The sequence below is a fragment of the Rhinoraja longicauda genome, chromosome 9, assembly GCF_053455715.1.
Source record: "Rhinoraja longicauda isolate Sanriku21f chromosome 9, sRhiLon1.1, whole genome shotgun sequence".
NCBI classification, from domain to species: domain Eukaryota; kingdom Metazoa; phylum Chordata; class Chondrichthyes; order Rajiformes; family Arhynchobatidae; genus Rhinoraja; species Rhinoraja longicauda.
The window spans coordinates 65,510,747-65,654,925 of NC_135961.1; the positions used below are offsets into that span (position 1 = coordinate 65,510,747).

Here is a 144,179-nt window from a genome sequence, read left to right on the forward strand (position 1 = left end):
CATTTGGGCCGTTCCATTGCTAATAGACACTAACTACATGGATACGTTGCTGTTGTTTATAATGTTTTGGTGGAATGCTTTCCAAAAAAGACAGCCAGCCGTAAAGATCATGCAGGAGATACAAGTGGTCAGAAACGTACGTTTGGATTGCCACAAACGTAGAACTTGAGGTCAAATCCACAATCGTTTACAAGTTCATAAGATAAGACGTGGGAGCAGAATTAGGCCATTCTGCCCATCGAGACTGCTTTGCCATTCAATCAAGGCTGATCTATCTTTCCCTCACAACCCTATTTTCCTGTCTTTTCCCTATAACTTTGACGCTGTTACTAATCAAGAATCCGTTAATCCCCTGCTTAAAAATACCCAACGACTTGGCCTCCACAGCCATCTGCGGCAATAGACAATAGACAATAGACAATAGGTGCAGGAGTAGGCCATTCGGCCCTTCGAGCCATCACCACCATTCAATGTGATCATGGCTGATCATTCTCAATCAGTACCCCGTTCCTGCCTTCTCCCCATACCCCCTGACTCCGCTATCCTTAAGAGCCCTATCTAGCTCTCTCTTGAATGCATTCAGAGAATTGGCCTCCACTGCCTTCTGAGGCAAAGAATTCCACAGATTCATCATCCTTAGACTAAAGAAATTCCTCCTCATCTTCCGAAAGGATTATCCTTTAATTCTGAGGCTGTAGCCTCTCATCCTAGACTCTCCCACCAGTGGAAACATCCTCTCCACATCCACTCTATGCAAGCCTTTCACTGTTCTGTACGTTTCAATGGGGTCCCAATAAACGCTCATCATATGTCAACCCACTCATTCCTGGGATCATTCTTGTAAACCTCCTCTGGTCCCTCTCCAGGGCCAGCACATCCTTCCTCAGATATGGGGCCCAAATTTGCTCACAGTACTCCAAATGCGGCCTGACCAGCTCCTTATAGAGCCTCAGCATCACATCCCTGTTTTTGTATTCTAGCCCTCTCGAAACAAATGCTAGTTGACACCCTTCTTCAGGCTGAGAGTCAGGGGAAGGAGAAACAAGATATTTAGACAGTGATGTAGAGCAAAGAGCCATATCAAACAAATAAATGAAAGATAACGATGATAAAGGAAACAGGCCATTGTTGGCTGTGTGTAGCAAGGAACAGCAGATGCTGGTTTAAACCGAAGATAGACACAAAAAGCTGGAGTAACTCAGCGGGACAGGCAGCATCTAATCCTCCGAAATTTCCGACACCTCCAACGGGATCCCACCACTGGCCACATTTTCCCATCTCCACCCCTTTCCGCCTTCCGCAGAGACCGTTCCCTCCGCAACTGCCTGGTTAACTCATCCCTTCCCACCCAAACCACCCCCTCCCCTGGTACCTTCCCCTGCAACCGCAGAAGATGCAACACCTGTCCCTGTAACCTCCTCCCTAGACTGTCCAGGGACCCAGACAGTCCTTTCAGATTAGGCAGAGGTTCACTTGCACCTCCTCCAACCTCATCTACTGTATCCGTTGTTCAAGATGTGGACTCTTGTACATCGGCGAGACCAAACGCAGACTGGGCGATCATTTCGCGGAACACCTTCGCTCAGCCCGCCTGAACCAACCTGATCTCCCGGTTGCTGGGCACTTTAATTCTCGTTCCCATTCCCACACTGACCTTTCGGTCCCAGGTCTCCTCCATTGTACCTGCACTCCAAAGACATACAGGTATGTAGGTTAATTAACTGGGTAAATGTAAAAATTGTCCCTAGTGTGTGTAGGATAGTGTTAGTGTGCGGGGATCGCTGGGCGGCGCGGACACGGTGGGCCGAAGGGCCTGTTTCCGCACTGTATCTCTAAATCCAAATCTAAATTGTCAGTGTGAGGCTAAACGCAAATTGGAGGAACAGCATCTCATATTTCGCTTGGGCAGCTTACAGCCCAGTGGTATGAATATTGATTTCTCTCACTTCAGGTAGCCCCGGCATTCCCTCTCTCTCTATCCCACCCCCACCCAAGTCGCACCAGCTTCTCGTTTACACCCAGCAAACAGCCTGTTCCTTTATCATCGTCACTTTTTTGCATACCTTTCGTTCATTGTTCTTTATCTCTCCACATCACCGTCTATAATCTCTCGTTTCCCTGATCCCTAACCAGTCTGAAGAAGGGTCTCGACCCGAAACGTCACCCATTCCTTCTCTCCAGAGACGCTGCCTGACCCGTTGAGTTACTCCAGCATTTTGTGCCTGCCTTCGATTTAAACCAGCATCTGCAGTTCTTTCCGTCTCACTGAAGTATTAGATGCTATTTCTCTTCGCGGCTTGCTTGGCGAGACTGTAAAGTGATTTTGCCAAAAGGGGAAACAGCTGGTTGAAGATGACTGGGTCTTCACGCCACAGGAGGCATTTTAAGAAGAAGGTTCAGTGGGCTCAAGATAGATTCGTTCACACAATGGAAAGGGATCAGACGGCCAACTCTGGAGCTGTGGAATGACAAGATGCACAAAGACAAAAATAGAAAACCTATGTTGGGAAACCAAGCGCTGAATACAGCCAAAAATATCGAAGCAAAAAAGCGGCATGATGATACAGCGGTAGAGTTGCTGCCTTACATCGGCAGAGACCCAGGTACGATCCTGACTACGGCCGCTGTCTGTATGGAGTTTGTACCTTCTCCCTGTGCTCTGGTTTCCTCCTACACTCCAAAAACGTACAAGTTTATAGGTTAATTGGCTTTAGATAATAGACAATAGGTGCAGGAGTAGGCCATTCGGCCCTTCGAGCCAGCACCACCATTCAATGTGATCATGGCTGATCATTCTCAATCAGTACCCCGTTCCTGCCTTCTCCCCATACCCCCTGACTCCGCTATCCTTAAGAGCTCTATCCAGCTCTCTCTTGAATGCATTCAGAGAATTGGCCTCCACTGCCTTCTGAGGCAGAGAATTCCACAGATTCACAACTCTCTGACTGAAAAAGTTTTTCCTCATCTCAGTTCTAAATGGCCTACCCCTTATTCTTAAACTGTGGCCCCTGGTTCTGGACTCCCCCAACATTGGGAACATGTTTCCTGCCTCTAACGTGTCCAACCCCTTAATAATCTTACATGTTTCGATAAGATCCCCTCTGTGTAGGATACTGCTGGTGATCGCTGGTCGGCGTGGACTTGATGGGCCGTGAGGCCTGTTTCCACGCTGTATCTCTAAAGTAAAAGAGATATTTTTTTATGTTTGAGAAAAAAATCAGGTGAATAAATTCAAAGAAAATTTAAGGATATTTCATAACTATATAAAGAATATAAGAAGATAACTGAGATCATAACCTATTAGGGACTAACAAGGTGTCAGTCTATATCCGGAGGGAGACAATGTAGTGTAAGAAAATAACTGCAGATGCTGGTACAAATCGAAGGTATTTATTTCACGAAATGCTGGAGTAACTCAGCAGGTCAGGCACCATCCCAGGAGAGAAGGAATGGGTGACGTTTCGGGTCGAGACCCTTCTTCAGACTGAAGAAGGGTCTCGACCCGAAACGTCACCCATTCCTTCTCTCCTGAGATGCTGCCTGACCTGCTGAGTTACTCCAGTATTTTGTGAAGTATATACTCTGGATGGAGACAATGTGATTCAAGGTCTTAGAATTTGTTTTAATCAGATGTCTTCACAAATGAAAGGGAAGGATACTGATGTTGTATTTAAAGAGAAAGTCAGAACTTTTTTCCCCCCAAGGTTGAAATGTCAATGGGAGACACAAAATGCTGGAGTAACTCAGCGGGTCAGGCAGCATCTCGGGAGAGAAGGAATGCGTGACGTTTTGGGTCCGAAGAAGGGTTTGGACCCAAAACGTCACTCATTCATTCCTTCTCTCCCGAGATGCTGCCTGACCCGCTGAGTTACTCCAGCATTTTGTGTCTACCTTCGATTTAAACCGGCATCTGCAGTTTTTCTCCAACGTAAATATTGAAATTTCGATGACTAGAAGGTGCAGCTTTAAGACGAAAAGTAGAAAAGAGAGTGCAGGGCAACTTTTTTTACACAGTGAGGGATCATTCCCAGGTGATGCAGGAATATCAAGACGAATTTCTGCACTCGGCTATCTTGTGCAGGAAGGAACCGCAGATGCTGGTTTAAACCCAAGTTAGACACAAAATGCTGGAGGAACTCAGCGGGACAGGCAGCATCTATGGAGAAAAGGGTCGGGTGAAGTTTTGTGTCGAAACGAAGGGTCTCGATCCGAAACGTCACCCATTCCTTCTCTCTAGAGATGCTGCCTGTCCCGCTGAATTTCTCCAGCATTATGTGTCTGTCAAATCTTAACAACTTAATACTTTCTCTAAATTTATAGATCATGATCACGGAACATAACTGCTCTTTCCCACCTGATATAGCACCGTTCGTGCTACGGCCTAACACCGTGGAGTCGGCGGCCTCCAGCTGGGATCGACCTTGAAGACTCCGGTCGCAGGGCCTGGACTTACCATCTCGGAGGCTTCGGCCGTGGGCCCTGCAGACCGCAACATCGGGAGCTCGCAGGTCCCTGGCTGGCGACCGGCTTTCGGGAGCTCCAGCCGTAGCAGCTTCGACCGCCCCGGAGCGCGAGGTTTGATCGACCCGCTCGCAGGCCCTTCATCGCCCTGGCCGCGACACTTTCCATCGCCCGGTGGGGGCTCAGGACCTTCATCGGCCTGCTCGGCTCGGCCCTGGGACTTTCCATCGCCCGGTGGGGGCTTCAAAAGTCGGGAGCCTCGATCGCCTCGTGGCACCACGGGAGAAGAATGAGGAGGAGATAAGACTTTTCTTTGCCTTCCATCACAGTGAGGGTGTGCCTGGAGCAATCACTGTGATGGCTGTTTGTGTTAAATTGTAATTGTGTGTCTTGTGTTCTTTATTGTCTACTGCCGGACCCTGACGTGAGAGGACGCTGGCGCTATTTGTTCGCCGCTTCTCCGTCAGGATAGTTTGTCTGTTTGTTTTTATGCCTTGACTGTTTTTGTAAAGCGTCTTTGAGCATTTGGAAAAGCGCTATAAAAAATAAATGTTTATTATTATTATTATTATTATATCTGGCTTCTAAATGGTCCTGTTTCCGCGCTGTATCTCCAAAACTAAAAATCCTATCATAATCTAGGGTACTGTCCGATTCACTTCCACCCCATTGCGGACATTGGACTTTGTGTCTGGAACTGATGTGCGACAATGCTGAGAACTATATTCTGAACTATCTTCCCCTTTGCTTTACCTATTGTACTCGAGTTTGACTTGAATGTATTTACATATAGCATTATCTGTATAGGATAAGTCTGAAGAAGGGTCTCGACCCGAAACGTCACCCATTCCCTCTCTCCCGAGATGCTGCCTGACCTGCTGAGTTACTCCAGCATTTTGTGTCTACCTTCGATTTAAACCAGCATCTGCAGTTTTTTTCCCCCTAAAGTAATATCTGACTTGATTGGACAGCCAATTAACCTAGAAACCTGTACGTCTTTGGAGTCTGGGAGGAAACTGAAGATCTCGAAGAAAACCCATGCAGGTCACGGGGAGAATGTACAAACTCCGTACAGACAGCACCTGATGTCAGGATCGAGGGTCCAGGCAGCGGGCAGTCGACGGCCTCACAGAAGTCGGCTGCCTACCCCTGTTCCGGGCTTACGTCCGTGCCCGCGTGTCCCTGGAGAGGGAACACGCACACGCGGTGTCCACGGGGACTCTGGTGGCCTTCCGGGAACGCTGGTCACCGCGGGGGGTTGAATGTATTGTTGACAGAGATGGCGGGATTTTAATGTGATAATTGTTTAATTTGTAAACTGCCGATACAGGCGGCTTTTGTTTGATCACATTTTGCTTAGTATGTTTGTATGTTTTTCTTTGGAATAAAACTTTTATATATATTTTTAAAAAATTTAAAAAAGATGTCAGGATCAAACCCGGGTCTCTGGTGCTGTAAGGCAGCAACTCTACCGCTGTGCCACCGTGCTGCCCATTTATAGACATAGACATAGAAAATAGGTGAAGGAGGAGGCCATTTAGCCCTTTGAGCCAGCACCGCCATTCGTTGTGATCATGGCTGATCATCCACAATCAGTAACTTGTGCCCAACTTCTCCCTTATCCACTTATCATCAAGAAGTGTAGCAATCTAAGATCTCACATTTCACAAACTCAGTAGCACAACATTAATGCAGAATGTCGTACCTAAGAGGAGGCAACTGAATCATCCATCCCACCACAACCAGAGAGCAGTGCTGAACTACTATCTACCTCATTGGTGACCCTCGGACTATCCTTGATCGGACTTTGCTGGCTTTACCTTGCACTAAACATTATTCCCTTATCATGTATCTATCTGTACAGTGTAAATGGATCGATTTTAATCGTGTATTGTCTTTCTGCTGGCTGGTTAACACGCAACAAAAGCTTTTCACTGTACCTCGGTACACGTGACAATAAACCAAACTGAGCTAGACTATTTTGCGAGAGTTAGAGTCATAGAGTGATAAGGTGAGGCAACAGGCCCTTCAGCCCAACTTGCCCACACTGGCCAACATGTCCCAGCTACACTAGTCCCACTTAGACAATAGACAACAGACAATGGTTGCAGGAGTAGGCCATTCGGCCCTTCGAGCCAGCACCACCATTCAATGTGATCATGGCTGACCATTCTCAATCAGTACCCCATTCCTGCCTTCTCCCCATACCCCCTGACTCCGCTATCCTTAAGAGCTCTATCTAGCTCTCTCTTGAATGCATTCAGAGAATTGGCCTCCACTGCCTTCTGAGGCAGAATTCCACTTGCCTATGTTTGGTCCAAATCCCTCCAAACCTGTCCCATCCATGTACCTGTCTAACCATTTCTTAAACGATGGGATAGTCCCAGCCTCAACTACCTCCTCTGGCAGCTTGTTCCATACACCCACCACCCTCTGTGTGAAAAATTTACCCCTCGGATTCCTATTAAATCTTTCCCCCTTCACCTTGAACCTATGTCCTCTGGCCCTCAATTCGCCTACTCTGGGCAAGAGACTCTGTGCGTCTACCCGATCTATTCCTCTCATGATTTTGTACCCTGTAGAATTTTACGATGAGATTCTTCCATTATTTCAGCAAGTTTTATTTCATGGATCAGAGGCTGCTGGAGGGGTCAAGAGGGCATCACACTGAAGCTCTGGAGGTTTTGATGTGTTCCGATATCCTGCTGATGTTTGAGTTGACATGAAAGCTGCCCTCTGTGATTTATAGAAGAGCCACAACAGAGTCTGGGCTTCAACCATTCATCAGCTCCGCCAACTACCTTTGATCTTTACTTGATCTTTGAAAAGTTTGATGGTAGCTTGGTGCCAAACAGGAAGCTTTCATGTCCGTTTTATATGACAAATGTTAATCCGGGAAGAATCCACTGCAGATTAGAGGAAAAAAATAGTCTTTGTACACAATCAACAGTGGTGTATATCAGGCTATTAGATTAGCATCTCCCACCATAACTAATCTGTTCACGAGATACAGGAGTTGAGGCTATGTTTTAACGGTACTCTGGCAGTTGCCAATTGATTTTTTTCTATCAATAATAATTACAGAATTAGAGAAAATTATAATATCCTTTCCATTAGATGCAGGAAAAATGTTCCCAATGTTGGGCGAGTCCAGAACCGGGGGCCACACAGTCTTAGAATAAAGGGGAGGCCATTTAAAACTGAGGTGAGAAAAAACGTTTTCACCCAGAGAGTTGTGAATTTGTGGAATTCTCTGCCACAGAGGGCAGTGGAAGCCAAATCACTGGATGGATTTAAGAGAGAACTAGATAGAGCTCTAGGGGCTAGTGGAATCAAGGGATATGGGGAGAAGGCAAGCACGGGTTACTGATTGGGGATGATTAGTCATGATCTCAATGAATGGCGGTGCTGGCTCGAAGGGCCGAATGGCCTCGTCCTGCACCTATTTTCTATGTCTATGTCACTTCTGTTATGAACATGTAACAGTTCCAAAAAAAAGTTTTAAAAAATGATTAAATCGATCTGGCAGCTAGATTAGTCTGGTGTGCAGGCAAGGGTAATTCAGAAGAGGGCAGCGGTAGAGTTTCTGCCTCACAGCGCCAGAGACCCGTGTTCGATCCTGACTACGGGTGCTGCCTACATGGAGTTTGTACGTTCTCCCCGTAACCTGCGTGGGTTTTCTCTGAGATCTTCAGTTTCCTCCCACACTCCAAAGACGTGCAGGTTTGTAGGTTAACTTAAGTTGTGAATTGTCCCTAGTGTGCGGGATAGTGCTAGTGTACGGGGTGATTGCTGTTTGGCGCGGACTCGGTGGGCCAAAGGGCCTGTTACCGTGCTGTATCTCTATAGTATAGAGTTTGTACGTTCTCCCCGTAACCTGCGTGGGTTTTCTCTGAGATCTTCGGTTTCCTCCCACACTCCAAAGACGTACAGGTATGTAGGTTAATTGGCTGGGTAAATGTTTAAAAAAAATTGTCCCTAGTGGGTGTAGGATAGTGTTAATGTATGGGGATCGCTGGGCGGCACGGACTTGGAGGGCCGAAAAGGCCTGTTTCCGGCTGTATATATATGATATGATATGATATGATATAAAGTCTAATTGAATTTTTTCTATGACTAAAGGCTAATCCAATACCTTGTTCGAATTCAATGACAATCATAGTAATGAAAAATTCAGTTTTTAGATGTTTTTGCAATCTGCATTGATGTCTTCATGAACTAAGACATATAGTAGTGGTTTCATTTTCAAGAAATTTACCACCATCTCTATTCTGTTGCTTTGTTACCCCAAATTATATCACTGCAGTTTCAGTTCAGTTTATTGTCACGTGTACCGAGCGAGGTACAGTGAAAAGCTTTTGTGGCGTGCTAACCAGTCAGCGGAAAGACAAAACATGATTACAATCGAGCCATTTACAGTGTATAGATACATGACAAGAGAATGTTTAGTGCAAGGTGCCAGTAAAGACAAGAATAGTCGAGTGAATAAGGATACTCGGCGATCGTATCACTCAACACCTTCGCTCAGTCCGTCTTAACCAATCTGATCTCCCGGTGGCTGAGCACTTCAACTCCCCCTCCCACTCCCAGTCTGTCCTTTCTGTCATGGGCCTCCTCCAGTGAGGCCCACCATAAATTGGAGGAACAGCACCTCATATTTCGCTTGGGCAGCTTGCAGCCCAGCGGTATGAACATTGACTTCTCTAACTTTAGATAGTTCCTCTGTCCCTCTCCCTTCCCAGTTCTCCCTCTATCTTCCTGTCTCCACCTATATCCTTTCTTTGTCCCGCCCCCCTGACATCAGTCTGAAGAAGGGTCTCGACCCGAAACGTCACCCATTCCTTCTCTCCTAGATGCTGCCTGGCCTGCTGAGTTACTCCAGCATTTTGTGATACCTTCGATTTGTACCAGCATCCGCAGTTATTTTCCTATACAAGGATAGTCCGAGGGTCACCAATGAGGTAGATAGTAGTTCAGGACTGCTTTCTAATTGTGGTGGGATGGTTCAGTTGCCTGATAACAGCAGGGAAGTAACTGTCCCTGAATCTGGAGGTGTGCGATTTCATGCTACTATACCTTTTGGCTGATGGGAGAAGAGGGAGTGGCCAGGGTGCGACTCGTCTTTGATTATGCTGCTGTCCTTGCTGAGGCAGCGTGAGGTGTAAATGGAAGTGTGGTTGGTTAGTGTGAAGGTCTGGGCTACGTCCACAATCCGCTGCAATTTCTTGTGGTCTTGGATGTAGCTTCCTTGTTGCTGCTCTTTACACTAATCCCATGCACTTCCTCCTTCACTGGCTGGGTCTGTTCTTAAATTGTTGTTGAGGAAGCTTTATCGTTTCTGCACATTTTCTTTTGTCTGTGTCCAAATTAGTCCCAGCACTTACCCCCGGAGAACACAACTTGCCAATTCCCCCCCCCCAAATATTTTCACCTGCCTGTCGTATTTAATCCAAGGTCACCTGCAGGCTGAAATTAAATATTATTCTCTAAGCTTCAGAATAATCAATTTGGTGATGTAAAGTTTGTCTGAAGTTCCTCAGAGTCTTGAACTTTTTCAGTGGTTTAAAACAATATCCAAATAAATTGTTGGACAAAACCGTCAGAGTTTAGATTGTCCTGATCTCACACTCCACACTTGTGGGTGTTCTTAGTTTAGCTTTTTAGTTATAGAATAGGAAGGCAGACTATTATCTGAATGGTGTCAAGTTAGGGAAAGGGGACGTACAACGAGATCTGGGTGTCCTAGTGCATCAGTCACTGAAAGGAAGCAACAAGAGGAGCTGAGTATAGGAGCAAAGAGGTCCTTCTGCAGTTGTACAGGGCCCTAGTGAGACCGCACCCAGAGTACATGTGTGCAGTTTTGGTCTCCAAATTGGAGGAAGGATATTCTTGCTATTGAGGGCGTGCAGCGTAGGTTTACTAGGTTAATTCACGGAATGGCAGGACTGTTATATGTTGAAAGACTGGAGCGACTAGGCTTGTATACACTGGAATTTAGAAGGATGAGAGGGGATCTTATCGAAACATATACGATTATTAAGGGGTTGGACACGTTAGAGGCAGGAAACATGTTCCCAATGTTGGGGGAGTCCAGAACCAGGGACCACAGTTTAAGAATAACGGGTAGGCCTTTTAGAACGGAGATGAGGAAAAACTTTTTCAGTCAGAGTTGTAAATCTGTGGAATTCTCTGCCTCAGAAGGCAGTGGAGGCCAATTCTCTGAATGCATTCAAGAGAGAGCTAGATAGAGCTCTTAAGGATAGCGGAGTCAGGGGGTATGGGGAGAAGGCAGGAACGGGGTACTGATTGAGAATGATCAGCCATGATCACATTGAATGGAGGTGTTGGCTCGCAGGGCCGAATGGCCTACTCCTGCACCTATTGTCTATTGTTTAGAGATACAAGGCGGAAACAGGCCCTTCGGCCCAACGGGTCTGCGCCGACCAGAGATCCCCGCACATTCTCCCTGGCAAGGTCAGGACTACCGTGTTATAGGTTTCAGATGAAAGGGAGGAAATGTGCATAATTTAGTTTATAGTTATACAGGGTGCAAACAGGCCCTTCGGCCCACCGAGTCCACACCGACCATCGATTCCCACACATTAACACTATCCTACACACATTGGGGACAATTTAATCTTACCAAGCCAATTAACCTGCAAACCTAAACGTCATTGGAGTGTGGGAGGAAACCAAAGTTCTTGGAGAAAATCCACTCGGTCACAGTGAGTCCGTACAGACAGCATCCTTAGCCAGGATTGAATCTGGGTCTCTGGCACTGCAAGTGCTATAATAAGGCAGCAACTCTACCGCTGCGCCACCGTGCCGCACCAATTTCGGGGAAGAACATGCCAGATAGTTTTGCCTTGTTCTCAACTTCATACCCGTTAGTAGTTATACGTGAAAACCTGATTTTTTGGTACCTGATTAAATATGCATCATATAAAATGAATGTTATTATAGAGTTTAGAAGGATGAGGGGAGGATCTCATTTTTGAGCCTCAGAATGAATGGGCGAACCTTTAGGAAGGAGATGAGGAATTTCTTTAGTCAGAGGGTGATGGATCTGTGGAATTCATTGCCACAGAAGGCTGTGGAGGCAAAGTCGTTGGGTATTTTTCAAGCAGAGATCGACAGATTCTTGATTATTAAGGGTGTCAAAGGTTATGTGAAACAGGCAGGATAATGGGGTTGAGGGGGAAAGATAGATCAGCCATGATTGAATGGCAGAGCAGACTCGATGGACCGAATGGCCTAATTCTGCTCCAATGTCTTATGAATGTAATAATGTTATTTGTTTCTTTTAGCATGTATATTTACCAGATAACTAATCTTTAAGCCAGTGCAATTATTAAATACATAGTACAGATACCGCTCAAAGAAGCAGGCATTTAAACAAGATTTTTATTGTAATTTCTTATATCGATATACAATTTCCTAGTAGTTTAAGTGTTTGAGCACTGTATGTCCTAGTATTGCTAACATTTCAAATATTCACACACACATCTTTTGCAAGTGAGAGAAATCTGCAAAATTTTATTAAAGCATATAAAACATTAACAATATTTTGTCTTTGTCAATTTAAAAGCACCAAAGCAAGCTCTTCATATAGCCCTGACAATCTACATATAATATAGTGGAATTAGTACAGTGCAACACCAATTTTGATAAGATCAAGCTTTATTCGAGATAGTTACATTTAAGACCTATTTACCTTTGCCGTAAACTCGATTTAAAGTAGCACATTTAAAATCAACGATAAAATATCAAGTTACAATATATAACGTCTGTCAATGAACTCCAAATTGCATATCTTCCTTTTCGTAATTTGAGTTTAGGTTCAACATTTTCATTAACTAGTCACAAATTCCCACTAGCTTGTTTTTCAGTTGTCAAGGGAGTCCTTTGTAGTTTTCTATCACACGTTTAAGATGAAATAGTAGACAGGCACTCCAAAGCAGAGAGAAAACTACATCAACCTATTTTAATAAACATTTGATGTCAGTTCGAATACAGCTTTGAGGCACGTGTGTAATTCAGACTACTTAAATAGAATGGATCAATGGTCACCAAATGTTTTGACAAGCTGGTGACAATATTCTTTTAACTGTATATGGAAGAGAGTGACAAATTATCATAGCAATTTGAGGGTCTTTTCATGCTATAAAAACAAAGTGCAATCTTCTTTTGTAAAAGCTTACAATCTGTCTTGAACATTGTATCACTAAACTTGCTCACTATGATTGTCCTGGATCCACACACAATAAAAGTAAAATCTAGCTCTGGCGCAATACCTCCGATACAATCAACTCCCAGCATTTCAAACTCACGGGGAAATTAGACGGGCTTCGTTCCCAAACCAGGAATTCACTGGCATTCTGAGTTCTCCCCCCATCAATTTACCAAGAACCGTTGAGAAAATCTGGTTATACACGAGAGATTCATTATTACTATTTGTTGCAGAAGCTTCACCAGAGAATGCAGCAGCATCTCTTGAAGCAAACACTGGACGCCAAAGGAGAAATGGACATTGAATGCAATACCATTTTAATTGCTTCACCCATTGGCAGTGATATCAACTCCAAGGCCCTAAAGCCGCGTAAATTTCTTCTGGTTTCCTCCCTCTCTTAGTCTCAAAACCGACCCATCTGTTCAGCCTTTGGTCATCCACCTTAGTATCAGCGTATGTGGTTCGGGTAAAATCTGAAGTGCCTCTGGATATTTGAACCACGTGCAAAATCGCACACAGATAAGTTGTTGCCATAAACTTGACCCCCATGTTCACTCGAAGTTGTATAAATGGGTTAAATCAGCAGGATCAAGTACTTGCACACAATTGAAGAAAACCGGAGCGTAAATTATTAAAAAAAATATGAAAGAAATACTTTTTTACAATGTATAGTTGAGTGTGAGGAAGGATCTCTACCCAAACCGTCTCTCCAGAGATGCTGCCTGTCCCGCTGAGTTACTCCAGCATCTTGTGCCTATCTATCCATAGTGGAGTCGATCTGACCTCAGTGTATATTGAATGTCTGCTAATTGTATGCAATTTAAAGTAAAAACAAAACCATTTAAGATCCACAGGCATTGCACCAAGTTTTGTTAAATGTACATTTTTACCGTTTTTTAATCTTAGGCATGTAATTTTCACTCGTACTTGCGTCACCAAATTTTTGCCAAATTCTTGGTGAATTCACGATCATGCCCTGCATGACAGCACGAACAGCGTGGTTAATAGTTTCACGTTTAAATAATTCAATGCAAGGTTTCATACCATACCAGCACACCGATGCACACATACACACAATCACATCTTTTATCGGTATCTCTGAAAGTGTAAAACTTATCTACTGTATATCTGATCAAACCTCACATTAACTAACAGCCAAACATTGATTGGTACATGTGTTATTACTAATTAGCCTTGTGCTGTAATCAGCCATGTTGAAATTCACGGACACCCACGAGTTACTAATTCTAGTGGCAAAAAAGCAAACTATGCTGATCTTTTAGACAGAAAATATGGAATGCGATGCATTGACTGAAACTCAAGTCAGCTGGAAGGAAGGGTGTTTTTTTTAAAACATTTATTTTTTGGGACAATATATATATATATATATATATATTGATCAGGAAAACTCGCAACAATCTTGTGAATACTCCAGTTTTAAACTGAGACGATACAGGTCCAAGTAAAGCAGCACTTACTTTGCATAATCAGGATATATATATATATATATATATATATATATATATATATATAAAGTACAAAGTGCAATTTTTATTGTGGTACCAAAAAAGATAAAGCTCTCAATATGCTTTCTTTCATTAATCACATTTATATAATTAAAATATAAATAGACTATAGTTAGGTAGTCCATCTGAGGCTGTGTATTGTAGCACTATTGGGAGTGAAAGGTCTCATTCAGAGGTTCGTAGCCTGCAAACACCACCTTCGATTGCTAACGACTGCCCCGCCACAGCTCCTGGCGGAAGCCTTGAAATATGAGTCTGTGGAACAAAAGATATTCACCGTTAAGATTTCACACACAACAACAATATTCAGACGAAAGGCCAAATACACGAAATGTTAACTGTTTCCTTCTCCACCGATGCTGCCTGACCTGCTGAGTATTTCCAGCATTTTCTGTTTTTATTTAGACTTTAGAGATACAGCGCGGAAACAGGCCCTTCGGCCCACCGATTCCGCACAGATTAGCCAGTTATCGTGATCACCCCGTATGCTAGCACTATCCTTCACACACTAGGGACAATTTACTAATTACAGAAGCCAATTAACCTACAAACCTGTACTTCTTTGGAGTGTGGGAGGAAAACGGAGCATCTGGAGAAAACCCATGCAGGTCACAAGGAGAATGTACAAACTCCGTACAGATAGTTGGGATCGAACCTGGGTCTCAAACATGAATACTCAAGATGAAAAGTCAAAGATGTGAAATATTAACTGTTTCCCCCTTCACCGATGCTGCCTGACCTGCTGATTATTTCTAGCATTTTCTGCTTTTATTCAGGGTACATGACATTGACAATTTGCTGAAAGTGCCCACGTCAGTCAAACAATGACTGTTCTAGGTTCCAGCCACAAAGATCATCGAGTGACATGAAATGATTCTTCATTGAATGCTGTGTGAAAGTAGATCAAGTTTTTTTGCCAGTGTCTCTTTAAATGCTCTTTTGAAATCCTAGAATGAAGAAACAAGGAACTGCAGAAGCTGGTTTATTCCAAAGATAGACAAAAAGTGCTGGAGCAACTCAGTGTTGGCAGCATCTCTGGAGAAAAAAGATGAGTGATTTTTCATGTCAGGACCCTTCTTCAGATATCTTTTGAAATCCTCATGATTTTTAACATTTAAATCCTAACTTTTTCCAGGGAGAATTTCAGATTCTCCGATCTACCATTTACTTAAAACCACCATCCCTGGAACTGCATTAGATCTTTAGTCAGAGGGTGGTGAATCTGCAGAATTCTATGCCACAGAAGGCTGTGGAGGCAAAGTCAGTGGATATATATAAGGCAGAGATAGATCGATTCTTGATTAGTACAGGTTATGGGGAGAAGGCAGGAGAATGGGGTTAGGAGGGAGAGATAGATCAGCCATGACTGAATGGCGGAGTAGCCTAATTCTACTCCTATCACTTATGATCTTATGATACTAGTAATTTTCTACTTTACTCTTAAATTCCCAGATGTGAGCACAACGACCCAAACACAAAGCGTTGGAGTAACTCAGCAGGTCAGGCAGCATATGTGAAGGGAATAAATAGACGTTGTTTCGGCTTATGAGTCTGAAGAAGGATCCTGACCCAAAACGTCACCTGTTCATACCCTCCACAGATGCTGCCTAACCTGCTGAGCTCTACCCGCTGCGCCACCCCTATTTGCCAAATAATTACAGATGGACATCACATGCCTGAAATGATATTTGATGCACATAGTATGTGCAAAGATCTTCACGTCAAAACCAAATAAAGATTTTTCATGAATTTCAACAGACAAAATGGGGTTTGAAATGAACAAACAGTTGCACATGGATAGGACAGGTTTGGAGGGATATGGACCAAGTGCAGACAAGTGGGACTAGTGTAGCTGGGACATAGTTGGCCGGTGTGGGCGAGTTGGGCCGAAGGACCTGTTTTCAAACTGTATCACTCTATGACTCCGCAGGAACACTACAACATATCAATATATACAAAACATCGCTCAAACACTATTGATGATAAGTGAACCATAATGTTCAGATCAAGATAATAATAGAAAGTTACATCACCAGTGCAGGGTTCTCAACCTTGGGTCACACCAAAGAATCTCACATCCAATTAAGTTCAGACACTCACTTTTATAATAGAGGGAAACATGGCAGACAATACGCACACAGCATAGCCTCATATCGTTGTTTCCCTGCAATGAACTTCTCCTATGTGAAGGAAAGAACTGCAGATGCTGTTTTAAATCGAAGGTAGACACAAAATGCTGGAGTAACTCAGCGGGACAGACAGCATCTCTGGAGAGAAGGAATGGGTGACGTTTCGGGTCGAGATGCTTCTTCAGACTGAGTGGCTTCTTCAGTCTGAAGAAGGGTCTCAACCTGAAACATCGCCCATTCCTTCTCTCCAGAGATGTTGCCTGTCCTGATAGTTAGATAGAGCTCTGGGGACTAGTGGAGAGTTAGATAGAGCTCTGGGGACTAGTGGAATCAAGAGATATGGGGAGAGGTTGGGCACAGGTTACTGATTGAGGATGATCAGTCCTGCAACTATTTTCTATGTTTCTATGCCCCTAAGTGAATTTGAGTCCAGTAAACCTTTGTTATGACGGACCTCTTTATAACGGATTTCAGTTATAGTGGACACTCTCTTTAAGAACACAAGATACAGGGCATTGAAATTGACAGGGCATTGAAATTGACAAGGGATTGAAATTGACAGGGCATTGAAATTGACAGGGCATTGAAATTGACAGGGCATTGAAATTGACAGGGCATTGAAATTGACAAGGCATTGAAATTGACAAGGCGTAGATATTGACAAGGCGTATATTGACAAGGCGTAGATATTGACAAGGCGTAGATATTGACAAGGCGTAGATATTGACAAGGCATAGATATTGACAAGGCGTTGATACTGACAAGGCGTTGAAAGTGATCAGGTGTAGAATTTGACCAGCAATTGCTTTGATCGGCACTTAACTCTATTAAACAATGTAACATACAGCCTTTCGTATCTTTGGCTTGCAGTAACAAAAGTAAATGTGTATCCGTAAAGAACTCTGTGCATACAGCAGGTAAAGCAGGTTAGAGTTTTTGGAAGGAGAAACGGAGTTAATATTTGAGGTCGATGTCCTACCACTGATTCAATATCAAGAGCTGTTATAGTATCTGCTACAGTATTCATCATAGTACCTGTTATAGTCTGCATCTACAGATGAAAAATCTATTAGAAACCTATATAAATCAGCGAGTGACCACAAAGGCAAAGGAAAATAAATAATATTTCAGACTGTATTGTTAAAAGAATACAATAATAAAGACATACTAAAATTCTTTGGTGGTACAAAGTGTCGACGCTGATAATGCATTGGGAGTACTGTGGTCAATCGTCTCTCCCTTCCTCTTGGTATCTTACAAGGTATAGAGTTCTAGGAGTAGAATTAAGCCATTCAGTCCATCGAGTCCTCTCCACCATTCAATCATGGCTGATCTCTGCCTACAGAGGTATCCTACATGGTATGTTAAATCAGGGCAGGACTTGCACTGTAAATGGTAGTGCCCTGGAGACAAAGTCCACTGTCCACGATGACATATATCTGTGTGATGGACTGGGCTACATCCACAACTCTCTGCAGTCTTTAGCGGTTATATGGCAATGCAAGACCAGTCAGACCGCATCTCAGGTTCGGGAATAGCTCTGCCCAAGACCGCAAGAGATTGCAGAGAGGTGGAGATGGAGTCCAGTCTATCGCACAGACTAGACTTCCCAACATTGACTCCACGTTTAAGAACAGCTTCTTCCCCTTTGTTATCAGGCTTCTGAACGGTCCTTCCATAAGTTGGGGTACTGCCCGATTCACCTCTACCCCATTGATTGGGCTTTTTCTATGGAATTGGTGAACTACAATGCTGCGAACTATATTCTGCACGCTCTGTCTTCCCCTTTGCTCTATCTATTGTACTTGAGTTTGACTTGATCTTTTTATGTATGGTATTTCTGATCTGTTATTAGCATACAAAACAAAGCTTTTTGCTGTACCTCGATACACTTCACAATAATAAACTTGAACCATTTGACCAAAATGCCGTTGCCAGTCAAAAAAGGCTAAACCCATCTCATAAGCGATTGGAGCAGAATTAGGCCATTCGGTCTATCAAGTCTACTCCGCCATTCAACCATGTCAGACCTATCTCTCCCTCCTAACTCCATTCTCCTGCCTTCTCCCCAGAACCCCTGACACCCGTACTAATCAAGAATCTATCGATCTCTGCCATAAAAATATCCATTGACTTGCCTCCACAGCCTTCTGTGGCAATCTACCATCACTTGGTCCATAGCTTTGCTGATTATATAACATATCAAGTGCTCATCCACGTACTTTTATGAGGTGATGAGGACATTGGCAGGTCTGAGAATTGCCCTTCCGTGCAAGAAACATAAGACTAGGTTCTTTGGAAAGAACCACATTACAAAAGGTCAAAGTAGGCACATAAAATATGCCATGTTTCCAAAGAATTTACACCATCAAACATCGCATATTGCTGAAAGGCACAAGACTCTGCTCAAGTATTTACGAATTGACAGATACATTTAGTGCGTAAATCAGGTTATTGTACAATGCAATAACCCTTCAAAGAGTTCTTTGACAGTAATTCCAATAGTTCAGCTAGTAAAGGAACAAAGGGTGCAAAAATTGGAAGAACATATCAAGAGCACAATCTTCACCTGTGGAGAAGAGGTCACCAGTTTTTGCTTTGTTCCCGAAGCAGCGTGTTGTTGTCTGACAATAACAATAATATCTCTAGCCATTTCCCTGCACCACAAAAAAAATGTTCTTTTCATCACGACTGATCAAGACAACAGGTGTTAGCCAACAAATCCTTCAATAAACCAACATAAAGCAACACCAGAGTAATCAGATGAAAGTACATTAAACATCATTTGTTTGATCATAACTTATTGAGCCCTTGAGTGGCTGACTGGAAAATAATATACCATTTACGGAAAATAATTTAAAATGGCATGGGGATGGGGGGGGGGGGGGGGGGGAGAAACTAATTCTGCTTTGAGCAGTCACATTCTGATAGCAAATATTTTGATTATGAGGCAGAAAGATAATAGATCGGCTTCAAACATTTTTAATGCTGCCGCCTTTACCGTAAAACTATAGAAAGACACAAAAAGCTGGAGTAACTCAGTGGGTCAGACAGCATCTTTGGAGAAAAGGAATAGGTCACGTGTGGCTGCGCCTAAAGGCTGCGGCTCGCTGGCAGTCAGTTTGTCTTTTTTTCTTTTTTTGTTTGTTTGTGTGTCGGTGTTGGGATGTTTTCAGTTCTGTTTTTGGCTGTGTATGTGTGGGGGGGGGGGGGGTGGTGGTGGAAACCTTTCTTTTATTAGGTCTCTTCCCCGGGGCGCAGCTCGGCCGCGGGGCCTTCCATCGCCCGGCGCGGCCGCTGAACTTAACACAGCCGCGGGACCTAACAGTGCCCGGCACGGCTCGGCCGTGGGGCCTTCCATCGCCCGGTACGGCCGCGGGACGTTTCAGCGCTCGGTGCGGCTCGGCCGCGGGGCCTTCCATCGCCCGGCGCCGCTGCGGAACGGTTCAGCGCACGGCGCGGGGCCTTCCATCGCCCGGCGCGGCTCGGCCGCGGGACGGTTCAACGCACGGTGCGGCTCAGCCGCGGGGCGTTCCATCGCCCGCGGGGCCTTCCATCGCCCGGCGCGGCCGCTGGACTTAACATCGCCGGCGCGGCTCGACCGCGGGACTTGGCAGCGCTCGGTGTGGCTCGGCCACGGGGCCTTCCATCGCCCGGCGCGGCTCAGCCGCTGGACTTAACATCGCCGGCGCGGCTCGGCCGCGGGACATTTCAGTGCCCAGTGCGGCTCGGCCGCGGGGCCTTCCATCCCCTTGCGGGGGCTGTGCGTGTCGGTCGCCTCGGTAGGGGTCGAGCTGCCTGTCCGTGGGTGCGGGGGGAAGAGAGTGGAAGTTTTGTTGCCTACCATCACCGTGAGGGGGTGTTTGGAGTCACTGTGATGGATGTTTGTGTTGGGGTCGTGTGTCCTGTGTTCTTTTCTTTTTTGTTGTGTTCTGTGACTGCTGTAATTTTGTTCGGTATCTGTACCGAATGACAATAAAGTTCTGTGATGTTTCAGGTCGAGACCCTTCTTGACCCAAAATGTCACCTATTCCGTTACTCCAGAGATGCTGTCTGACCCGCTGAGTTACTCCAGCATTTTGTGTCTATCTTCGGTTTAAACCAGCATCTGCAGTTCCTTCCTACACATCTTAAAACTTTACGACAGACACAAAATGCTGGAGTAACTCAGTGGGTCAGGCAGCATCTCTGGAGAAAAGGAATGGGTGACGTTTTGGGTCGAGACCCTTCTTCAGACTGATGTCAGGGGAGTGGGCGGGACAGAGTAACAATGTAGTCGGAGACAGGAAGACAGGTGGGAGAACTGGGAAGGGGGAGTGGATGGAGAGAGCGGGAAAGCAAGGGCTATTTGAAGTTAGAGAAGTCAATGTTCATATCGCTGGGCTGTAAACTGCCCAAGCGTTGGGCCTCACTCTGACAATGGAGGGGGCCCAGGACAGGAAGGTCAGATTGGGAATGGGATGGGGGAGTTAAAGTGCTGAGCAACCGGGAGATCAGGTAGGTTTAGGCGGACTGAGCGGAGGTGTTCAGCGAAACGATCGCCGAGCCTGCGCTTGGTCTCGCCGATGTACAGAAGTTGACACCTAGAACAGTGAATACAGTAGATGAGATTCACCTTGAAACGATACTTTAGTTTTGGGGTGGTGAATCTGTAGAATTCATTACCGGGGATGGCTGCAGAGGCCAAGTCTTTGGGCACTTTTATAACGGAAATTTTAACAGGTACTTGATTAGTAAGTGTGTCAAGGGTTAAGAGATGAAGACAAGAGAATGGGGTTGAGAGGGATAGATCGGCCATGACTGAATGGCGGAATAGATTTGATGGGCTGAATGGCCTACTTCTGCTCCTATGACTTATGAACTTTATTTAGAAACAAACACCATCAGCATCTCTCACATTCCTCCTACAAACAAAAACTTACTCAGGTCATCCCCAAGGCTTTGAAAGTTCTGATTTGCTGCACTTTATTAGAATTAAAAATGGAACATAGAAACATAGAAAATAGGTGCAGGAGGCGGCCATTTGGCCCTTCGAGCCAGCACTGCCATTCATTGTGATCATGGCTGATCATCCACAATCAGTAACCCGTGCCTGCCTTCTCCCCATATCGCTTTGATTCCGCTAGCCCCTAGAGCTCTATCTAACTCTCTTTTAAATTCATCCAGTGAATTGGCCTCCACTGCTTTCTGTGGCAGAATTCCACACATTCATAATTCCCTGACCTCAGTTTTAAATGGCCTCCTCTTTATTCTTAGACTGTGACCCCTTGTTCTGGACCCCCCAACATTGGGAGCATTTTTCCTGCAACGAGCTTGTCCAGTCCTTTCATAATTTTATACGTCTCTATAAGATCCCCTTTCATCCTTCTAAACTCCAGTGAATACAAACCCAGTCTTTCCTCATATGACAGTCCCGCCATCCCGGGGATTAACCTCGTGAACCTACGCTGCACTGCCTCAATAGCAAGGATGTCCTTCCTCAAATTAGGAGACCAGAACTGCACATAATACTCCAGATGTGGTCTCACAGAGCCCTGTACAACTGTAGAAGGACCTCTTTACTCCTATACTCAAATCCTCTCGTTATGAAGGCCAACATGCCATTGAACTAGTCAATACTAATACTTACCAAGATTACCATGGAACAAAAAAAAAGGATACACACAAAGTGGTGGAGTAACTCAGCGGGACAGGCAACATCTCTGGAGAGAAGGAATGGGTGACGTTTCGGGTCGAGACCCTTCTTCACCGAAACGTCACCCGTTCCTTCTCTCCAGAGACGCTGCCTGTCCCGCTGAGTTACTCCAGCACCTTGTGTCTATCTTCGATTTAAACCAGCGTCTGCAGTTCTTTCGTACAAATAGAATGGATAGTTTCATAAACTCTCAGAATTGCAGGATAGTATGAAGAAACAATGGTTCTATTTAGTGAACCTTATTAGTGCGGCACGGTGGCGCAGCGGTAGAGTTGCTGCCTTACAGCGCCAGAGATCCGGGTTCGATCCTGACTACGGTTGCCACCTGTTCCGGAGTTTGTACGTTCTCCCCGTGACCTGCGTGAGTTTTCTCCAAGATCTTTGGTTTCCACCCACACACCAAAGACATACAGGTTTATTGGCTAGGTATAAATGTTAAAAAATTGTCCCTAGTGTGTATAGGATAATGTTAGTGTGCGTGGATCGCTGGTCAGTTGGGCCGAAGATCCTGTTTCTGCGCTGTATCACTAAACTAAAAATATAGAATCTGACTTTTAACGGTTTCTGAGATTCTGATATTCACAGGCGCTTCTAAATAGGGTAAAATCGATGCCTTCTGTTATCTGAGTGGTAATGTTCACCACTGCCCCTCTACTCCCCGCTACAGTTAGTCCAATAACTTGCATTGTGGATGTCCCCAAAATGCAGAATACGTCAAATCTGCACAGGTCAAGATCGATCAACCTTAAACATAGCAAGACCTTAAATGCCAATCAATACATGAACTGACAGGACATAACTGAGAAAAGCATCAATACAGTTTATAGGCTTTAAAAATTATCTATCTTGTTACATGATGTGCCTTTCACCATAAACATCTTGATTCTATTTACAGACTTGTTTATTTACAAGCTCATCTGCTCAACCAAAGCAAAGGAATTGAGAGATTTTAATAACCAGACCCACAAATGTAAGCTCAGTATTGGAGCAAACGCACGCAGTTATATTGGTTGTTTCTGTTTCTACAAATGTTACAACATCCTCTCTTGAACAACATAATTTCAGGAAATAGACACAAAATGCTGGAGTAACTCAGCAGGACAGGCAGCATCTCTGGAGAGAAGGAATGTGGGATGTTTCGGGTCGAGACCAGTCTTCAGACTAAAGGTCTGAAATCGATATCATTTCAGTAAAGCTTAAAAAAGCAGGATTCAAATTAATATTCATTGTCGAGACCCACAGATGAAAACTAACCTTTTGGGCTCTGTGTTGAAGGACCCCAAGGTATATCTGAAACTGCATGATATCAAGGATTTACCTTGAAATGATCAAGTCTGAAGAATTCTGAGTCTGAAGAAGGGTCCAGATGCGAAAGATAGCAGAGTCAGGGGGTTTGGGGAGAAGGCAGGAACGGGGTACTGATCGTGAATAAGTGGACTATTTCTGACACTAAAATGTTCTGTTAATTGAAGCCAAGTACTCCAGATTTATTAAATAGAAGTTCAATGTTGTTCAACCTTTTGGAGAATACTAGGGGCTAGTGGAATCAAGAGGTATGGGGAGAAGGCAGGCACGGGTTACTGATTGTAGATGATCAGCCATGATCACAATGAATGACGGTGTTGGCTCAAAGGGCCGAATGGCCTCCTCCTGAACCTATTGTCTATGTTTCTAATCTGCGGAGTAATTGCAGAAATCACTTTATTAGGCTTGGGTTTTGTCGCGGTGGTGCAGCGGTAGTGTTGCTGCCTTACAGCGCCAGAGACCCGGGTCCGATCCTGACTACGGGTGCTGTCTGTATGGAGTTTGTACGTTCTCCCCGTGACCTGTGTGGGCTTTTTCCAGAAGCTCCAGTCTCCTCCCACACTCCAAAGGCGTACAGGGTTTGTAAGCTAATTGGCTTGGTGCAATTGTAAAACATGTCCCTAGTGTGTGTAGGATAGCTTTAGTGTGCGGAGATCGCTGGTCAGCGTGAACATGGTGGGCCTGTTTCCGCGCTGTATCTCTAAACTGAACAATAGAAGCCAATCATGTGGATGAAAAATACAACACTTTTCTTAAAACACAATATCATATCTTAACTGAAGAAGTCTGAAGAAGGGTCTCGACCTGAAACGTCACCCATTCCTTCTCTCCCGAGATGCTGCCTGTCCCGCTGAGTTACTCCAGAATTTTGTGTCTACCTTCGATTTAAACCAGCATCTGCAGGTTTTTTTCCTATCATATCTTAACTTATCTCATTTGCTTCAATAAGGTAGAGTTGTAACATCTAATTTGAAGTGGCAAAGAGTAACATGTCAGATTCGCAGCAGAATGATCTTTTCCATCAAATTATCTTATCCCTACCTACCCACCCCCATCCCCGGGTGTTTTGTGGTTACTCAGGGTGAAAAAAACACTTGAGGCCTCAGACTCGAAGTGGGGGCTGGTGAAGAAGGATTAGTCTCGGAAAGTTAGGTCAAAAGCGTAATTTAAAATTGAAGTGGGAAGAGCAGCTGCATCTGTCAGGACTTCAACAATACCAGCTGCACAATTCGTGGCCAGTATGGAAACAATGTACACCAGATGTCAGAGAAAGGGAAGGGAAGCCACACAGCGGATGGCCAAATTATCGTGCCTTTAATGTCCCAGCGTCACCTTTGTAAACGGGCCACATTTCACACACAGGGTAAGGACTGTTACGTTCTAATATAAATCAAGCTTCCGACTTTTTGAACGTCGCTCCGCATATTTAAAAGCTCGGCACAAAAACGTCTCCAATCCTTTTGCTTTGAAGTGAGTGGCAGAATGAAATGTGAAAAAGGTTACAACTTTAAAAAAAAACCCAACTCAAAGCACCATCATCACAGATTTGGACTGCTGAACAATTTATGATTTGGTAATAGAAAACAATCTTCAAGGGATGTTCTACACTTCAAAGCTACTGAAAAATATAGATTTCTGAAAAATCCCACATGAATTTTAAGTCTGCCAACACATGATCTACATTAATTGGAAAAGATATTCTCCTCACAGCTGTGTGTGATCTCTGCAAATAATATTTTGGATAGGCATCTGTAAAATGTATTAATAAGAAAACAATTTGAAACTGCTTCTATAAGATTCTTAAAAAGGTATAAGAGCGAAAACATATATACAAGAAAGGACCAAGTTGTTGGTAGTTTTAGATTTACCTTAGCTTTTCCATCTTGAGTCGACATGTAGCCAACACACATGCTTTCAGTGGTGTGACTCCATAAAAACTCAACTGCATGGGAGAAAGTTTAAAATATGATGAAAGTAAAATCAAGTGGCATTATAGAAGCAGTTACATAGACATGCAGTGCATTCAGAAAGTATTCAGACCCCTTCACTTTTTCCACATTTTGTTACGTTACAGCCTTATTTAAAAATGGATTAAATTCATTTTTCTTATCATCAATCTACACACAATACCCCAGAATGAAGGAGCAAAAACAGGTGTTTAGAAATTTCTGCAAAGTAATGAAAAAGAAATAACTGAAATATCATATTTACATAAATATTCAGACCCTTTGATTTGACACTCAAAATTGAGCTTAGGTTCATCCTGTTTCCATTGATTATCCTTGAGATGTTTCTACAACATGATTGGAGCCCACCAGTGGTAAATTAAATTGATTGGACATGATTTGGAAAGGCACACACCTGTCTATATAAGGTCCCACAGTTGACAGTGCATGTCAGTGCAAAATCCAAGCAATGAAGTTGAAGTAATTGTCCGTAGACCTCCGAGACAGGATTGTGTTGAGACACAGATCTGGGGAAGGGTAGAAAACAATTTCTGCAGCATTGCAAATCCAAAGAGCACAGTGGCCTCCGTCATTCTTAAATGGAAGAACTTTGGAACCACCAGGATTCTTCATAGAACTGGCTGCCCGGCCAAACTGAGCAATCGGGAGAGAAGGGCCTTGGTTAGGGAGGTGACCAAGAACCCGATGGTCACTCTGACAGAGCTCCAGAGTTCCTCTGTGAAGATGGGAGATCCTTCCAGAAGGACAACTATATCTGCAGCACTCCACCAATCAGGCCTTTATGGTAGAGTGGCCAGACGGAAGCCACTCCTCAGTAAAAGGCACATTACAGCCCGCCTGGAGTTTGCCAAAAGGCACCTAAAGGACTCTCAGAGCATGAGAAACAAGATTCTCTGGTCTGATGAAACCAAGATTGAATTTGACCTGAATGCCAAGCGTCACGTCTGCAGGAAACCAGGCACCGCTCATCACCTGGCCAATACCATACCTACGGTGAAGCATGGTGGTGGCAGCATCATGCTGTGGGGATGTTTTTCAGCAGCAGGAACTGGGAGACTAGTCAGGATCGAGGGAAAGATGAACGGAGCAAAATACAGAGGGATCCTTGATGAAAACCTGCTCCAGAGCGTTCAGAACCTCAGACTGGGGCGAAGGTTCACCTTCCAACAGGAGAATGACCCTAAGCACACAGTCAAGACAACGCAGGAGTGACTTTGTGACAAATCTGTGAATGTCTTTGAGTGGCCCAGCCAGAGCCCGGACTTGAACTCGATTGAACATCTCTGGAGGGACCTGAAAATAGCTGTGTATCGACGCTCCCCATCCAACCTGACAGAGTTTGGGAGGATCTGCAGAGAAGAATGGGAGAAATTACCCTAATACAGGTGTGCCAAGCTTGTAGCGTCATACCCAAGAAGACTTGAAGCTGTAATCACTGCCAAAGGTGCCTCAACAAAGTACTGAGTAAAAGGTCTGAATATTTATGTAAATGTTGTGGCGGCTCCCAAGGGTCGGGCCATACTTCTACCGACCCCTCGGCACGGGAATGGACCAGTCCAGGGAGGCGGTCAATTGACACGGCCTCCGGGACTGCGCCTTTGTGTTCCTGCGCCGTGACGCCCACCGGGGGCCGCTCCAGAGGCCGTATGAGGGCCCGTACCGGGTGCTGGAGCACGGACAGACAACCTTTGTCTTGGACATGGGGGGCCGGCCGGAGGCCGTGTCAATTGACCGCCTGAAGCCGGCCCACTTAGACATCGACCAACCGGTGCGGGTTGCCCAGCCTCGGCCACGAGGTCGCCCCCCTTTGCGGGTCCCACCACCTGTCCCTCCAACTGTGCCTCCGCCGGCACCTCTGTCGATCGATTACCGTACGCAGTCCGGTCGGGTTGTGCGACCACCAGTGCGTTTCGTGCCTCCGGTTCTGGGGGGGGTACTGTGGCGGCTCCCAAGGGTCGGGCCATACTTCTACCGACCCCTTGGCACGGGAATGGACCAGTCCAGGGAGGCGGTCCGGGACCAGGTATATAAGGACAAGGTTTGGGCGCCAAGCCATTCCGGCAGACTAGACCCGTCTGATAACCGAGGTACAATAAAATATAACGTTCCCGAAATACCTGGCTCCTTGCCTTTATTTCGGGCCTTTATCGACGCGCTACAATGTGATATTTGTGAAAATTAAGGTTGTAACGTAACAAAATGTGGAAAAAGTGAAGGGGTCTGAATACTTTCTGAATGCACTGTAGAAACATAGAAAATAGGTGCAGGAGGAGGCCATTTAGCCCTTCGAGCCAGCACCGCCATTCATTGTGATCATGGCTGATCACCCACAATCAGTAACCCGTGCCTGCCTTCTCCCCATATCCCTTGATTCCGCTAGCCCCTAGAGCTCTATCTAACTCTCTTTTAAATTCATCCAGTGAATTGGCCTCCACTGCCTTCCATGGCAGAGAATTCCAAAAATTCACAACTCTCTGGGTGAAAAGGTTTCTTCTCACCTCAGTTTTAAATGGCCTCCCCTTAGACTGTGGCCCCTGGTTCTGGACTCCCCCAACATTGGGAACTTTTTCCTGCATCCAGCTTGTCCAGTCCTTTTATAATTTTATCCGTCTCTGTAAGATCCCCTCTCATCCTTCTAAACTCTAGTGAATACAGAACATTATTCAGTTATTCAGGTCAAATACAACGCCAAACAAGGCAGTCGGAACAGTATTCCCAGAATGGAAATATCAAAGACTTCAAGGTGAGAGGGGCTACGTTTGAAAGGAGATTTAATGTAGGGAGGAACTGCAGCTGCTGGTTTACTCAGCGGGACAGGCAGGATCTCTGGAGAGAAGGAATGGGTGACGTTTCGGGTCGAGACAACTTCTTCATACTCAAATCTGAGGAAGCGTCTTGACCCGAGACGTCACCCATTCCTCCTCTCCAGAGATGCTGCCTGTCCCGTTGAAAGGAGATGTGCGAGGCAAGTTGTTTTGTTTTATACACAAAGAGCGGTGGGTGCCTGGAACAGCTCCCAGGAGTGGTGGTGGTGGTGGAGGCAGATACTATAGTGGTGTTTAGGAGGCTTTCAGATCGGCACGTGCATATGCAGGGAATGGAGAGATATGAGAGAGGCAGATAGGGTTTGTCTTGGCATCGTTTTCAGCACGGATGTCGTGGGCCGAAGGGCCTGCTCTTGTGCTGTACCTTCCAATGTTCAGGTCAAACAAAAAGCTGTAAATTTTCAAAGAGCAGTAATTTCAAGTTTAGTTGGCATGCTATGACAAAGCTAGTCCATTTCATTCTCTAATACAAATCTAAATTTCACTATGTTTAATGAAGGAGGATTTGCTTAAAATAAAAATAATTTAGTGCTCAAACTGCAAGTGAATAATATTTAAGGTCAATTGTTCGGTATTTTCCTAATTTCTCCTCTGTTTTAATGATCAGCGGGAATCTCTCTTATCCATGACGATAGGATTGTTTAGTTGGTTTAGAAAAAGAGGTTTACCTTCATATATACAATACAATACAATACAATATATCTTTATTGTCATTGTACCCAGGGGTACAACGAGATTGGGAGGTACAACGAGATTGGGATATTAACTTTGTATCATAAGAAGTGTTGTTCTAGTGTTAATCATAAGGTCATAAGTGATAGGAGCATAATTAGGCCTTTCGGCCCATCAAATCGACTCCGCCATTCAATCATGGCTGATCTATCTCCCCCTCCTCACCCCATTCTCCTGTCTTCTCCCCATAACCCCTGACACCTATACTAATCAAGAATTTATCTATCTCTGCCTTAAAAATATCCATTGACTGCCTCCATTCACCACCCTCTGACCAAAGAAATTCCTTCTCATCTCCTTCCTAAAGGAACATCCTTTAATTCTAAGGCTGTGACCTCTAGTCCTAGACTCTCCCACTAGTGAAAACATCCTCTCCACATCCACTCTATCCAAGCCTTTTACTATTCGGTAAGTTTTAATGAGGTCCCCCCTCATTCTTCTAAACTCCAGCGATTACAGGCCCAGTGCCGACAAACGGCCATCATAAGTTAACCCGCTCATTCCTGGGATCATTCTTGTAAACCTCCTCTGGAACGTCTCCAGAGCCAGCACATCCTTCCTCAGATATGGTGCCCAAAATTGCTCACAGTACTCCAAATGCAGCCTGACCTGCGCTTTATAGAGCCTCAGCATTACATCCCTGCTTTTGTATTCCAGCTCTCTTGAAATAAATGCTACCATTATGTTTTACCATCTTCAATATAATCTTCAGTATAATTTAATCTCTTTTGAAGGCTTGTGTTAGGGCGGGCGAAGAAAGAAAAGCATTTGATTCCCATTTTCCAGTGTCCCCATGACATCCAACTGAGTCCAGTTGGCAGAAAAACTTGGAAGCATGCATATAAAAAAACAGGAGCCTTATCTGGCTGCTTGCCTCTCTCTCTATGCAGTAACTTCATGCACATACATACAAGGGTGGGACGGTGGCATGGTGAAAGAGCTACTGCCTTACAGTGCCAGAGACCTGGGTTCGATTCTGACTATGGGTGCTTGTCTGTACGGAGTTTGCGTGGGTGTTCTCTGAGATCTTCAGTTTCCTCTCACACTCCAAAGTCGTATACGTTTATAGGTTAATTGGCTTGGTATCAATGTAAAATTGTCCCTAGTGTGTGTAGGACAGTGTTAATGTGTGGGGATCGCTGGATGGTGCGGACTCGATGGGCCACAGGGCCAATTTCCACGCTGTATCTCAAAACTAAACCTCTCTGTCCAAAATTAAGTCCAAATTAAGTTCTGGAACAATGATGTGCAGGGACCACAATGCTGCTTTAATTACTTTACCGAGGTCTCCAGATTTGTTTGGCCAGTATAATACATTGGTAGATGTATAAAAGATATTGTGTCTTCAATTGTCACAAATGGGGTGGGCCATTTAGGACTGAGGTGAGGAAAAACTTTTTCACCCAGAGAGTAGTGAATCTGTGGAATTCTCTGCCACAGAAGGCAGTGGAGGTCAATTCACTGGATGTTTTCAAGAAAGAGTTAGGTTTCGCTTTTAGGGCTAACGGAATCAAGGGATATGGGGGAAAAAGCAGGAACGGGGTACTGATTTTAGATGATCAGCCATGATCATATTGAATGGTGGTGCTGGCACGAAGGGCCGAATGGCCTACTCCCACACCTATTTTTTTTTCTATGTTTCAAAAACATAAAAATAAAATCAATAAGAAAAAAAGCCTCCTTCATTTTTTTTCAAAAGTACCTTCAATGTGGAGAAAAATAAAGGTCAGGTTAGGAAGGAAAATGGCTAATTCTATCCTCTGGCTTATCACTCGTTTCAAATTCAGTAGCAAACATGCCAGTGATCCCCGCACACCTACTCTATCCTCTACACACTTGGGACTACTTACAATTATACCAAGCCAATTAACCTACAGACCTGTATGTCTTTGGAGTGTGGGAGGAAACTGGTGATCCCGGAGAAAACCCACGCAGGTCATGGGGAGAATGTACGAACTCTGCACAGACAGCACCCGTAGTCAGGATGGAACCCGGGTCTCTGGTGCTGTGAGGCAGCAACTCTACCGCTGCTCCACCGTGCCGCCCTACGTACTAGGTAAAATGTCCAACAGAAGGAATGTGAACAACAAACTACCTTGATTGGGAGATCAACAGGTTCCTTACTTATGTGTAGAAAGGAATTGCAGATGCTGGCTTACACCAAAGATAGACATAAATTGCTGGAGTAATTCAGCTGGACGGGCAGCATCTCTGGAGGGTAGGAATGGGAGAGGTTTCGGGTCGAGACCCTTCTTCAGACTGAGAGTCAGGGGAGAAGGAGACATAGAGATGATGGAAGGGTAAGGTGTGAAAACACAGATCAATGCAGACGATGATCATGGAAATGTAGAATGGTTCATTGATAGTGGAGGGGAAGATGACGAGGCATACAATCAGTAATATTTAATCAGCTATCTGGTACGAAGCAGCATAACGATTGTATTGGAAATGTATTGATTACCTAGGAGGGCTTGTGTGTTCAGTGCCGACTCAGAATCCATTGAACATCTGCAGCAACGGAGAACTATGACTCCACCAAGTACAGAGTCCTCACAGGCTAGGAATGGTGAACCTATGAAGAACACAAAACGTGTTACTGCAGTTGGACAATAAACTTAAAATAATTGAATTAACAAACTTAAAATATCTGAAGAAGGGTCTCGACCCGAAACATCACCCATTCCTTCTCTCCACAGTGGCTAACTGTCCCGCTGAGTTAGTCCAGCATTTTGTGTCTTCCTTCGATTTAAACCAGCATCTGCAGTTCTCTCCTACACAAACTTAAAATAACTCCGGTTTTCAAATTTCAAAAGAATTACCGCTTCAAAATTGTACTTATTCCCAATAAATATCTGCAAATCATCAAAGGTCAACGTTTTACACATGGCGGCAAAGTTGACTCCCAGGATTAATGTTCTATGCGTGTAGACAGCTGACTTAAGAAAAATCCAGTATAATTTGAGGAAGGGCATTCTTGCTGTTGAGGGAGTGCAGCGTAGGTTCAAGAGGTTAATTCCCGGGATGGCGGGACTGTCATATGAAGAAAGACTGGACTTAGAAGGATGAGAGAAGATCTTATAGAAACATATAAAATTATTAAGGGATTGGACAGGGTAGATGCAGGAAACATGTTCCCGATGTTGGGGGAGTCCAGAACCAGGGCCACAGTTTAAGAATAAGGGGAAGGCCATTTAGAACTGAGATGAGGAAAAACTTTTTCACACAGAGTTGTGAATTTGTGGAATTCTCTGCCTCAGAAGGCAGTGGAGCCGATTCATTGGATGCATTCAAAAGAGAGTTAGATAGAGCTCTTAGGGCTGGTGGAATCAAGGGGTATGGGGAGCAGGCAGGAACGGGGTACTGATTGTGGATGATCAGCCATGATCACGTTGAATGGCGGTGCTGGTTCGAAGGGCCGAATGGCCTCCTCCTGCACCTATTGTCTATGTATCTATGTGAACACAAAATGTAAACTTTGTCAGAGTTTTGATGCAAGAAAGAAAATTGATTTCATCTTCAAGAAAATCCAGAGATTAGAAGTGTTAGACATGCAATCTTGCCAAAAACTAGGCTCGCAATCTGTGAAAAGGAAATGAGAAAAAGCAAACAGAAAGAGTGACCTGTTTATACACCTCCCTGCAACTAACTTCCAGATGCATTGGAACAAATGATTATCAGCTGTCAAAGGAGAAGATATCTTCAAAAAATCTGTATGGTATGTCAAAGGAATATATCGTGAAAAATCTTTGTTCATAAAATACCACCACATATGAAAAGGACCATCTGAATGCGTGACATTTTTATAGCATCTGGTTTAATGATCAACAGCTATCTTTCCATAGATCCGGCTGCCAATACAGACTCATCTGCATTACTGGACAGTGACACATATCCTGTCACAATGAAAGCAATTAGCCACATTGAAATCATAGCTCTGAACAGAATCATAGATCAAAACAGAAATACTGCAATTTCTCAGAATCACATTTCCAAAATATCTAATTATGATCAACAAAATTATGCTTTGCTTTCAATGGTTAATTAAGTTAATGTGTGAAAGTGAGTGAGTGCCTTCGCATTGCTGGCTCAGAACGGATTATGGAGATTGACACTGTGAATGAGCTGAATTAATAACTGAGGGCGCTCCAGCACACTTGTCATTTCAACTCTGTATAAGTGAAGGAGATGAATCATTAGACGCAGTAACCTTGCCAGGCTAGTTTCCTTTAAGGTTGCAACGCTAGTTTTGTACGTTCTCCCCGTGACCTGCTTGGTTTTCCTCCAAGAACATCGGTCTCCTCCCACACTCCAAAGACGTACAGGTTGGTAGGTTAACTGGCTTGGTATAAATGTACCAAATTGTAGGTGAATGTTAGTGTGCGGGGATCGCTGGTCGGTGCAGACTTGCTGGGCCGAAAGGCCTGTTTCCAACCTAAACTAAGCTAAACGCTTTATACCCCCCCCGAACAATGTCTCTTAACACTACCTCACCTTTCTTAATTTTATTTGCCCTTCTTTTATCCAGATGTGAATATATTTTAAACATCTGTGAATACGTCGTTAAACAGAGGCATTGATAAGTTTATTCTCTGCAGAATTTCATAAATAACTTAAAAACTACATGGTAATCTCCAGAAGATTAGTCATGCCGTTGTGGTTACAGACTCATGTCCAGGCGTAGGATGAAATTTCAATTCGTATCTAGAAAACGCAACAATTTCAAGTATTTCTTAGCCTGAAAGCTGGTGTGAATCATAATAGGAACAGCATGTATTAGTTATGTGGATCCCATTACTGTGAAAGCAGTAGAACTGAAGCAGTTAAAAGGGAAATCAACAGCTTATTTTTCCTATTGAAAGGTAGGCACAAAATGCATACAATAGAATAATTATGCTTATACTGCCCATCATGTCTATGCTGGTGATAGACACAAAATGTTAGCGTAACTCAGCGGGACAGGCAACATCTCTGGATTGAAGGAATGGATGACTTTTCGGGTCAAGACTCTTCTTCACACCTCGACCTGAAATGTCACCCATTTCTTCTACCCAGAGATGCTGCGTGTCCCGCTGAGGTACTCCAGCAATTTGTGCCTATCTTTGGTGTAAACCAGCATCAGCAGTTCCCTCCTACACATGTCTATGCTGGTATTTTACAACACCTTTCCAATCAATGACACTACTCCTTGGTTCACCCATTCTTCCCCACCCAAACCCCCTCCTACCCGCTGCGGCCTCATGAGGTGCAGCACCTGTCCCTACGTCACCTCTCTCACCTCCATTCAGCAACCCCAGAGTGGGTCCAGAGACACAATACATTTGTTTCCACGCAATCTTTAGATTTTTAGATTTAGAATTTAGATTTTTAGATTTTAGATTTAGAGATACGGCGCGGAAACAGGCCCTTCGGCCCACCGGGTCCGCGCTGCCCAGCGATCCCCGCACATTAACACTATCCTACACACACTAGGGACAATTTTTTTTTTAACATTTGCCCAGCCAATTAACCTACATAGCTGTACGTCTTTGGAGTGTGGGAGGAAACCGAAGATCTCAGAGAAAACCCACGCAGGTCACGGGGAGAACGTACAAACTCCGTATAGACGGCGCCCGTAGTCAGGATCGAACCTGAGTCTCCGGCGCTGCATTCGCTGTAAGGCAGCAACTCTACCGCTGCGCCACCGTGCCGCCCTTATCATGCCACCGTGCCGCCCTTATCTCCAAAAATGGCAGCAGGTTGGCGTTTTTACTGCAGCTCGTTGCAGCTCTGACAGAAGAAATCCAGCTACTCCCTGGGTTAGTATGCACAACGACGTTGTATGTGTCCCTATTTGGACTTGGGAGCAATTAATGCCTAACCTGTTCAGGTTTGATTAAACTGTCAGGTGGAACCTTTAGAGCTATACTAGACCAAGTGGACCCGTTGGGCCCAAACCTCTCCTGCATTGGTGCAGCACCCTCTTCTCCCCTCCTCCCCCTCCCCTCACTCCCCCCTCCCTCCTCCCCTCCCTTCTCCCCTCCACCTCCCCTTCCCCCTCCCTTATCCTCCCTCCCTCCCTCACTCCATCCCCCTCAACCCCCCTTATCCTCCCTCCTCCCCCCCCCCCTCCACCCCTCCCCCCTCCCTCCCTCGGAGATAGATTTACATTTTAAAATGTGAATAACTTAAAAAATATAACATTAATTTCAATGAAACTTCTTCCATTAGCACCAAAGGGATGACGGTGAGTAAGGTGGGCCTAAAATTATTGCACTTTGGCTGTAGTTCAGGAACAAACAAACAAACAAACAAATGAGAGCCTTAGTATATAGATTGTGGTTTCAACAGCACCCTGAACATATGGGAATCCAACTATTCAGATATGGTCATGCTGCACACTAACAGGCCCTTCGGCCCAACTTGCCCATGCCAACCAAAGTGCCCCATCTACACTAGTCTCACCTCTCCATGTTTGGTCCATTTCCCTCTGAAACATTACTATCCATTTTCATAGGAACCTGAGGTGCACCTTTTTCACACAGAGGGTAGTGGGAGTATGGAACAAACTGCCAGAGGAGGTAGTTGAGGTACGTACAATAACAACATTTAAAAACTATTTAGATAAAAGTATTAACTTTTACTCCGCAGTATTGGGTTCAAATGTAATTGAATGGACAGATGGTTTGTTTGTTTCAGTTCCTGAATATAGCAAAGAATTGTTATCTGACTTGCATAATTAAACGATATCAGAGGCTAACTAGAAATACACAGATATGTTAGAGTCAGAGATTGCATCTTAAGATTTAGTTTGGTTTAGTTTAGAGATGCAGTGTGGAAACAGACCCTTTGGCCCACAGAGTCCGTGCTGACCAACGATCACCGTACACTAGTTCTATCCCAGACACTAGAGATAATTTACAGAAGCCCAATCACCCAGCAAACCTGCACGTCTTTGGAATTCGGGAGGAAACAGGAACACCCGGAGAAAACCCTTGCGCTCACAGGGAGAACGTACAAACTCCGTACAGACAGCACCCGTGGTCAGGATCGGACCCGGGGCTCTGGTGCAGTAAGGCAGCAACTCTACCGCTGCGCTACCGTGCTGCCCCACACAATGTTGTGAAATAAGGCAGCTGTCTCAGAGCAGAACCCCGTTTTCCTCTTCTGCCTGTGACAAAAAGCTAACTTCTTGATTTAGAACAAATATTGCCCATTTGCTCATCGGCAGTCTATCCCTAATATTAACATAACAGAAGTTCCAAACTTCACATGCAAACGTCAACGCTGGAAAGTGGTGTCCACCTGGATTGAGGAACTGGCAAAACAAAAATATTGAAATTCTACAGTAAATATATTATTTCATGAATTGTATGGTGGTGGGGAGGGGGAATGGGTGACAGCAAACAAGAGAGCAATAAGCACATACCGACACGTGAATGATGTCAGAAGGTCATAAGTGATAGTAGAATTAGGCCATTCGGCCCATCAACTCTACTCCGTCATTCAATCATGGCTGATCTATTTCTCCCTCCTAACCATACTCTCCTGCCTTCTATCCATAACCTCCGACACCTGTACTATTCAAAAATCTATCTATCTCTGCCTTAAAAATATCCACTGGCTTGGTATCCACAGCCTTCTGTGGCAGGGAACTCCACAGATTCACCACCCTCTGACTAAAGACGTTTCTCCTCATCTCCTTCCTAAATTAACATTCTTTAATTCTGAGGCTATGACCTCTGGTCCTAGACTCTCCCACTAGTGGAAACATTTTATTAACCGTTAAAGCACCAGTCATATTCATTGTCTTTTTATTCATTACAGGAGGATTCTTGTCCTGCTATTCTAATATGTTTCAGCAATACGATAAATCTGATGCAATGGACCTGAATCACTGTAAACCTCTCCATAATGGGCACTGACCCCCCCACTATCGAAGGGGTCTATACGAGGCGCTGCCTCAAAAAGGCAGCCAGCAACATGAAGGACCCACACCACCCTGGCCACGCTCTCATTTCATTCCTGCCACCAGGAAGAAGGTACAGGAGCCTGAAAACCATGACCTGGTTCAAACCGAAGATTGGACACAAAATGCTGGAGTAACTCAGCGGGACAGGCAGCATCTCTGGAAAGAATAGGTGACGTTTCAGGTCGAGATCCTTCTTTAGTATGAAGAAGAATCTTGACCCGAAACGTCACCAATTCCTTCTATCTAGAGATGCTGTCTGTCCCGCTGAGTTACTCCATAGTTTTGTATCTATCTTTGGTGTGAACCAGCATCTGCAGTTCCTTCCTACACACACAAACTGTTGTGCTGCACTCTTGACTCTTGCTGCCCTTCTCCCACCTATCCACCCCACTGCTACTCAAAGTATTGTGAATAGTTTGAATGATGAGTTCAAGTAATCCACTGCCTCCCTTTCTCCTGAAGCACTCATGGTGCCTTCAATTTTAGTAGGAAGGAACTGCAGATGCTGGTTTAAACCGAAGATAGACACAAAAAGCTGGAGTAACTCAGCCGGGACAGGCTTATGGGCGAGATCAAACGTAGACTGGGCGATCGTTTCGCTGAACACCTTCGCTCAGTCCGCCTGGACCTACCTGATCTTCCGGTGGCTAAACACTTTAATTCTCCCTCCCATTCCCACACTGACCTTTCTGTCCTCGGTCTCCTCCTTTGTCAGAGTGAGGCTAAACGCAAATTGGAGGAACAGCACCTCATATTTCGCTTAGGCAGCTTACAGCCCAGTGGTATGAACGTTGATTTCTCTAACTTCTGGCAACCCCGGCATTCCCTCTCTCTCTATCCCCCAAGTCGTACTAGCTTCTCGTTCTCACCCAACAAACAGCCAACACTGGCCTGTTTCCTTTATCATTGTTACTTTTTTGCGTATCTTTCATTCATTGTTCTTTATCTCCCCGCATCACCCTCTATATCTCTCGTTTCCCTTTCCACTGACTAGTCTGAAGAAGGGTCTCGGCCTGAAACATCACCCATTCCTTCTCTCCACAGATGCTGCCTGACCCGCTGAGTTACTCCAGCTTTTTGAGTCTATCTTCACCTTTAATTTTAGTTCAGATTCTGGAGCTGCCTAACAGCACCAAAACTCACAGTGGCATCCATCCACTGCACCTACAATAAACAGCTGTCCAGTCAAAACACATAACCAAGCAGCGGAACTGCAGAGCAGACACAAATCTGTGATTAATTTCTCATCGTTCCAGAACACCAGTAAAGATAAAATGAATCTCCAAAAAGAAATGCATTATACATGTTAGCTTTCATTTTCGTTCCAAAATTATATTCTTTGATTTTAATGTTGAAGTGGCTTTGAATCTAACAGGAGGCAAATAATGTAAGCTACAAAGTCATCTTGGTTTGGGAAGGTAAGAGTTTATGGCTGGAAAAGGTGTAAAGAAGAGATAAAATAAATGAATATGGTAGGCAAAGAGTAAAACACATTCAGGATTATTAACCTTAATTAATAATATTTAGATGCACAGAGTCTCTTGCTCAGAGTTGGGGAATTGAGGACCAGAGGACATAGGTTTAAGGTGAAGGGGAAGAGATTTAATAGGAATCTGAGGGGTAGCTTTTTCACACAAAGAGTAGTGGACGAATTGAACGAATGGCCAGAGGAGGTAGTTGAGGCTGGGACTATCCCAACGTTTAAGGCACAGTTAGACAGGTACATGGATAGAACAGGTTTGGAGGGACATGGGCCAAATGTAGGCAGATGGGACTAGTGTAGCTAGGACATGTAGGCCAGTGTGGGCAAGTTGGGCGAAGGGCCTGTTTCCATGCTGTACGACTCTATGACTTTATAATATGTGACCACTCTGCCAATCTGTATGATGTTATTGTAATTAAATTCAAGGTTGCATTATTAACCTTAATTAAAAGAATAAGAAGTATAATGGTTTTAGTTGCTATACTTTCGAATCATAGTCATACAGCACAGCAAAGTTTACGGGCAAACTGGAATTTAGCACTGTAAACTTTGGTGTTTGCCTCCAGTGCTGTAACCTACTATTGGGAGGCCGATATAGTAAGGACTTAATGAGGTAAATATGGATTATTTTTTTAAGAACTTTGAAAACAAAAGTATACAATGAACTTGGATTTGGAAAGAGTTTCTTTTGTTTTTTTCAAATCAGATTTTTAAAAAAAATTTAAAGTCATTTTTCCCCTCAAAGAACCAATTCTTAAATATTTACACTCTCCGTCACCCTTTGCCTGGGCCTCCCCTCACCCTCCACCCCACTTGCCCAAATTTAGCAATATCTCCGCTGCATACTGCTTGTAAGCTACACAAGCAAAAAACATCTGCCATCAGTTTGTCTGTCACCTGCTGCTTAAAGAGCTCCGAATGACTATGCCAGGCATTCTCAATTTGGCTGGCGGCCACGCGCGTCCCGCTGGGATTCAGATCTAAATTGTAAACAGGATGCTGACTGCCGACGGTGAGGGCTACAATCAGTTGCTCGCAGGACAAATGTAACTAAAGCTGCTTTCTCGCCTGCTGGCTAAAACCTACCCTGTCCTGCCAAGTATTCTTTCAGGTCTGCTAACAAACAGCCTGTTCAAGGCATCCCCTTTGCGGGAAGACAGTAAAAAAGTGGACGTACACACACACACACACTGTGCACCTTTGATCTCTCCCCCCCCACCCCCGGCCAATTATAAAAAGTGACAAGTAAAAATGCATCCGCATTTTATGAAATATTCCACTGGCATGTAAGATCCTTCAGATCCTCACCGTGAAACAAAGCGTGTACACAGAAAGGCAGTTATGAAATGTCGGACATTTGGAATATTTCTGTGAAGAAATAAACAAATACTGATTCTATTGCGATTCCACCTCCACAATATTGAAATATAGGCTTGTAAATGCAATTTTACCACTCTGTACTGCACCATTATAAATTCATTTCCAGAGTAGCTCATTTAGTTTTTAGAGCTTAGATATACAGCATGGAAACAGGCCCTTCAGCCCACCAGTTCAGTTTATCAGTTTAGTTTATTGTCACATGTACCGAGGTACAGTGAAAAGCTTTTGCTGCGTGCTAACCAGTCAGTGGAAAGACAATACATGATATTGTCCCATGCGACAACCCATCGCACGCTCACACTATTTCGATGTTATCCCAATTTCTTATCCACTCCCTACACATTCGAGGCATTTATTGACAGGGGCCAATTAATCTACAAACCCGCACGTCTTACGTGATGTGCGAGAGGAAATTGGACAACCTGGAGGAAACCCATAGGGTCACAAAGAGAACGTGCAAACTCCACACAGACGACCCACCCGAGGTCGGGATCAAACCCGGGTCTCTGGCGCTGTGAGGTAGCAGAACCAGCTGCCCCACAAATTTATGCATCTGCAAGGGATATCTCTAAACACAGCCTTATATTTATTCTTCAGTGCTGAACTGTAACACACCTTTAAGGATACCATGCACAATTTAACCAATTATCAGCCAGACATGACATTTAAATACACGACTAAATTACTATTAATTTAGTACAAATGTAATCTTTACTCTTACCCAATAAAGGTATGTTGAACTGGACTGGCAGTTCAATGCTCTGTACCGCCAGTACACTGCATGATTTTATTAACGATATGCAAATTTACCAAATTATCTACCATACAATGTTTTCCTTTCAAGGAATCCTTTGAAGTGAGATTGTTTTTTAAAAAAAGGAATCAAAATTTGCCCAACAAAGCTGCCTTTCAAACTTGAATGTAATGGCCCAGTTTCAAAACAAAACAGGTGCAACTATTTCCAATGCATCGTGTCCCACTGGTACCACAGCTGAATTAGTGATTAATTTTCTAGGCAGCAATAAAATAAAAGCAAGTGGTGTGAATAAGTGGCATGTTTTGACAAGGATCAATGTCCTTCCTGAGCAGAGATGGTAAGTAAGCTTAGCTGTCAGAAGCAATTAAAATAAATCAGTACTTTCCAACACCATATCATTTAGCATACAAAAGGACACAGAGTGCTGGAGTAACTCAGCTGGTCAGGCAGCATTTCCAGTGAACATGGATAGGTGACGCTTCTCATGGGGGGCCTTTATTATCCTGACTAGAGGCATGGAAGATTGGGAAGGGGATGGATTGGAATATTTTCTTCCTGTGGGAGGGTTATCTAAGACAAAAGGGCAGAGATAAGACACAAAATGCTGGAGTAACTCAGCGGGACCAGCAGCATCTCTGGAGAGAAGGAATAGGTGATGTTTCGGGTCGAGACCATTCTTCAGACTAGAGTCAGTGGGAAGGGAAACGAGAGGTATAGACGGTGATGTAGAGATATAGAACAAATGAATTAAAGATATGCAAAAAAGTAACGATAATAAAGGATGATACCTTGTTAGCTGTTTGCTAGGTGAGAACGAGAAGCTGGTGCGACTTGGAATGGGGTAGGGATGGAGAGAGAGAGGGAACGCGGGGGCTACTTGAAGTTAGATAAATCAATATTCATACCACTGGGGTACAAAAGGGCAAAAGGTTTGAGATAAGTAGGGGGTTCAGAGAGGATTTGAATGGGATTTTACTTTGCGTAGTGCGTGTTTGGAATTTGGAATGCACTGTCTGGGGAGGTGGTGGAGGCAAGTACTCTAATGTGGGTTAGTGGGATCATTGTGGATGGGTACAATAGTCAGTGTGATGTGGGGGGATCGTTTCTTCAATCCCTTCAATGCTTTATGTACTGAAGTGTGATAACCTCAAGTGACCTTGAGAGGCCTGGATATCTTCCCATTGCTAACCTAAAAGTCGTCTTCAGGTGACATTAACTGTAAAAATGCAGACACTTCCAATGCACAATGATGCCAGGTTGTAGGTTTAGGTTTATTATTGTCATGTGTACTGTAGTAGAGTAAAACATCTTGATTTGCATGCTATCCAATCAGATCAGATAATACTATACACAAATAAAATCAAGTCAAACTCAAGTACAATAGGTAGAGCAAAGGGGAAGATACAGAGTTCAGAATATAGTTCTCAGCATTGTGGAGCACAAGTCCCTTGGACAAAGTCCAATGTCCACAATGAGGTAGAGGTGAATCGGACAGCACCCTAGTTATGGAAGGAACATTGAGAAGCCTGATAACAGAGAGGAAGAAGCTGTTCTTGAGTCTGGTGGTGCCTTTATTAAACTATCTTTATTTATAAATTATATTGCATTGTAATTAGAAATGATGTAATTATGAATACATATTATGTATACCTTTATTATACCACCATTACACGTTCAAGCTGGCAAAATACCTCAAGGAACCATACTAATTTGATGCCAGTCATATTTGACGAGAAGCTGGGATAAAGATGAGGGTTTTAAGGAGTAGGAAGGAACCGCAGATGCTGGTTTACACCAAAGATAGACACAAAATGCTAGCGGAACTCAGCGGGACAGGCAGCATCTCTGGAGAGAACGAATGGGTGACCCTTCTTCAGACTAAAACTATCTAGGGTTTTAAGGAGCATCTAAAAGGTGGAGGTAGAGACACAAAAGTTTAAGGAGGTAATTCGGGGAAATTGAGGCACAGCAGTTAAATCTGAGGATTGTCAAGAGGCCAGAACTGGAGGAACACAGAGGATCTAAGGGCTGAAGATAACAGGACAGCAAGGAATTTAAAAGAAAGATGAGGCTTTGAATTGAGCAACTTTAACTGGGATCCAGTGTAGGCAAGCATATAGAGGAGAACTGTCGTTGTTGAACATTGGGACACAGGCAGCAGACCATGTTTACATGGAGTGGAATGAAACGTTAAATCTGGAAAATGCTGGAGACACAGCACTTCTGCAAAAGAGGTATAGAGTTAATAACTCAACATAGATTAATGATCTGTTTTTCTCCCTTTGCACAGATGTTGCATGATCTGCAGAGTATCTCCAGCATGTTCTGCTTTTACTTTAGATTGCCAGAATCTTCAGGTTTTTTTTTTTTTGCTTTTTAATTAAATAGCATGGCGGCAAAGATTGAGTTGAAAGAGCTTAAAGGCACCAATGACGGCTCTCGGAGTAGGTGAGCTGAGGCAGGCAGAGTTGTGAATAGTTACAAATCCTCTTCCACTCCCCTTTCCGTGCTATCAAATGGTTTCCTTAAGACATCAAGGATCTGCAAGAATTTATTTCAACATCAAGAACCGGGAGGGTGGGGGGGGAACACAGGTTTTAGGTGAGAGGGGAAAGATGTGATAGGAACCTGAGGGGCAACATTTTCACATGGATGGTGGTGGGTGCATGGAACGAGCTGCCAGGGAGGTGGGTCCTATCAAAGTTTTCCTCTCACCTTAAATCAACGAATGTCCTTTGGTTCTTGGTTCCCTTACTCTGGGTAAAAGACTCTGTGCATCTAACCCTCATCCTACTGCACGCCAATAAATAAAGTCCAATCTTGCCTCGTCTCTCCCCACAGCCTAGGCCCTCAAGTCATGGTAACATCTTCATTAAAGAAAAGAATGCCAACATCCTCGTTCGTGCCTCACTGTAATTGTGACTGAAGCCATACTTACAGATATCTTCAGCTTCATGTTTCTAAAGCATGTCTCGTGTTAAATTTTACTGGAAATGGTAGTTCAATCAACCATCTATTTTAATTTGACCATCACAGTTCTCCAAACTCAATTGCTCCAAATTATGAACCCATCCTCACTTCTTCAAAGTAGGCAGGAGGTGCAGCTCCACCCGCTGAGTTACTCCAGTACGCTGTATCCTTGTTCCTTCAATCTCATTCAGTCCTTGTTTATAAAAAGTTCATAAGTTGTAAGGGATATCGCCACCTTACAAAAATATCCATGGACTTAGCGTCCAGTCTTCTGCGGCAATGAATTCCACAGATTCGCCACCAAGAAATTCCTCCTCAAAAAGTCAAATACTTTGGTGATAAAAGGAGAAAATAGAAAACTATGCTTGAGCAGGTATGAAGATTAAAAGAGACCTCACGCTGCCTCGGCAAGGCCAGCAGCATAATCAAGGACGAGTCGCATCCTGGCCACTCCCTCTTCTCCCCTCTCCCATCTGGCAAAAGGCATAGAAGTGTGAAAACGCACACCTCCAGATTCAGGGACAGTTTCTTCCCAGCTGTTATCAGGCAACTGAACCATCTTACCACAACCAGAGAGCAGTGCTGAACTCCTATGTACCTCATTGGTGACCCTCGGATTATCTTTGATCGGACCTTACCTTGCACTAAACGTTATTCCCTTATCATGTATCTATACACTGTAAATGGCTCGATTGTAATCATGTATTGTCTTTCTGCCGACTTTCCACACGCAACAAAAGCTTTTCACTATACTTCGGTACACGTGACAATACTCTAAACTCCATTGCATTAGAAGGAACAAGTGAATGGAGCTTACGAACAAATTTCTTTTGCATAGTCTCCAACAGGGCTTGGTGGGCATCTTCGGACTGAAGGGCCACTGAACATTCCCTGGCCAACATGGTCCGCACTAGATGTTCACCACAACCTAAATTGGGAAACATTTTAAGAAATAGCAGATTAAGAAATCAGATTTGGAAAGGTGGTCACTTAAATATAAACAGATTAAAACAGATGAAAAATGATAACAACCTCCTTAGGGCGGCACGGTGGCGCAGCGGTAGAGTTGCTGCCTTACGGCGCCAGTTCGTTCCTGACTACGGGTGGTGTCTGTGCGGAGTTTGTACGTTCCCCCCGTGTGTTTTCTTCGGGATCTACAGTTTCTCCCCACACACCAAAGACGTACAGGCTTGTAGGTTAATTAGCTTGGTATAGACAATAGGTGCAGGAGTAGGGCATTCGGCCCTTCGAGCCAGCACCGCCATTCAATGTGATCATGGCTGATCATCCACAATCAATACCCCGTTCCTGCCCTCTCCCCATACCCCCTGACTCTGCTATCATTAAGAGCTCTATCTAACTCTCTCTTGAAAGCATAATTAAATATAATTGTACAATTGTCCCTAGTGTGTGTAGGATAGTGTTCATGTGCGGGGATCGCTGGTCGGTGCGGACCCGGTGGGCTGAAGGGCCTGTTTCCGCGCTGTATCTCTAAACTAAACTAATCTAAACCTTTCTATGTTACTTAACATTAGCCAGCATGCTGTGTTTGAAACGATGTTTATTTGAAGCAAAATCAACGTTAAAGCGTCACTGTGTTTACCCTCTCTCAGTTCTGTCAGAACTCTATTCAAACCACAATGGGATTATTCTTCAAAGGAAAATCAATCTGAGTAACGATTATTGGATGGGAATCTCAACCAAAGGCTAATAAGATGCCGAGGAGTCACACACACACACACAAATTTATTTGTTGAAATTAACAATAAGAGTTTGGAAACCATAACTTAAACAATCACCACCACTTGTGTGCTTCATGTTCATTGGGCATCATGGAAGAATTGGGATTTTTTTGAAGGTCTTTTGATGCAGACATCTTTCATGTTTGCAAATTAGAAACAGGTGCATGTGAAAGAACACACATACATTTACTGCATTAAGATACACACGTTTTCAATTTCCAAACTTGAAAGAACCTCCCGTTAAGAGACAAAAAAAAAAGTTTGTTTCTGTTCTGTCCACCATATGATAAAGACTTTGCAGCCCGTGACATTTTAGTTTGGTTTAGTTTAGAGATCCAGCGTGGAAACAAACCCTTCGGCCCACCGAGTCCGCAACAACCAGCGATCCCCACACATTAACACTATCCTACACACACTGGGGACAATTTACATTTATACCAAGTCATTTAACCTACAGACCTTGGCATGTGGGAGGAAACCAAAGATCTCGGAGAAAACCCACGCGGTCACAGGGAGAACGTACAAACTCCATACAGACAGCACCCCTAGTCGTGATCGAACCCGGGTCTCCGGTGCAGTAAGGCAGCAGCCTTGGTGACAATAGGTGCTGGAGTAGGCCATTCGGCCCTTCGAGCCAGCACCACCAATCAATGTGATCATGGCTGATCATTCTCAATCAGTACCCCGTTCCTGCCTTCTCCCCATAGCCCCTGACTCCGCTATCCTTAAGAGCTCTATCTAGCTTTCTCTTGAATGCACTCAGAGAATTGGCCTCAACTGCCTTCCGAGGCAGAGACTTCCACAGATTCACAACTCTCTGACTGAAAAAGTTTTTCCTCATCTCCGTTCTAAATGGCCTACCCTTTATTCTTAAACTGTGGCCCCTGGTTCTGGACTCCCCAACATTGTTTCCTGCCTCTAACGTGTCCAACCCCTTAATAATCATACATGTTTCGATAAGATCCCCTCTCATCCTTCTAAATTCCAGTGTATACAAGCCTAGTCGCTCCAGTCTTTCAACATATGACAGTCCCGCCATTCCGGGAATTAACTTAGTAAAGCTACGCTGCATGCCCTCAATAGCAAGAGTATCCTTCCTCAAATTTGGAGACCAAAACTGCACACAGTACTCCAGGTGCGGTCTCACTAGGGCCCTGTACAACTGCAGAAGGACCTCTTTGCTCCTATACTCAACTCCTGTTATGAAGGCCAACATTCCATTGGCTTTCTTCACTGCCTGCTGTACCTGCATGCTTCCTTTCAGTGACTGGTGCACTAGGACACCCAGATCTCGTTGTACATCCCCTTTTCCTAACTTGACAATATTCAGAAAATAATCTGCCTTCCTATTCTTACCACCAAAGTGGATAACCTCACACTTATCCACATTAAACGGCATCTGCCATGCATCCGCCCACTCACACAACCTGTCCAAGTCACCCTGCAACCTCATAGCATCTTCCTCACAATTCACACTACCACCCAGCTTTGTATCATCTGCAAATTTGCTAATGGTACTTTTAATCCCTTCATCCAAGTCATTAATGTATATTGTAAATAGCTGCGGTCCCAGAACCGAACATTGCGGTACCCCACTAGTCACAGCCTGACATTCTGAAAGGGACCCATTTATCCCCATTCTTTGCTTTCTGTCTGTCAACCAATTTTCTATCCATGTCAGTACCCTACCCCCAATAACATGTGCTCTAATTTTGCCCACTAATCTCCTGTGTGGGACCTTGTCGAAGGCTTTCTGAAAGTCGAGGTACACCACATCCACCGGCTCTTCCCTGTCAATTTTCCTAGTCACATCCTCAAAAAATTCCAGAAGATTAGTCAAGCATGATTTCCCCTTCGTAAATCCATGCTGACTCGGAATGATCCTGTTACTGCTATCCAAATGCTCCGCAATTTTATAATTGACTCCAGCATCTTCCCCACCACTGATGTCAGACTAACTGGTCTATAATTTCCCGTTTTCTCTCTCTCTCTCCTTTCTTAAAAAGTGGGATAACATTAGCTACCCTCCAATCCACAGGAACTGATCCTGAATCTATAGAACATTGGAAAATGATCACCAATGCGTCCACAATTTCTAGAGCCACCTCCTTAAGTACCCTGGGATGCAGACCATCAGGCCCTGGGGATTTATCAGCCTTCAGTCCCATGAGTCTACCCAACACCATTTCCTGCCTAATGTGGATTTCCTTCAGTTCCTCCGTCACCCTATGATCTCTGGCCACGAGAACATCTGGGAGATTGTTTGGATCTTCCTTAGTGAAGACAGATCTAAAGTACCGGTTCAACTCATCTGCCATTTCCTTGTTCCCCATAATAAATTCCCCTGCTTCTGTCTTCAAGGGACCCACATTTGCCTTGACTATTTTTTTCCTCTTCACATACCTAAAAAAGCTTTTACTATCCTCCTTTATATTATAGGTTAGCTTACCCTCGTACCTCATCTTTTCTCCCCGTTACCTTTCAGAGCTTTTTGATACAAAATACTTTTAATGGGAACCACACTACTAAACACAGCATGGTAGAGGTTAGGTGCGCTAAATGTCGACAGAAAGATTTGTTAGGGGTGGCACAGTGATATAGTTGGTAGAGCTGCTGTCTCAGTGTCAGAGGCGCAGGTTCGATCCTGATCCCGGGTCCTGTCTGTGTGGAGATTGCACATCCCCCCTGTGACTCCATGGGTTTCCTCTGGGCGTTCTGGTTTCCTCCCACATCCCAAAGACATGTGGAGAGAGTGGATGCGAAAGTGGGATAACCTAGACCGAGTGTAAATGGGTGATTGATGGTCGGCGTGGACTGGTGAACTTGTCTACTTAGCCCACTGAGTGTCATAAAGTCACACAGGATGTAAACGGGCTTTTCGGCCCAACTCGTCTATGCTAACCAACCATGATGTCCATCTACGCTACTCAGATTGATTACAGTTGTCCATATTTGGCCCCTATCCCTCTAAACCATGCCTGCCCACGTGACTTTTAAATGCTGCTGTAATACCTGCCTCAACTACCTCCCCTGACAGCTTGATCCAGAGACCTTGCCCTTACGAGTGAAAAAGTTGCCACAGGTTAAACCTTTCCTCTCTCACTTTAAATCTATGTCCTCTGGGTCTTGATTTTGTTATAGACAATAGATAATAGACAATAGGAGCAGGAGGAGGCCATTCGGCCCTTCGAGCCAGCACCGCCATTCAATGTGATCATGGCTGATCATTCTCAATCAGTACCCCGTTCCTGCCTTCTCCCCATACCCCCTGACTCCGCTATCCTTAAGAGCTCTATCTAGCTCTCTCTTGAATGCATTCAGAGAATTGGCCTCCACTGCCTTCTGAGGCAGAGAATTCCACAGATACTCGTTAGTACGGGTGTCAGGGGTTATGGGGAGAAGGCTGGAGAATAAGGTTAGGAGGGAGAGATAGATCAGCCATGATTGACTAGCGGAGTAGACGTGATGGGCCGAATGGCCTAATTCTGCTACTATCACTTGTGAACTTATTCCCCCTACCTTGGGTAAAAAGCTCTTTGCATTCACCCTATCTATTCCCCTCATGATTTTATGCAACTTTATAAAATCACCCGTCAGCCTCCGGCGCTCTTAGGAATAATCTCCTTGCCTGCCCAACCTCTCACTAAAGCTCAGGCTTCGAGTCCCAGCAAAACCCTCGTAAATCTTATCTGCATTCTTTCCAGCTTGTATTCGTTTGCAAGCTAATTATACTAACTTCCTCCTTAACTTCGCGCTGTTACTGTATTACCTATGAACGTGTGTGCCATGCACTCAGTCCCTTTTTCCCAGTTAATAATAGTTTCTAAATAAGTTTATGAACAGCTTAAAGATCAAGGCGTGGTCTTTGTGGCGCCCAATGTCACCTGTCAATCTGAAAATAACTTAAATATTCGTATTCCCTTCTCTGTTCTTTAACTCATCCTCGAACAATGCCCATATGTGATCTCCAAACCCATGAGCCCTTACTCAATTTTACAATCAGTTGTCTGGTACTTTAAGTAAAATGACAAAAAATGCACTAAACGAGGTACAATGAAAAGCTTTGCTTTGCATGCTCTCCAAACAGATCAGATCATACTGTACATAAATACAATCGAGTCAAACTCACGTACAATTGATAAAGCAAAGGGGAAGATATGACACATGATCAAACAATGCACATGAAGGAACTGTGGGTGCTGGTTTAAACCGAATATAGACACAAAAAGCTGGAGTAACTCAGCGAGTCAGACAGCATCGCTGGTCTCGACCTGAAACGTCACCTATTCCTTTTCTCCAGAGATGCTGTCTGACCCGCTGAGTTCTCCAGATTTTTGTGTCTGTCTACTCCAGGTTTTTGTGTCTATCTTTGGTCAAACAGTGCCTTCTGCTATTCTGCAGCCTAGTAACTAAGGAAAGAACTTGGAGAGCTCAGATTCATACAGCATGGAAACAGGGCCGTTGGCCCAACTTGCCCACACCAATCAACATGCCCCATCTACATTAATCCCACCTGCCTGCGTTTGGCCCAAATCCTTCTAAACCTATCCTATCCATGTGCCTGTTCAAATGTTTTTCTAACGTTGCGATAGTACCTGCTTCAACTGGCAGCTCGTTCTGTACACTACCACTCTTTGTGTGAAAAGGTTACCCCTCAGGTTCCTATTAAATATTTACCTCCTCACCTTAAACCTGTATCTGGTTCTTGATTCCCCTAAATTAGCAAGATTGGGAAGCTAAATTGGCAAGTTGGGGAAATGTTCTTTTTTTCCCTACCAGTACTGTTATGATCAAAGGGTGGTGGAAGCAGATTCATTGGTACTTAAAAAATTTTTTTTTGGCTATTTACTTAATGTAGTGCATTGTAGAACCTTGGATAAAGGACAGGAGAGTTGGATTCATTGAATTGGTTGGAGAGCAAATGTGGGCAACAGGATCAAGACCCTCCTCATAGTGAAAGGCCTGGATAGAGTGGAGAGGATGTTTCCACTAGTGGGAGAGTTTAGGACCAGAGGTCATAGCCTCAGACTAAAAAGACATTCCTTTAAGAAGGAGATGAGGAGGAATTTCTTTAGTCAGTGGGTGGTGAATCTGTGGAATTCATTGCCATAGAAGGCTGTGGAGGCTGTCAATGGATATTTTTAAGGCCGAGATTGAGAGATTCTTGATTAGTACGGTTGTCAGGGGTTATGGGGAGAAGGCAGGAGAATGGGGTTAGGAGGGAGAGATGATTGAATGGCGGAGTACACAGAGTCATAGTCTTAGACAACAGACAATAGGTGCAGGAGGAGCCCAGTCGGCCCTTCGAGCCAGCACTCCCATTCAATGTGATCATGGCTGATCATTCTCAATCAGTACCCAGTTCCTGCCTTCTCCCCATACCCCCTGACTCCGCTATCCTTAAGAGCTCTATCTAGCTCTCTCTTGAATGCATTCAGAGAATTGGCCTCCACTGCCTTCTGAGGCAGAGAATTCCACAGATTCACAACTCTCTGACTGAAAAAGTTTTTCCAGTCAATTAGGCCATTTGATGGGCCAAATGGCCTAATTCTGCTCCTATCACTTGTGAACTTATATACTGTACCATTCTTGATATGGCATGGCCTATTTATGGTCTTAAAACTGACAATGTTTGATTTTATTTTGTTTCATGCATGTTAATGCACTATCTGCTGTTGTCAGAGCTAAACTGTAGAAATCACGAGCCATGGTGAATACATTATGCAGGCAGCAAGATGCATGTGGTCTGAGCCACAATGCTACGTATTAACCAGCCTGCGTCTACAGTTCCTTCTTACACGCGGATAACACTAAAGGATCTCTTCAAAGCCATGGACTGCTTCTCAACACGTCCAAATCTGATTGTAATCATTATTATTCTCATGCAAGGGCTTGGCACCTCCACAAATATTTGCATCAACCAAGACCATGCACTGTATATTTACAAAGATAAAGATCAACACAGTCCCATCAATGATGTCTATGCAATTCAACTTAAACCGACTAGTGTAGCTGGGATAGACAGAAAAAGCTGGAATAACTCAGGGGGGATGAGGCAGCATCTCTGTAGAGAAGGAATGGGTGATGTTTCGAGTCAAGACCCTTCTTCAGACTCTTCAGTAGCTGGGACATGTTGGCCGGTGTGGGCATGTTGGGCCGAAGTGCCTGTTTCCACACTGTATCACTCTGTGACTGCAATGCAGAACCTTCTGCCTTTGAAAAAGCAACAAACTCGATCCAAAATCCATTTGCAAGTGACACAGGACTGGGTTTTCACCAGGATGTTAAGGCGGCACACTTTTGCCAGCTTATCACGGAATTTGTTTTGAGCAACTTCTTTTTCCAATAGTCAAGTCAATATCCTTCCAGTCAATTAAAATGGTACTCTCTACTCTTAGGATGGGGAAATGTTTGCTCTGGTTCCTCACAATACGTCAAATAAAGGAGGAGTCAAACGCCCACACTTTTACCTCCTGTGAATTCTCAAAGAAAGAAATAAGAGTCCATTCGTGAAGCCAAATGCAAATTGGAGGAACAGCACCTCATGTTTCACTTGGGCAGCTTACAACCCAGCAGTATCACTGTTGATTTCTCTAGCTTCAAGTAACCCTTGCATCCTATCTCTCTCCATCCCTCCCCCACCCTAGACATCGTACCAGTTTCGCTGTCGTCCTGATGAGTTTCACTGTCTGTATAATTCGTTAACAATTAGCCCACAGCCAACAATGGCCCATTGTGGTCTCCAACTTTCTTTGATCATCGTTACTTTTTGCATTTCTTTCACTCATTCGTTCTATATCTCTCTATATCACCGGTTATATTTTTTGTTTCCGTTTCCCTTTCCCCCTGACTCTCAGTCTGAAGAAGGGTCTCGACCAGAAAAGTCACCTATTCCTTTTCTCCAGAGATGCCACCTGAACCGCTGAGTTACTCTAGTTTTTTGTGTGTATCTTAGGTAAAATCAGTCATAAAGTATTCATGAAGATAGGCTTGGAGGTGACGGTAAATAATGCAGGTGAAGATGGACAGCAGTGAAAAATATTTGCATTTATAGTTAATACCTGATGTACTCACAGCTGTAGAATACACATTATGGCCACCTGTGTTTTCTGCCCAGCAACCGCATCCATATACAGCTGCCTAAAAACAAAATTCAGGAAAATTGTCTTTTTAAACTCCAAGAGATAGGGAAATGCACCAAATATGTTCCATTTTTTCCCTATGAATATATTAATTATTATTATTATTATTATTATCATCATCATCATCAGGTGTCAGAGGTTATGGGGAGAAGGCAGGAGAATGGGGTTAGGAGGGAAAGATAGATCAGCCATGATTGAATGGCGGAGTAGACTTGATGGGCCGAATGGCCTAATTCTACTCCCATCACCTCTGACCTGATTATCACCTTTGCAGTGAGATTCACAATTTGTTCTACTGTAGTGATCTCACTGTATTTCACAGTTTGAGTTTAGTTTATTGTCATGTGTGTCGAGGTACAGTGAAAAGCTTTTGTTGCACCAAACAGAGGCCGCCATTATTGGCAAAATAAACACCCAATCTAAGCACCACATCAAGCACTACATTTCTGCACTTTATGCCACATGCATGTTTACATCTGTACTTTTTTTTTCTTACACACGCACACACACACACACACATCACTCTGAAGGGTCCCGACCCGAAACGTCATCTATCTGTGTCCCGCAGACATACAGCCTGACCCGCTGAGTTACTCCAGCACTTTTTTTTTTTTTTTTTGTAGACTAGCATCTAGCATCTGCAGTTCCTTATTTCCTTATATATAACATGTACTGCCTCCTTCCTTACTTACCACCCTTCTTTTTCGATGCTTCACATCTCCCTTCCTGGCACAGTGGAGCTGCAGATAGTACAGCTGCCTTACATCTGCAGCAACTTCAGTTCGATTCTGACTCTGATGCTGTCTGTGTGGAGTTTGCATGATCTCCCTGTGACTGTGTAGCCACCCCAGGTTCTCCAGTTTCCTCAACATCTCTAAGAAGAGCTGGTTGGAACATGGCCATTAAAATGGCCACTGTAAATGACCCCTGGTGTAAGTGGTTGATGGCGTAATAAGGTCTTAAGATATGGGAGTAAAATTAGACCATTCGGCCCATCATGTCTACTCTGCCATTCAATCATGGCTGATCTATCTCTCCCTCCTAACACCATTCTCCTGCCTTCTCCCCATAACCTCTAACAACTGTACTAATCAAGAATCTATCTATGCCTTAAAATTATTCACTGACTTTACCTCCACAGCCTTCTGTGGCAAATAATTCCACATATTCACCATGTCAGGCTAGTGTTAAGGGATATGAACAAGGGAATAGATTAATTAGATTGTATAGGGAACTAAATTGAGGAATGGGATTCCTTTTAAATTTAGCACACTCATCGGGTGGAATAGGTCCTCAGGAAATATAAAATCTCTTCATTTACAAGGTTCTTTGTCCAACACTACCCGGCCCACCATCCCCATTCCTCCATCCCAGGTTCTCTGACTTTATTTCTTCATCATCTCTCTCTTCTCTGGCACAACTGTTCATTTTCCCTACTATGTATAAAAACTTATAGAAACATAAAATATATAACATTCTTAAAGGATTGGACAGGCTAGATGCAGGAAAAATGTTCCTGATGTTGGGGGGAGTCCAGAACCAGTGGTCACAGTTTAAGAATAAGGGGTAGGCCTTTAGGACTGAGATGAGTAAAAACTTCTTCACCCAGAGAGTTGTGAATCTGTGGAATTCTCTGCCACAGAAGGCAGTGGAGGCCAATTCACTGGATGTTTTCAAGAGAGAGTTGGATTTAGCTCTTAGGGCTAAAGGAATCAAGGGATATGGGAAAAAAGCAGGAAGCGGGGAACTGATTGTGGATGATCAGCCATGATCATATTGAATGGCGGTGCTGGCTTGAAGGGCCGAATGCCCTACTCCTGCACCTATTTTTCTACGTTTTTATGTTTCTATTCAAGTATAACAATGTCATTTTGTATTTTGTTAATACAAGCACAATGAAATTTTGATTTTCTCTCAAGGCAACTTCTATAAAGCAGCTCAAATCTCTCTCCAAACCGTATCTGTACACCTTTTTGGCCACGCCTGATACGGCAAGTCACGGGGACAAAAAAGTTAACAATGACCTCGCGGGCGGCAATCCCACCACTTTACAGATCAGCCGTGATTGAATGGCGGAGTAGACTTGATGGCCGAATGGCCTAATTCTGTTCCTATCACTTATGAGTTTATATATTCCCAAATACAATAACGCAAATAGTAAATACTTATAGGGCCAGACAAATATATATATATATTTTTAAATCATCTACAAACCAGACAGATAGTGAAAGGCCTGGATAGAGTGAATGTGGAGAGGATGTTTCCTCTAGTGGGAAGTCTAGGACCAGAGGCCACTTTTTTTACACATGTAAGAGGTTAACTGTAGTTCTCTGTCATCTGTACGCCTGTGGTCTTCATTTACCTGGCAACAACTGAAGTCATGACTTTGAATTGTGCTAGCAGCTGAAGTCAATTAAAGCAAAAACATTTACACAATGATATAAAAAATGTCAAATCAGACAAAATGCTTTTTTTCCCCCCACATTCAAAACAAACCGCCTCAAGGGAAAATAAAAAAAACAGGGCTAAGAAGCACCCAGCAAGGATCAATTCATATCATTAAAATATTTATTCTAAAACCAAACCATCAACAAGTCGAAGTGGTACATGGAAAGGAAAGGTTAGGAGGGATATGGGCCAAATGCAAGCAGGTGGGACTATTGTAGATGGGGCGTTTAGGTCGGCATGGGTAAGTTGGGCAAGTTGACAATCAGGTTAGGCAGTCAACACTTTGCTCGTCAGCACTACCTACATCACATAGAGAATAACTAAACATTTGCCCAAAGTACAATATTTATTTCACATTGCTCTCAATGCATTTGTTCATACTAAAAATGAACATGCTCCAATTTTATTGGGGAAAAAGGCAGCCAGCATCATCACAGATCCACAACCCCCTGGCCATGCTCTCATTTTACTCCTTTCATCGGGAACAAAATACAGGAGTCTGAAAACCGTGACCATCAGGTTCACGAATAGAATCTACTGTATCCGGTGTTCCAGGTGCCAACCTCTCTATATCAGCGAGACCAAGCGCAGGCTCGGCGATCGTTTCGCTGAACACCTCCGCTCAGTCCGTCTTAACCTACCTGATCTCCCGTTGGCTCAGCACTTCAATTCCCCCTCCCATTCCCAATCTGACCTCTCTGTCCTGGGCCTCCTCCATTGCCAGAGTGAGGCCCAGTGCAAATTATAGGAACAGCACCTCATATTTCGCTTGGGTAGTTTACAGCCCAGCGGTATGAACATTGACTTCTCTAACTTCAGATAGCCCCTGCTCTCCCTCTCTATCCCCTCCCCCTTCCCAGTTCTCCCACTAGTCTTCCTGTCTCCGACTACATTCTATCTTTGTCCCACTCCCTCCCCTGACATCAGTCTGAAGAAGGGTCTCGACCTGGTACACTGGTATTGGTGCACTGGTATTGGAGTTATTAAATTATTGAGTTTTTGTTAGTCAGTTTATAATTATTGTCACGTGTACTAAAGTACAGTGAAAAGCTTTTTTTGTTGCGTGCTATCCAGTCAGCGAAAAGACTACACATGATTACAATCAAGTTGTCCATAGTGTACACATACAGGATAAAGGGTGTAGGAAAAAAACTGCAGCCGCTGGTTTAAATCAAAGGTCGACACAAAATGCTGGAGTAACTCAGCGGGTAGGTAGCATCTCGGGAGAGAAGGAATGGGTGACAGAAGGGTCTCGACCCGAAACGTCACCGATTCCTTCTCTCCCGAGATGCTGCCTGACCCGCTGAGTTACTCCAGCATTGTGTGTCATCAGGTTAAAGGGTATGTTTAGTGCAGGATAAATTCCAGTAAAGTCCGATTAAAAATAGTTCGAAAGTCACCAATGGGGTAGATGGGAGGTCAAGACTGCTCTCTAGTTGATGAGTGGCGGGTTCAGTTTGTAGAGCCAGACAGCCCTCCAGCTCAACCTGACCATGCCGACCAAGATGCCCCATCTGGGAGGCAGAGAGGAAAGCTCTTCAGCGGGTAGTCCATAGAGCTCAGAGGACCATCGGAACACAGCTACCAGCCTTGAAGGGCATCTACAACACACGATGCCTCAGAAAAGCCACCAGCTTCCACAAAGACTCTTCACACCTCTGCAACAGTCTGTTCGAACTCCTTCCATCGGGCAGACGATACAAGGCCTTCTACGCCCGCACCTCCAGTCTCAGGAACAGCTTCACCCCCAGGGCCATAGCTGCTATGAACCGGTCCTGCTGAGCCGGATGGTCACATCGCACAGTAATCTGGCACAGATCTACTTGCACTTTATTCTGTTTTAAAACTGTTACAATTTGTTTCATTGGGTTGTTTAAATTAATACTGACTAGCTAATTAAATTATTGCATCTCATGGGAGGCGCATTCCCAATCTCGTTGTACCCCTCCCTGTACAATGACAATAAAGATATATTATATTGTATTGTAAGTATAAGAAGATAACTGCAGATGCTGGTACAAATCAAAGGTATTTATTCATAAAATGCTGGAGTAACTCAGCAGGTCGGGCAGCATCTCGGGAGAGAAGGAATGGGTGACGTTTCGGGTCGAGACCCTTCTTCAGACTGTATTGTATTGTATTGTATTGTCCCACCTGCCCCTGTTTGGTCCATATATGTATCTATGACTATTTATGTGTACAGGTCTGATATGCTGCTACAGGTAAGAATTTTGTTGTTCCATTGTCACTACCTGACAATTAAATACTCTTGACTTGCATTGAGACCAATGGAAAAAAATACATTTAGCATGTCAATGCAAATATCTTGCAGATGGAACAAGCAAATTACCTGGCCAACTCTCCCGGGATGTTTCATCGCTAAGCCTCCACTTGAAACGGCGGCAGCCACGTTACCCTCATGATCCACCACTACCGCCCCAACAGTATCAAGTGAAGCCGTGACGCTGGTCTAAAAATCAAATAAACACCATCAGATGAAGTACTTAACCGGAAGCTCTTTAAGCCAAAATAACATGTTATTAACCCGCAGGATTTTTAAAAAAAAACAACTAAATTTATAAAATGGTTCTCAAATGTTCCAACGCACTTTCCAGGCAATGAAGTAATTCTGAGCTGTGCCAGTGAATTGAAGCAGGACAAACACACAAAGTAATTTGCACAAACCAGAACCAACAAACAGCACCATGATAAACAATCAAATCATCCAGCTTAGTAGGGTTGAGTGAAACGCAAGAGTAAGGCAAGAGACAAAATTACTTTTGCTTCTTCAAATAGAACTGCAGGACGTTTAAATCCATGAAGGCAGAGGGATTATAATTTATCTTCTGTAAATTGGTGTCAACCATCTACACAACCCCCAATTAATGTATAATTGGTCCATGAAGCCATCTTCTGAAGGCAAGTACAATCATTGAACCAGGTGGCCATAAACATTGCATGGACTCAATTCAAGTATAGATGCTCCTCGATTCACGATACTTCGACTTACGATATTTAGACTTTACGATGGTGCAAAAGCGATACCCATTCAGTAGGAACCGTACTTCCAATTTTGAATTTTGATCTTTTCCCGGGCTGGCAGACCTGTCCGCTGCTCAGACCGGCAGTGCCTTATGCGGTACGATGCTTGCTGGTGGTGCCGGGCAACGGCAGCGAGCCGCAGCTCCCAGTCAGCCACGATTGGGAGCTGCCACGACCATGATGTCGGTATGTTAGGTGGCTATGATGTTGGGTAGGTTAGGTGGCTATGATGTTGGGTGGTTTAGGTGGCTATGATGATGGGTAGGGTAGGTGGCTATGATGTTTGGTAGGTCAGGTGGCTATGATGTTGGGTGGGTTAGGTGGCTATGATGTTGGGTAGGTTAGGGGCTATGATGTTCAGTAGGTTAGGTTGCTATGGTGTTTGGTAGGTTAGGCGTATTAAATGCATTTTCGACTTACGATATTTTCGATTTACGATGGGTTTATCAGAACGTAACCCCATCGTAAGTTGAGGAACACCTGCACAGTAAAGCTACTCTTTTCAAGAATCACAGCCTTTTTGTCATTTGAGTGAAGGCTTTTACTGTAGGGAAATGGATATAAACCTTTGGAATTATGATAAGATTTTAATCTAAATTTCATGAGTATATACTTTAATATCAAGTGCATCATCATACATTAATTTCCAGAAGGCAGGAATATAGTTTAGTTTAGAGATACAGTGCGGAAAAAGGCCCTTCGGCCTACCGAGTCCGCACCGACCCCTGATCCCCATAGACACAAAATGCTGGAGTAACTCAGCGGGACAGGCAGGATCTCTGGAGAGAAGGGATGGATGACGTTTCGGGTCGAGACCCTTCTCAAGACACACCTACACAGCCTGCAATCCCCATATAGTATAACGTTCATTAGTCTTTTCATATCGAAATTAGTTGAATTTATTTTAACACTTTTCTTCAAAAGGGATTCTCTCGTGCCTTTTAATTTCTAATACCAAGATGGTCAATCAGATGACAGCAGAGAAACAAAGACGCTCGTTCAAACCAAGAAGAGTTACGTTCATTGATCCAGCTATCTCTTTGACATGGAGTGTTCCTTTTCTAGAATTATTCAATTCTCGTACACAGCAAAACGCATATTTTAAAGTAATATTTATGAGGATGTAAGTTAGAAATTGGAACAAACACTCAAGGTTCATAAGATCATAAGTGATAGGAGCAGAATTAGGACCCAGTGCTTGAATGGCAAAAGAACCAAACGGACACCTGCAAAACATCTTTATAAATCTGAAGAAGTCTATGTCCCGACCCGAAACATCACCTATTCATGTCCTCCAGAGATGCTGCCTGACCCGCTGAGTTACTCCAGCATTTTGTAACTTTTAAAAAACCCAGCATCTGTAGTCCCTTGTGTCTCCGTTCTTTCCTTTATTTTTATACATAGTGAAGGAGTACTTGGACTGATTGTGGGACAGTTCCGAAGGAGTACCTGTGATCACTTTAGGGCAATATTGAGGTCGTGCCTAGGGCAATGTTGAATGAACTGGCATCTGCAAATTCAGCATGTGCCGGAGAACAGGGTTTTACAGCGGACAAAAAAATTAAATGGAAAGCAAGAAAAATAAAAATTAAGAAAACCTTGCAAACTTTTAACTCAAGAGTTATACCAAGTCCTGGTTACATCCATTTAAAGTACAGGATTCAGTTCTGCACTACAAGCTGTCTGGATATATTCCTCATGGAATGTAGATGAAAGGGGGAAAGTAATTGAGTTGTTTATAACAATTAAAGGAGTTGGGAGGGTTGATAAAGGGAAATGATTTTCTCTTGGGAGTCTAGAACAGAAGGCCATGACCTTAAAATTAGATTTAAGCCATTCAGTCATGACAGCAGGAAACAATTCTAAACACAACGGATAGTGCGGTGAGCCCTCATCTTCCAGAAAAAATAGACACTACTGGTGAGGTCAGATAAAAATGTAGAAGTATTGAAATGTTGTAAAGGCATGAATTTTAGGATTTGGGGAGTCAAAAAGGGGAGATGAAAATACAGATCAATCATGATGTAAATGCAAGGCAGAACTACACACAGGACCGAGGACTCCTGTTACTCCGAGAATAGTAAGGAGTGTCTTTCCTCTTCTAAATCTAGTAGTGCTACTATAATGTTTTTAGAACTTCTTTCAAGGACCTCATGCCCCAGCTAAATTAACAAACAAAAAAACAAACCCATTGACATGTTCACTTTTGAGACTTCTTTTTGCCAAAATTGAATGAATTCTGACATACACAGTAAATGGCAGGGCTCTTGGTAGTGTTGTTGAACAGAGAGATCTTTGAGTTTAGTTTAGCTTATAGTTTAGAGATACAGCGCGGAAACAGGCCCTTCAGCGCACCGGGTCCGCACCGACCAGCGATCCCCGCACGTTAACACCATCGTACACCCACTAGGGACAATTTTTACATTTACCAAGCCGATTAACCTACAACCTGTGCGTCTTTGGAGTGTGGGTGGAATCCGAAGATCTCGGAGAAAACCCACGCAGGTCACGGGGAGAACGAACAAACTCCGTACAGACAGCACCCATAGTCGGGATTGAACTCGGGTCTCCGGCGCTGCATTCGCTGTAAGGCAGCAACTCTACCGCTGCTCCACCGTGACCGCCCAGAGTTCAGATATATAGTTCTCTGAAAATTGAAAAGAAAGGTTGACAGTGTGATGAGGAAGCATATGGCTTGCTGGGCTTCTCTGGCCAGGCCACTAAGTCCAAGAGATGAGATATCATATTGCTGTTGTGAAGAAAAAAACCCTCCTTAGGCTACACACGGTGACGTATGAATTTTTGATCACCACACTACAGGAAAGACATGGTTAAACTAGAGGGGGTGCAGAAAAAAATCACAAGGATGTTGCCTGGATTGGAGGACTTGGGATAGCAGGAGAGATTGGATAGGATAGGTGTGTATGAAGGAACTGCAAATGCTGGTTTAAACCAAAGGGAGACACAAAATGCTGGAGTAACTCAGCAGGACAGGCAGCATCTCTGGAGAGAAGGAATGGGTGGCGTTTCAATAGACAATAGGTGCAGGAGTAGGCCATTCGGCCCTTCGAGCCAGCACCGCCATTCAATGTGATCATGGCTGATCATTCTCAATCAGTACCCCGTTGCTGCTTTCTCCCCATACCCCCTGACTCCGCTATCCTTAAGAGCTCTATCTAGCTCTCTCTTGAATGTATTCAGAGAATTGGCCTCCACTGCCCTCTGAGGCAGATAATTCCACAGATTCACAACTCTCTGACTGAAAAAGTTTTTCCTCATCTCTGTTCTAAATGGCCTACCCCTTATTCTTAAACTGTGGCTCCTGGTTCTGGACTCCCCCAACATTGGGAACATGTTTCTTGCCTCTAATGTGTCCAACCCCTTAATAATCTTATACGTTTCGATAAGATCCCCTCTCATCCTTCTAAATTCCAGTGTATACAAGAAATGCCACCCATTCCTTCTCTCCAGTGATGCTGCCTGACCCGTTGAGTTACTCCAGTATTTTGTGTCTATCTTTGGATAGGCTAGGTCTGTTTTCTCTGGAGTAAATGAGGTTGCAAGGTGATGTGATAGAGCTTTGTAAAATTATGTGAAGAAGGAAGTTTGAATAGCATTGCCAAAAGTGCAGCAAGCAAAATATTTTCAGTATAAAACGCAGCTAACCAATAGATATTTCTAAAGTATACTAAAAGTTGTAAATGTTATCATCCTGCAGATTAATACGGAAAGAATACAAGAATACCTGATAAATTTGAGGTAAAAAATCAATGAACAAAAACAGAAAGGGAAGTCTTTCTCAGCTAAGAAACATGTACTCTTCATCTAAAACTCAACCATAATTGATTTAAAAAATACTTAGAATGCTGAACTATGAACAGTAGATGGAATTTCTCTGTATTTATTTCCATTGTGATCTGTTAATTTTGGGGAATAGCAAAATGAACGGTAATTGCTCAGACAGACTGTTAGATCATCAGCTGCCCAACTCAAACATCCCCATCTACTGACCAGAAAAGGAATAGCAATTGCAGTAACTCAAGAGAAGCGGCTAGTTACCAAGGACACTGCATATGACGGTTGCTGTGACAGATAATTATTTTTGGCTTCACTGTATATCCACTTAATGTCATTTTTTTTAAGCATGTTAAATAGACGTTGAGCAAACTGCATTCACCAACATTTCATATTTTAACGATGAAGAGTTGACATTGCCAGTACATTTCTAGATGGCAAATATATAATGTACTAGAGAGGATGAGAAAACAAACAAGCACTCTGTTTCTAAGCAATGAACAGAAACTCACAATGGATTGACATTTATACCAGTGGCTTAATAAGAGTCTTTATTTTCCCCCAAAATAAGCTTCTACTTCAGGATGGAAAATGGCACGGTGGTGCAGCGGTAGAGTTGCTGCCTTACAGCGCCAAAGACCCGGGTTCGATCCTAACATCAGTCTGAAGAAGGGTCTCGACCCGAAACGTCACCCATTCCTTCTCTCCTGAGATGCTGCCTGACCTGCTGAGTTACTCCAGCATTTTGTGAATAAATACCTTCGATTTGTACCAGCATCTGGTTATTTTCTTATACTAACTACGGGCGCTGTCTGTATGGAGTTTGTACGTTCTACCCGTGACCTGCGTGGGTAAAAACATAGAAAATTGGTGCAGGAGTGGGTCATTCGGCCCTTCGAGCCAGCACCGCTATTCAATATGATCAAGGCTGATCATCCAGAAGCTGTTCCTGCATTCTCCCCATATCCCTTGATTCCATTAGCCCCAAGAGCTATATCTAACTCTCTCTTGAATCCATTCAGTGAATTGGCCTCCACTGCCTTCTGTGGCAGATAATTCCACATTTTCACGATTCTCTGGCTGAAAAAGTTTTTCCTCAACTCAGTCCTAAATGACATACCCCTTATTCTGGACTCCCCCAACATGGGGAATATGTTTCCTGCATCTAGCCTGTCCAATCACTTAAGAATTTTATATGTTTCTAAAAGATCCCCTCCCATCCTTCTAAATTCCAGTGAATATAAGCCCAATCGATCCATTCTTTTATCATATGTCAGTCCTGCCATCCCGGGAATTAAGCTGGTAAACATACGCTGCACTTCCTCAACAGCAAGAATGGCCTTCCACAATTTTTTAGACCGAACTGCACACAATACTCCAGGTGGGGTCTCACCAGGGCCCTGTACAACTGCAGTAGGAGCTTCTTGCTCCTTTACTCAAATCCTCTCGCTATGAAGGTAAATATGCCATTAGCTTTCTTCATTGCCTGCTGTATCTGCATGCTTAGTTTCAGTGACTGATGTACAAGGCCAACTAGGTCTCGTTGTATTTATTTCACAAAATGCTGGAGTAACTCAGCAAGTCAGGCAGCATCTCAGGAGAGAAGGAATGGGTGAGAAGGAATAGGTCTCGTTGTACCTCCCCTTTTCCTAATCTGACACCATTCAGATAATAATCTGCCTTCTTGTTCTTGCCACCAAAGTGGATATCCTCACATTTACCTGCCAAGCACCTGCCCACTCACCCAACCTGTCTAAGTCATCCTGCAGCCTCATAGCATCCTCCTCGCAGCTCACACTGCCACCCAGCTTTGTGTGATCCGCAAACTTGGAGATGTTACATTTAGTTCCTTCATCTAAATCGTTACTATATATTGTAAATAACTGGGATCCCAGCACTGAGCCTTGCGGCACCCCACTAGTCACTGCCTGCCATTCTGAAAAAGATCTGTTAATTCCTACTCTCTGCTTCCTGTCTGCCAACCAGTTCTCTGTCCATGTCAATACCCTACCCCCATATTTTTTTTAATAAAAATTTTATCCTGCATAAAAGTACATTTTAATATCTCAGAATCTTCATAATGATTTGAACAGCATTATGCAAATACCAGTGTTTCTGACGTACACAAATGGTTTGCAAAAGTAGTTTCTGAACAAACAAATTTACATTTTAGTTAAAGATCAAGCATCCTATCCAAACCAATTGCTAAAAAGCAGCTTACTTGGAGACTTTTCCAATGCATCATTTGTTTAGTCATCGTAAAATTCGCATTCAGCTAAATTTTGCTGAAGAATGGACTAACATGGGGCAGTAGTAGCTTGAATTTTGACTATCAGTGCTGTCTGCATGTAGTCTATTTTTCCATGTGACCACAGGGTTTTCCTCCAGGTGGTCTGGCTTTCTCCCCTATCTTGGGTTGCCAACTTCCTCACTCCTAAATAGGGGACAAGGTGACGCCACCGCCTCGCGTCCCACGCGACCTCACCCAGCCAGTGGCCACGAACTCCTGCTCCACCAATGGCGGTTGCCCCGCCCGGGTTAAACGTTTTAGATTTTAGTTTAGTTTAGTTTAGAGATACAGCGCAGAAACAGGCCCTTCGGCCCACTGGGTCCGCACTGACCAGCGATCCCCGCATATTTACACTATCCTACATACACTTGGGACAGTGTTTACATTTACCAAGCCAATTAACCTACATACTTGTACGTCTTTGGAGTGTGGGAGGAAACCGAAGATCTCGGAGAAAACCCACGCAGGGCACGGGGAGAACGTACAAACTCCGTACAGACAAGTACCCTTAATCGGGATCGAACCCGGGTCTCTGGCGCTACATTCGCTGTAAGGCAGCAACTCTACTGCTACGCCACCCTAAACTGGCTTGGTAAAATTGGCACTCGTTTGTGGGATGGTGTTACTGTGTGGGGATCACTTGTTGGCATGGACTTGGTGGGCCAAAAGGCCTCTGTATCTCTAAACTAAGCTTAAAAAAAAGTTAACTCCCAGCTTGAATTCTTGCACATGCGCGCCTAAAATTTTAACGAGTTTATCACTGTGTAATGCATGACTCAAGAAAATGCTGGCAATACTGAGCATGCCAAATACCATCGGCCAAAACAGAAAGGGCGAAGGCCTTCAGTCTGAAGAAGGGTCCCGACCTCAAACGTCACCCACCATTTTTCCTCCACAGATGCTGCCTGACCCGCTGAGTTACTCCAAGCACTTTGAGTTTATCTTTGAATGACAGAAGTAATGGGTAAAGATGGACTGAGAGTAAATGGATATAGCAAATGATCTATCTAGAAGGTATACAGAGGGAAATCATCAAAAACAGAGCAGAGAAAGACAAAAAGGACAGTGCTGGATCTAATATACACACAAGGAAGAAAGAAACCACTGCTGATGCTGGAAAGCTGAAATACAAAGAGAGAACCCTGGAGATCCTCAGCAGGTCAGACAGCGTCCATGGAGACAGATACAGAGAAGATATTTCAGGTTTGATGATCATTCAGTGGAACAGTCAGATTCAGACAAATTGGAAAACATTATGATCTGATGTTGTTGAATTCAGCGTTAGATCCCAGAGGCTGCATTGAGATGATATTCTTCAAGCTGATCTGGACTTTAGTGTTAGAGATGAAAGGCCAGGGTGAGACAGGGAGTCGGATGCTGATTTTTCTGCACTAAAATGTACAGGATGTTAGATTTCAAAGTTCTGATGAACTGCCTCAATCTAAAACATCTCTCCGGAGGTGTCACCTTCAAGCATTTTGTTTCTATTTTAGTTTTCTAGCCTCTTTCCCCAAATAAAATGTCAGTAACAAGTCGCAAATCTTTTTTTTGATTCAACTTAGAAGTCAGAAAAGATTTATGCTATAAAACAATTATGATCAATAATTATCATATGTAAATATAATAAAGATCACTGTCACGGTGTTGCGGTAGAGTTGCTGCTTTACAGCGCTTGTAGCACCGGAGACCCGGATTCGATCCTGACTACGGGTGCTGTCTGTATGGAGTTTGCACGTTCTCCCCGTGACCTGCGTGGGTTTTCACCGAGATCTTCGGTTTCCTCCCACACTCCAAAGACACACAGGTTTGTAGGTTAATTAGCTTGGTATGAGTGTAAATTGTCCCTAGTGTGTGTAGGATGGTGTTAATGTGCGGGGATCGCTTGTTGGTGTGGACTCGGTGGGCCGAAGGGCGTTTCCTTGCTGTATCTCTAAACTAAAGATGGTGTTCTCTTCAGGTTTGCCTCTTCAGTTGAAATTGTACCCACATTTTTTTCTTTTATCTGCCCATCTCGCGCCCTATCATATCTCCCTCCCTCAGTGAGGCAATGTTGATGTCAAAGCGTTTGAGCTCCTAACTAATAGCATCACAGTCGTGTTTTCCAGTCTGTTGCTGTTGGGATCATCTACGAGGGTTCTGGCATCGGTCAGGCCGAACGTTAACACTGTTGAGAATAAGTTGGCTGTGCGTGGTTCCCTTTGACATGGGGAGCTACTGCGCAGCTGATAGAGGGTAGAACACAGACAAGAACAGCACAAGAACAGACTCTTTGGCCCACAATGTCTGTGTCAAACATGATGCGAAGACCATCACTTACACACTGATGGACCAAAACATTATGGCCACCTGCCTAATAGGCTATTGGTCCTCCGTGTGCCGCCAAAACAGCGCCGACCCGCCAAGGCATGGACTCGGCAAGACCCCTGAAGGTGCCCTGTGGGACCACTGTCGGTAGGTACTCACCACTGCTGACCGGGAGCATCCCACAAGCCTTGCCGTTTCAGAGATGCTATGACCCAGTCGTCTGGCCATAACAATTTGGCCCTTGTCAAAGTCGCTCAGGTCTTTACTCCTGCCCATTTCTCCTGCATCCAACACATCAACTTCAAGAACTGACTGTTCACTTGCTGCCTAATATATCCCACCCCTTGACAGGTGCCATTGTAACATGATAATCAATATTCTGTCTACCCAATCTATACATCTCATAATTTTCTGTACTTCTAACAGGTCTCCCTGCAACCCACAGCATTCCAGAGAAAACTATCCAAGCCTGTCCAATCTCTCCTTGTAGCTAATATCCTCTAAATCCATGCATCACTGGTAAATCTTCCCTGCACCTTTTCCAAAGCCTCCATATCCTTCCTGTAATGGGCGACCAGAACTGCATGTAAGACCCCAAATGCGGCCTGACCAAAGACCTATAGCTCCTATGAAGCCTGATCATAAGGTTATAAGTGACACGAGTAGAATTAGGCCATTCGGCCAATTAGGTCTATTCCGCCATTCAATCATGGCTGATCTCATAGATCCTGCACCAGGAGGAGGCCATTGGGCCCTTCGAGCCAGCACCGCCATTCATTGTGAACATGGCTGATCATCCACAATCAGTAACCCGTGCCTGCCTTCTCCCCATATCCCTTGATTCCACTAGCCCCTAGAGCTCTATCTAACTCTCTTTTAAATTCATCCAGTGAATTGGCCTCCACTGCCTTCTGTGGCAGATAATTTCACAAATTCACAACTCTCTGGGTGAAAAAGATTTTTTCTCACCTCAGTTTTAAATGGCCTCCCCTTTATTCTTAGACTGTGGCCCCTGGTTCTGGACTCCCCCAACACTGGGAACATTTTTCCTGCATCCAGCTTGTCCAGTCCTTTTATAATTTTATATCTCTCTCTCCTAACTCCACAGATACACATGCTTCATAGAGCAAGGTCTTGATCCATGAACAAGGACCTGTGATGAATAGGTAGCAATGCTCTTCACTACACTCACCCTCAGGACACAAAGAGCTCCAGTAACTCAGCAGGTCAGCCGGCATCTCTGGAAAATATGGAGAGGAGATGATTCGGGTTGGAACCTTTCTCCAGACCAATCGTAAGGTTGGGTGGGGAAGAAAGTTAAGGCAGGACAAAGCGTGGTAGGTAAGAGGTGGACACAGGCGAGGGGGGTCTTTGATACGCAGATGGTTGAATGGTCCTCTGCATTTGCAACACTCCCAACTGCAGCCTGGCCCCCTGGTTCCAGTTGCACACTTAACCACACAGATTGATACTGATATATGCAGCAATATCAATCAATTAAAATAATTAATTAGTATTTTTTGATGGGTAAATGACCACTTTCTTACTTACGACACAAGACTGAGGTATTTATCACTGGAAATAAGGTTCACAACACGATGCACTGACATATGTAACATCCTAAAAATCAAGCGTTTGACATTCTTTATGTTAAAACACTCATTACAGTTTCAAAGCCATCTTACGTTTTTGCAAAATATGGGAGGAGAATGTGCAGAGAATAAAATGGGATTAATGTAGGATTAGCTGTAAATGGGTGCTTGGTGTTCAGTATGGACACGGTGGGCTGAAGTGCTTGCTTCCCTGCTGTATCTCACTATGACTTTCTACAATAGAACCAGTCTCAAATTCCCTACAATTAAGAGTGAAAAAAGGACACAAGCCAGCAGACTGAAAACACTGTGTGTCAACAAGAAGTTGCCTATTTTTGTTGTTAATAGTTGATATCCATTTGCAAACTGCACCAGGCTGTGCTGTTTATAAACTGAACCCTTGACTTAAAGGGAAAATAATTTTATAGATATATTTGGACTTTGATTTCCCCAAAGAAAATGTCAGTATCAAGTTGCAAATCTTTTTTGATTCAACTTAAAAGGCAAACAATTTTATACCATATAATAGTTATGATCAATCATTATCATCTCTACAGTCAACAAGCTGTATTTGTCAGCACCGGTGACCCGGGTTCGATCCCTACTACGGGTGCTGTCTGTACGGAGTTTGTACGTTCTCCCGGTGACCTGCGTGGGTTTTCTCCGAGATCTTCGGTTTCCTCCCACACTCCAAAGACGTACAGGTTTGTAGATTAATTGGCTTTGTATAAATGTAAATTATCCCTAGTGTGTGTAGGATAGTGTTAATATGCAGGGATTGCTAGTCGGCGCGGACTCAGTGGGTAGAAGGGCCTATTTCCGTGCTGTATCTCTAAACTAAACTAAACACAAGACAAAACGAAGAGAAAACAAAGAGTGGAAAAATATTGGCAGCGGAACTCTGTAAGGCACTGAAACGCTTATAGTATACGAGTTTGTCAAATTTATATTGAGATAAACAATTGTTATTCCTGCGCTGTAAGATTAGAACAGCAAAACATGTTGATATATCCAGCACCTGATTCAGATTTGGGGCACTGGAATTGGATGTTGATTTTGACAACAAAGTTCTAATAAAGTAAATTCCCATGATAATTAAAGGACTTTCAAACACAGCAATTTTTCTAATCTTCACTTAAAAACGAATTCCTGAAATGGATGGAGTTAAAAGAATTATGGTAATTAATTTACCTACACAAGTGTGGTATTGGATGAAAGAATTTATCTCTTGCAATGTGTTTGGATTATATAATTCGCTTGTTTCCCAAAAATAAACCTCAAAGCACCCAACTTTCTGGGAAGGCCTTTTGGACTTTTGAAACAATTCACTATATCATCCCCTACCCTTGTCCAATCTGCTCGACAAACTAATGATTCTACCTTAAGTCAATGCATGGGAAAAATAATTAAAAAAAAAAAAAAATCTGAAAATGTCTACATTAAGTTGCATACAAGAGAAGTCTCAAAGAAGACTAGCAAAAAATGTGTGAATATCCAGAGGGCTTCATTCCCTTAATCTAACTTAACATTAGAGGTACAGTGTGGAAACAATTCCTTTGGCCCGCCAAGTCCGTGCCGACCATCGATCATACATTAACACTGTCCGACACATTAGGGACAATTTTATTCACTGAAGCCAATTAACCTACAAACCTTTAGTTTTTGGGAGTGTAAGAGGAAATTGGAGCACCAGGAGAAAACCCACGCGGTTACAGGGAGAACGTACAAACTCTGCACAGACAGTGGCTGTAGTCAGTCTTGGAGGGCATCTACAATACGCGATGCCTCAGGAAAGCCACCAGCATTCATAAAGACTCCTCACACCCTTGCAATAGTCTGTTCGAACTTCTACCATCCGGCAGACGTTACAAGGCCTTCTACGCCCGCACTTCCAGACTCAGGCACAGACCTATTTGCACTTTATACTGTTTTAACTGTTTCTAATTTTGTTTCTCTGGGTTGTCTAAATTTCTGTTGATTAGCATCGAAAGGAAGTCGTATTCACAATCTTGTTGTACCCCTGTACAATGACAATAAAGATATATTGTATTGTATTGTATCAAACCCGTGTCTCTGGCGCTGTAAGGCAGCAATTCTACCGCTGCGCCACTGTGCCACACTTTGCTCCCTGATTTTGGAAATAGTGATTCTTCTATTAGCATTCTTCAGAACCCTCAACTGATCTTACCGTTGCATGGCAAGCTTGGAATAACACGTGGGATTTGACTGTGCAATGGTTGAGACAATGCTATTAAGTTTGTGCTTGCTACTCTACACAGATTGCCTGCAGAGGCCACTGTCAAGAATTCCATGCAGTAATAATGGCGAATCCATCCTGTGGTAAATGCCTCAACTTAATTCATTATTTTTACTATGTTCCCCTGACTTGATTCAACCTTTTATTGAACAGGATTTTTTTTTTCATCATGTGGCGCAAAATTATTAAACATCCATCAAGAAAGCCCAAGCACTTTATACAAAAGCAAATTATGTTGAAAGTATCAAAGTATTAAAACCATAGATTTTCCATTGGTGGGGGATTTATCCTTCAGATATCGGAGTCACTTTCAGCATGTGAAGCATTTCATAAGGTCATAAGGAATAGGAGTAGAATTAAGCCGTTCGGCCCCACAAGTCTACTCTGCCATCCAATCATGGCTGATCTATCTCTCCCTCCTCACCCCATTCTCCTGCCTTCTCCCCGTAACCTCTGACACCCGTACTACTCAAGAATCTATCTATCTCTACCTTAAAAATATCCACTGACTTGGCCTCCACAGCCTTCTGTGGCAAAGAATTCCATAGATTCACCACCCTCTGACTAAAGAAATTTCTCCTCATCTCCTTTCTAAGGGAACGTTCTTTAATTCTGAGGCTATGACCTCTAGTCCTAGGCTCTCCCACTTGTGGAAACATCCTCTCCAAATTAAACTCTATACAAGCCTTTCACTATTCTGTATGTTTCAATGAGGTCCGCCCTCATTATTCTAAACTCCAGCGATTGCAGGCCCAGTGCCGATAAACACTCATCATCAGTTAACCTGCTCATTCCTGGGATCATTCTTGTAAAATCATTTCAAAATGATTTGCGAAGTACAGTCCTTCACATCAGTCTCAGGCCACCAAGTTAACCATAAAGTCAACACTGGTAGTTTATTATTAAAACAACAATATTCTGGAACTTGGCAAATTATGTTTCTGCATGAATTAATCTGAACTGTAAACTCAATAGCAAAAGATTAATATTAACTGGAAAAACAAAGGGCTGGAAGTACTCTAGAGTTGAGGCATATTCTACGTAGAAAAATATTGTTTCAGGTTTATGAACATCAATCAGGATGGAAAATTTAGTTTAGTTTAGAGTTGCTGCGTGAAAACAGGCCCTTTGACCCACCGAGTCCGCACCACCAGCGATCCCCGCACATTAACACTACCCTACACACACTAGGTACAATTTTACATTTACACCAAGCCAATTAACCTACAAACCTGGACATCTTTGGAGTGTGCGAGGAAACCGAAGATCTCGGAGAAATCCCATGCAGAACATACAAACTCCGTACAGATAAGCATCCATAGTCCGAATGGGACCCGGGCCTCTGACACTTTAAGGCAGTAGCTCTACCGCTACGCCACCATGCCACCCTTAAAGTTTAACAGGTCTTAAGGTTATACACAAACAGAGGAATTGGAGGATGGTGGTTTTGTTTAAAGATACAGCATGAAAACAGGCCATTCGGCCCACCGAGTCCACGCTGACCAACAATTACCAATACACTAATTCAATCCTGCACTCTAGGGGCAATTTACAGAAGCCAATTAACCTACAAATTTGCACATCATTAGAATGTGGGAGGAAACCGGAGCACACGGAGAAAACCCATATGGTCACAGGGAGAACGTGCAAACTCTGGACAGACAGCACCTATAGTCAGGATCGAACCCGGGTCTCTGGCGCAGTAAGGTAGCAACTTTATTGCTGGGCCACTGTGTTGGTTGTAAAGGACAATAGGGAAGCACTCCAGTGGGATTGAAAGCAAGTAAATTTAAAGCAGGTAAGGATAGTCCAAGGTAAAATACAGTAATAAATGAAGAACTGAAAATAAAAATAATTGAGACATCATGGAGAGTGGAACAGCAGAAAAATTACGTGTGGTATAAAAAATATATTGTGGGCAGTGGTTTTGATATTATTGAACTCAATACAACCTTGAAAGCAATGTGAAAATATTGTCACACTTTTAGTTTTGGAATTGCTTCTGGTCCAAGTGCCAAGTATCACTGGGACAGCACAACGGAGAGAAGAAAGGTAAGAGTGAAAGGCCAGGATCAGATGGACTGAACAAAAATGTTCCACTAAACAGACACCTGACCTGCATTTTGCGGGGAGAAACCATAATTTACTGAACTGAATGAAGTATAAATAAATTCTACGATTTGGAAAAGCGCTCAAAACATGGCACAAACAGCACGTATTTCTGATAAAAGCAGCGTAGAATGGAATTTGTGTTTCCTTATTAGGCTTCAAATGGAAACTGAAGGCCAGTTGTCTACGTTGCAGGTCGGCCCTTTGATCTGTAGCTGGGCCCGGCTCTAGGTCCTAATCAAATTACTGGTCCTTTGAAGGATAATGGGTGGATTCCAAACTATGACAATCAGACTGGAATAACTTCAATTTCTTGAAAATATCAAAGTACAGGCTTACAGATGAAGGCAATATACCTTTACTGGCTGAATTATCAAGTGGGTTTTTTGTTCTGAGAAGATCAAAATATGCATTGTTTAAGCCATCAGGAAATTCTGTTTAACAGCTGGCATGCTCATTATCATGCATTCCACACATCTCCGACCAATGTGTCTTTGAACTTAAAAGACTGACAGCTCTTTCGTGTTCTTCTGGCCTGGAATATTTCCAAAATCTTTTCACTAACATTGCTGGAATTGTTATTCAGATTGAGTGGGTTAACAAATGGTGAAGTTGTGTGGAAGACTTCATAAGATCATAAGACGTCGGAGCAGAATTAGGCCATTCGGCCCATCGAGTCTGCTCCGGCATTCGATCATGGCAGATCTACTTTTCCCTCTCAATCGCATTCTCCTGCCTTCCCCTCGTAGTCTTGGCCACTCTTACTGATCAAGAATCTATCAAGTGTACGAAGGAACTGCAGATGCTGGTTTAAACCGAAGATAGACGCAAAATGCTGGAGTAACTTAGATTGTCAGTCTGATGGGTCTCGACCCGAAACGTCACCAATTCCTTCTCTCCAGCGATGTTGCCTGTCCTGCTGAGTTACTCCAGCATTTTGTGTCTATCTTCAAGAATCTATCAATTTCCACTTTAAAAATACCCAATTTTTTGGCCTCCATCGCCATCTGTGGCTATGAATTCCACAGATTCACCACCCTCTGACTAAAGAAATTCCTCCTCATCTCCATTTTAATGGTACATCCTTTTATTCTGAGGATTTGCCATCTGGTCCCAAAGCCTATTCATTTTGAAGACTTGGAAGACTGTATTTTTGGTTAACTGTGTCACTATTTTTACTTTAGATGTTGCTTGACCCACTGAGTTACTGCATTTTATGTTTTATTAACTATTTTTACTATTAGGACCTTTCTACTTTGACATGACATATCACAGTCAAACCTGGGCCATTCAAACACAATCTTTCAACAAGGAGTGACACAGTGCTGCCTCACAGCACCAGAGATCTAGGTTTGATCCTGACCTCAGGTGCTGTGTCTATGTGGAATTTGCGCGGATTTGTAGGTTGATTGGCCTCTGTAAATTGCCCCTAATGTGTAGGGAGTGGATGTGAAAGTAGGACAACATAGAACTAGTGTGAAGGGGTGATCAATGGTCGGCACCCCTTCATGACTTTATGGCTGATAGGCCTGTTTCTATGTTGTATCTCTAAACTATGTTTTGGTGTTTGAGTTTGTAAATTCAAACTAGAAGCAAAGCCTTCTCTTCCAAGAGACACGGGAAAATGTTTTGAAAGAAAGCCCAAATCAAATTAACAGAACATCACCAGGTGAAAGGGTTAGACCCAAGTGCATTCAAAATATTACAGGAATTTCTAAGATAAAATCAGAATATTTATAACTAATTTGGATAATCATTTATGATTTTGGCAGTCTGAGTAGGTAAATGTAATGTTTTGAAAGTACAATTAATGGTTCTGGAGGCTAAGGGGCATCAGATCAAATTAATGCCAAACTTCTTAGCCATCTTATAACATGTTTTTAATGTTTTGATTATGATTAGCTCTGAAAAAGAATTATTATCTAAATTGTTATTTTATGCTAGTTACATTTTTGATTAATAGTTTCTGGTATTTGTGCAAACATCTGTGTGGTAGGCTTCGTGAATGTGGTTGACGAAATGCAAATCAATCAGCATTAACAAATTTAGACATATTTATTGGAGCTAGTCACAATAATTTTTCTTCCATGACTGACCACTTATTTGAAAGTGTAATGCTATAGACACCTATTAAATAGTAAGGGTGTCAGGGGTTAAGGGAAGAAGGCAGGAGAATGGTGTTAGGAGGAAGAGATAGATCAGCCATGATTGAATGGCACAGTGGACTTGATGGGGCGAATGACCTAATTCTGCTCCTGACACTTATGAACTTATAAATACAAAACTCAATTACAGATATGAATATTTTAACAAGAGGGAAGAAGATGTGCCATTATAGGTATAAAGATGAACCATTAATGCTAATCATTAAGTGTGCTAAAATTATTTTATTTGATAAGAATGAAATTAATTGCATTCTTTATCACATCTTCCAATATAATTTCAAAACAAAAGACAAAAATAAAAGAAGAAACTGCTTACAATTTTCCCTTAGTCATAAATATTTGATGCCATGTTTCATAGAAAATAGAAACATAGAAGATAGGTGAGGAGAAGGCCATTTGGCCCTTTGGGGGCAGCACCTCTGTTTCCCTACCGGAAGTACAGTGACCATTGGGGGAACAAAATTAACTGGTGGAACATGTGTTCATATCAATTGTCGCCAAATTCTTGACAATGGATCTGCATGCTTTTACAAGACATGTTTTAGGATTCATTTTAAAAGTTAAACTTCTCGTTACACTTAGGGTAAAAAGAAAGACACTAACGTTTTCAGACACTTCTCTTCTCTTCTTTGTCTGAATCATTTCTGTTTCCACCTTCTCTGCCAGCTCCAGTTTTCGTCTGTTTTTCCTAAACGCAGATAAGCTGAACTCTAAAAAGGATTAAAAAAAACACTATTTGTATTTAAAAAAGCCAAAATAACATAATTAATGCTGGAAAAACTCAGTAGATCAGGCACCAGGACCACTCATATCACTTAATCTTATTTATCACACCTAATTGACTTCTGTCGTTTTCAGCAATTTGAAACGTGTTATCTGTAGCTTTTAATATTTCTAATGAAAGGTCCAGTAATGTGAACACTTTCTCCACTATTTGTTGTAAACATATGCACACATAATTTAATATGCTAATAAGTTGCTCCTAAAAAAAACAATGGCTGATAAATGGAAGTAACGTTTTGAGCTTTGGTGAAATTATAGTGGTAACAAAGGCAAGTGTGAGATTATAAATGGATCTCAAATTCATGAAGTATTAGCAATAGTCCTCTTCAAGTACAATGTATGGTTAAGAAACTCAGCATGTGACACAATTCTGAGACAATAGTTTACTTTGGAGATACAGCGCGGAAACAGGGCTTTCGGCCCACCGAGTCCGCGCTCACCTGCAATCCCCGCACATTAACACACTAGGGACGATTTACAATCTTTACCGATACTAATTAAACTACAAACGTGTACGTCTTTGGAATATGGGTTGAAACCGGAGCACCCGGGAAAAACCCATGCGGTCACGGAGAGAACATGCAAACTCTGTACAGACAGCACCCGTTGTCAGGATCAAACGTGGGTCTCTGGCGCTGCAAGACAACAACTCTACTGCTACGCCACCATGCCGCCCCATGTACAAAGCAGAAGAACGTACTTTATCCCCAGACCATCCTTAGCTTGACATTTCATGTTGGTCAGCTGAGAATGAGGGGGAGTAAACAAAACTACGCTTTCATTGGCGTTCTATACAATTATTCAGCTCAGAGATCTTGAAGGGATGGGAAGGAGCTAGTGGAAAGAATCAGCGATTTTACAACTGTGCTATAAATTAACAAGGTATTTTACATTTAAACCGATTTCCTTTTAAACGTAACTCTAATAGGCTTTAAGAGTGACTGGTGATTTATTATTATTGTACTAATTTTGTACTAATGATCAAGTCTGGTTTCATATACTAGAAGGTTTTAGCTCTACATACTGCCTTAGGAAAAAGGACATATTGGTGCTGATCAGTACATTACCTGCCCATATTCAGCCCATAACCCTCCAAACCTTTCCTATCCATGTTCTTGTCCAAATGTCTTTTAAATTATGTTATGGTACCTGCTTCAACTACCTCCTCAGGCAGCTCGTTCCATATCTCCACAACCCTCTGAAAAAGCTGTCCCTCAGATTCCTATTAAATCTTGCCCCTCTCACCTTAACCTATGACCTCTGGTTTTTGATTACCCTGGTTAAAAGACTCTGCATTCATCCTATTTATTCCCGTCATGATTTTATACGCCTCCACAAGATCACCACCGAGCCTCCAGCACTCCAAGCTCAGAAAACATCCGCGGTATTTTGACTTTGTATTATATTGAGTACCGGTGAATTTGAAATCTTCCCTTTTTTAAATCTGTAGGCACCATTATATCACAGTTCTGAGTTTGCGGATGACACGAAGCTGGGTGGCAGTGTTAGCTGCGAGGAGGATGCTAGGAGGCTGCAGAGTGATTTGGATAGATTAGGCGAGTGGGCAAATACATGGCAGATGCAATATAATGTGGATAAATGTGAGGTTATCCACTTTGGCGGCACTTTTGGCGGCAAGAACAGGAAAGCAGAGTATTACCTGAATGGTGACCGATTGGGAGAAGGGGAGATGCAACGTGACCTGGGTGTCATGGTGCACCAGTCATTGAAAGCAAGCGTGCAGGTGCAGCAGGCAGTGAAGAAAGCGAATGGTATGTTGGCATTCATAGCAAGAGGATTTGAGTTTAGGAGCAGGGAGGTTCTGCTGCAGTTGTACAGGGCCTTGGTGAGACCGCACCTGGAGTATTGTGTACAGAAGGTAGTTGAGGCCAGTTCATTGGCTATATTTAAGAGGGAGTTAGATGTGGCCCTTTTTGCTAAAGGGATCAGGGGGTATGGAGAGAAGGCAGGTACAGGCTACTGAGCTGGATGATCAGCCATGATCATATTGAATGGCGGTGCAGGCTCGAAGGGCCGAATGGCCTACTCCTGCACCTATTTTCTATGTTTCTATGTTACACTTATAGAGTCATAGAGTGATACAGTGTGGAAACAGCCCCTTCGGCCCAACTTGCCCACACCGGCCAACATGTCCCAGCTACACTAATCCCACCTGCCTGCGCTTGGTCCATATCCCTCTAAGCCAGTCCTATCCATGTACCTGTCTAACTGCTTCTTAAATGTTGGGTTAGACCCAGCCTCAACTACCTCATCTGGCAGCTTGTTCCATACACCCACCACCCTTTGTGTGAAAAGGTTACCCCTCAGATTCCTATTAAATCTTTTCCCCTTCACTTTGAACCTATGTCCTCTGGTCCTCGATTCGCCTACTCTGGGCAAGAGACTGTGTGCATCTACCCGATCTGTTCCTCTCATGATTTTATACACCTCTCTATAAAGTCACCCCTCACACCCCTGCGCTCCATGGAATAGAGACCCAGCCGACTCAACCTCTCCCTGTAGCTCACACCCTCTAGTCCTGGCAACATCCTCGTAAATCTTCTCTGGACCCTTTCAAGCTTGACAATATCCTTCCTATAACATGGTGCCCAGAAATGAACACAATATTCTAAATGCGGTCTCACCAACGTCTTATACAATTGCAACCTGACCTCCCAAACTTTATACTCAATACTCTGACCGATGAAGGCCAATGTGTCAAAAGCCTTTTTGATCACATTAAATTCCATCAACCATTCCTCAGCCCACCTGGCCAATCGATCCAGATCCTGCTGCAGAAACAGGCCCGAAGATAGTCCCAGTGATATCCACCTTGAATGGGTTCATTACATTCCAGAGCAGTTGAGTCCCCATTTCCACACCATTTTTGGAGCCATGCACTAACTTGCTTTATCCTTCCATTCGTAGGCTCACCAGCATGTGGCATCGGGAATAATACAGAGAATTCTGTGAGGCTTTGCGTTTTAACCTGCTATCTTCTGAAACTTTAAAGAACGCACAAAGTGCTGGAGTAACACAGCGGGTCAGGCGACATCTCTGGATGGGCGACGTTCTGGGTCGAAACCTTTCTTCAGACTGATTGTAAAGGGAGAGAAGAAAGCTGGAAAAGGGGAGAGGCAGGACAAAGCGTGGCAGGCAATAGGTGAACATAGGTGAGGTTTTTCTTTGATAAGCAGATGGTTGGAACAGAGAACAGTAGGAAAGAAGAGGAATCAGAGAGGTGGGGGGGTGGGGAAGTGAGAGAGGGTCACACAGATCTCCCGTTAGGGAGAGGAGGAGAACTTCTTCAAAGTAGGCATAGGTTGAGCAGATTTTGCAGTGGAACCGTCAAAATTGAGTTTACCCTTTGTTTCCTCTAAACCATTTGCACCCGCATGGTTTGATACTTTTATCTGCGGGAAGGAACTGCAGATGCTGGTTTAAACCGAAGACAGACACAAAATGCTGGAGTAACTCAAGGGGACAGGCAACATCTCTGGAGAGAAGGAACATCATCCATTCCTTCTCTCCAGAAATACTGCCTGTCCCGGTGTGAGAGTTTTATCTATTCTCCTTCATCCCTCAGAATCTTCCTCTCTCTGTCCTAGTGATTTTTTAAACCTAGAATTGGGGAGGGAAATTGCAGCATGGGACCATGTTGACTGCTGCCAAAATAGCTGCCCATCTTACTGGCAAACGCCTCCTGAATTTTTTTCCAAAGCAATGAGCATTTTGGAAACATCAGCCATTTCTTCTCTCCAGAGATGCTGCCTGTCCTGCTGTGTTACTCCAGCTTCTTGTGGCCTATCTTCGGTTTAAACCAGCATTTGCAGTTCCTTCCTAAACATTTTGGAAAATTTGCTGTCAACTGCACCATGCAAAGACGAGAGCAAATATAAATGCAATTTTTTTCTTTCTTGACTGTGAAATATTTTATATTTCTGGAGAAACAGTTCTGGGCATCTGCTCCAGATTCAGTGACAGTTTCTTCCCAGCTGTTATCAGGCAACTGAATCATCCTACCGTAACCAGAGAGCAGTTCTGAACAACTATCTACCTCTTTGGTGTTTCTCGGACTATACTTGATCGGACTTTGCTGGCTTTACTTTGCACTAAACGTTATTACCCTTATTATATATCTATCCACTTTAAAAGGCTTGATTGTAATCATGTATTGTCTTTCTGCTGACTGGATAGCACGCAACAAAAGCTTTTCACTGTACCTCGATACACATGGCATAAAGTAAACTGTAACTGCAACTGCAGAAGAATGAAGAAGCTGAAAACGTCTTACTTGTTGTCATTATGTCAGGAGGACATGGCACAATTCCATGATCCACAGCCCATTTGTGAGCCCCTTCTCCAACTAAAAAACTAAAGCAAAAGAGAAATTCATTGATAGTTCAATAAAAACAGTAATAAATATCTCATATAAATAGCACACACACAGCACATAAAAGATATGAGATGATAGGAAAGATATCGCCCTTCCTCTTTGCAAGCATATAACAACCGATGTTCACTTCTACAGCACCAGAAAGATGTGAAGTGTCTCAAAATATTTTAAAGGGTACCTCAAAGTCGAAAAGGGTTCTAAAATTATTCTTAAATAGAAATACACGGGAGCAGGGACAACTTAAGGAAGGAGTTCCTGCAGACAGTAAATGCCAGAAACAGAGGAGTAATCTCATCTTGGGAGGGGGGGGAGGTAAAAATAGAGATTGATTTGGGATTAGGGAGTTTACACTGCCAAATTACAGAAATGGAACTTTAGCCCACCACATACTGTATATGCACCACCCAATGAGCCTCAGCAAAGTTATTCCTTCACGCAAAGTATACGTACATTAAGGATTCACAAAATATATATACATTTCTACATACATTTAGCTAGATTCAAGTATTTGACACCATAGCTCATTATTCACTCAATAGAAGTCTTACCATAAAAACAAGAATGCTGCACTACAAAAATAAAAATGTGTCAGCATGTCGTTCTCAGAAATCTCAGGCATTCCTTTACCATCTTTGACAAGGTATCAACAAAGTCATGAAACTTGGTTTTTGGTGGAATAAAGAAGTAGGTTTAACAACAGTGGGGAGAATGGGAAGAGATTTGGAAAGGCGGAAAGCTTCAGGATGGACATACTAAGAATTTGTAGTTTTCTGTGTAGATGCAATTACATTTGGCAACATCTGGTGTCATTGAAACATATTTTTAAGATGGGCTCGCTTTACACACACACAAAGAAACCATTAAAGCACTAAAAGGAAATTCTACACTCCACAACTTTGCGACATTGGTTGGGAATGAAAGTCCAAAAAAAATTAAGCTCTAGTGTTTTCATGTCCTGAGATGATTGCTTTCAAGGAATCTTTGCAAATACTTAAGTTCAATGTTGCGATTGGTAAATGTTGTAGACATAATAATTAGAAAATGTTACTACTATCTCCGCTTATATTTCTAAAATGTTAATGTTATTTCTTCAGCTTTTATTCTTTCTCTTATTAATTTAATTCCGTTATTAATTTAATTCTCTTATTAATTAGTTAATTCCCTTAATTAATTAAAGTTAATTAGCAGCAGGTTGCTAAAACGCTTCAATATTTGCATCTGCATTGTCCCTCTTGATTGATACCTCTCCTCATCTTTAAGTATATTTTTAGTGTTGCAAATAAGTGTGTACACTATAGCCACAAGATGCTTACACTCCAGATCTCGAGGGCAGAGATTTTTATAACATGCAGGGCTTGAAATATTATTGTTCAGGGAGAGAAATTCTTATTGGCATGAAGTGGACCCACACCATTTTCATCTGGACTGTGGTAGAAGGGATTTTCATTTGCACTTGTGCCAGGAACAATTTTGATGGCAAAATTAACTACCCTACAGTGCAATTTGATCAGGGTATTGCAAAGGAGTTTCACAGCTGTAAACTAAAACACCTCCACTATCTTACACTGTAGTTGGACCGGAATGGGTAGGATTAAAAGGTGTCTAAAGTTTTTGACTGGAAATACAATGTAGTTTCCGTAAACCTTTCTCACGAATACTGCAAAACTGGCAAGAGCGATTTCAAAAGAAATAGAGATAGAGTTTTACTGTACACTCGTGTAAAAGCATAAAACACATGAATCACTGTGCAAAATAATTTTATTCCACTCATAAAAACACATTATGTTTTCAAGAAGCAATCATGCCTTGAAAACCTAAGACACAATAATGGGTGAAAACATTACCAAGGAGGAATTCTGCCAGCAGAGAGTTTCCCCTTCTGTGCTTCACTTAATAGTTTATTTGCAACTAAGATTGGATTCTTGATCCCTAAAAGTAAAATTGGATATTTTTAATACACTTGACCTCTCAAAAATTTGAGACACATTATTCAGTAAAATACCTTAGCCAAAGACCATTTTTCACTCTGCTACATAAATACATCATTGTCTGTAAGGTCTTTGGAACAGACACTTATATAGTACCTTTTACGACTCTGGCAAATTCTAGTGGCGCTCTTTTCAACTTCCCTTAAAAATGTATCAATGGATTGAGAATTAACTTAAGATTCCACTAATTCTGTTACTTAAAGAAGATTGGCTGATCGAAGTATTTTCAAAAGAAATCTTTGGATTAATTCTCACTTTGTTCCTGCGGATATTTTAAAGCTTTAAAGCAGTTCCCCCCCCCCCCCCCCCCTCATGTTGTAAATAGAAATTGAGAATGCACAAAATTACATTAAGCAGCATGGACCTGTATATAGAAGAGAGCCACAATATGCTAGAGTAACTCAGCGGGACATGCAGCATCTACTGCAGATACTCTGGAGCCTGACCCGCGGAGTTACTCCAGCATTTTGTGTCTATCTTCGGTGTAAACCAGCATCTGCAGTTCCATCCTACACATTGGACCTGCATATAGATCTAACATAATGCACTACATGGAATGTGATTGGGCTGAGATTAAATTCTTTCAAAAACACCCATTTAAAATGGTCATCCACACTGTTAATTTGGTTTAGAGATACAGCGAGGAAGCAGACCCTTCTGCCCACCGAATCCGTATCGACCAGCGATCCCCGCACATTAACACCATCCTACACACACTAGGGACAATTTTACATTTAAAACAAGCCAATTACCTACAAACCTGTACGTCTTTGGAGTGTGGGAGGAAACCGAAGATCTCGGAGAAAACTCACGCAGGTCACAGGGAGAACGTACAAACTCCGTACAGACAAGCGTCCGTAGTCAAGTCAAGTCAATTTTATTTGTATAGCACATTTAAAAACAACCCACGTTGACCAAAGTGATGTACATCGGTTCAGGTACTAAGAACGAACATACAATGGCACACAAACATAACAGCACGTACATAAACAGTTCACAGCGGCCCCTTAGAGGGCCTCAAACACTAGGGAGTAGAAATAGGTTTTGAGCCTGGATTTAAAGGAGTCGATGGAGAGGAATGCTGTTCCAGTCTAGGAGCTGCAACCGCAAAAGCGCGGTCATCCCTGAGTTTAAGCCTATACTGCGGGATAGTCAGTAGCTCCAAGTCGGCCGACCTGAGGGACCTGGAGATAGAGTGGCGGGTTAGAAGATTTTTGATATATGGGGGGGGGGGGTGTAAGCCCGTTTAGGGCTTTGTATGTGAATAGGAGCTTGAAGTTGATTCTGTACTGTACTGGGAGCCAGTGAAGAGAGGCCAGAATCGGGGTGATGTGGACCCTTTTACGGGTACCCGTCAGGAGTCTCGCTGCGGCGTTTTGGACCAATTACAGGCGGTACAGGATCAAACCCGGGTCTCTGGCACTGTAAGGTAGCAACTCTACCGTTGCACCACCTTGCCGTCCTTCCATCCCCTTAACCTCTGGTAATGGAGCTCCTTCCATTTTTGCCTTTCCTTTAATGTTCCACCTCAAACCATACTTCCTTGACCAGGCTTTTGATAATCAAAGCTAATATTTTCTCGTGTGGCCGAGCATTATATTTTTCTCCTTTGAATAGTGAACCACTTAGGGATCCTTTTGCAACATTAGAAGCATAATGGAGATTGTTAATGACAGCAGCTTTACTTGGCAAGCCATATGAACATTGCCTTTTTGAACTTGTCAATCTCAAGGCGAAGTTGTCAGGCAGCTTTCAGACTAATATCCGTACATAGACACAAAATGCTCGAGTAACTTAGCGGGATAGGCAGCATGGGCCAAAGGGCCTGTTTCCGCCTTGTATATCTAAACTAAACTGGGACAAGATGAGGGAGGGTTTTTGAGGATGAGAATGAGCTAGGACTGCAAGCAGGGTAAATGGGGAATGAGATGGGATACGTGTTAGAAGTTTTTAATTTATTCAGTTTACAGAGACTAAGATGAAGGCATTGTAACTATTGAAAATCAGAACAATCTGGTTGGCTGTTTCACTAGCAGGGATGAATCTGCAGTTTTTCCCTACAAATCAGATCATAACATTGAAATGGAAATGTTGTAGTGATAGAAGTTTTTTTTTTTAAGGCAAAGAATTGACAACGTGAAATAATAGTCTGAAGACGGATCTTGACCCGAAACGCACCTACCCATTATTCTCCAGGATGCTGTTTGAATTGCTGAGCTACTCTAACACTTAATGATTTTTGCTTGAATGTTTAGTTTAGAAATACAGCACGGAAACAGGCCCTTCAGTCCACCGAGTCCGCACCGACCAGCAATCTCTGCACATTAACACTATCCTACACACACTAGGGACAATTTACTTCTGCCAAGCCAATTAACCTACATACCTGTAAGTCTCTGGAGTGTGGAAGGAAACCGAAGATCGCGGAGAAAACCCATGAGGTCACAGGGGGAACATGCAAACTCCGTACAGACAGCACCCGTAGTCAGAGTCGAACCCGGGCCCCCGGCGCTACAATGGCTGTAAGGCAGCAACTCTACCGCTGCGCCACCATGGCCGCCCATAAACATGGAGTTTATTTATTTGTTAGGTCATTTATTAATTGAGGAACATTTCCTCTCAAATGAAATAATGAGCATTTGGATTCTGTCAGCTCCTCTGCTTTGTACAGGATTTAATCATAGGACATGTCCTTTAATTAAAAGTAGCAAAACTGGAAAAAAATACGGCATCGACATTTATTAATTGGGCAATAAACCAGCAGCTTGACAATACAGTAAACAATGGCAGTCAGAAAGATTGAAAGATGTTGTGTTCAAATGGGAAAGTTGGGTTACAAGAAAATAATGTAATACATTGTTTGGAAGCAGTTTGAAATGGTCAGCGGAATGGTCAAAATATTATTACATTTAAATTATCTAATGATATTAGTGCATTAGTCCAAGGATTTAATGGCATAGATAACGAATGATTTTAGATCCAGCAATGTTCAAATTCAACCATTTTATGAAGTTAAAATGTGATTCTTTCTTGATTAGTACAGGTGTCAGAGGTTATGGGGAGAAGGCAGGAGAATGGGGTTTGGAAGGAGAGATATATTAGCCGTGATTGAATGGCGGAGTAGACTTGATGGGCCAAATGGCTTAATTCTACAGCTATTACTTATGACCGTATAAGCTTCTTTACTCCTTAGACATTATAAAATGAGGTTTAAAATAGAGTCTTGATCAGTTGCGCAATGCTCTAAAAATATCAAATGTAAATTATTTTTCCTGGTTACCCAGCCTAACAAAAACAAATACAAAAACACATGGTTACCAGCTGTGATGAACTATTTTCCTAACATTGACAAATATGATCAGCATGATTAAACCATGACTTTGCCATCTGATATGTGGTCAACTTCACTTGTGGTAAAACAACACATTAGACCGTTGGCAGCTACAAACTCTGGATTTGTACAAATACAAAGAGGATCTGAGTCGGTTCCATCCAAACAAGTTGAATGTTATTTTTGTTGTGTGCTATTTTAAGAAGTTAGTCAGAATGATTGGAAAGTTCAAATGCCAACTAGCTTTCTTTGAAATGTAAATGAATACCACATTCTGGAAATGAAGAAAACGAAAGATTGTTTCTTTTTTCGGCTGAAATTAAACTGTCAGTCAGAAAGTCATAGAGTGGAAACAGGCCCTTCGGCACCAACTTGCCCACACCGACCAACATGTCCCATCTACACTAGTCCCGCCTGCCTGCGTTTGGCCCAAATATCTCTCTAAACCTGTCCTATCCATTCACTTGTCTAATTGTTTCTTAAACGTTGCGATAGTACATTCCTCAACCACTTCCTCTGCCAGCTCGTTCCATGCACCCACCACCCTTTGTGTGAAAAAGATACCTCTCAGATTCCTATTAAATCTTTTCCCCTTCACCTTAAACCTATGGTTCCTTTGGTTCTTGATCCCCCTACTCTGGGCAAGAGACTATGTATGTCTATTCCTCTCATGATTTTATGCACCTCAATAAAATCACCACATTCTCCTGTGCTCCAAGGAATAGAGACCCAGCCTGCTCAACCTCTCCCTATAGCTCAGACCCTCTAGTCCTGGCAACATCCCTGTGAATGTTTTCTGTACCCTTTCCAACTGGGCAACATCTTTCCTATAACCCGGTGCCCAGAACTGAACACAATACTCTAAATGCAGCCTCACCAACGTCTTATAAAAACTGCAACATGACCTCCCAACTTCCGTACTGTCCTGTTGTTGAAAATTCTCCGGATACATTTTCTCAAGTTTTTGTGAGGCTGTTGTCACTGCATTTTCTCTAAAGGTTGCCAGACAAAATTTTCTCAAGGAAGTGTAGACAAGTTAGCTTCATTGATTCAAAACACATATTAACGATGAAAAGTCCAATTGACAGCAATAGCTTCACCACAATTTTTTCCATAAACTCCCCTAAAATGCAATACAACTTGCCCATTATCCTGCCATGAACAATTTTTTACTTACATGGTACGATACTCAAATAAAATGAAGTAATATTCATAGAAATCAGAGAAGACTACATTTATTTATCTTTTAATTCAATTTTCTGTTGTTTCTTAGAAGAATTAATTTTAAAATATACTTTGCATGTGAAATTTAGTTCATCTGTGAATGTTCATAATGACAGTCAATTTAAGATTTCAATGGAGGCAGACTGAAAACTACAATGGTTGATGGACTAACCTCTTCTGCAACAACTATGCTGCTGAGGTGGCAATATTAACACTGAACTACTTCAATCTATAGTCAGTACACCAACTAATCTTGCCATCATCTGTCATTTGATATTATTACCATATAGATACATTTAAAATGATCATCGTGTACATCACAGATGAATGTGGAGGCCGTCAATAGATATTTTTAAGGCGGAGATTGCCTGATTTTTGATTAGTACAGTTGTCAGGGGTTACGGGGCGAAGGCAGGAGAATTGGGTTGAGAAGGAAAGATGGATCAGCGTTGATTGAATGGCGGAGTAGACTTGATAGGCCGAATGGCATTCTTCTCCTAGAACTTATAACAAATGGAGTAAGCAAAAGCTAGAAAGTTCCCTGAAGACCTCAGGCCAAATATATCTAAGTGATCTTCCCTTTGGTTCCACACTGCCCAACAATCCTGGTCATGGTAATGAAAGAACCAATAATGAAGATTAAATATCCCCATGAAATTTAACAAGTAGACATCCATTGTCTGATGCCCAAATCTCCATTTGCACAGAATCTTCAGCATGTTACGTATTTCAACCTGCTTCATTGAGGCATGGTTGAATATAAATGTGGAGATGGAGAACGGAAACCTAAAACCTAGTAAAATAGATAAACGGATTATCAGAAAACGGAACCATTCTATATACAACAAGAGAGCGGTCCTGAGCTACTATCTACCTCTTTAGAGAACCTCGGACTATCTTTAATTGGACTTTACCTTGCACTAAACACTTTATCATCCTCTTTATCATGTACCTCTACACTGTGGACAGCTCGATTTTAATCAAGTATTGTCTTTCCGCTGTCCAGTCAACATGCAACAATAGCTTTGCACTGTACCTCTGTACACGAGACAATAAACTGAACTAATCTTCAAGGAAATTCTTGAAGAGACAGTGCAAGTTGGTGTGGAAGAGGGTTTAGAAAAGGACATTCGAGGTGTAAAATAAGAAAATAACTGCAGATGCTGGTACAAATCGAAGATATTTATTCACAAAATGCTGGAGTAACTCAGCAGGTCAGGCAGCATCTCAGGAGAGAAGGAATGGGTGACGTTTCGGGTCAAAGAAGGGTCTCGACCCGAAACATCACCCATTCCTTCTCTCCTGAGATGCTGCCTGACCTGCTGAGTTACTCCAGCATTTTGTGAATAAATACCTTCGAGATGTAAAAACTCCTTTACTTGAAATGGCAATGTTTGTGTTTTTCTCTTTCCACAAATGGAAAGCAAAGTGGCGCTGGAACAAGGCAATTCTTTGCGTGCTGGTCCCAGAAGAGGATCTGCTATTATACCTGTATGATATCTGTACATCGTGGACGGCTTGATTGTAATCATGTTTTGTCTTTGTCTGAATAGCACACAACTTTTCACTGCAGCTCGTACACGTGACAATAATAAACTGATAATAATAAACCTGACAATAATAAATGCTGCCAGACCAACTGAGCATTGCCAATATTTTTCTGTTTTTGTTTCAGATTTCCAGCATGTGACATTTTACATTTTTATTAGAAGGATACTGGGGATGAGCATGCAGAGAAATCGGAGAAGATTAGTTCAGTTATGCTTACAGCACGGATCAGGAGGATATTTGGTAGAAGTGTTCAAAACCACAAATAGTTTTGATAAAACAAGGAGAAAGTATTTCCAGCCTTAGGATGGCCAAGAGAGCAGAGGGAAAAAGCTAAGATGGTACAGAAAGGAACCAGAGGCAACATGAGTTATGTTGCAGACAGATGCAAAATGTTGGAGTAACTCAGCGGGTCAGGCAGCATCTCTGGAGAAAAGGCTTTTTCCCTCTGCTCTCTTGGCCATCCTCAGGCTGGAAATACTTTCTCCTTGTTTTATCAAAACTATTTGTGGTTTTGAACACTTCTACCAAATATCCTCGTGACTCGTGCTGTAAACATAACTGAACAAAAGTCTGAGGAAAGGTTCCGACCCCAAACGTCACCTACTCCTTTTCTGCTGAGATGCTGCCTGACCCGCTGAGTTACTCCAGCATTTTGTGTCTATCTTTGGTGTAAACCGGTATCTGCAGTACCCTCTTACACACACACGAGTTAAGTTGCTTTGTGATCAGATTGTACAGACTGAATTGGTTGTGAAAGCAGGACTGCATTAATAGTTGAAAGGAAAACATTTATTTAGCTGTGAAAGAGCAGGTGAGTGGCACCAATTGTACAACTTTACCAAGCTGATGGTACAAGTATGGTAGGCCAAATAGCTTCCTTTCATCTTGTATTGATTGATTAAAAGATAGAACGTTAAAAACAGGCCCTTCGGCCCACCGAGACCCCGTCGACCACCGATCATCCGTTCACACGACTTCTATGTTATCCTACTCTCTCATCCACTCCCTGCACACAAGGGGCAATTTATAATCGGCAATTAACCTTTGGGATGTGGGTGGGAACTGGAGTGCCCATGGGGACAGAAGAAGAATGCACAAACTCCACACAGACAAGCACCTGAGGTCAGGATCAAACCCGGGTCTCTGGTGCTCTGAGGAGATAGCTCTACTAGCTGCACATCTGTGCCATCTAAACATGCAGGTATTCTATTATTCTATGAAATTTAAAATACCGAATCTTAAAAAACATATTTTAAAAATATCTGAATGTTAATGACAGAATTAAATGTGGTTAAAAATCACCCTCTTCCAGCATTCAAAGGAACTATGAATTTCTGTGATAGAAATGGCATCACTTTTAGTTGCATCACCTTCACTTTTGATCTCTGTAGTTAATTTTTCAAAGTAAAAATGTACGTACCCCTGAGTGCTCCAACAGCTCCAAAATTCAAGGACTTTCCATCCATTGTACTGGCATCACATTCTATGTCCCCTGAGAGATTGAGATTGGAACCCATTCCTGCATTGGTGAAAGGAGAGTCCTAGAAATGGAAAGCCGGTGGTAATTACACAAATCAATGAGGAACTAAACTTATCTTTTTTTAAATTCTTCGCGTCGGTCGGCGGGACCAGGGAACTCGCCCGAAAACTCAGTCAGCGGGACCTCACCCCACGGGACTAGTGGGGAGTTGGAGATCTCGGGCATGAGGAGCAAGGACCATAGGCCGGCGAACCAGAGTAATGCCTCCAGCGCCTTCAGGTAGGACCCAAAGACGGCTGGGCAAGGAGAGAGACTTTGGTTCGCGGGAACTGCTCCAGTACATTGAGCGCGTGGGCCGACCGGACTTTGAACGTTGAGTAATGGCGCTAAAATGGCGGTGCCCGTATGTGTAATATACTGCAGGCAAAATGAATTAAACTGTGCGCAATAAAGCACTATTGACGATTGAGGTTTATAGAAGCTAAATTCATTCGATCTGAAATAATATTTCAGGAGAGTAACATATAGTTTATTCTTCCCAAACTATTATTCCTGACATTCTTCATACATGAAAAGAAGCAGAAATAGGTTATCAATAAGCCTGCTCTGCCATTCAAAAAAATGATTCATGTTCTGACATTTGACGCCACTTTCCTGCCCATTCACCATATTCTCTATTTTTGTCTCATAATCCTTGATTTCCCAAGTCCAAGTTAGTTAGTTTTGTTTATTGTCACATGTATCGAGGTACAGTGAAAAGCCTTTGGTTGTGTGATATCTTGTCGATAGAGGAAAGACGATACATGATTACAATCGAGTCGTCCACAGTGTACAGATACAGGATAAACGGAATAATGTTTAAAGCAAGATAAAGTCCAGTAAAATCCGATTAAAGATAGACTGAGGATCTCCAAAGGGGTACATGATAGCTCAGGACCGGTCTCTAGTTGATGACATCAAAATTAGTGGTACAGTGGACATGTGAAGAAGATTGTCTAAGACTGCAACACATAGATCAAAAGGGAAAGTGGACAACGGGATGTCAGACATAATTTTACGGATTAATTGTGAAGTTAAATCAAGGCAGGACACCCACGGTGAATGGCAGCCCCTGGGGAGTGTTATGAAACAGATACACCTAGGTGTTCAACAACATAGTCCACTGAAGATGGGAACATGATGGTGAGGAAGGCTTACGTTTAGCTTGCTTTCGTCAATCAAACTATAAGCGTTGAAATGTTCTGTTAAATTATACAAAATGTTAGTTAGGCCACATTTGGAGTATTATGTGCAGTTCTGGTCATGCCAGAAGTATTATGGAGCTTGGAGTATTATGTGCAGTTCTGGTCGCCACACTGCAGGAAGGACATGAAAGAGCTATATAAATTTATGAGAAACCTAGACAGGGTGGATAGCCAGTATCTCTTTCCCACGGTATTGGTGTATAATACTAAAGGGCAGAAGGTTAAGATGAGAGGGAAGCAGTTTAAAGGGGATCTGAGGGGTAAATTGCTCATCTCTGTCATCCTGTTGTCCATTTCCCAGTTGATAGGTGGCTCAGCGGTAGAGCTACTGCCTTACAGCACCAGGGACCCGGGTTCGATCCTGACTACAGGTGCTGTCTGAATGGAGTTTGTACGTTCTCCCCGTGACCTGCATCGGTTTTCTCCGGGATCTCCAATCTCCTTCCACACTCCAAAGATCTACAGGTTTGTAAGTTAATTGGCTCGGTATAATTGTAAATTGTCCCTAGTGTGTGTAGGATAGTATTAGTGTGCAGGGATTGCTAGTCGGTGTGGACCCGGTGGGCCGAAGGGCCCGAGCGCGCACTCTGTATCTCTAAACTAAACTAATCTGGAATAAGCTCACGGAGGTGGTGGTGGTGGAGACATGAAACAGTGACATTTAAAAAGTATCTGGGCAGGTAAATGAGCAGGGCTTGGAGGGATGTGGAATTAATGCAGGACCAGTGAGATAAATATAGACATAGACTTATTGGTCTGATAAAGACACTGTGGTCTGAAGGGGCCTGTTTCTATGCCATACAACCCTATGACGATGGACCTATTTTTTATGTTTCTATGTTAATCAGAGCAATCACTATATTTTATTATTTGTTGGAAAAGGACGACAAAGGCTGAAGAATTTAATAACTCAATTCTATTGAGGCAAGGCTAAACAGAAACAGATTGTCCAAAACAAAACAAAAGTGGGATGAAGTCATTTTCACATACTTCATTCTGCCAACTCCCTCAAACTAACTACATAGGACCAGGTATCTGCAATACCTGTTAACCAATAACAGATTCAGTATCTGAGCTTTCCAAATGGCCATGTGATCCAATGTAAGTCAACAAATTGAATTCTAAATTTGCTTGATAACAGGAGACAGAGAATTTTCCCCTGTTTCCAATAGGGAGAGGGTTACTTCGTGATAGGAAGCCCAAGACAGCATAGTGGGGCAGCAGTCGAGAGGTAGAGTAGTGGAGTATTAGGCAAGGAGGTATAGTTAGTAAGCTTGCAGATGACACACATATGGTGGTGTTATTGACAGTGGGGAGGACAGTCTTAGACTACAGAATGATACTGTTCAGCAGGTAAATGAGATAGGGTAGTGGCAGGCAGAATTTAATCTCAGTAAGTGCGAGGTGAAGGATTTTGAGAGGGTCATACAAATAGCCACCAGAGAAATTTCCTTTCATATTAAAAAAAACACTAATGGAACAATGGCTCCTTTCTTCCATATTTTTAATCCTTTTGATTATTTAACTGACGAGCCATCCTAAAAGGGCCAGATATAAAAAGTTTAAAAGCGGAAGTTTGGGTTCTGATCAATCTCCTCTCCTGTTCAAGAGAAGAATATTGAAAAGCTAAACATATCAACTATGAAATAAGTTTCCTGCTCATTTCCTCACCTCTAGTTCAATAAGGGCTGCAGCCACCACATCCACGGCGAGAGCACCAGTTTGCAGTTTCTCTATCGCCTGAAACACAAAGGTTTCCACTTTTAAAAATATTCACTTTAGTTTAGTTTATTGTCACGTGTACCGAGGTACAGTGAAAAGCTGTCCATTTCATTTCAATGTTATAGCTAGGTTTTCAGCATTTTGCAAAAATGTTTCATTTATGCCACGCTATAACAGGACTGGAGGGTCTGTTGCCAGGACTAGAGGGTCTGAGTAATAGGAAGTGGTTGAGTAGGCTGGGACTCTATTCCTCGGAGCGCAGGCGGATGAGGGGTTATCTTATAGAAGTATATATAATCATTAGAGGAATAGATCGAGTAGATGCACAGAGTCTCTTGCCCAATGCAGGGGTATTAAGGACCAGAGGACATAGGTTTAAGGTGAAGGAGAAAAGATTTAATAGGAATCTGAGGGGTAACCTTTTCACACAAAGGGTGGTGGGTGTATGGAACAAGCTGCCAGAAGAGGTAGTTGAGGCTGGGACTATCCCAACGTTTAAGACAGTGACATGGATGGGACAGGTTTGGAGGGATATGAACCAAACGCAGGCAGGTGGGGCCAACATGTCCCATGTCACCACCCCGCGTCCCACGGGACATGTTGGCCGGTGTGGGCAAGTTGGGCCGAAGGGCCTGTTTCCACACTGTATCACTCTATGACAGTAAAAAAGATCGAAAAAGGGCAAAAAAAGATCGACCAGTTAAAACTGCCATAGACGGATGTGAAGGTCAAGTCAATGGAAATATATAAGGCAGAGACAGATAGATTCTTGATTAGTATGGGTGTCAGGGGTTATGGGGAGAAGGCAGGAGAATGGGGTTAGGAAGGAGTGATAAATCAGTCGTGATTGATTGGCGGAGTAGACGTGATGGGCTGAATGGCCTAATTCTGCACCTATCGCTTATGAACTTGCAATTATAAACCCACAAATAGCAAATAGTTCTACCTTTTGGCAAGCCTTCTTGCAAACTTGTTTATACTCCTTGGCTTTCGATTCAGAATGATAACCTGCTCCTGAAATAATCAAATTTTAACCAATTAATTAATACCTAAACAAATTATATTAATCAGTGTGCACAAGAGAATCAAAATAATTTTGGTGAGAGACATCCTGCATTGATACATTGAAGGTAAGCACAAAATGCTGAAGTAACTCAGCGCATCTCGGGAGAGATGGAATGGGTGACATTTCGGGTCGAGACCCTTCTTCAGACGGATGTCAGGGGAGGGGGCGGGACAAATGGCAGATGCAGCATAATGTGGATAAATGTGAGGTTATCCACTTTGGTGGCAAGAACAGGAAAGCAGACTATTACCTGAATGGTGGCCGATTAGGAGAAGGGAAGATGCAACGAGACCTGGGTGTTGTGGTACACCAGTCATTGAAAGTAGGTGCAGCAGGCAGTGAAGAAAGTGAATGGTATGTTGGCATTCATAGCGAGAGGATTTGAGTATAGGAGCAGGGAGGTTCTGCTGCAGTTGTACAGGGCATTGGTGAGACCACACCTGGAGTATTGCGTACAGTTTTGGTCTCCTAATCTGAGGAAAGACATTCTTGCCATAGAGGGAGTACAGAGAAGGTTCACCAGATTGATTCCTGGGATGGCAGGACTTTTATATGAAGAAAGACTGGATACACTCGGCTTGTACTCGCTGGAATTTAGAAGATTGAGGGGGGATCTTATAGAAACTTACAAAATTCTTAAGGGGTTGAACAGGCTAGATGCAGGAAGATTGTTCCCGATGTTGGGGAAGTCCAGAACAAGGGGTCAGTTTAAGGATAAGGGGGAAGTCTTTTAGGACCGAGATGAGAAAGTTTTTTTTCACACAGAGAGTGGTGAATCTGTGGAATTCTCTGCCACAGAAGGTAGTTGAGGCCAGTTCATTGGCTATATTTAAGAGGGAGTTAGATGTGGCCCTTGTGGCTAAAGGGATCAGGGGGTACGGAGAGAAGGCAGGTACAGGATACTGAGTTGGATGATCAGCCATGATCATATTGAATGGAGGTGCAGGCTCGAAGGGCCGAATGGCCTCCTCCTGCACCTATTGTCTATGTTTCTATGACAAAGATCGAATGTAGTCAGAGACAGTAAGTCTAGTGGAAGAACTGGGAAGGGGGAGGGGATAGAGAGGGAAAGCAGTTAGAGAAGTCAGTGTTCATACCGCTGGGGTGTAAACTACCCAAGTGAAATATGAGGTGCTGTTCCTCCAATTTGCGCTGGGCCTCACTCTGACAATGGAGGAGGCCCAGGACAGAAAGGTCAGATTGGGAATAGGAGGGGGAGTTAAAGTGCTGAGCCACCGGGAGATCAGGTAGGTTAAGACGGACTGAGCGGAGGTGTTCAGCGAAACGATCGCCAAGCCTGCGCTTGGTCTCGTATCAAGTATCATTGTATCAAGTTTGACATCTATGAGTTTAAAATATGCCAAACAAACACAAGACATAAAATTCTCTATTATTGTGTGAGGTGGCTCAAGCAGAAATCCCAGGTATGTCATCATCAGCTCCCCAGTAGTAGTCTGGTAACTTTTCAATTAGGGTTTGGGGTTGTCAAAGAATCAAACTGCATACCCGCCATGAAATAGGAGCTAGTGCAGAGATCGCAGATTAAGAATTGGAAGTAACAAAGTGCTGGAGAAACTCAGCGGGTCAGTCACCATCTCTGGAGAACATGGACAGGTGACGTTTCAGGTTGGGACCCTTCTTCAGACCTAAAAAGTCACCTTATCCATGTTCTCCAGAGATGCTGCCTGACTCGCCTTCTCCTCATAACCTCAGACAGCTTTATCTTCAGCGTGTCCTCCCTGTAACTGTGAGCAATGGCAGGGGGGGGGGGGGGGGAGGGAGAGGGAAGGGCGAGGGGGGGAGTGGGAAAGGGGCGGAGAGAGAGGGGGGGGGAGAGAGAGAGAGAGAGGGGGGAGGGAGGGGAGGAAGGGGGGAGGAAGGGGGGAGGAAGGGGGGAGGAAGGGGAGAGGAAGGGGAAGGAAGGAAGGGGAGGGAGGAAGGGGAAGGAGGGGGGGGAGGGGGGAGGAAGGAGGGGGGGGAGGGGGGAGGAAGGTGGGGGGGAGGGGGGAGGAAGGTGGGGGGAAGGAAGGAGGGGGGGAGGAAGGGGGGGGGAGGAAGGAGGGGGGGGGAAGGAGGGGGGGAAGGAGGGGGGGAGGGGGGAGGAAGGAGGGGGGGAGGGGGGAGGAAGGAGGGGGGGAGGGGGGAGGAAGGAGGGGGGGAGGGGGGAGGAAGGAGGGGGGGAGGGGGGAGGAAGGAGGGGGGGAGGGGGGAGGAAGGAGGGGGGGAGGGGGGAGGAAGGAGGGGGGGGAAGGGGAGGGGGGAGGAAGGGGAGGAAGGGGAGGGAGAGGAAGGGGAGGGGGGAGGGAGGGGGAGGAAGGGGAGGGGGAGGAAGGAAGGGGAGAGGAAGGGAGGGAGGAAGGGAGGAGGAGGGGGGGAGAGGAGGGGGGAGGAAGGGGGGAAGGAGGGGGAGAGGAAGGGAGGGAGGAAGGGAGGAGGAGGGGGAGGAGAGGGGGAGGAGAGGGGGGAGGGGGGGAGAGGGGGGAGGGGGGGAGAGGGGGGCGGGGGGGAGAGGGGGGAGGGGGGGGGGAGAGGAGGGGGAAGGGGGAGGGGGAAGGGGAGGGGGAAGGGGGAGGGGGAGACTTCCTCCCTCCTACCTAGAGAGAGGGAGGAGGGAGATTGAATTTGAGGGAGCGAGAGGAGGGGTGGAGAGAGGGGAGGTTGACCTTTCGGCGGCGGAAGGAGGCCGATGGCGGTGAGTGAGGAGGGGAGGGGAGGGGATGAGGAGAAGGACATCAAGCCCGGGCTGTCTGCCTTTGGGTCACCTGCGTGCACCAGCACGAAGCCCACGTTCCTGCCGTCCGCGCCGCCATCTCTCTCGCTCCTCCTCATCGCCATCGCCGCCGCCGCCGCCGGCCCCGTCTTCTCCCCGCCCTCAGCGGCGGCCCCGGCAGCAGCGGTGGTGGCGGTGGCGGTGGCGGCAGCGGGCGGCGAGGAGGCCGCTGCTGGTGCCGGGCGCCCGCTCTCCACAGCCTCCATGGTCACACACGGGCGCCATGGCCGCCGCCGCCGCCGCCTTCCATCGGTCGCCCGCGCGCGCGCGCTCGGTCAAGGTGGCGGCGCGAGCGGGGGGGGGGGGGAGGGGGAGGAGCGGGGGGGGGGGGGGGAGTGGAGGACCGGATGAGTGGTGGTGAAGGGGGAGTGGAGTACCGGACGAGTGGTGGTGAAGGGGGAGTGGAGTACTGGACGAGTGGTGGTGAAGGGGGAGTGGAGTACCGGATGAGTGGTGGTGAAGGGGGAGTGGAGTACCGGACGAGTGGTGGTGAAGGGGGAGTGGAGTACCGGACGAGTGGTGGTGAAGGGGGAGTGGAGTACTGGACGAGTGGTGGTGAAGGGGGAGTGGAGTACCGGACGAGTGGTGGTGAAGGGGGAGTGGAGTACCGGATGAGTGGTGGTGAAGGGGGAGTGGAGTACCGGATGAGTGGTGGTGAAAGGGGAGTGGAGTACCGGATGAGTGGTGGTGAAGGGGGAGTGGAGTACCGGATGAGTGGTGGTGAAGGGGGAGTGGAGTACCGGATGAGTGGTGGTGAAGGGGGAGTGGAGTACCGGATGAGTGGTGGTGTGAGGAGGGAGTGGAGTACTGGATGAGTGGTGGTGAAGGGGGAGTGGAGTACCGGATGAGTGGTGGTGAAGGGGGAGTGGAGTACCGGATGAGTGGTGGTGTGAGGAGGGAGTGGAGTACTGGACGAGTGGTGGTGAAGGGGGAGTGGAGTACCGGATGAGTGGTGGTGAAGGGGGAGTGGAGTACCGGATGAGTGGTGGTGTGAGGGGGGAGTGGAGTACCGGACGAGTGGTGGTGTGAGGGGGGAGTGGAATGCCGGATGAGCAGTGGTATGAGGGGGTCCGGATTAACAGTGTGGCAACGGGCTGGGTCAGACAAGCGGGTCTGGAGGGGCCGGTAGAGCAGAGTGCCGGATTAGCGGGGGAGGAGGGGGGTAGGTGCCAGGTGAGCGAGTGGATGGGGGAGACGGACGAGGGGGTGGTGGGGCCGAGGGATTGGGTGGGGGAGAAGGGTGGAAAGGCCAGGGCCGGATTAGTGGATGAGGGCTGGACGAGCGAGGGAATGGGGGTGCTGGATGAGTGAGGAGATGGAGAGGAGGGGGTGTGGGGCAGACGAGCGAGGGAACGGGGGGCAGGACGAGGGGGTGGGTCGGGGCCGGATTAGCAGGGGGCCGGATGAGGGGGTGGCAGACCGGATGAATTGCGAGTGGATGAGCAGCCCATCTGGACCTCAGTCTGCCTAGTGCGATCTTCCGGTCGCCAAACACTTTAAGAAGGGTCTCGACCCGAAACGTCACCCATTCCTTTTCTCCAGAGATGCTGCCTGAGTTACTCCAGCATTTTGTGGTCTATCTTCGGTGTAAACCAGCATCTGCAGTTCTTTCCTACACATTTTCACTCCCCCTCCCATTCCAATACTGACCTTTCTGATTTGGGCCTTCTCCACTCTCAGCGTGAGGCCCAATGCAAATTGGAGTGAACAACACATCATATTTCGCTTGGGCAGCTTGCAGCCCAGCGGTATGAATATTGAAGGTCGACACAAAATGCTGGAGTAACTCAGCAGGACGGGCATCGTCTCTAGATAGAAGGAATGGGTGATGTTTCGGGTCGAGACTCTTCTTCAGACTCAATATGAATATTGATTTCTCTGCTTGGCCCACTGAGTTTATCTAGTAAACCACAATAACGAGAGTTGGGTGTGTGGCTCAGCTTGTAATGTTTGAGCTCCACTCACAGTGGTTTTGGTTCTTGCGCTCCATTTAAGTTTACCTGACTAACTGGAATATATTGTAATACTCCAGAACATGAAAAGAGTGAATTAAAATAACATCCAATAGTCCAGAACATTTGCTTGTCCACCATAGTCCTGAACATGTCAGATTATCGAATGGGAAATATTTTGTTCCAAAACTCTAAGGCTCCTCATAAATTTCTATTCAATTTCAGTATCATCCTTATTCAGGATTCTTTTTTTCTTCAACTTCAGCATGCAATCCCATACCTTACCTTGGCTTGACAAACATGCAAACAGTTTTAAATATGGTAACTCTGACAAAACAAGTTTAAATGTCATATTTCAAGTTCAAGGCCTGGATGAAGATGGCCAACCAGGATATCCTTGCCTTTTTCAATAGCATAAATAAAATCAAATGTAATAAATTTAAACTTGTTACTCTGAATTACTTAGAAAGATGGGTGATGCCTTTAAAGGATCCAATCTATAATTATTTTGCTGTTCATGGTTTGATAACTTTTCAGAAAACGATCAATTATTTCCAAGGCTTTCACACGTGCTGGATCACTTTTTGTGTTCAGTAATATTTAAGGCAATGAACTTTGCCCCTCTTCAGTCTGAAGAAGGGTCTCGACCTGAAACGTCACCTATCTATGTTCTCCAGAAATACTGCCTGATCCACTGAGTTACTCCAACACTTCATGTCCTTTTATGTAAACCAGTACTTGCAATTCTGTGTTTCTACAACTTTGCCTCCCTTTGTGTTTTATAAATATAAACAAATTAAGTGTGACGTTTTAGCGTGCCTTACACTAATTCACGCATCATAGTTCTACAACTTTTAATGATTAAATCCGCAGATATAGAGTTCCACAACAATATAATAAATTTCCATAAAATGTATTGTTACAAAGTTCTGCTTTGTTAAATTTAAAGCAGTTATCATGTTGAATAAAAGTAATCTTTAAAAAAAACGGAGAATCTGTTCTACTTCTGCAAGATTTACCATGGTAATTGCCTTTATCTGAACATTAATGAATTTTTAAAAACTTTTATTAAATAAACAGATAAGCAGCCTACATCCTTAATTCCACGAATTTTGATCTGACAGAAATTAAAGGCATTTCGTGAAATTGATCTTTGACCTTCATCTTTTTTTTAATTTTGCTTTCCATACAGCTGTTATCCACAGCAAGCATCTTCCTGTTGATATCAGGTGATGCTTTAGAAAACATCTGAATATTACTAGCATGATCAAAGTACGTTAGGTGTGTGGACATAAACAATAATAAAAAAGAGCAATTACACACAGTTCTTTAAAGCTTGATTCTCAGCAGTGGGAAAAATTTAATGGAAAAACTTGGTAAAAAATACAGCAATATAGTCAAAAATGATGACTAGGAACTGCAGATGCCGGAGTCTTGAGTGAAAGACAAAGTGCTAGAGTAACTCAGCATGTTGGCCAGCATCTCTAGAGGACATGGATATGTGACATTTCAAGTCAGGACCCTTCTTGAGACTCTGGCACTTAGTGTTTTAGTAAACAACTAGACCAAGTGGACCCCTTGGGCCCAAACCTCCTGCATTGGTGCAGCACCCTCTCCTCCCCCTCCCCTCTCCCTCCTCCACCCCTTCCCTTCCCCCCACTCCATCCCCCTCAACCCCCCCTTATCCTCCCTCCGTCCCCCTCCCTCCCTCCCTAGGAGATAGATTTAAACTTTAAAATGTGAATAACTTAAAAAATATAACACCGATTTCAATGAAACTTCTTCCATTAGCACCAAAGGGACGAAGGTGAGTAAGGTGGGCCTAACATTGTCGTGCTATCGTGTACCGTTTTGGCTGTAGTTCACAAACAAACAAGAGTTATAGTATATAGAGATGATATTGGTCCTTCAGGATCTTGTGAATTAGAAATCTACAATATAGCTGTCAGTAATACACAATGAACTCTTGTAGATTTCAAATTATGCCAAAGATTTACTTTTTGTACACTTTATTCCATGCAATATTACAAATATACATACTCAAAACTCAGAGGAATATTTCAAATTAAAAATGATTTCCTTCTTTGTACACAGGTTGTGCTAGGCAATTTTTTGTTTCTTTCTGGCTTGAAATTGTTCTGTTTTTGCTTTCACTGATTTTACAAGTAAGGAAAGTCCATGGTCTACAGGTTTCATGACAGTCACTGTTTCCTCTCCGGACGTTTCACTCTTTCTTGCAAGAGATGCTGCCTGCTTCTGCTGCTCTTGTCTCTGCCTTGACTTCTCTTGCAGAAAAGACTGTGTGGCATTAGTCTTCTTAAAACCCGGGTCTGAAGGGTCCAGATTGAAATGATGTGAAGTATAAATGGCTCGAAACCGTGGGTCAGCAACGTCCACCTGCAAGAAAAACACTTTCTTAAACATATATAATCCACAATCATTTCACATAGCCTTCCAACGTAATAAATGGCAAAAATTAAGGCAACCTCAATCTTGCCAATGACCTCTATAATAATAGGACTGAAGTCACCATTTAGAAGTTCTTTCCTCACAAGTACCCAATTTCCAAATTCTCATGGAGAATGCAATGGATGCAGCTCAATTTTCCTTTTGCATATTTTTCCCTTTCTCCCCACAGAACAAACAATATAGTTTATGTGAACTTCACAAATGTGTTAATAACATTGACATAGATTTATGGCACAGGATGTCGCTCAGCCCATCATATTAATTCCATTAAAAATAGACCTGGTTAACTTTACTTTTCAGCTTCAAAGGTATTTATTTCACAAAATGCTGGAGTATCTCAGAAGATCAGGCAGCATCTCAGGAGAGAAGGAATGGGTGACTTTTCGGGTCGAGACCCTTCTTCAGGCTGAAGTCTGACCTGCTGAGTTACCCCAGCACTTTGTGAAATAAATACCTTCGATTTGTACCAGCATCTGCAGTTATTTTCTTACACTTACTTTTCAGATTGATCCATAGTCACAATATTCGTACAGACCTTTTTAAATAAGCTGACAATTTCTGCCTCCTCTGCCAGGGCAGGGAGAGTGTTACCAGCTTAAAATAATTCTCAACTCCCCAGTTCTTCCACAAATTACCAAGTGGGCAGAGATTTGATGCCTCTCTGCGAAATAAAATTAATCATTTTTGCTTACCTTTGTTATTTACACCTCCAATCTCTCTGCAGACTCCTCTGTTGCAAAGAAGAAAACTTTACCCGGACAGTCTCTTCTCAACGCTATAGTTCTCCAATCCTGAGAATATGCTCCTTTATGCTCACTCACAGGCAATCAAATCCTCGGTGGTGCAGCAACCAGAACTGCACACAGTACTCTTGTTGTGGCCCAATCAATAATCTATATACATTTACCAATGACTCCCTGTTCTTGTATTCTCTGCCTTGATCGACAAAGGCAACTTCATCAATCTTACCTACTGCCATCAAGAAAATAGGGACTTGCACTTCAAGATCCTCCTATCCCCCAACACTTCTCAGTAGTTCCTGCTTTCAGATAGTCCCTACTATCTTTCAGGAACTTGAGATAGACCCTGCTTTCCCTCTCTATCCCCTCCCCCTTCCCAGTTCTCCCACTAGTCTTCCTGTCTCTCACTACATCCTATCTTTGTCCCACCCCATCCCCTTACGTCAGTCTGAAGGGTCTCGACCCGAAATGTCACCCATTCCTTCTCTCCAGAGATGCTGCCTGACCTGCGAGTTACTCCAGCATTTTGTGTCTATCTTCGATTTAAACCAGAATCTGCAGTTTTCTTTCCTATACCATATAACCATATAACAACTACAGCACGGAAACAGGCCCGTTCGGCCCTTCCAGTCCACGCCGACCACTCTCCCTGACCTAGTCTCATCTACCTGCACTCAGACCATAACCCTCTAATCCCCTCTTATCCATATACCTATCCAATTTACTCTTAAATAATAAAATTGAGCCAGCCTCCACCACTTCCACCGGAAGCCCATTCCATACAGCCACCACCCTCTGAGTAAAGAAGTTACCCCTCATGTTACCCCTAAACTTTTGTCCCTCAATTCTGAAGCTATGTCCCCTTGTTGGAATCTTCCCCACTCTCAAAGGGAAAAGCCTACCCACGTCAACTCTGTCCGTCCCTCTCAAAATTTAAAAAACCTCTATCAAGTCCCCCCTCAACCTTCTACGCTCCAAAGAATAAAGACCCAACCTGTTCAACCTCTCTCTGTAGCTTAAGTGCTGAAACCCAGGCAACATTCTAGTAAATCTCCTCTGTACCCTCTCCATTTTGTCGACATCTTTCCTATAATTTGGCGACCAGAACTGCACACCATACTCCAGATTCGGCCTCACCAATGCCCTGTACAATTTCAACATCACATCCCAACTTTTATACTCGATGCTCTGATTTATAAAGGCAAGCATACCAAATGCCTTCTTCACCACCCTATCCACATGAGATTCCACCTTCAGGGAACAATGCATAGTTATTCCCAGATCCCTCTGTTCCACTGCATTCCTCAATTCCCTACCATTTACCCTGTACGTCCTATTTTGATTTGTCCTACCAAAATGCAGCACCTCACACTTATCAGCATTAAACTCCATCTGCCATCTTTCAGCCCACCCTTCCAAAAGGCCCAAGTCTCTGTAGACTTTGAAACTCTACTTCATTACTAACTACACCACCTATCTTAGTATCATCTGCATATTTACTAATCCAATTTGCCACACCATCATCCAGATCATTAATGTAAATGACAAACAACAGTGGACCCAACACAGATCCCTGGGGCACTCCACTAGACACTGGCCTCCAACCTGACATACAATTGTCAACCATTACCCTCTGGTATCTCCTATTCAGCCATTGTTGAATCCATCTTGCAACCTCACTATTAATACCCAACGATTTAACCTTCTTAATCAACCTTCCATGTGGAACCTTGTCAAATGCCTTACTGAAGTCCATATAGACAACATCCACAGCCTTGCCCTTATTAATTTCCCTGGTAACCTACTTCTCAGTATCTATGTATGAATTACTTCCTTATCTTGATTGTTCTCCCCAGATGCATCTTCTCACTTTCCATTCCATTTGCCAATTAAATGTCCACATAATAAGTTAATTGATGTCTTCCTGTAGCCCCAAACTATCTTCCTCACTATCAATATCACACTGCCAATTTTAATATTATCAGCAAACATCCCGATTGAAACCAAACTATTTGTCCTAACCACTTACATTTTTACCATTATAGATAACAGACAATTGGTGCAGGAGTAGGCCATTTGGCCCGTTGAGCCAGCAATACCATCCACTGTGATCATGGCTGATCATCCACATTATTTACCCCATTCCTGCCTTCTCCCCATATCCCTTGACTCTACTATCTTTTAGAGCTCTATCTAACTCTCTTGAAAGCATCCAGAAAATTGGCCTCCACTGCCTTCTGAGGCAGAACATTCCACAGATTCACAACTCTCTGGGTGAAAAAGTTTTTCGTCACCTCCATTCTAAATAGCCTACCCGTTATTCTTAAACTGTGGCCCCTGGTTCTGCACTCCCCCAACATTGGGAACACGTTGCCTGCCTCTAGCGTGTCCAATCCCTTAATAATCGTATCTGTTTCAATAAGATCCCACAAGTACATATCATATATATACAGCCGGAAACAGGCCTTTTCGGCCCTCCAAGTCCGTGCCGCCCAGTGATCCCCGTACATTAACACTATCCTACACCCACTAGGGACAATTTTTACATTTACCCAGCCAATTAACCTACATACCTGTACGTCTTTGGAGATTGTACATCTGGGAGATTGTTTGTGTCTTCCTTAGTAAAGACAGATCCAAAGTACCTCTTCAACCCGTCTGCCATTTCCTTGTTCCCCATAATAAATTCACCTGTTTCTGTCTTCAAGGGACCCACATTTGTTTTAACTTTTTTTTTTCTCTTCACATATCGAAATAAGCTTTTACTATCCTCCTTTATATTCTTGGTTAGCTTACCTTCGTACTTCATCTTTTCTGCCCGTATTGCCTTTTTAGTTATCTTCTGTTTCTCTTTAAAAGTTTCCCAATCCTCTGGCTTCCTGCTCATCTTTGTTATGTTATACTTCTCTTTTATTTTTATACTGTCCTTGACTTCCCTTATCAGCCACAGTCGCCTCTTACTCCCCTTAGAATCTTTCTTCCTCTTTGGAATGAACTGATCTTGCACCTTCTGCATTATTCCCAGAAATACCTGCCATTGTTGTTCCATAGTCATCCCTGCTAGGGTTTCTTTCCAGTCAACTTTGGCCAGCTCCTCCCTCATGCCTACATAGTCCCCTTTGCTCAACTGTAATAATGACACTTCCAACTTTCCCTTCTTCCTCTCAAAATGTCGATTAAAACTTATATTTTGGTTACTACCTCCTAATGGCTCCTTTACCATGAGTCCCCTATCAAATCCTGTTCATTACACAACATTAAATCCAGAATTGCCTTCTCCCTGGTAGGCTCCAGTACAAGCTGCTCCAAGAATCCATCTTGTAGGCACTCCACAAACTCCCTTTCTTGGGGTCTAGTATAAACCTGATTTTCCCAGTCTAAATTAAATTAATTCCCTGCATGTTGAAATCTCCCATAACCACCTTTGCTACATGCCAACTTTAACTCTTGATTCAACTTGCAAGAGGTCTATTACTGAGCCCTACAAAAACTCAATACCGTCGGTAACTCTTGTTTCTGTTGACAACGATCCTTTGCTTTCTGCCAGTGACTTAATTTGTTAATTTCTCTGAGATTACATGGGCCTTTTATCTTTTTGATCAATCTTCCATGTATGATTTTGTCAAACATTTTCCTACCTCAAATTCCCTACACACGATCTCAAAAATTCTATTAAGCTAGTCAGAAATTACTTTCCCTTCACAAGTCCTCACTGACTGTCCACAATTAACTTGCGCATCTCTTAATGCTGATTGTTGATTTTTTCCAACAATTTGCCCATTAATGATGTAAGATTGTAGTTACTCGGTCTCCCTTTTCAAACAATGGTAGCAGTCAGCAACTTACCATTCGTCTGGTACCAAGTCTTCAGCCAAACACCATTAGAAAATTATAATCTGCGTTTGTTTTCCCCCTCACTTCCTTTAAGAACCCAAAATCCAAAAATGGCTGAAATAAATAATTGCCTGGAAGATGTCTTTTTCAAGGAGCCCTTGCTTTTTAATTAGTCTCTTCTCGCTAAGATTCTATTGTTCCACTGTTTTTCCGTAATTAAAATATCTTTGGTCTCCTTTTCATCATAGTGAAAAGGTTACCCCTCAGGTTCCTATTAAATCTTTTCCCCTTCACCGTAAACCTACGTCCTCTGGCCCTCGATTCCCCTGCGCAGGGCAAGAGATTCTGTGCATCTACCCAATCTATTCCTTTCATGATTTTATACACCTTCATAAGATCACCCCTCATCCTTCTACGCACCATGGAATAGAGTCCCAGCCTACTCAACCTCTCCCTGTAGCTCAGACCCTTGAGTCCTGGCAAAATCCTCGTAAATCAAGCCTCGTGGTATCGTCTTAAGCCAAATACCATTAAAAAACGATCATCTGAGTTTGCAATGTTTTATCCTTCACTTCTTTTAAGAATCCAAAATACATAATGGGTGGAATTAAATGAATAATTACCTGGAAGTTGTCTTTTTCAAGGAGCCCTTGCTTTTTAATTAGTTTCTTCTTTTTCATCTTGCTAAGATTCTGTTGTTCCACTATTTTGTCATAATTAAAATGACTTCGGTCTTCGTCCTCATCATCCATCATCAGCAAGGTCATTTCTGCCTGATTATGAAATATTATGCAAAGTAAGGTCTCCAAACATTACTCACAAAAGAAAGTAATAATTTGTAAATCTTATTTAAGGCAAAAGATACTGATATTTGCGATGTTAGATCCGGGTGCCATCCAGTTCCATTGACACAAATGTTAAACCAAGTGCACTGAGCGAGCATTTATGTTCCTATAAATCCTATTCACTTTACAGTTTCATCAATATTCCAAACTACCACGTGGATTTATCATCAGTTTTTCTATAAATACGATGGAACTTTATTTATCCCAGGAGGGAAATTGGTCTGCCAACAGTCATAAAACACAACAACAGATTTTTTTAGATTTTAGATTTAGAGATACAGCGCAGAAACAGGCCCTTCGGCCCACCGGGTCCACGCCGCCCAGCGATCCCCGCACACTAACACTATCCTACACCCACTAGGGACAATTTAAAAAAAAACATTTGCCCAGCCAATTAACCTACATGCCTGTATGCCTTTTCATGATGTACATGAAACATGAAACTAAAATGACGAGTGGAAAGTCCAGGATTGGGGACGTGCAAAGATTGGGGAGGGGGAGTCAGCCTACCCCACGACAGAAGGGGAAGTAGTTGTACAATTTGATAGACGAAGGGAAAAAGGATCTCCTGTCCTGCATCATATTGGAACCAGTCTGTTGCTGAAGGTGCTCCTCAGGTTGACCAGTGTGTCATGGAGGGGGTGAGCTGTATTGTCCAAGATGCTCTGCAGTTTAAGGAGCATCCTCCCTTCCAAGACCACCTCCCATGAATCTAACTCCACCCCCAGGACGGAGCCAGCCTTCCTAATGAGCTTGATTCTGTTGGCCTTCGCCCTGCTACCCCAGCACACAACAGCGTAGAAGATGGCACTGGCCACCACCGATTGATGGAACATCTGCAAAATCTTACTGCAGACGTTGAAAGAGCAGAGCCTCCTCAGAAAGTACAGGCGGCTCTGTCCCCTCTTACACTGTGCCTCAGCGTTCCTGGACCAGTCCAGTTAACTGTCCATGGACACTCCAAGGTATTTGTGCTTCTTAGTAAATTGCACATCCACACCCTTGATGGAGACGGGACAGGGGTGTTCCTCTCCTCCTAAAGTCCACCACTCACTGCTTCGTCTTGTCGGTGTTGAGCTGCAGGTGATTCAGCCCACACCACTCAACAAAGTTGTTGACAACACTGTATTCAGCTTCTCTCCCCTTACTGATGCAACCCACAAATGCAGAGTAATCCGAAAACTTCTGCAGGTGGCAGGAGTCCGAGTTGTATTGAAGTTAAAGGTGGAGATGGTGAACAGAAAGGGAGAGAGGAAGGAGAGAGGACTGTCATCTGTGGGGCCCCTGTGTTGCTCACTACCATGTCCGAGGCACAGCTCTGCAGCCTGACACACTGTGGTCGCCTAGTCAGGTAATTGGTGATCCAGGACACCAATGGAACATCTGCCCGCATCTTCATCAGTTTGCTCCCTAGCAGTGCAGGCTGGATGGTGTTAAAAGCACTGCAAAAGCCAAAATAGGATTCTGTGCAAATTTTAGAGGAAACTGTGACGGTGGTACTCCCGTGCACATACTGGCTTGGCTCTTCTTGATGGTGGACATGCTGGCAAAGTACAAGTAAGAAATAGCTCTGCATTTTGCAGATGCCACACATTGCAGCCATGGTGCACTAGTGGGGGGGGGGGGACTAAATGTTTAAGATCTTGACCGGGGAACCTATTAAGCAGGTTACTTCATTGACACCTCACCTTGCTTGACCCTTCGCATCCCTAGTTGAACTCGGGTTGGACCCCTGGCTTGATGGTACTGATTCAGTGGAGCATGCAGGGCCCAAAGTCACATATTGTTATTGGTTATGGGGAGAAGGAAGGAGAATGGGGTTAGGAGGGAGAGATAGATCAGCCATGATCAGCCAATGGTGGAGTAAACCTGATGGGCAGAATGGCCTAATTCTACTCCTATCACTTGTGACCTTACAAAAGTAGAATTCTGCAGCAGCAGATTGTCTCTGGCTTTGAGAACTGCCAGACGTATTGAAAGTTGATGTCATTTAGCATGACACCAATGCCACACACCGTGACGAAGTGTATCCACCAGATCAGCATTAGATTTTGTCTTCATCTCAGCTGTTTTCAGGCAACTGAATGGTCCACTCACAAGCTGGAGTGTAGTCGTGACATCCCATCTACTTCATTGGAGATCTATAAACTTTCTTTAAAGGGACTTTATTGGATTTCTATGTTACATCCTTGCACTAAATTTTGGGCCTTTTATCTTTGCACTACGGACGGCTTGATCGTATTCTCGTATACAGGTGCTCCTCAACTTACGATGGGGTTACGTTCCGAGAAACCCATCGGAAACCAAAAATATCGTAGGTCGAAAATGCATTTAATACACCTAACCTACCAAACATCATAGCCACCTAACCTACAGAACATCATAGCCACCTAACCTACCAAACATCATAGCCACCTAACTTACCCAACATCATAGCCACCTAACCTACCAAACATCATAGCCACCTAACTTACCCAACATCATAGCCACCTAACCTACCAAACATCATAGCCACCTAACCCACCCAACATCATAGCCACCTAACTTACCAAACATCAGAGCCACCTAACCCACCCAACATCATAGCCACCTAACCTACTGATCATAGCCACCTAACCTACCAACATCATAGCCACCTAACCGACACAACATCATAGCCACCTAACCTACCCAACATCATAGCCACCTAACCTACAGAACATCATAGCCACCTAACCTACCAAACATCATAGCCACCTAACTTACCCAACATCATAGCCACCTAACCTACCCAACATCATAGCCACCTAACCTACCGAACATCATAGTCACCTAATCTACCGAACATCATAGCCACCTAACCTACTGAACATCATAGTCACCTAACCTACCCAACATCATAGCCACCTAACCTACACAACATCATAGCCACCTAACCTACCCAACATCATAGCCACCTAACCTACCAAACATCATAGTCACCTAATCTACCGAACATCATAGCCACCTAACCTACTGAACATCATAGTCACCTAACCTACCCAACATCATAGCCACCTAACCTGCACATCATAGCCACCTAACCTACCCAACATCAGTCACCTAACCTACCGAACATCATAGCCACCTAACCTACCAACATCATAGCCACCTAACCTACCGAACATCATAGCCACCTAACCTACTGAACATCATAGCCACCTAACCTACCCAACATCATAGCCACCTAACCAACATCATAGCCACCTAACCTACCCAACATCATAGCCACCTAACCTACTGAACATCATAGCCACCTAACCTACTGAACATCATAGCCACCTAACCTACCCAACATCATAGCCACCTAACCAACATCATAGCCACCTAACCTACCCAACATCATAGTCACCTAACCTACCAAGCATTATATCATCACGAGAGAGTATCGTACCACATATCGCTAGCCCGGGAAAAGATCAAAATTCAAATTTCGAAGTACTGTTTCTATTGAAAGTGTATTGCTTTTGCACCATCGTAAAGTCGAAATATCGTAAATCGAAGCATCGTACGTCGAGGAGCATCTGTATTTGACTGGATAGCATGCAAATAATAGCTTTTCACTGTATCTCGGAGTTGTTACACGTGACAATAATAAACTAAATTAAAAATTTATCACATTACACACCCGATTGCATTGTCCAAAGCTGCCACTTTTCACAATGAAACAAAGTTCTACAAATAGTAACTATATAAATGCACTATTTAAGAATAACTGATTGGCACTGGTTACAGATAAACTTTAATAAAAGGGGGAAAAAATCTTCCTCTTAATTTCTGACAGCATGATATTTTTGACCTAAACCTAGCAGCACCTATTATTGAAAATATATATCTCAATTGCATAATAATATTCACTGCATTAAGCATATTTTTAATTCCTGAGCAGTTCCTCGAAGGTTGCAAAACATACTTGGCTAATAAAGTATGATTTGTGAATTGTGAATCTCTTACCTTTTCTTTCTCTAAATTGGCTTCCTCTTCTGTCGTCAATGGTTTAATCTTTGACCGTTGGATCTTTTTGCTCACTTTCTTCAGTTGTGGTGCTAGAGAAGAAATAAATCACAGAAAAACATCATGATATAGATGATATTGTTTGCACAACAAAAAATGCAAAATCAAGCAAGATAGACAATAGACAATAGGTGCAGGAGTAGGCCATTTGGCCCTTCGAGCCAGTATCATCATTCAATGTGATCATGTCTAATGTTACTAAATAGGAAACAATCCCATTGCACAACACCCATTTAGGAAGGCACATATGCAGTCCACTTGAATGCAACTAAAATGTAAATAATCATGAAATTACCAAAGATCTAACTAGATTTTTGTACTTTTGCACATTTTTTGACTTCGTGGTGAAATGGACAAGCTGAGTCCAGGGCGGCAACATAGCAAATGAAATACAATGCGGAAAAATATGATGTTCCACACATTGGTACAGGGAATAGAAACATAGAAAATAGGTGCAGGAGTAGGCCATTCGGCCCTTCGAGCCATTCAATATGATCATGGCTGATCATCCAAAATCAGTACCCCGTTCCTGCTTTCTCCACATATCCCTTGATTCCGTTAGCCCTTAGAGCTATACCTAACTCTCTCTTGAATACATCCAGTGAATTGGCCTCCACTGCCTTCGGTGGTAGAGAATTATTAGCCTTCATTACTAGAAAGTTTGAATGTAGGAGTAACAACGTCAATGCAATTATGGAAGAACTTCCTGATATCGTAGCTGCAATATTGTGTATAGTTTTGGTCTCTTAAGCTGGAAAGGATGCAGTTGATAGAATGAGTGCAGTAAAGATTTACTGGACTAGTTCCAATGAAGGCTGCTTTGCAAAATGAGTAGGTCTAGTGTTTGGAAAACAGAAATACACAGAATTCTTAAAGAGCCTGATGGGTTAGATGCACGGAAGATGTTTGTTCTAGCAGAGGGGTACAGGGCAAGAACAAGGAATGGGCCCTTTAGGATTGAGATGAGATTTTTTTCCTCCCACTTGAAGTCTGGTGAACCTTTGAAGTTCTCTGACTGAAAGGCTGTGGTTCAGGCACTCTGTGCATTCAAAGCATATTGATAGATATCTGGACATGAAGGAATCCAGGGATATGAGCAGACTGTTGGTAGAAGATCAACCATGATATTAATGAATGGCACAGCTGGCTTCAAGAGTTAAATAATAGCCTTATGTTTTTTTAATATCTGCATGTAACTGAATCGTAATACTTTTTTTTACCAAGTTTAGTTACATGATTCGAGTAATGTTAAAATGTAAATAGAAAGTAATTATGAATAGTTTCCCCAGTAGAATTTTATACTCAGCTAGGATTTTCTATTAACATTTTAATTTATCACTGAATTCAAAATCATCACAGATTACTAAATGCTACTCCTGAAACATTGACTTAGATTAAATGATAAAATAATGTGATGTAGGAACAAGGGCATCATCTCTGGGGAACATAGAGAGGTGATGTTTTGGGTCAAGACCCACCTTGAGACTGATTGTAGGGTGTGGGGAGGGAAGAAAGCAGGAAGAGGGGCAGGACAAAGCCTGGCAGGTAATGGGTTGAAGGTAGACACAAAATGCTGGAGTAACTCAGCAGGACAAGCAGCATCTCTGGAGAGAAGCAATGGGTGACGTTTTGGGTCTCGACCCGAAACGTCACCCATTCTTTCTCTCCAGAGATGCTGCCTGTCCCGCTGAGTTACTCCAGCATTTTGTGTCTTCCTTTGATTTAAACGAGCTTCTGCAGTTCTTTCCTACACAGGTAATGGGTTGATATAGGTGAGGGGGCTATGACAGGCAGATGATTAGACAAAAGCAGAGATGAAAAGATCGGAGGCATGAGACAAAAGTATGTAAGAGTTGCGAATTGTGAAGTTAGAGGAAGGAATGTAGGTGGAGGGGGCGAGAAATAGGTGCAATTCCAAGTGGGATACAGGGAAGTGACGGGGGGGGGGGGGGGGGGGGGGGTTTGTAGCTACTTAAAATTGGAGAATTCAGCGTTGATACTGTGGGTTGTAAGGTACTCAGCATATGAGGTGCTGTTCCTTCAGTTTGCACTGGGCCTCACTCTGGCAATGGAGGTGGCCCAGGTCAGAATGGGAATGGGAGTTAAAATGCTTCGCAATCAGGAGATCCAGTGGGCCTTGTTGGACCGGGTGCGAATTTTCAGCGAATTGGTGGCTTGAGTCTACGCTTGGCCTCGCCGATGTTCAGGAAGCCACATCGGAAGCACCAGATGCAATAGATGAGGTTCAAAGAGATGCACGTGGACATATGACTCACCTGGAAGGACTGTGGGGGGGGGGGGGGGTCACTAGATGGAGGCGAGGGAGGATGTAAAGGGACAGGTGTTACATCTCCAGCGCTTGCATGGGAAATTACCTGGGATAGGGGGTGGTTCGGGTGGGAAGGGATGAGCGAACCAAGGAGTTGCGGAGGGAGCCGTCCGGGGTTGGGGGGGGGTGGGAAGATGTGACTCGTGGTGGGATCACATTAGAGGTGGAATGGAAATGTTGGAGGATGGTGTGTTGGACGTGGAGGTCGGTGGGGTGAAAGGCGAGGACCAGGGGAACTCTATCCTCGTTCTGTCTGGTGGAAGGGGGAGCAGAACAGCGGAACAGAGAGGAGACCATCTCCGGCTGAGGGATTCATCTATGACTGCAGGGGAGAAAGCCACGTTTACTAAAGAATGAGGACATCTACTACAGAAAGCCTCATCTTGGGAGCAGATGTGGCAGAGACGGAGAGATTGAAGGCAGGGATAGCGTCTGTGCAAGAGGCAGGGCCCAGATAACTGGGAGTTGGGAGGTTTGCAGTAGACATCAGTTGATAATCTATCCCCTAGTCAAGTCAAGTCAAGTCAATTTTATTTGTATAGCACATTTAAAAACTACCCACATTCGCCAAAGTGCTTTACATCAGTTCAGGTACTAAGGTACTAAGAATGAACATACAATGGCACACAAACATAACAGCACATACATAAACAGTTCACAGCGCCTCCTCAAAGGGCCTCAAACACTAGGGAGTAGAAATAGGTTTTGAGCCTGGACTTAAAGGAGTCGATGGAGGGGGCAGTTCTGATGGGGAGAGGGATGCTGTTCCACAGTCTAGGAGCTGCAACCGCAAAAGCGCAGTCACCCCTGAGCTTAAGCCTAGACCACGGGATAGTCAGTAGCCCCAAGTCAGCCGACCTGAGGGACCTGGAGATAGAGTGGTGGGTTAGAAGATTTTTGATATGGGGTGGGGAAAGCCCGTTTAGGGCTTTGTATGTGAATAGGAGGAGCTTGAAGTTGATTCTGTACTGTACTGGGAGCCAGTGGAGAGAGGCCAGAATCGGGGTGATGTGGTCCCTTTTACGAGTACCCGTCAGGAGTCTCGCTGCGGCATTTTGGACCAGTTGCAGGCGGGATTGGCTACGATGGAGACAAGAGAGATCAAGAGACTCGCCAGAGGCAGAGCCCTCTACCCTTTTATGTATTTTTAAAATTACAATATTATGATATGTTTTCTTACTTTCAAGAGGGATGGATGAATAGTGAGGAGTTACTAGAAACATCACTGTAATCGCAGTTCAATTACTTGTTCAGACTTTTATAGCGTCCGATTTTGGAACACATTTAAAGTTAGAAAATAGCTATAAATGCACCCAAGTACAGGTGCTCCTCAGCTTCCGATGGGGTTCTGTTCCGAGAAACCCATCGCAAACCGAAAGTATCGTAAGTCAAAATGCATTATAGACAATAGACAATAGGTGCAGAAGGAGGCCATTCGGCCCTTCGAGCCAGCACCGCCATTCAATGTGATCATGGCTGATCATTCTCAATCAGTACCCCGTTCCTGCCTTCTCCCCATACCCCCTGACTCCGCTATCCTTAAGAGCTCTATCTAGCAATCTCTTGAATGCATTCAGAGATTTGGCTGCCACTGCCTTCTGAGGCAGAGAATTCCACAGATTCACAACTCTCTGACTGAAAAAGTTTTTCCTCATCTCAGTTCTAAATGGCCTACCCCTTATTCTTAAACTGTGGCCCCTGGTTCTGGACTCCCCCAACATTGGGAGCATGTTTCCTGCCTCTAACGTGTCCAACCCCTTAATAATCTTATACGTTTCGCTATTACATGCGATCACGTGGCCGGACGCGAGCGGCGGCTCGCTACGGGCCGCTGCCGTTTGCACCATCGCAAAGTCGAACTATCGCAAGTCGAAGCATCGTAAGCCGGGGACCACCTGTACAAAAAACTTACCTGACTGCCCCAGTTCATCTGTGAAGAAGGATTCATTCAAATCTACATCAGATGGAACCTCGTCGTCACTCAATTCCTCTGTGCCTTTTGCCTGCAAAGAGAAAAACATTTCAAATTATTTTCCATGAGAAATTTAGATTAATTGCAAAAACATATGCTATGTCACACAATGTGACTCTGGCCAAATTTCAAATAATACTCCACAAAGGAGTTGTCACTTCAGCACAGATTCTGCACAACCCTTTTGAAAGGAAAACTAATTTGGAAAAAAATGCAAAATGAAAAGGAATGGGTTAGACACTTGACCAGGGGGTATGGGGAGAAGGCAGGAACGGGGTACTGATTGTGAATGATCAGCCATGATCACATTGAATGGTGGTGCTGGCTCGAAGGGCTGAATGGCCTACTCCTTTTGTCTCCAATTGACTCCAATTGTCTATTGTCTATTTTCTATTGACCTTTGGGATCCAAATACCAGATTCAAGATTCAATTTATTGTCACATGTACCAATTAAGGTACAGTGAAATTTGAGTTACCATACAGCCATACTAAGTAAAAAGCAACAAGACACACAGCCACATAAAATATAATTTAACATAAACATCCACCACATTCCTCACTGTGATGGAATAAAGTTAAATCCTCCTCCTCTATGCTAGACAATGATTATGAAGGTCCCCTATGCCTGCAACATTCTTGTTGAAATGCGTTTGAACAATTTCATCCCTGTTAACTCGATGCAGAAGAAACAGAATAAATTTAAAGTGATAAATTTAATTAAAGGCAGAGTTAAGAACTTTTACACTTCATCCCACTGGTCAATTCTTGAACAAAGAATATTCCCTGCATGCATGAGGTGAAGTGTTAATGATTCTGTTCTTGGGTAATAAAATCGCACACTGAGAACAAATCGGAACCAATCAAACATATAGTTGCTCATTGACACAACAAGCTGGAGTAACTCAGCGGGTCAGGCAGCATCTCTGGAGAAAAGGAATAGGTGACGTTTCACAGAGTGCTGGAGTAACTCAGCAGGTCAGACAGCATCTCTGGAGAAAAGGAATAGGTGACGTTTCGGGTCGAGACTGAGTCTGAAGAAAGGTCTCGACCCGAAACGTCACCTATTCCTTTTCTCCAGAGATGATGTCTGACCCGCTGAGTTACTCCAGCTTTTTGTGTCTATCTTTGGTTTAAACCCAGCACCTGCAGTTCCTTCCTCCACATGTAGTTGCTCATGATCCATGTCCTTCGATAGTTTTGGCACAGTAACATTCAGTGACCCACTTGGGCTCGTCCCAAGTGGAGACTGTAATGTAGCCGATCATTTAGTAGAGCACAGTCCAGGGAATATCCTGGAAGAATTCTCAAGGGTCCAACAGAGTAGTTGTAACTTCCACACATTTTCAAGATCTGAGACTGGGAAAGCTTTGCACTGAACCTTTACCAGATTATTCTGGGGCAAGTCCTATGGGCCCCATAAAAAATGAAAGGATGAAACACTACACCACTGGAAGGGCAGGCAGAGCCTTTTAATGAGTTAATTTAAGTATTTTTAAATAGTGTGTGTGTTTTTACATTAACAAATTTAAAATAAGCATCTACTTTTTTATTTAGAAAATTAGTCCAAAGCGTTTTGAAATGTCAAAGACCTGTGCAAGATCTTGCCCATTCTTCAGAGTTAAATATAATCTTTCACAGGATGCGACCAATTCAAATACTCATTTTTCTTTGGATTGTTATGTTATACAAGTCAAGGTCAGTCAACGAGGTACGATCTAGAATGCTGTCAAAATTTGTCTCCAGTATATCAATTTGTCTCCAGTAAAAAACAGCAAAATTTTAATAACAATAGCCGGGCATGGCCCCCGTTAGGCCCAAACCTCTCCTGCGGGCCCGGCAACCCTCCGTCAAATTTGAGGAAGGATATTCTTGCTATTGAGGGCGTGCAGCGTAGGTTTACTAGGTTAATTCCCGGAATGGCGGGACTGGATCGACTAGGCTTGTATACACTGGAATTTAGAAGGATGAGAGGAGATCTTATCGAAACGTATAAGATTATTAAGGGGTTGGACACGTTAGAGGCAGGAAACGTTCCCAATGTTGGGGAAGTCCAGAACAAGGGGCCACAGATTAAGAATAAGGGGTTGGCCATTTAGAACTGAGATGAGGAAAAACCTTTTTCAGTCAGAGAGTTGTAAATCTGTGGAATTCTCTGCCTCAGAAGGCAGTGGAAGCCAATTCTCTGAATGCATTCAAGAGAGAGCTAGATAGAGCTCTTAAGGATAGCGGAGTCAGGGGGTATGGGGAGAAGGCAGGAACGGGGTACTGATTGAGAATGATCAACCATGATCATATTGAATGGCGGTGCTGGCTCGAAGGGCCGAATGGCCTCCTCCTGCACCTATTGTCTATTGTCAAACCTCTCCTGACGACACTCACCCACTCCATCCCCCCTCAACCCCCCCCCCCCATAAATTTCAAAAATAATTGAAAACTTTCCAAAATGTTCTTTGTTTTAGCACGTTGAAAGTTATTATGGAAAGTGAACTTTGGTGAGGCAAGGGCAAAGCTTTATGTTCAAAGTAGTACATAAAGAAATAATACTGATTTAAGATGTAGCACAGGGGTGATGTGGCACAGTGCAGCTGTAATACGTGGGAACTGTGAAAACTACCGAGATATTCAGTGAAACGTATGAACTAAATTACTGTAATTAAAGGAATTTTTGTTGAGTTGATGAGCTGAGGTCAAATATTCGGTCACTGCAATGCATCAGCGAGAGATTTAACTGGGCATTTAACTTGCATCCCTATGATTAAATAATGCAAAATCAAATCAGTCAAAAGAGACAGGAAAGTATAACTAAGAGTGAAGCGGGTATGAGAATCCAAAAGAAGAGCCTTTAGTCCTTGCGTTTGAACAAGGCACAAAATATTTAAGAATGTTTCAAAACTAAATGGGATAACTAAGTTGAGAAAGTGGAATAACATCGAACTATTGTGAACGGGTGATCACTGGTCAGTGAGGACACAGGCCCCATCGCAGAAGCGTCCACGTCGCAGGGCTGGAAACTGGAAGTGTCCTGAGCTAATTCTGCTCCCACCATCGTCTACTGTACAAGTGATGGCTCCCACTGATTGTCGCCGGAAGCTTGCGCCCTTTTCAGGATGGACAATGACAGTGATGTAACGTTTGAAACATGGCTGATGGACTCGAAAGAAGAAGAAATGAGAACTCAGTGAGCCGAAGGGCCTGTTTCCATGCTGTATCTCTCGCTCAATCAAAAAGTATCGAGGGCGGCAGACCCTAACCAGTCTGAAGAAGGGTCTTGACTCGAAGTGTCACCCATTCCTTCTCTCCAAAATGCTGCCTTTTCCGCTGAGTTACTCCAGCTTTTTATGTCTATTATTATAGATTTGGTTTAGTTTACAGATACAGCTTGGAAACAGGCCCTTCGGCCCACCGAGTCCTCACTGACCAGCGTTCACCCCACACACTAAAATTTTCCTACATACACTAGGGACAATTTACAATTATACCAAGCCAATTAACCTGGAAATCTGTACGTCTTTGGAGTGTAGAAGGAAACCGGAGCACCAGGAGAAAACCCAGGCGGTCACAGGGAGAACGTACAAACTCTGTACAGACAGCGCCCATAGTCAGGATCAAACCCAGGTCTCTGGTGCTGTAAGGCAGCAACTCTGCCGCTGTGTCACCGATTATGAAACAGAATTAGGGTATCATCATCATATATCATATATATACAGCCGGAAACAGGCCTTTTCGGCCCACCAAGTCCGTGCCGCCCAGCGATCCCCACATTTCCTATGTGGCAAGAAATGAGGATGGGTTGACAGAGAGAAAGTACAATGGGCATAAACTGGGCATTTTTGGGTTGGGAAGCTGAGGGACCAGTTGCGAGACAGAGGGATTGATGCTGGGGCCAGAGCTGCCGAGCAGTCACATTAATGATGTGGACCTAATCCTTGTGTAACACATCCAGTTTTGTTACCGATTCAAAACTGGGTGATTGTGTGACGGATGTTGAGGAGGATGCCAAGGGGCTTGAGGGCGAAAGTCAAGAGGGGCAAGGTCAATGGAGATGGTGCATAATGCAGAAAAATACAATGTCATCCATTTCGTGGATAAAACAGAAAACCTATTTTTCTTTTTAAAAAGAGAATGATGAGAGATTAAATTTGATGCATTCCATATGAATGGAGATTAAAAGTCGATACGCACATAATTTTGTTTGGAGGTGATAGATGTGAAGGTGATGCTTATCCAGACTGGAATATAGAGCGGAGAACAACAGTCTTAACAGAGCCATTCAGAACCGAGATTAAAAGAAATACCGTCACTTAGAAAATAAGAGAATTTTAACATTCTCCACCCTGGAGGGCTATGGAAGCTCAATTATTTGATATGAGATTGTTAGATATTTTTATATATGTTAAGAAAAGCAAGGGATGTGGCACGAGTCCAGGAAAAGTTATTCCAAGGTAACATATCAACCACGGAACGATGAAGCAGGCAAAAAGAGCCAAATACCCTACTCCTGCTTAAACTTATGTCATCGCTTTTGATGAAGCAGAGCCACCACATTTTATTCGTAAGGCAACAAATGAAGGCAGAAAATATACACCGATCAGCCAAAACATTGTGACCACTGACAGGCAAAGTGAATAACATTGGTTATCTTGCTACAATGGCACCTGTCAAGGGGTGGGGTATATTAGGCAGCAAGTGAACAGTCAGTTCTTGAAGTTGATGTTTTGGATGCAGGAGGAATGGGCAGGAGTAAAGACCTGAGCAACTTTGACAAGGGGCAAATTGTTTGTGGCCAGATGACTGGGTCAGAGCATCTCTGAAACGGCAAGGCTTGTGGGGTGCTCCCGGTCAGCAGTGGTCAGTACCTACCGACAGTGGTCCGAGGAGGGTCAAACCACAAACCGGCGACAGACAGGGTGTTGGGTGCCCAAGGCTCATCGATGCGCGAGGGCAACGAAGGATATCACGTCTGGTCCGAACCGACAGAAGGTCGACTGTGGCACAAGTCACAGAAAATTTTAATGGTGGCCACGGGAGGAATGTGTCACAATACACAGTGCATCGCACCCTGCTGCGTATGGGGCTGCACACGGAGAACCAACAGCATATTAGGCAGGTGGTCATAATGTTTTGGCTCATCAGGTCAAAATGTTTTGGAAAACGGTGTATATATCTGCAGCCACCTCAAAAAAAATCCTATTGAAGTCTGAGAGCACCAATTCAAAAAAAGCGATCTTAACCTCAGCATTAAAGAGTATATTGTGCTAACAATTGCAGTGTATTTTTTAAAGAGGTATAAAAGTTACTTGCGGATTTCTACATGGAAGAAACGGAAACTTATTTTTTATTGCTGTAGTTCAAATAACTACTGTAATATCCGTCCCTATAATTGAGAGTATTAACTGAAAGGCCAACCTCTCCATCTGGATTCTATTTGGCAGTTCAGCTGTCAAGAAACTTAATTTTTTATAAACATCTGAAGCCATAAAGCTGCCAAACCAAAAATATTAATGGATTCAGATTTCCACGTATAGTTAACTAATGGAGGCTATAGGAGAGCATCAAATGCAAACGTGGGGCTGTGCATGAGTTTTTTTGTAAATTTGTCTCGAGTATAATTCCAAACTAACCACAATCGAGGAAAGAGCAAGTAGTTTAAGGTGAAAGAAACCGGCATTTCCCTTAAATATTCACAGTTCTCAAAAAGAGCTAAGATAGACGCAAAATGCTGGAGTAACTCAGCGGGACAGGCAGCATCCCTGGAGAGAAGGAATGGGTAACGTTTCGGGTCGAGACCCTTCTTCAGACTGATGTCAGAGGAGTGGTAGGAACAGAGATAAGAATGTATAAGGTGTGAAAACCAGACAAAGGGAATGCAGATCAAGGAAAATATAGAATAGATCATTGCTAGGAAAGAAAACTGCAAATGCCAGTTTATATTGAAGGTAGACACAAAATGCTGGAGTAACTCAGCGGATCAGGCAGCATCTCTGGAGAGAAGGAATGGGTGATGTTTCGGGTCGAGACCCTTCTTCACCCATTCCTTCTCTCCAGAGATGCTGCCTGACCCGCTGAGTTACTCCAGCATCTTGTGTCTACCACAGATCATTGTTAGTTGGGAGAAGGTAACAACAACGCGAAGAGATAAAATGTAGTCGGAGACAGTAAGACTGGTCGGAGAACCGGGAAGGGGAGGGGATGTAGAGAGAGGGAAAGCAAGGGTTACTTGAAGTCAGAGAAGTCAATGTTCATACCGCTGGGGTGTAAGCTACCCAAGCGAAATATGAGGTGCTGTTCCTCCAATTTGCGCTTGGCCTCACTGTGACAATGGAGGAGGTCCAGGACAGAAAGGTCAGTGTGGGAATCCCTCTCCATCCCCTCCCCCATCCCATTTCTCCGACGTCTTACTGTTTCCGACTACTTTTTATCTGTTTGCTTTGTTGCTATCTTCTCCCAAATAACAATGATCTATTCTACATTTTCCTTGATCTACATTCCCTTTGTCCTGCTTTCACACCTAAAACTTCCTTATCTATACACTTCCTTATCTATGTACCTCCCACCTCCCTGACATCAGTCTGAAGAAGGGTCTCGACCCGAAACGTCACCCATTCTTTCTCTGTCACCTATTCCTGCTGAGTTGCTCCAGCTTTTCGTGTGTATCTTTGATTTAAACCAGCATCTGCAGTTCCTTTCTACACATCTCAAAAATAACTACATTTATCCGGAGAAGGTAGGAAGAAAGAACGGGTTAATTCGCATTTTAAAATAAAAATTAAGGTTAAGCTTCCCCACTCTGCAAAAGCCAGACATGAAAGTTAAAAGAATTCCAGACAGTGGATCAGAAACATCTTTCAGCCCAGATGCACATTAATTTTGACAAATATATAACACAGATTTGCAGTAAGACCTAACTTAAAGAGAGCAGTCAGTTATGTGAAAATAAATCCTGCAACCCATCCATCATCTCTTTCCATCTTCTGTAATCGCAGATGGCAAATTAAACTCAATGTCTTACTGCAATGTGCAAATAAGTATACCATCCGAACTGATCAGATAATCACCATCTGTTAAATTAATCGTGCTGATATAGGCAAATATAGACTGTTTCTAAAAGCTGCAGAGCTCACAGATATATGGTGTCCTCTGCATTTACAGGGAGATGGTGTTCCTAGAAAATGGGCTGTATTGCAATTTTCCATAACACAAAGCCACATTACCAGTGCACGTGTCCAGAAATACAAATTAAAAAACAACTTATGTTTACTTATTGCAGTTTTTCATTCCATATCTCAGTTTATTGGGTAGTTTTGCGAATTCTATCAGGACAAATTTCATTACCTAACCATACCCGGGTCACCTTTTAATTTGCATTTCTGAACACTATTTCTTTTTGAAAGTGGCTATAACTTATGTTCTAAAGATTTCATTGAATACATAGAGTGTCAGAGTCATAGAGAGTCAGAGTCATAGAGAGTCAGAGTCATAGAGCACGGAAACAGGACCTTCGGCCCAACTTGCCCATGCCGACCAAGATGTCCCCATCTATGCTAGTCCCATTTGCTCGCATTTGGTCCACATCCTTCCAAGCCTTTCCTGTCCAAGTGTCTTTTAAATATCGTTACTGTACCTGCCTCAACTATCTCCTCTGGCAGCTCATTCCATATACCCACCACCCTCCAAGTGGAAAGGTTGGGCCTCGGGTTCCTATTAAATCTTTCCCCTCTCACTTTAAACCTATGTCCTGTAGTTTTACATTCCCCGACCATGGGTAAAATACTCCGTGCGTTCACCCTATTAATTCCCCTCACAAGTTTACACACACATGCCTGGGACAAAAGGAATACAACTCAAAAGAAAAATATTCAAGACACCTGAGCCATAAAATTAGTGATTGTTATTTTGGAATTGATTCAAAGAGGTTTCCCTGCATACACTTTGATTTTGAATGTAAGCTTCACTGGTACCACTTTGTACCCCAGCCTGTATAAAGAAGCGTCACTGAAGCCTATAAAGCACCTGTACATGCACACTGCACAAACAAACTGCACTTCCAGAAAGACAGAAGTGCGTAGCGGGTCGGGCAGTATCTCTGGGGAACATGGATAGGTGACGTTTTGGGTCAGGACATTCTTCAGTTCCAACCTGAAACGTCACCAAACCATATTCTCCAGAGATGCTGCCTGACTCACTGAGTTACTCCAGCACGCTATGAAACGTCACCGAACCATGCTCTCCAGAGATGCTGCCTGACCGGCTGAGCTACCCCTGCACTTTGTCCCTTTGTTTGCCTGCTCGCATTTGCCGTTCCAACAAGTGCAGTTTCTTGTGTCTCCATCTTCCAGAAGACAGGTTATCTTCACCTTCTGCGGGGCAAATTGTAAAACTATCGGTGAACCACATCAATGTTCCAATCTAAAATAGACAATAGACAATAGGTGCAGGAGTAGGCCATTCGGCCCTTCGAGCCAGCACCACCATCAATGTGATCATGGCTGATCATTCTCAATCAGTACCCCGTTCCTGCCTTCTCCCCATACCCCCTGACTCCGCTATCCTTAAGAGCTCTATCTAGCTCTCTCTCTTGAATGCATTCAGAGAATTGGCCTCCACTGCCTTCTGAGGCAGAGAATGCCACAGATTCACAACTCTCTGACTGAAAAAGTTTTTCCTCATCTCCGTTCTAATTGGCCTACCCCTTATTCTTAAACTGTGGCCCCTGGTAAAAGCCGTTGTTTGTCTCTTCCACTGAAACTTTCCTATCAGAAAGAAAACCTGGAAATAGGTGTGTACGGCGATGGGGAAATGAAAACTTCAGAACAAGTGAATAGTTTTTTTCTCATCATTCCTGAGGCTGTCAATGCTCGAGAGGAAGTGATATATAAATACCAGCCCACGGATGATTCCAGAAATGAGTGCACAGATTAAGGGGTGTGCCACTGTAACAACATTGTGCATGTCAATGCAGCCATAATCATCTCTCCATCACCTCTTAACAGGTCAAGAGTCAATTTGGGGTGGCACAGTGGTGTAGCGAAGGGCGGCACAGTGGCACAGCCATAGAGTTGCTCCCTTACAGTGGCAGCAACCCAGGTTCGATCCTGACTACGGGTGCTGTCTGTACGGAGTTTGTGCATTCTCCCTGTGACCACGTGGGTTTTCTCTGGGTGCTCCGATTTCCTCCCACACTCCAAAGACGTGCGGGTTTGTAGGTTAATTGGCTTCAGTAACATTGTACCTAAAGTTGTCCCTAGAGTGTAGGATAGTGTTAGTGTACGGGGCGATCGCTGGTTGGCACGGACTCGGTGGGCCGAAGGGCCTGTTTCCGTGCAGTATCTCCACAATCTAAAGTCAAGAGGCTCAAGGACAAACATGACACTCCAGTGCATTAGCAATTTATGTAACATCACAGGTCTTATATTTTACACTATATGTTAAACAGATGCTCCCAATTTAGTTGAAGTGACCAGGGAGGTTCCCCCCAGTGTTTTAACGATTTTTATTCCCCTCATTCAGTACCATAAATTAAAACACATTGGCCAGTTTTAATACGACTATTAAAAGGGGCTGCTGTGTGTACATTACCTGAGTTATTTCCTACATTACAATTGTGAGCACGCACTTTAAAAGTACATCACTAGCTGTTTAATGACTCCCAAGATCATTCAGGGCACTGTATAAAATGTTGTTATTTATTCTTAATGATAAAAAAAAAATCATAACCTGTTGAGATATCTAAAACGGAAGCAAAACCAGATGAAGGGCTAGAATTTCTATAAATTGTTAGAATGCCATGTTATATACCTTTTCATATGGTAAAGAAAATTGCCAATGATGTATAATCAAAGAAATAAGTCTATTTTCTTATGGTTGTAAAAATTCTGAGGCAGGGGTTCAGAAATTTTGGGCTGATAATTGTTAAAGCAAAGAAAAGTTATTGCAGTTAAGTTTTTATTCTCTGACGAGTTAGGATTAGGTAGTGGGGACCCGGGAGCATGACAATTGCCTCATTTCGTGGAACAGTAATGAACTGTGGTCATGGAGACATAGAAAAAGGTGCAAAATTTTCAAATTTATTGAAAATAAAAAATTTTCATAAAGATTTTCATATTGTATTTTTCTCTTTGATATTGAATTTCATTTTGGAGAGCAAGATAAGTAAAAAGTGAAGAATATCTGATAAGCAAACGCTTAGGAAGAGAAATATTGAACTATAAAAATATGACTAAAATAATGAACAAAATGTATTTTCTGCAAACAAAAAAAGGCCACACAAAACTGCACCATTAACTAGATGTGTGATAAAACAAGACTAAATTCATATTGCATTTCAAATACCCAAGACTTGCGACCCACTCGGTTGTAAATCACAGGTGATAAATAAGCCAAGTAAAATAGTTCAACTTAAGGCCCCATAAATGTGCATACATCAGAAGCTGCTGTGAAAATATTTGGTCTGTTTTAGAATTTATCCAATCCCAGGTTAACACTGACAATAGCCTTGTCTGATTCTTTCAGTGCATGAATATTAAATGGGATATACATGTACGTAACAAAACTGCATCAAGCTAACTGGCCTCAATGAGCTGCTCTGCCTAAAATCAGTGAAAAGTCAACATACAGCTAATGACCTTAAAAATAGAGGCTGCTGAGAAAGTGTGTCAACATCACTGACACTCATTAATGACAGTTCTCTAGCTGTACAGAGTACAAACATTGCAAAGGTCATGAACTAATCACTCCGCTGCTACCAGGGGAGTCTTTCTGATTGTGTATATTGATTTATAAAAGGAATGGACAAGCTAGATGCAGGAAAAATGTTCCCAATGTTGGGGGAGTCCAGAACCAGGGGCCACACAGTCTAAGAATAAAGGGGAGGCCATTTAAAACTGAGACGGGAACAAACTTTTTCACCTGGAGAGTAGTGAATTTGTGGAATTCACTGGATGAATTTAAAAGAGAGTTAGATGGAACTCTAGGGGCTAGTGGAATCAAGGGATATGGGGAGAAGGCAGGCACGGGTTACTGATTGTGGATGATCAGCCATGATCACAATGAATGGCGGTGCTGGCTCGAAGGGCCAAATAGCCTCCACCTGCACCTATTTTCTATGTTTCTATGTTTCATTATCTCTCAAGTAAACCAATACCAAGAGCCCTCAAATGCAAAGATGTACAACTTTCATAGATGGACAGATGACAGCCAGATAATAGAATTATCTTGAGCACCAGTAAATGTCATGGAGTGAAACAGATTAGCATGTAGAGGTGAGCACACTAACAGTGCTGCAAAGGGCTGGGGAGACAGCAGAGAAGGATATGATCTGTAGCATTCTGATCGACCATAAAATGTGGAGATCCTTTTCAATCGTGCAGGTAACAAAATAGAAAAGGTTATGATTTACCTCACTCCTCTGCCAAGTATTTAGGCTTGGCTTTAAAATTAATAGCTATCTTAAAAAAAGCAATTTCCTTCTTTCATGGTTTAAGTTTTGAAGCACTGGATCTGTCTGACTAGCAGAACCCTTTCTGCACCATGTTCTTCCTCTTTGCTTGGGTTGTGACCACTATAAACATCACAGCCACATTTGATACAATTATAATTTACATTGGTTTGGCATCCTTGATACAGGCCGGCCCCATGGCACATCTGGTAGAGCTGCTGCTTCACAGCGTCAGAGACCCGGGCTCGATGCTGATCTCAGGTGCTGTCTGTGTGGAGTTTGCATGTTCTCCGTGACTGCGGGATTTCCCCTGGGTGCTCCAGTTTTCCCCCCACATCCCAAAGATGTGCGGGTTTGTAGGATAATCATCCCTAGTGTGTAGGGAGTGGATGTGAAAGTGGGATAACATAGAACTAGTATGAACGGGTCATTTTGGTTGGGCATGGATTTGCCTCCACCCGAAACGTCACCCATTCTTTCTCTCCAGAGGTGCTGCCTGTCCCGCTGGTTACTCCAGCTTATTGTGGAGGCAAAGAGCTTGTTCCCATGTTGTATCTTTCAATCAATCAAAAGATTCAACAACATTTGAGTTTAGCAGAAAATTAATATTATAGGATGCAAGTATCTTTTCACTTATAAATATGGAAGTGAGAAAAAACAAAATCTGTCCATCTTTTTGATCAAGAAGTTTAGAAGAATTATTATAAAGGTGCCACATAGGTTCTTCTTAAAGGTCAAGGCACATGCAGTGAGGCAGTAAAACACAACAACAGAACAAAAAACAGATGTCAGAATCCAAATAAATTCTCACAATGGAAATGTTGAGTTGTATCACCATAGTAATCAGTTTACTATGTTTACTATGTTTACTATGTACGTAATTAATTTGAGATCAGAAATTAAAAGAAGTATTTTAGAAATTTGCAGCTAATATTCCAAATTAGTTGTGGAAATGCAGCCAATATGAAGGTCATAACCAAAATATAGGAAGATTTGAACAGGTTTGCAGAATGGCTGGATCAAAGGCTTCTGGAATTCAGCATGGTGTGAAGCAGTTTGTTGTGGTAGGAAGAATAAAGACACCACTTGTTCCTTTACAAGCAAGGAGGGTTGAGGAACAAAGTGAGCTGGGAGACGCAGATTCATAAATCACTATAAGCAGTAACAGCAGTTAACAAGGCCATAAAGTGTGCAAGCTGAGTATTGGGGTTCATTTCTGGAGGAATAATGCATAGAATGGGAAGCAGATGTTAAATTTAACGCAGGACTTTAGTCACTCGCATGCGGCACGGTAGCGCAGCGGTAGAGTTGCTGCTTTACAGCGAATGCAGCGCCGGAGACTCAGGTTTGATCCTGACTACGGGTGCTGCACTGTAAGGAGTTTGTACGTTCTCCCCGTGACCTGCGTGGGTTTTCTCCGAGATCTTCGGTTTCCTCCCACACTCCAAAGACGTACAGGTATGTAGGTTAATTGGCTGGGTAAATGTAAAAATTGTCCCTAGTGGGTGTAGGATAGTGTTAATGTACGGGGATCACTGGGCGGCACGGACTTGGTGGGCCGAAAAGGCCTGTTTCCGGCTGTATATATATGATATGATATGATATGATATAAAGCACAATTTTGGCCTTTGTTGTTAAAAATATGGAGGGAAGTGCAAAATGAATGTAAATGAAGGACTTAAGCGGAGGACCTAATATCAGAACGTTTTGAAATGTCTGGACTCTTTGGAAAGAGAAGAAGATATCATTATAAATCGATCAACAGGGTGCATTAAAAGAAATGCTGGCCATTGTGGACTGAATCTAATCCACGAGAGAATAATATACAATTTGGCCAATGACAGTTTGAGAGGTGTAGGAAGGAACTGCAGGTGCTGGTTTACACCGAAGAGAGACACTCCAGCATTTGTCCAACAGATTGAGAGGGCTTGTTTACATTAAATCAGGAACAGAGGACTTGAAAGAATCAAAGGTAACAGCGCTACGTTCAAGGGAGGCTTAATTCATGTATAAGAGGATAGAGCTATACAGAAACATAGAAAATAGGTGCAGGAATAGGCCATTCAGCCCTTCGAGCCTGCATATCCAAGTCACGTTGCAGCCTCCTAGCATCCTCCTCACAGCTAACACTGCCCCCCAGCTTTGTGTCATCCGCAAACTTGGAGATGTTGCATTCAATTCCCTCGTCCAAATCATTAATATATATTGTATATATATATATACAGAGGGGCTCCTCGGCAAAAGACCATTGTGTATTCTATGCTACAGGTTTAAAATAAAAAGAGACATAGTCGTATTAATTTGTATATAAGTTAAAGTTCATGGAATAGATACTTAGTGTGGATATTATCTGACCAGTTATATAATTTGTGCAAGGGGTGTAAATATGGGCATAATTAACGATACAGTTTATTGCAAAGTACAAAACGTGGTGTAAATGAGTGGCAGGCTCACACAGAAAACAAGTAATTGACCAATCTGTACATCTAAAGCAGTACAACTGTTTAATTGCATGAAACTGATGTGTAGAGGAGGCTAATCAATTTTTCTTGCTCACCCATTACGGCAGCTATCTTAATAAAATTATTCAAAGCATCTGGATCGCATATGATGCTTACTGTGAGCCTTGATCTTTTAAGAACCAAATTCCCTCAGCACCTTTCGTAAGAGGCCCATTTCAAACACACATCTGCAAGATTTTTAAAAAAACCCCATCCTTTATAATGGATAAGATTTGCCAAAATTGCCAGGCTGTCTTCTCAGAACTCTGCAAGTTGAAACCTTTGAAATCAGGTTGGGAATGACATCCCCTCCCTTTGCAACACTATCTTCAAATGTTTAAAGTATTAATTTAACAGACTGACAGCACTTTACTTTTAACATCCATGAAATGTAAACCACCGGTGCAATTCAGCTTGAATCTCAGGGATTTCTCACTTTACGACTTCAATAGGAATCCGATATGTTGGCTTACACTCTTCCAATGTTTTAGTTGTAGTTTATAGAGCAGTCCCGTCAGGCAAGTCCCATTCCTACAATTTTTTAAGGGAATTCATATTTTTAATGAAAAGTCTGAAGAAGGGTCTCGACCCGAAAAGTCACCCATTCCTTCTCTCCTAGATGCTGCCTGAACTGCTGAGTTACTCCAGCATTTTGTGACACCTTTTTAATGAAAAGGTCATTTTACTCCTTCATGTGGTTCATGAGTCTCCTCACTTTCAAATCTGCTTCTCATCTCCACCACGGTGGCGCAGCGGTAGAGTTGCTGCCTTACAGCAAATGCAGTGCCGGAGACTCGGGTTCGATCCTGACTACGGGCGCCGTCTGTTCGGAGTTTGTACGTTCTCCCCGTGACCTGCGTGGGTTTTCTCCGAGATCTTCGGTTTCCTCCCACACTCCAAAGACGTACAGGTATGTAGGTTAATTGACTGGGTAAATGTAAAAATTGTCCCTAGTGTGTGTAGGATAGTGTTAGTGTGCGGGGATCGCTGGGCGGCGCGGACTCGGTGGGCCGAAGGGCCTGTTTCCGCGCTGTATCTCTAAATCAAATCAAATCAATAAACCATCCACAAAAACTACAAGAAGGGCATCGCCAAGCACAGAAATATAGAAAACCAAAGGTTAATTACTTCATTATTTTGGTCATTTCAACCATTTGGATGGTTTGAATTTTGCTTCCAAATCTCTTTGGTATTATTGCATGACTTTGAAAGTTATAATCCAATTCACTTTTAGTTTATTGTCACGTGTACCGAGGTAGAGTGAAAAGCGGAAAGACAATATATGATTACAATCGAGCCATTCACAGTGATAAGGGTGGCTTTTCGGGTTGAGACCCTTCTTCAGAATGAAAGTCACGGGAAAGGGAAACGAGATATATACACGATGGTGTAGAGAGATATGAATGAATGAATTGGCCAAGTATATGCATATACAAGGAATGTGCTTTGGTGCACCGCTCACAAAAAACAACACAAACATACAATTAACAATTAATAAAGCATAACCACATCAAAACAATAAGGATACAACATTACGGTCTAAACATGTGGGTGAAAATAAACCAGAGCAAAAAAAGAGACTACAGACTTTGGTTATTGAGTAGAACTACTACTTGTGAAAAAAAGCTGTTTTTATGTCTGGCTGTGGCTGCTTTGACAACGAATATAGAACGAATGAAATATAAGCAAAAAAGTAATGTTAGCTGTTGTTAGCTGTTAGTTGGGTGAGATCGAGAAGCTGGTGCGACTTGGGTGGGGGAGGGATGGAGAGAGAGGGAATTCAGGGGTTACTTGAAGTTAGAGAAATCAATACCCATACCACTGGGTTGTAAGCTGCCCAAGCGAAACATGAAATGCTGTTCCTCCAATTTGCGTTTAACCTCACTCTGACAATGGAGACCGAGGACAGAAAGGTCAGTGTGGGAATGGGAAGGAGAATTAAAGTGTTTAGCAACCGGGAGATCAGGCAGGTTCAGTTGTCTGATAACAGCTGGGAAGAAACAGTTCCTGAATCTGGAGGTGTGCATTTTCATACCATCCAGTTAACTGGAAAAATCCCACCAAAAACTATGATTGGAAACACAAATCAAACAAGCTCTGGGCACAAAGTGCTGAAGTAACTCAGCAGGTCAGCCTGACCCACTGAGTTACTCCAGCACTTTATATATTTTTTGTAAACCAGCATCTGCAGTGCCTTCTTTCTACCAGGCACTATTGCATTGTCTGCTTTTTTAAACATCCAAATGGTTAACTATGCGAACACGTTCTTCGTCCATCAAAATTATTTTCTAACTTTCTGGGTGGATCAAAGCTATGCTTATTTTGCATTAATCACAGAAGACTACGTCTTATTTATCCTGGCAGCCACAAGAGGGTTGGAAATGTACAGAATGCTGATTTTAGAACCGTGTGAAGTCTTCATTGTCAGTCATGTTGTAAAATGGAAGAGATTATTTGAACACAATAAAAAAAAATTCTGGGACCGGCTATGTGCTATAAGTCATAGGTGCAAAATTAGGCCATTCAGGCCCATCGAGTCTATTCCACCATTCAAATCATGGCTGATCTCTTTCCCTCTTTACCCCATTCCCCCTGTCTTCCCCCATAACTCTCAACCCCCCCCCCTACTATTCACGAATCTGTCAATCTCTGCTTTAAACATGCCGCAATATTACACCAGATTTCGGAATTAAACACGGATAATTTAAAAGAAGATTAGTTCTCACAACAATATTGGCAATGGGCACATATTAAATCGCCAGAAATTTATTATCTCTTTATAAATTATTGCTACGTGGAATAAAATTAATATAGGCTTTCAAAACATATACCTCTTGAGCTTCAATTTTGTTCTTTTGGATTCTCTTTTCCCGTTTCTTTTCCTTTCTCTTCTCTAGGTATTGTTCCCAAGGTGTCAAACTGTTTTGATTCTCCAATTTCTTCTTTACCATCGCTTCTGTTGTTTCTTTAAGACCTGAAATCAGATGGAATTACTTTTTACACCTACATGCACACACCATACAAATGCTCAGTTGGATAAAGATGGCCCTGATTTAAAAATTCAAATTTCTTTAAATCATGGTACCAAAAACATCGACCTTTGAGGACATTGCACAGGTAGGAAAAACAAACGAGTCAGTTGTGAACGAGATAACCTACACACCAATCAAATAATCACACAGTTCTGGCATACTTTAACAGCACCTCAGCCTAATCAAAAGGTTGTGGGTTTCAGCCACGCTAGGGACTTGAGAATAAAAATAAAGGGCCGTCTCTCTCTCTCTCGAGTGCAGTCCTGGTCTCACTGCTCTTTGATACGGCAGCAATTATGTGGCACGATGTGAAGAAAAGCTGGGGTCTGATGCCCAGGCGTCCTGTAATTAACTGTTGGTCATCATGTCACAATTTGTGGAAGCTAACTTTACCAAAACTGGTTACAGCATTTGTTATCGTAACAACTCAAGGTTAAGACTACATTTATAACAACTTTGGAACTGAATCATTCAAAACGGTGCCAGGGTGACTCTTGTACGCTGCCTCAGTGTAATCTACTATTCCCACACTCTTGGACTCGAGTATGATCGTATCCACGTGTAGAGAGATTTTTGCTGAACTGTACGCAAAAAAAAGGAATTTCACTGTACCTTGGCATGCGCGACAATAAACTACCATTGAATTATTGACCTGTTTTTTAGTTCATTTCAGAAACAGGTCCTTCAGCCGCCGAGTCTGTGCTGACCGACAATCACCCATACATTAGTGATAGACACAAAATGCTGGAGTAGCTCAGCAGGACAGGCGGTATCTCTGGATAGAAGGAATGGGTGACGTTTCGGGTCGAGATCCTTCTTCAGACTGAAGAAGAGTCTCGACCCGAAAAGTCACCCATTCCTTCTATCCAGAGATGCGGCCTGTCCCGCTGAGCTACTCCAGTATTTTGTGTCTATCTTTGGTGTAAACCAGCCTTTCCTTCCCACCCATACACTAGTTCTATCCTACACACCAAGGACAATTTACAGAAACCAATTAACCTGCACGCCTGCGCGTCTGTGAATATGGGAGGAAACCAGAGAAAACCCACGTGGTCACGGGGAGAACGTACAAACTCCATACGGACAGCAACCGTAGTCAGAATCGAACCATGGGTCTCTGGCGCTGTAAGGCAGCAACTCTACCAGTGCGCTACTATGCTACTGTGATGCCAAAGCGTCCTACATTTAACTGTTGATTATCGTCACGTCACAACCTGTGGAACCTAGCCCTGTCAAAATTATTGCAGCATTTACTATTGGAAAACAATGACCACACTTCAAAGCATTTTGGCACAACCTGTCGATTCGAAAACACAATGTAAATGCAAGTCTACATCCCTCCTCTTTTTACAGGAGCAGCCAGCTGCCAAAAACTAGTTATAATATGGGCGAAAAAAAGATTTGTGGCCCTTCTCAGATTGGCCTTTGAATCTAATCCCATTATTTGGAAAAAAATATATCATTCTTTTATGACCATCTCTCTGAACAATAATGCCACTTCACGAATTAATTTTTGGACCCAAAAGTTCCACTAGGCACAGCTTTACCTTGGCAAACGGAAGCCCGAGAACAACAAAACTATGTGACATGCTATTCACTGCCAACCTACCTAGAATTTAGGGCTCAATAGCTCTGACCTGCCGTTCTGTAGGTGTGTTTCACAAATCACAGAAGCTTGATCTGTATTGTTGATTTGACAATAAATAATCAAGAACAGCTTTGTCTCAGCTACCATCAGGCCCTTGAACTCTACACAGCAACCAACCTCAGCAACTGTGATCGTCTGTGGACAGTGTCTTAAGTTGCAAAATGGTTGTGGGTTTTTGCACTACTACGGTTAGCGAGAATGTATTGTAATTTTGATTATTATATGTTTATCTGTGTGCTTTTGCGTTTAAGCTGCAGCAAGTATTTCATTTCAAAAAGTAGTTAATTTGCAGTATGATATCTAGAAGTAGTATTTTTTTTTAAACAAGGTTTTGCGTTGAGCCTAGTCATCTTATCATCCATTAAACAGTGTTTATTTACAATACAATACAATGCATCTTTATTGTCATTGTACAGGGGTACAACGAGATTGGGAATGCGCCTCCCATACGATGCAATAAATTAATGACCAAGAACTGATGGCATAATTAATAAATGAAAACTCGTAATGAACTTCTGTAATGCAAAGTTAAAACCTGGCACTTTCCAAAGCTCCTCATTTTGGTCATACATGAAAGAGTCAATTATTTGCAATGGGAATGTTTTACTTGATGGTTCTGTGACTGCATCAATAAATCTAATTACCTGGACTAAAAATGAAGATAGACCCAAATTTCTGGAGTAACTCAGCAGGACAGGCAGCATCTCTGGAGAGAAGGTATGGGTGACGTTTCTGGTTGAGACCCTTCATGGGCGGCACGGTGGCGCAGCAGTAGAGTTACAGCGAATGCAGCGCCGGAGACCCTGGTTCGATCCTGACTACGGATGCTGTCTGTACGGAGATTGTACGTTCCCCCCGTGGGTTTTCTCCAAGATCTTGGGTTTCCTCCCACACTCCAAAGGCGTACAGGTATGTAGGTTAATTGGCTGGGTAAATGTAAAAATTGTCCCTTGTGGGTACAGGATAGTGTGTTAATGTGCGGGGATCGCTGGTCGGCGCGGACCCGGTGGGCCGAAAGGGCCTGTTTCCGGGATGTATCTCTAAACTAAAACTGTATCTCCAAACTAATCAGATGATCTGTATTCGTGAGTTTAAATGAGAACTGGAACACTTAAATTCAGTTTCTTACCCACACCTGGATTACAAAACTCTTAACACTCAACATGACTAAGTAGTAGACATGCACAAAAGTCCATCAGGTTTATTAATTTCCTTCATGGAAGAAAATCTGACACAATTTCACAGCAGTGCAGCTGACACTATTTACTCTTGGAACACTAATTACGCTTGATGCAGCACACCATTCAAGCTGTATCAAACACTACGACAAAATACATTAAAGCATAACAGTTACGGAAAAAAAGCAGAACCTCACGCAAAGGCTCATGAATGCAGGCATTGCTGGTGATATCCAATTTCCCCATGAAAGAAAAGAGCAAAGGCAATTTTAATTATGACTTGTAACAGAGATCCCGAGGCAATTTACTACTCGAGTCATTGAACCCGATCAGAGAATCAAGAACACCTTCACAGAGATAAAGATTAAATCTAGAAAATGATAGTACGTACAACCAAAAGATGATTTCTAGAAACTCCCAGTGCAAATTTTGAGATTATTCTTTGATATTTCTGCGTTGGGACAAATATTTCAACTGACGGCTCCAAAAATAGGATAGAACTTCATCGCCCAACATGATTTGATTACTGAGAATCAAGGCATGAATCCTCTGTAAATCCATTCATTTTATTTGGCCCTGCCATGAACTAAGATAAAAAGAAGGCCTTGTCGGCAATCCACTAGCTGTAAAAACATGTGGCATTTTAGATTTAACATCTGTCATTATTCATTTATCATATCATATCATCATATATATACAGCCGGAAACAGGCCTTTTCGGCCCTCCAAGTCCGTGCCGCCCAGTGATCCCCGCACATTAACACTATCCTACACCCACTAGGGACAATTTTTACATTTACCCAGCCAATTAACCTACATACCTGTACGTCTTTGGAATGTGGGAGGAAACCGAAGATCTCGGAGAAAACCCACGCAGGTCACGGGGAGAACGTACAAACTCCTTACAGTGCAGCACCCGTAGTCAGGATCGAACCTGAGTCTCCGGCGCTGCATTCGCTGTAAAGCAGCAACTCTACCGCTGCGCTACCGTGCCGCCCAATTCAAACAAAACTTTAGAAGTTATAAATGGACACATGAGAATGCATGGTGAAGGGGGCTTTAGATGCCAAACATTGGCAGAGAGAAATTAAAAATTTAGCAAGCACTCCGAGCCACAGATTACTTCAGTTTAGTTTAGAGAAACAGCGCGGAAACAGGCCCTTCGGCCCACCGAGTCTGCACCGACCAGCGATCCCCGCACATTAATGCTACCCTACACACACTGGGGACAATTTACACATACACCAAGCCAATTAACCGACATACTGTACGTCTTTGGAGTGTGGGAGGAAACCGAAGATCTCGGAGAAAACCCACGCGGTCACGGGGAGAACGTGTAAACGTGGACTGGAGTTTTCAGTACTCCCTCTGCTTCATTTCTTTTCACATTATTGTGATTTAACAAAAAAAATGGTTCCTAATACTACATGAGATTATTCCTTTATTGTTTAGTTTAGTTTAGAAATATAGTGTGGAAACAGGTCCTTCAGCCCACCAAGTCCGCGCCAATCAGCAATCCACGCCCATATACACGAGCACTATCCTACACACTAGGGACAATTTACAATTTATAGAAGCCAACAAACTTCGACGTCTTTGGGATATAGGAGGAAGCCGGAACGCCTGGAGAAAACCCACGCGGGTCACAGGGAGAACGTACAAACGCCGCACAGGCAGCGCCCATAGTCAGGATCGAACCTGGGTCTCTGACGCTGTGAGACAGGAACTCTATCGCTGCGCCACCGTGCCGCCCTTACTCAATAGTAACTTGTTGTGGTCTGAAAAACAGTGATATTCTGAATTGTACTTTTAAAGATGGTGGTTAAGATACATACACCCTTTTTCATTCATTTCAAACAAAGGGACAAGAAAATTAACAATGACTTTGGCCCAGAGATAACATATAATCTTAATTGCAAACTGTCCATACTATTCCAGTTTTGTAAAAAGCTCCAACTTTTGAGACAATTATTCTAAACTATTGCTGCAGTCATGAAGGTGAAAGTATTTTGCCACTTCCACATTTTAAGTTACGACAGGCGGCACGGTGGCGCAGCGGTAGAGTTGCTGCCTTGCCGTGAATGCAGCGACGGAGACCCGGGTTCGATCCCGACTACGGGTGCTGTCTGTACGGAGTTTGTACGTTCTCCCCGTGACCTGCATGGGCTTTCTCTGAGATCTTTGGTTTCCTCCCAAACTCCAAAGGCGTGCAGGTATGTAGGTTAATTGGCTTGGTAAATGTTTTTTTAAAATTGTCCCTAGTGTGTGTAGGATAGTGTTAATATGGAAGGAACCTGGTGGGCCGAAAGGGCCTGTTTCTGCACTGTATCTCTAAAAACTAAAATAAAAACTTTAAAAAACACTATTTTTAAATGTAACTATCTTCTGAGATATTTTCTCCTGTTCACTTGAATTCAGTTGCTTGCTTGGCTGCGGAGTATAAATCGTCCAATGTTTGTACACAAGAGACTTCAGATGCTGGAATCTTGCTCCAAACAAAAACTGCTGGAGGAACTCAGTAGGTCAGGCAGCAGCTGTGGAGGGAATGGACAGACAAGGTTTTGGGTCTGAAGAAACGCCCCGACTCAAATCGTCACCTGTCCATTTCCCTTCACAGATGTTGCTGGACCCGCTGAGTTCCTTCAGTAGTTTAGTTTTCACTCAACCCTTCCAGACCTAGTAAATAGTGATAATGAGTTAATTATTCAAGGCTCTAAGTCCAGCACAAGATAACTGTCCGATTCACGCAGAGTAACAAGCAGATCCATCAAGTAACCTGCTGTATGTCAACCCATTTCACAGCTTTGTTGGAGTCAGTGAAAACGGTGAAACATTCCACGAGATACGAATTACCGAGAAAAGAATTAATGCAAAAATAAATTTCAAAACAATTGATAAAAGTTCAGTCAAGGTCAAAGTGGAACACTCTCAGATTTGTATCTTTTATCCGCCAATGCATGACCAAGTTAATACTTGAAGCAGAAAAGCTTTTCAAAATTCTCTCTACTTTTCTCAAGCCGCTCGTGGGCAAACATTTGCCGATTACGCTGAATTTCACAAAAATTGCTCCCAGGCAAAAATAAACCAACAAGAGCCGTAAATCATTTCAATCACCAATAACTGACTATTCTTGAAATATAAGACCTCACCATTGTTGTCACTTTATTGGCTGTTCTTTTTCAAGTTTGGTAAGCTGCACAAGCTCTCATTTTATTTCCCTTGATATTTACCATGTGTATAAATTTAAAGATCATAAGATGCATTGGATTTAATGCACATAGCAAAAGAGAAGCCCACAACAAAGACATTCTTTAGGCCTTTTGTCTTCAGATCTTTTATCAGTCATCACTTTCTGCAGAATGGTTTACTTTAGAATTTCCTGTAACTTGGCAATTATAAAAAGAAATGTTTATAATCCGATATGATCCAATAAATGAAGATTTTCTTTAACTTAGATTTAAACAATTTAATAAAAAACATTCCTCAAAACCACAAATGTTAATTCTCATCAACAATTTAGCGCAAAGGAATACAATAGGTTATTCTATCCAGCTTTTACTAATTGCAATTTGCAATTTTATAAGGAACTTTTACCCCTCCCCAAGTACTGATGACTTTGTTTAAATTATAAGAAATAATTTGGAGTACACAAACCCTTCAAACTTACTCACTTCCACCCAACCCTCTTGTTAAAAACTCTTAAAACATGATGAGTTTGCTATACCAAGCAGCACTGTAACAAAATCTCAAGGGTCCCAACCCAAAATGTCACCCATTCATCAGTCTTCCAAAAATGGTGCCTGACCCACTGAATTACTCCAGCACTTTGTGGTTTTATTTGCGAAGCAGCCCCTGCCATTGCTTGTGTCCACTGTATTTTTACTGCTACTCGACAATATTCTGAATTGTAGAAGAGAATAATCAGCAGGGACGCATTTTAAACATGTTAGGAAGGAGGAGGATTGGCCTGAGTTGTGAGATGTTCCTTATTCCAAACCAAATAACCAACGTGCTCATTCTCCAGCTCACAGCCATTCGTACAAGGTACCAGAAGACTGCTTTATCCAGCAGGTCAAATACACCAGTTTGATTCTCTGAACCAAGCTTTACAATTGGATAGGTTCAGCAACAGAAAATACCAACATGCAAGAAAAGCCGCACAAGTGTATCTTTTCTTGGTTAATTCACAAGACACAGACCATTGCACAACAAACCACAGTGCACAATGGTTTTTATACGACAGGTTTTCAAGAATGCCTCATTTAAAGTTATAGTGCATCTGGAGACAAATGTAGCCCAGATGAGGCCAAGAAAGCAGATGTACTCAGAGACATGCAGCATGGAAACATGCCCTTTGGCCCAACCTGCCCACGCCGACAAACATGCCCCATCTACACTAGTCCCACCTGCTTATATTTGGCCCATTTCCCTCTAAACCCATCCTATCCACGTACCTGTCAAAATGTTCCTTAAACGTTGCGATAGTACCTGCTTCAACTAACTCCTCCAGCAGCTCATTCCGTACACCCACCACCCTATGCATAAAAACGTTACCCCTCAGGTTAACTTAAATTAAATATTTTTCCCCTCACCTTAACTCTATGTCCTCTGGTTCGCGATTCCCCTACTCTGGGCAAAAGACTCTGTGCATTTACGCGATCTATTCCTCTCACGATTTTGTACACTTCTATAAGATCATCCCTCATCTTCCTGCACTCCAAGGAATATAGGCCGGGCCTGCTCAACCTCAACCAAGTTGCACAGGTACAAGTCCTGGCAACGTTCTTGTAAATCTTCTCTGCACCCTTGCCAGCTAGACAACATCTTTCCTATAACACAGCGACCAAAACAGAACACAATCCTCTAAAGGAGGCCTCACCAAAGTCTTGTATAACTGCAACACCACATCCCAACTTTTATACTCATTACTTTGACTGATGAAAGCCAATGTGCCAAAAGCCTATCTACCTACAACATGGTGGTGGCATTGGCCATTTTCTATGGAGTGGTCTGCTGGTGCAGCAGCATCTCAGCAGGGGAAGGGAAGAGACTTGACAAGCTGATCAGGAAGGCCAGCTCTGTCCTGGGGTGCCCCCTGGACTCAGTGCAGGTGGTGGGAGAGAGGAGGATGATGGCAAAGTTAACATCGCTGCTGGACCAGCAGACCACTCCATAGAAAATGGCCAATGCCACCACCATGTTGTAGGTAGATAGGGTGGTCAAAAAGGCTTTTGGCACATTGGCTTTCATCAGTCAAAGTAATGAGTATAAAAGTTGGGATGTGGTGTTGCAGTTATACAAGACTTTGGTGAGGCCTCCTTTAGAGGATTGTGTTCTGTTTTGGTCGCTGTGTTATAGGAAAGATGTTGTCTAGCTGGCAAGGGTGCAGAGAAGATTTACAAGAACGTTGCCAGGACTTGTACCTGTGCAACTGAGTAGATTCTTCAGTGACAGACTCCTTCACCCCAAGTGCGTGAAGGAGAGATATAGGAGGTCCTTCCTTCCCGCTGCTGTGAGACTGCACAACCAGCACTGCTCCCAGCAGACGAGTCAACAATAACAGCTAAGAACACACAGAAAACTGATGACAATTTATGTATCTTTTATTTATAATGAATGATCTCTTGCTCTCTTGCTATCCACTTTGCTGCTGTAACACTGTAGATTTCCCCGGTGTGGGACGAATAAAGGAATATATTATTATTATTATTATTATTACCACTTTCAAGGAACTGTACCTGTATTCCAAGACCCATCTGCTCTACAACACTCCCCAGAGCCCTATCATTCACTGTGTAGGTCCTGCCCATGTTAGACTTTCCAAAATGCCAAACTTCACATTTCTCTGGATAAATTTCCATCAAACTTTCCTCCGTCTACCTGCCCAACCGATCCAGATCCTGCTGCAGTTTTTGACAACCATCTTTACCATCTACAATACCACCCAATTTAGTGTCACCCGCAAACTTGCCCTGGCATACATTAGCGAAATAGGTTGAGATTTATTTTTAAAATGGGAATCTGGTAGTTCCTTGAACACCATTATTGATACCAGATTTCTAATTCCAGATTTAATCAAGTAACTGAATTTAACATTTCCGAGGTGCCATGGCACAAGATGAGTAACTTAGTGGGTCAGGCAGCATAGAAAATAGGTGCAGGTGGCCATTTGGCCCTTCGAGCCAGCACCGCCATTCATTGTGATCATGGCTGATCATCCACAATCAGTAACCCGTGCCTGCCTTCTCCCCATATCCCTTGATTCCGCTAGCCCCTAGAGCTCTATCTAACTCTCTTTTAAATTCATCCAATGAATTGGACTCCACTGCCTTCTGTGGCAGAGAATTCCACAAATTCACAACTCTCTGGGTGAAAAAGTTTTTTCTCATCTCAGTTTTAAATGGCCTCCCCTTTATTCTTAGAGTGTGGCCCCTGATTCCGGACTCCCCCGACATTGGGAACATTTTTCCTGCATCCAGCTTGTCCAGTCCTTTTATAATCTTATTCGTTTCTATAAGATCCCCTCTCATCCTTCTAAATTCCAGTGAATACAAGCCCAGTCTTTCCAATTTTTCCTCATATGACAGTCCCGCCATCCCAGGGGATCAACCTCGTGAACCTACGCTGTACTGCCTCAATAATAAGGATGTCCTTCCTCAAATTTAGGAGACCAAAACTGCACACAATGGAGAAAAGGAATAGGTGCCGTTTCGGGTTGAGACCCTTCTTCAGACTGACCATCCCAATTACGTGGCCACGACAATGCTGCAACTGCACACCCAAGGCAATCCTGCAGTAACAGCAAATAAATGAACCCATTGCCTACATTACCCATTGGGAAATAAAATGATACGGTTGGGAAATAAAGTTCCACTGCTTTCACACGACCCAACTGCAATGTTCAAAGACAAACATTTGCAGAATTCTAGATATATCGTCAGCCAATCTAGAATAACATCAGTTTTATACTGTTGGCAGGAGCGGTGAAAAATCACGAGGAGGTGAAATCGGTTGCAGTGGAAAAAAATTGCAATAATCAAGTTAACGCAGTTGGTATTAATCACAATAAAAAAAGGAGACAACCATACTTAACTCTTATTTGTTTAACAATCCTTTGCCAAGATCTTTATGCGATAGGTTTGCAGAATTAATGTGTCCACCCTCCAATCCCCCAAAGAAAAGATGGCCACAATATGACTTCTCTTTCATCAAATGGTTTGAGAATGGCACAATGTCAACTTGGGCCAACTTTAAAACTTCAGATAGAAACATTGCTTTTGATAAATTATGCATCGTTAACACCTTCGTTAAAACACCATGATACACCTAGTGCCAAAAAGAGCAATTGAAATTTGCAACAACAAAAAAAAGACACTTCATATATGCCAAAACTAAATCAAATCATGTTTCAACATTTTAGATATCACTGTCGACAAATCAGTTAAATGTGTTATTTACCTGGAACCCAGGTGATCTCCATTTCCATGCCTTTAATTTGTTCTTCCTTTCCTTGTATTGTTCTCAGGAGCTCTCTATATTTTGAAATCTGTTCATCATCCTTTTTCGTGTTAACTGCTGCTATAACGTCATCTGTGGATTAGAAAAATACTTTAAACTCAATTTCCTTAATGTACGTACATAACCAATTTGCAAATTGATCACGGCGAAGGGTTATTTGCAGAGAAACTATCTCACAACATTGCAACCACAATTGAATGCAGTTCCATCAAGTATCAAGTGTTCCACATAACAATAATGACAAATGTTTGAACTCCAGGAATACATTTGAAATAGCTATTGGAAATAAAATGCATATCATTACAACTTCAAGATGCGAGTTACTGCATCCTGCTTTCCTGCAAATTTTAACAACCACCATCCAGGTTCAAACACAATTACTCAAAGTTATTGTCAAATTGTCCTCCACTTTGCTCATTCCAGCAATTTCTTAGAACCAGAGTCCAAGAAATACACAAAATATACCGTGGATCAAAATGAAGGAGGTGAGCAAAAGTAAAACCGTAAACCTAGATACAAGGAACTGCAAATGCTGGATGACAAAGAAAGATGCAAACTGCTGGAATAACTCAGCGGGTTAGGCAGCTTCTCTGGGGATCATGGAAAGGTGACGTTTCGGGTCGGAAACCTTCCTGAGACAGATGCAGTGTGAGAAAGCTGAAAGAGAGCAGGGGACACGACAGAGCAAGGAAGGTGATAGGTGAACGAGGTGAGGGAGCTGGGGGTTTATTTGGCAGATGGTTTGACAAAGGCCAGAGATTGAAAGACAAACCGTTGTAAGATAAGGAGAGAAGTGTGAAATGTGAAGCCAGATGAAGGGATTCAGTGGAAAGTAGGGGGGGAATGGGGGATGGTATTGTAGGGGAAATGGGAATGCATCCAGTTGGGGCACAGTTGGGGGGGAAATGGGGAAATTTCTTTACCTTGTTGTGACTCCTCTTCCTCCACTATGTCTGCTTCATCATCTTCCTCACTTGAAGAAGCCAAGTAGGCATTGAAGTCCATCTCCTTAATCTCATCCTTCTGAAATCGTCTTGTCAATGTAGCAACACGCTCATGGTCTGTCTCATCCCATGTTAGTTCTGCCTAAAATATATAAAGATATTGCAAATGAGCCAAAGTATGCTGCATGTAATGTCACAAAATATTAATTATTATATAAAGAATTCAATATAGATATTACACTCATATATTTCCATCCAAGTCACTGATATGGACAATACAGCTCACCCCCTCCATGACACACTGGTCAACCTAAGGAGTACCTTCAGCAACAGACTGGATTCCACCAAGATGTAGTACAGAATGCCACAGGAGATCCTTCTTCTCTGTGGCTATCAAACTACAACTCCTCCCTCTTCTGCCGTGGGGTAGACTGACTCCAATGGTCACAGAATACTCCCTGGCTAGAATAGCACCCTTCCACCACAACCCTCTCTCTTCAAACCGGTTCTGAATCCAAATGACAAAGTCACCTTGAATCCCATGCATCCTCATCTTATGGACCAGCCTACCGTGAGGGACTTCATTAGATCTTCGTCAAGGCCCATGCAATCTCCTTTCTTAATAACCGGGGATAGATCCCATCAGGCCCTGGGGATTAGTCCATCGTAATGCTGTTCAAGATCCACAACACCAACTCTTTCTTGATCTCCAACTGTCCAGGCATATTACTATTATAACCATTAATTCTTCACAGACCAGACAAGTCTTTCCAGTAATTTTTGTCCAAAGAAAATGTGGGAGATGAAATGCCAGCCGCTCCAGCGATTATTTCCTTCATGCATCCCATGACGGATGACTTTTAGACTTTAGAGATACAGCGCGGAAACAGGCCCTTCGGCCCACCGACTCCGGGCCCACCAGCGATCACCCATGAGCATCTTGCTACATTGACAAGACGATTTCAGAAGGATGATACTAAAATAGACACTAAAGTCAATTTTACAACTTAACGATGTCAATTCACCTACAAGCTTGTACGTCTTTGGAATGTGGGAGGTAACCGGAGCACCCGGAGAAAACCCGCGTGGTCACAGGCAGAACGTGCAAACTCCGTACAGGCAGCACCCGTAGTCGGGTTCAAACCCGTGTCCCTGGTGCTGCAAGGCAGCAATTCTACTGCTGCGCCACTGTGCCACCCTGAAAACATTGGTTGGATTCAGTACTCTGCTGTGAATCTCCATTCCAGGCAGACAAATTTATAGCTAGCACATAAATGAAGCAGTTAAATGATTGTGCAAAAATTTGAACTCTGATCCAGAATATCCACATTTAAAAATCTGGAACATAAGTTAAGGCATTACCATCAACTCCACTTCCTCACATTTCTTCAGAAAGAAATTTCTTGGCATATCAAAAAGATAGAATGAAATCTGTCTCGCTCTGCCTCATTTTTCATCTGGACCACATTACGTAATTTTGCTGATGCAAGATGGCTTTTCTAAAAACGTGTTTAAATAGATGCAGGCAGGACCACAAAAGGCACAAATTGCACCTAGTTTTAACTGTTACCACATTCACATCTTTAGTTGAAACCAATCTAATTTGCTCTTTAGAAATTCCAAGTTCAGTTTGTGAAATGGATGATTTGTTATTCATACGTGATTCGTGTTGGTTAGAAAATTACAGGCAAATGCTTTTAATTACCTTTGATGAACTGAGTGCTGCTGAAGTGAAATATTTTGGTTTGTATGCAGCCAAATCCACATCTGCGGCAACATCCTTTGACTCTTCTTCAAATGTTAATTCGTCTGGTATAAACCTGAATTACAATACAAACCCAAACAAGCACTATTCAAGACATGTATTTCTTCAATTCCTTATTAACTCTAATAACTGCATAT

At 43.3% G+C, this 144,179-nt stretch overlaps 2 protein-coding genes across 5 annotated transcripts in view; both read right to left on the bottom strand.

Annotated features, from left to right (window-relative positions):
* Positions 1–11,847: 11,847 nt before the first annotated feature.
* On the bottom strand, positions 11,848–96,137 carry tasp1 (taspase, threonine aspartase, 1). 2 transcript variants are annotated; one of them, XM_078405650.1, is made up of 13 exons: positions 95,842–96,137; positions 92,960–93,027; positions 91,963–92,031; positions 88,988–89,108; positions 81,318–81,402; positions 79,372–79,451; positions 74,898–75,004; positions 57,091–57,210; positions 52,212–52,290; positions 44,226–44,336; positions 31,332–31,442; positions 25,215–25,288; positions 11,848–14,472 (listed from the first exon to the last, which is right to left on the bottom strand). In XM_078405650.1, exons 1-13 carry the CDS (start codon positions 96,053–96,055, stop codon positions 14,383–14,385), a joined length of 1,329 nt encoding a protein of 442 aa, XP_078261776.1. In that variant the 5' UTR covers positions 96,056–96,137; the 3' UTR covers positions 11,848–14,382. The 2 variants fall into 2 exon arrangements, with proteins under 2 accessions (XP_078261776.1, XP_078261778.1); XM_078405652.1 differs by lacking the exon at positions 92,960–93,027 and having other exon boundaries at positions 95,842–96,029.
* Positions 96,138–99,793: 3,656 nt separating this feature from the next.
* esf1 (ESF1 nucleolar pre-rRNA processing protein) overlaps positions 99,794–144,179 on the bottom strand; it is a 65,201-nt gene continuing 20,815 nt past the window's right edge. For all 3 annotated transcript variants that reach the window (XM_078405654.1, XM_078405655.1, XM_078405656.1), the window contains exons 7-14: positions 143,983–144,097; positions 142,257–142,419; positions 141,274–141,405; positions 130,790–130,932; positions 113,963–114,053; positions 109,662–109,753; positions 105,468–105,617; positions 99,794–100,198 (exon numbers count right to left, since the gene is read on the bottom strand). In XM_078405654.1, the coding sequence (XP_078261780.1) occupies positions 99,902–100,198; positions 105,468–105,617; positions 109,662–109,753; positions 113,963–114,053; positions 130,790–130,932; positions 141,274–141,405; positions 142,257–142,419; positions 143,983–144,097 (1,183 nt within the window). In that variant the 3' untranslated portion in view covers positions 99,794–99,901. The remainder of the gene's footprint in view (positions 100,199–105,467; positions 105,618–109,661; positions 109,754–113,962; positions 114,054–130,789; positions 130,933–141,273; positions 141,406–142,256; positions 142,420–143,982; positions 144,098–144,179) is intronic.

Coding starts and splice junctions, on each gene's coding strand:
- tasp1 (XM_078405650.1), bottom strand. CDS start 96,055: ATGGAGGCTGTGGAGAGCGGGCGCCCGGCACCAGCAGCGGCCTCCTCG. Junction 81,403..88,987: donor AGCTGTTGGAGCACTCAGGG/GTACGTACATTT, acceptor TTTTACTTTTAG/GGATCAAGAATCCAATCTTA. Junction 57,211..74,897: donor GAAGAGAAGTGTCTGAAAAC/GTTAGTGTCTTT, acceptor TTTGATTTTTAG/ACCAGCGTCACGGCTTCACT.